At 45.5% G+C, this 134,449-nt stretch overlaps 1 protein-coding gene and 1 long non-coding RNA gene across 2 annotated transcripts; both read right to left on the bottom strand.

Annotated features, from left to right (window-relative positions):
• Positions 1 to 18,112: 18,112 nt before the first annotated feature.
• LOC121008697 lies at positions 18,113 to 130,275 on the bottom strand. Its single transcript, XM_040441393.1, has 9 exons — positions 129,984 to 130,275; positions 126,823 to 127,167; positions 125,949 to 126,230; positions 125,082 to 125,414; positions 115,936 to 116,238; positions 103,650 to 103,994; positions 25,916 to 26,209; positions 23,131 to 23,463; positions 18,113 to 18,144 (listed from the first exon to the last, which is right to left on the bottom strand). Exons 1-9 carry the CDS (start codon positions 130,273 to 130,275, stop codon positions 18,113 to 18,115), a joined length of 2,559 nt encoding a protein of 852 aa, XP_040297327.1.
• LOC121007656 lies at positions 70,531 to 93,823 on the bottom strand. The gene is made up of 3 exons (XR_005780452.1): positions 93,786 to 93,823; positions 82,443 to 82,757; positions 70,531 to 70,685 (listed from the first exon to the last, which is right to left on the bottom strand). It is a non-coding gene; the product is annotated as an uncharacterized LOC121007656 (long non-coding RNA).
• Positions 130,276 to 134,449: the final 4,174 nt, after the last annotated feature.

Below are 134,449 nucleotides of genomic sequence, written 5' to 3'. Positions count from 1 at the left end.
TCATTGTGCATGACGAGAGGTGTCACGGCCGTACAGTGATGGGTCTTGTTGCCCCTACCTACAAAATGTAATCCCTATGTCTACATGCAGCCGTGTCACTGTGCGCCCGTGTCAGAGCCTGTCTGCTGGGTAGATGAAATATTCAGCAGGCTTTACTTTAATGCCTTTTATGGACGGAAAACAGACGTGAAAATATAAATTCATCGGCCTACGTCCGCGGGTCATCTGCGTCCCATCAGAGGCTTATCAGTATTGCTCTTTTATGAATTTCTAATTCCTGCCTGGAAGACGTACTGAGGGAATAGGATGCGTAATATGGACATATGGCAGATCTGCAGTACGCTTTGGTAGAAATACACCGGTGTGAAAGTGTTGTTAGGATATGTCCGCGCTTCACAACTAGTGTCAGGACCGCCGGAGTCGCTTTAAAGCAGTGGTCCCCAACCTTTTTCACACCAGGAACCGGTTTCATACAAGACATTTTCTCAGTGGAGGGGGAGGGGGGGCGCGTCGGTTAACCACCTCAGCCCCCTTAGCTTAAACACCCTGAAAGACCAGGCCACTTTTTACACTTCTGACCTACACTACTTTCACCGTTTATTGCTCGGTCATACAACTTACCACCCAAATGAATTTTACCTCCTTTTCTTCTCACTAATAGAGCTTTCATTTGGTGGTATTTCATTGCTGCTGACATTTTTACTTTTTTTGTTATTAATCGAAATTTAACAATTTGTTTTGCTAAAAAATGAAATTTTTCACTTTCAGTTGTAAAATTTTGCAAAAAAAACGACATCCATATATAAATTTTTCTCTAAATTTATTGTTCTACATGTCTTTGATTTAAAAAAAAATGTTTGGGTAAAAAAAAAAATGGTTTGGGTAAAAGTTATAGCGTTTACAAACTATGGTACAAAAATGTGAATGTCCGCTTTTTGAAGCAGCTCTGACTTTCTGAGCACCTGTCATGTTTCCTGAGGTTCTACAATGGCCAGACAGTACAAACACCCCACAAATGACCCCATTTAGGAAAGTACACACCCTAAGGTATTCGCTGATGGGCATAGTGAGTTCATAGAACTTTTTATTTTTTGTCACAAGTTAGCGGAAAATGATGATTTCTTTTTTTTTTTTTCTTACAAAGTCTCATATTTCACTAACTTGTGACAAAAAATAAAAACTTCCATGAACTCACTATGCCCATCAGCGAATACCTTGGGGTCTCTTCTTTCCAAAATGGGGTTACTTGTGGGGTAGTTATACTGCCCTGGCATTTTAGGGGCCCAAATGCGTGCAAAGTAATTTGAAATCAGAATCTGTAAAAAATGGCCGGTGAAATCCGAAAGGTGCTCTTTGGAATGTGGGCCCCATTGCCCACCTAGGCTGCAAAAAAGTGTCACACATCTGGTATCGCCGTACTCAGGAGGAGTTGGGCAATGTGTTTTGGGGTGTAATTTTACATATACCCATGCTGGGTGAGAGAAATATCTCGGTCAAATGCCAACTTTGTATAAAAAAATGGGAAAAGTTGTCTTTTGCCGAGATATTTATCTCACCCAGCATGGGTATATGTAAAATGACACCCCAAAACACATTGCCCAAGTTCTCCTGAGTACGGCGATACCAGATGTGTGACACTTTTTTGCAGCCTAGGTGGGCAAATGGGCCCACATTCCAAAGAGCACCTTTAGGATTTCACAGGTCATTTTTTACACATTTTGATTTCAAACTACTTATCACACATTAGGGCCCCTAGAATGCCAGGGCAGTATAACTACCCCACAAGTGACCCCATTTTGGAAAGAAGACATCCCAAGGTATTTCGTGATGGGCATAGTGAGTTAAAAAAAAAAATCATCATTTTCTGCTAACTTGTGACAAAAAAAAAAAAAATTCTAGGAACTCGCCATGCCCCTTACGGAATACCTTGGGGTGTCTTCTTTCCAAAATGGGGTTACTTGTGGGGTAGTTATACTGCCCTGGCATTCTAGGGGCCCTAATGTGTGGTAAGTAGTTTGAAATCAAAATGTGTAAAAAATGACCTGTGAAATCCTAAAGGTGCTCTTTGGAATGTGGGCCCCTTTGCCCACCTAGGCTGCAAAAAAGTGTCACACATCTGGTATCGCCGTACTCAGGAGAAGTTGGGCAATGTGTTTTGTGGTGTCATTTTACATATACCCATGCTGGGTGAGATAAATATCTCGGCAAAAGACAACTTTTCCCATTTTTTTATACAAAGTTGGCATTTGATCAAGATATTTCTCTCACCCAGCATGGGTATATGTAAAATGACACCCCAAAACACATTGCCCAACTTTTCCTGAGTACGGCGATACCAGATGTGTGACACTTTTTTGCAGCCTAGATGCGCAAAGGGGCCCACATTCCTTTTAGGAGGGCATTTTTAGACATTTGGATCCCAGACTTCTTCTTACGCTTTAGGGCCCCTAAAATGCCAGGGCAGTATAAATACCCCACATGCGACCCCATTTTGGAAAGAAGACACCCCAAGGTATTCAATGAGGGGCATGGCGAGTTCATAGAAATTATTTTTTTTTGGCACAAGTTAGCGGAAATTGTTTTTTTTTGTTTTTTTTTCACAAAGTCTCCCTTTCCGCTAACTTGGGACAAAAATTTCAATCTTTCATGGACTCAATATGCCCCTCAGCGAATACCTTGGGGTGTCTTCTTTCCGAAATGGGGTCACATATGGAGTATTTATACTGCCCTGGCATTTTAGGGGCCCTAAAGCGTGAGAAGAAGTCTGGAATATAAATGTCTAAAAAATTTTACGCATTTGGATTCCGTGAGGGGTATAGTGAGTTCATGTGAGATTTTATTTTTTGACACAAGTTAGTGGAGTATGAGACTTTGTAAGAAAAAAAAACAAAAAAACAATTTTTTTTCCCGCTAACTTGGGCCAAAAAATGTCTGAATGGAGCCTTACAGGGGGGTGATCAATGACAGGGAGGTGATCAGGGAGTGTATATGTGGTTATCACCCCCCTGTCATTGATCACCCCCCTGTAAGGCTCCATTCAGACGTTCGTATGTGTTTTGCGGATCCGCGGTGTCCGTGTTTTAGGGATCCACAGATCCGCAAAACACAGACGGACGTCTGAATGGAGGCTTACAGAGGGGTGATCAATGACAGGGGGGTGATCAATCACAGGGGGGTGATCAGGGAGTCTATATGGGGTGATCACCCCCCTGTCATTGATCACCCCCCTGTAAGGCTCCATTCAGACGTCCGTATGTGTTTTGCGGATCCGATCCATGTATCCGTGGATCCGTAAAAAACATACGGACGTCTGAATGGAGCCTTACAGGGGGGTGATCAATGACAGGGGGGTGATCAATGACAGGGGGGTGATCAGGGAGTCTATATGGGGTGATCACCCCCCTGTCACTGATCACCCCCCTGTAAGGCTCCATTCAGACGTCCGTATGTGTTTTGCAGATCCGATCCATGTATCCGTGGATCTGTAAAAAACATACGGACGTCTGAATGGAGCCTTACAGGGGGGTGATCAATGACAGGGGGGTGATCAGGGAGTCTATATAGGGTGATCACCCCCCTGTCATTGATCACCCCCCTGTAAGGCTCCATTCATACGTCCGTATGTGTTTTGCGGATCCGATCCATGTATCCGTGGATCCGTAAAAAACATACGGGCGTCTGAATGGAGCCTTACAGGGGGGTGATCAATGACAGGGGGGTGATCAATGACAGGGGGGTGATCAGGAGTTAATAAGGGGTTAATAAGTGATAGGGGGGGTGTAGTGTAGTGGTGTTTGGTGCTACTTATTACTGAGCTGCCTGTGTCCTCTGGTGGTCGATCCAAGCAAAAGGGACCACCAGAGGACCAGATAGCAGGTATATTAGACGCTGTTATCAAAACAGCGTCTAATATACCTGTTAGGGGTTAAAAAAATCGCATCTCCAGCCTGCCAGCGAACGATCGCCGCTGGCAGGCTGGAGATCCACTCGCTTACCTTGCGATCCTGTGAACGCGCGCGCCTGTGTGCGCGCGTTCACAGGAAATCTCGCGTCTCGCGAGATGACGCATAGATGCGTGACTCTGCCTGGAGCTGCCGCCTCCGGAACGCGATCCTGCGTTAGGCGGTCCGGAGGCGGTTAATCACTAGTGATGAGCGGCAGGGGCTATATTTAAATTCGCTATATTTCATGGATATTTTGTAGAATATTCGTCATATATTTGCGAATTTCGAGAATTCAAGGTTATTTTATTGAACGCAAAAAATTGGCAATGTAAAAATCGCGTAACGCGAAATAAAGGCGTGGGTCACTTTGGCTACATTTTTCAAGCTGGTATAAGTTTCCTGAGACTGGAGAAAAGGGTTGGCCCAGCAGAACATTAGAATAGCTTTATATGCAGATAGAGTCAAGTGCTCCATTATATTCGCGATTGCGCTAATCGGCAGTGATTAGAATATTTTTTCGCACTACGTGCACATTTTAGCAGGTCTGACTACAGATTACTGATTGGTGTTGTGAACTTGACATTGCTTCCTTCTCCTTGGCCCACAAGCAAGAAGCAGAGAGGAATCATGTGTTCAGATGGAAAAAAAATGCTGAATATTCGATATTCGATATTCGAATATTCGAGCTCAACACTATTAATCACGTACATAATAAAACACAATAAAGTACATATAACAGACTACACGGCCAATAATAACATTTTATAAAGGCCAACTAATACTGCTACACCATGACCCAACCATTAATAATCCCGCACTCAGTGACCTCCAGGTGATGTCTCCTCTGGCGTGATTTGTTCTCTTTCTCAGTCCAGCACAGAACACCACGATCACGTCTCCTGACCACAACTGCATAACTGAACACCTACAGTATTTAGTATTAATGCTACCAGAAAAGTGGCACCTGATTTCTTACAAGCACCTCTCACCCTAGTGATGGAGGAAGACGCACCCTCACTCCCATATCGGGATTTCTCCTTTCCTATGCTCCTATGAGATCAATGACCAATGATGGTTGGCTCACCATGTTTATTTTTCTAGGTTGGGACTTTTGAGGACTCTTAAGTTTCCTTTTTATGTGGTTATCTTTCTATTCCTACAGGCATTTTGAAGCACGATGCCTGCCTAGGTTCATATGAGTACCTTTCTGTACCCTTCCCAGTAATCCCTTCATCCCCATGATATGTAGTTGGCGATGGTTTGAGTTTCCCTCTTTGCAATCACCCATCTATCTCAGATCCTTCAGTTGTGCGACATTATAAGCGCTTGTTCTAAGGTTTAATTTTCTATCTGAGGTCAGTCAGGGTCAGTTTCTGTATAGAGTCATAGGATGTAATTCGGGGGTTTCTCTTTGCACACCCCTTCTATTAGATGGTTATGGCTGATTTAACAGTGCATTCATTTAATGTTAAAGGCTTGAATGTCCCTCAGAAATGTTCTCAAGTATTGGCGCTTCTAAAAATAAAAAGGAACAGCCCATAATTGTATTTTTCCAGGATTGCTTTTAGGAAGGGGCTCCACTGAGAGCAGAGCAGACAGGTGATGAGGGGCGGTTTTCTTTTTCTTAAGGGTCATATTGGTTCCACACTGCTTTCTATTGCAAATATCTATGCACCCAATACCAGACAAGTCCCATGGATTATTATGTCCATGCTCCACAAGTTTCAGATGTTTGGTGAGGGAACTCTAGTAGTGGGGGGCGACCTCAATATCACTATAAATCCCCTGCAGGACTCTTGTACCCCTCGCTCTACGCTTTCGTTCTACCATCTGAGGCGTCTCAAAACTCTTTTGACGCAGATGCACCTGGTCGATAGAGATTACACCTTTTATTGGCGGGTCCATGACAGTCATCAACGGCTTAATTATCTTTTTACATCTCAGGCCTTATTGCCTTCGGTTTTGGGAGCTGATATAGGCTGTATACCTGTATCTGACCATGCCCCAGTATGGATGCAGTGATGTCTCTCGGGTATCTCCTCAACACCATTTTTATAAACGTAAAATGGATGTTTTCCCGATTTTTGTGGGGTAAATCCCATCCTAGGATGTAAACTTGCTTGGCTGTTCTCAGAACTCCATAGAAATGAATGGAGCATGCTGGGAGTCGTAGTTTCACCACAGCTGGAGTGCCGGAGGTTTAGCCATCACTGTCATAGGTGTTTCGGACTTCTCTATCCTACATTACTACCAATTCACGTTGAGTTATTGGTAGTTTCTGAAGCTACATCTCTCTCCTATACACCTACCTGCTTTGAAAAAGTCATATTTGATGATATACCGCTTTGTAAGGGAACCTCTAAGATATATAAAACATTGACTTCCTCAGATAGCTTTAGTACTATACCTTTTGTGTTGGGGTGGAAGAAAGAACTTGGTGGAACCTTTTTGACTTTAGAGGTCAAGCAGATCCTGCTTCATTCCCATGGATTCTCTAGGTGTGTCTACCCTCAGGTGAACTCCTATTAAACCTCACCCGGTGGTATAAAACCCCTGCCTTACTCTTTTCTCAAGGTCTTAGTCCCACTGACCAACCGTAAGCTGGAGATGCATGAGTAGCTTGGGACAACTTCCCATACATGGTGTGGGCGCGCTGGAATCAAAAGCTTTTGGAAGGACACTATACTCCAAACTTGTGGGTCACTCGTTGGCCAATCAAAAGAAACAATTCTTATGTGGCTGGACCTTCTTTTAGCCCTTGTAAGTGTTTTCTCCCGACATATCTTATGGCACCAAAACTATTAATACCTGCTAAATGGCTGAGCCCTGAGCCACTGCCTAAATAACAATGGATAGATAGGGTAGAACAAATCTTGGAAGAAATCACTGCATGGGTCGAAGGCTCCCATGACCGTTTTAAGCCACTATGGTTCCCTTGGTCCTTCGATCCATGCGTTCTTCTGGTTCCCATTGACTGCCTCTCTGTATATTATCTTGTCATTCATGGGCTTGAGATGTCTTCCACCTCCCTCCTGTTATAGATACGCCTCTCATAGATACTCCATGTTTCCAGCTTTGTGGTTCCTACTGTATGAATGACACAATTTGAAATGTTAGTGTTCTCTCATGTCATTCTAGAAGCTATATATAACATCCTATTATATATTCTACTTCTAATAAACTGGCCGTAACAGATTGTTCCTTTGTATATGCCTTCAATGTACATGTTTTTTCTTTATTCAATAAACAAATATTTGACTAGAATTGTATTAATCGTTACAATGTATCAGTGCAAAACACATCAATGACTTTTATTTAGGAAAGGAATATTTTAGATGATGGATGATAGACGCCTAAAGATTTATCAGCTTCAGGCCTTGTCCACATTTCCATGTCAGTTTCAGATCCGTGAAAAAAAAAGGACCTGTGTGTCCTCCGTGAAAATGTCCGTGAAGGATCCGTGTGTAATCCATGGATGCTGCTCAGCTGAAAATTAATTTCCAAAGCATCTCCTATCAGTCTTCAGTGAAAAATGAATGCAACATGGTTGCCATCCGTGTTGTGTCCGTGATTTTCACGGAGCTGTAGACTTCAATGGGTGTGTTTGGTAGTGCATGTCTCTATGATTTATTTTTTTTACTGATGCACCATCAGTAAAAAAAAAAATACCCAATACATCAATGGGTACCTGTGCTGTCTGCAGAAAATGGACGCGGATTCGGACAGGATTTAGCACAAATAAAATGATATGCCTGCAATGTGAATTCGAGTTCACTTTTGCGTCCATGTTAGGGCCACAATACGTGGATCTCTCCTAGTTTGTACTTAACGGTCTATGTTGATCCAAGTTCAGTAGAGCCCGGGAGGTGCTGCTATTGTGACCGTAACACACGTTCCAGCTGTTGAAAGTGGTCGTACTGACATCTGCCTCAGTCTCAGGAGGCATAATTATGATTATGATAGATCCTAGAAATATGAAAATGATGAAGAACGATGCACTTTTGCCTATAGAAATAAATGGCCTTTATTGTGATCATTAACAAAAAAAAGAAAAGCCCTTTAACAGCTGAGCGTTTCGATCTTGCCAGCTTTTTTACGTTTTTGTGCATAGACCCAATGGCCATAAATTTTATACCTTCTGCTACCAAAATACTTTTTATCTTGTTTTTCTAAGGTAAATATTTTCTCTTTTTCAGTTCTATTCAAAGTCCATAAAAGTCTATTTTGAACTGAACTGAATGTTCTGAGGCTACTTTCACACTCGCGTTTTGGGCGGATCCGTCATGGATCGGCAAAAAAGGCTTCCGTCACAATATTACAACCGCCATGAACGGATCCGGTTGTATTATGTCTTCTATAGCCATGACGGATCCGTCTTGAACTCCATTGAAAGTCAATGGGGGACGGATCCGTTTTCTACTGTGCCAGATTGTGTCAGAGAAAACGGATCCTTCCCCATTGACTTACATTGTGTGCCAGGACGGATTTCGTTTGGCTCCGCTTCGTCAGACGGACAGCAAAACGCTGCAGGCGGCCTCCAGAGCGGAATGGTGACTGAACAGAGGCAAACTGATCCATTCTGAGCGGATCCTTTTCCATTCAGAATGCATTAAGGCAAAATTGATCCGTTTTGTAACGCTTGTGTGAGCCCTGAACGGATCTCAGAAACGGAAAGCCAAAACGCAAGTGGGAAAGTAGCCTTATCGGACATCGCGTTCACTCTGCAGTGATGCTTTCTAGGAGTAATACTGTGTACACAAGAGGCCACCTACACGTTCATTTTCTGAGCTCAAATTTATTGTTCATATTGCGTTTTATTATACATTCGAATAAACATCCAGGAAAAATATATAAGCTGATGTCTCCACAAGGTGCTTCCTTAAAGGGGTTGTCAGGTTTCCCGTATAGATGAACTAGCCTCAGGATATCAATGTATTGGTGGGGGTCAGACTCTCAGCACTCCCGCCGATCAGCTGCAGTCTGTTCACTGTTTACCAGCACGCCATCAATATTGCAGTGGCCGCGCAGCGCAACGACAACTACTCCGTCTCATTCATTTTAATGTAAGTACTAGTGTTGGGCTCGAATATTCAAATAGCGAATATTAATCGTGAATATCGGCACTTTGAGAATTCGCGAATATTTAGAATATAGTCATATATATTCGTAATTTCGAATATCATAGATTTTTTTTCAGCAGTAACCTCCCTGCTTCTTGCTCGTGGGCCAATGAGAAGGCTGCAATGTCTTTGTCTGAGCTTAGCAACATCCCTAGCAACCAATAGGAAAGCTGCCTCCCCCTTACTATATAAGAACCTCCTCAGCAGCCCTTGTATGCAGTATTTTGCAGATCTGAGAGAGGTAGCAGTGTTATTGCTGTGCTCTCTGCTTTCCTGTGTCATTAGATAGTTAGTTAGTTAGTTAGTTAGTTTATATACAGTACAGACCAAAAGTTTGGACACACCTTCTCATTCAAAGAGTTTTCTTTATTTTCATGACTATGAAAATTGTAGATTCACACTGAAGGCATCAAAACTATGAATTAACACATGTGGAATTATATACATAACAAACAAGTGTGAAACAACTGAAAATATGTCATATTCTAGGTTCTTCAAAGTAGCCACCTTTTGCTTTGATTACTGCTTTGCACACTCTTGGCATTCTCTTGATGAGCTTCAAGAGGTAGTCCCCTGAAATGGTTTTCACTTCACAGGTGTGCCCTGTCTGGTTTAATAAGTGGGATTTCTTGCCTTATAAATGGGGTTGGGACCATCAGTTGCGTTGAGGAGAAGTCAGGTGGATACACAGCTGATAGTCCTACTGAATAGACTGTTAGAATTTGTATTATGGCAAGAAAAAAGCAGCTCAGTAAAGAAAAACGAGTGGCCATCATTACTTTAAGAAATGAGGTCAGTCAGTCAGCCGAAAAATTGGGAAAACTTTGAAAGTAAGGGCTATTTGACCATGAAGGAGAGTGATGGGGTGCTGCGCCAGATGACCTGGCCTCCACAGTCACCGGACCTGAACCCAATCGAGATGGTTTGGGGTGAGCTGGACCGCAGAGTGAAGGCAAAAGGGCCAACAAGTGCTAAGCATCTCTGGGAACTCCTTCAAGACTGTTGGAAGACCATTTCAGGGGACTACCTCTTGAAGCTCATCAAGAGAATGCCAAGAGTGTGCAAAGCAGTAATCAAAGCAAAAGGTGGCTACTTTGAAGAACCTAGAATATGACATATTTTCAGTTGTTTCACACTTGTTTGTTATGTATATAATTCCACATGTGTTAATTCATAGTTTTGATGCCTTCATAGTCATGAAAATAAAGAAAACTCTTTGAATGAGAAGGTGTGTCCAAACTTTTGGTCTGTACTGTATATAATACAGATAGTTAGTGAGAGATAGTCAGTGTAGGTTAGATAGTGATATAGTGCTGTGATGTCACAAGTTCACAACAATACTTAGTGCACCAATCACTAATAAGTAATCAGACCTGTTAAAATGTGAAGTTGCATGTATTACGCCAAAATATTCGCATCATTGGCGGCAATTTTGCAATCGCGAATATATTGGAGCACTCTAACTGCATATAAAGCTATTGTAATGTTCTGTCGTGCCAACCATTTTCTCCAGTCTCAGGAAACTTCTAGCAGCTTGAAAAATGTAGCTATAGTGACCCACGCCTATATTTCGAGCGCATTACTTGAATATTACATTGCCGATTTTTCACGATCAAGAAAATAATCTCGAATTCTCAAATTTATGACGAATATTCTACCAAATATTTGCGAAATATTGCAAATTCAAATATTGCTCATCACTAGTAATTACACCGCACGGCCGCTGCAATGTCAACATCGAGCAGGTAAACAGTGAAGAGTACAAGCGCTGCAGTCTCTTCAAACAGCCGATTGATGGGGGTGCCGGGAATTGGACCCCCACTGATCTGATACTGATAACCTATCCTGAGAATAGTTTATTCATATGGAAAACCTTCAAAGAGGTTGACCCATCTCAGCATTTCGTAGCCAAGATGGGAATATCTCACAGTAAGCACCAGCCTGTGGAGAAGTTATAACAACTGCCGAGGGGCCGGTGCTCCTCTGTATGTGTAACTCCCACAGCAGTGAGTGGAAGCTATGCAAACATCTTAAAGGGAAGCTGTCACATTGAACATGGTGTCTACAGGCAGCATGTTATAGAGGAGCTTAGCAGATTGATATATAGTTTTGTGGAAAAAGATTCAGTAAAATTTGTATTTTATACATTTTAATTCCTGCTAATTCTTGGCTTTGAAGTCAAGGAGACGGTCCTATCAGTGACTGACAGCTTTCCCTCTATAAGGAGGCGGTCCTATCAGTGACTGACAGCCTGCCCTCTATGAGGAAGAGGTCCTATCAGTGATTGACAGCTTTCCCTCTATGAGGAGGAGGTCCTATCAGTGACTGACAGCTTTCCCTCTATAAGGAGGCGGTCCTATCAGTGACTGACAGCCTGCCCTCTATGAGGAAGAGGTCCTATCAGTGACTGACAGCTTTCCCTCTATGAGGAGGCGGTCCTATCAGTGACTGACAGATTTCCCTCTATGAGGAGACGGTCCTATCAGTGACTGACAGATTTCCCTCTATAAGGAGGAGGTCCTATCAGTGATTGACAGCCTTCCCTCTATAAGGAGACGGTCCTATCAGTGACTGACAGCCTTCCCTCTATAAGGAGGAGGTCCTATCAGTGATTGACAGTCTTCCCTCTATGAGGAGATGGTCCTATCAGTGACTGACAGCCTTCCCTCTATGAGGAGGACGTCCTATCAGTGACTGACAGCTTTCCCTCTATAAGGAGACGTTCCTATCAGTGACTAACAGCCTTCCCTCTATAAGGAGACGGTCCTATCAGTGACTGACAGCTTTCCCTCTATAAGGAGACGGTCCTATCAGTGACTGACAGCTTTCCCTCTATAAGGAGACGGTCCTATCAGTGACTGACAGCTTTCCCTATATAAGGAGACGGTCCTATCAGTGATTGACAGCCTTCCCTCTATAAGGAGACGGTCCTATCAGTGACTGACAGCTTTCCGTCTATGAGGAGATGGTCCTATCAGTGACTGACAGCCTTCCCTCTATAAGGAGGAGGTCCTATCAGTGATTGACAGTCTTCCCTCTATGAGGAGATGGTCCTATCAGTGACTGACAGCCTTCCCTCTATGAGGAGGAGGTCCTATCAGTGACTGAAAGCCTGCCCTCTATGAGGAGGCGGTCCTATCAGTGACTGACAGCCTTCCCTCTATGAGGAGACGTTCCTATCAGTGACTAACAGCCTTCCCTCTATAAGGAGACGGTCCTATCAGTGACTGACAGCTTTCCCTCTATAAGGAGACGGTCCTATCAGTGACTGACAGCTTTCCCTCTATAAGGAGACGGTCCTATCAGTGACTGACAGCTTTCCCTCTATAAGGAGACGGTCCTATCAGTGACTGACAGCCTGCCCTCTATAAGGAGGCGGACCTATCAGTGACTGACAGCCTTCCCTCTATAAGGAGACGGTCCTATCAGTGACTGACAGCTTTCCCTCTATAAGGAGACGGTCCTATCAGTGATTGACAGCCTTCCCTCTATGAGGAGATGGTCCTATCAGTGACTGACAGCCTTCCCTCTATGAGGAGATGGTCCTATCAGTGACTGACAGCCTTCCCTCTATGAGGAGGAGGTCCTATCAGTGACTGACAGCCTTCCCTCTATGAGGAGGAGGTCCTATCAGTGACTGACAGCCTTCCCTCTATGAGGAGGAGGTCCTATCAGTGATTGACAGCCTTCCCTCTATAAGGAGATGGTCCTATCAGTGACTGACAGCCTTCCCTCTATAAGGAGACGGTTCTATCAGTGACTGACAGCCTGCCCTCTATAAGGAGACGGTCCTATTAGTGACTGACAGCCTTCCCTCTATGAGGAGACGGTCCTATCAGTGACTGACAGACTTCCCTCTATGAGGAGATGGTCCTATCAGTGACTGACAGCCTTCCCTCTATAAGGAGACGGTCCTATCAGTGACTGACAGCCTTCCCTCTATGAGGAGGAGGTCCTATCAGTGACTGACAGCCTTCCCTCTATGAGAAGGAGGTCCTATCAGTGACTGACAGCCTTCCCTCTATGAGGAGGAGGTCCTATCAGTGATTGACAGCCTTCCCTCTATAAGGAGACGGTCCTATCAGTGACTGATAGCCTTCCCTCTATAAGGAGACGGTTCTATCAGTGACTGACAGCCTGCCCTCTATAAGGAGACGGTCCTATTAGTGACTGACAGCCTTCCCTCTATGAGGAGACGGTCCTATCAGTGACTGACAGACTTCCCTCTATGAGGAGATGGTCCTATCAGTGACTGACAGCCTTCCCTCTATGAGGAGGAGGTTCTATCAGTGACTGACAGCTTTCCCTCTATGAGGAGATGGTCCTATCAGTGACTGACAGCCTTCCCTCTATGAGGAGGAGGTCCTATCAGTGACTGACAGCCTTCCCTCTATGAGAAGGAGGTCCTATCAGTGACTGACAGCCTTCCCTCTATGAGGAGGAGGTCCTATCAGTGATTGACAGCCTTCCCTCTATAAGGAGACGGTCCTATCAGTGACTGATAGCCTTCCCTCTATAAGGAGACGGTTCTATCAGTGACTGACAGCCTGCCCTCTATAAGGAGACGGTCCTATTAGTGACTGACAGCCTTCCCTCTATGAGGAGACGGTCCTATCAGTGACTGACAGCCTTCCCTCTATGAGGAGACGGTCCTATCAGTGACTGACAGACTTCCCTCTATGAGGAGATGGTCCTATCAGTGACTGACAGCCTTCCCTCTATGAGGAGGAGGTCCTATCAGTGACTGACAGCCTTCCCTCTATGAGGAGACGGTCCTATCAGTGACTGACAGCTTTCCCTCTATGAGGAGATGGTCCTATCAGTGACTGACAGCCTTCCCTCTATGAGGAGATGGTCCTATCAGTGACTGACAGCCTTCCCTCTATGAGGAGGAGGTCCTATCAGTGACTGACAGCCTTCCCTCTATGAGGAGATGGTCCTATCAGTGACTGACAGCCTGCCCTCTATGAGGAGATGGTCCTATCAGTGACTGACAGCCTGCCCTCTATGACTGTGTATACTGAGATAGCTGTCAATCAAAGATAGGACGGCCTCCTTGACTTCAAACCCCCAGAATGAGCAGGAATATAAATGTATAAAATACACATTAAACTGAATGTTTCACCACTAATCTGTATATCAGTCTGCTCAGCTCCTGCTTTCTATAAAATGGTAACAGGTTCCCTTTAACACTGATGCCATGCCAAGATGGGCTAACCCCTATAAAGCATCAAAACCTTAGTAATATCCAATATGTTTCACTAAATAAAAGTGTTAAATGTCGTTTACATCACATCTTTTTATAGCGTCTAGCATGCACACCAGGATAGCTCACAGGGTTACATCAGAATGTCAGTATCACTGTGTTCCAAAAAATGTATGGAATGGTGCAGTACACTGTTATACAGTATCCAGTAAAACATATGTTACATTGTGAGAAAGAGGCAACCTGTCTCGTAGCTATTATTATCTGTGTATGATTTTATGTCAATGTTGAGTGATTTTATATATTTTTATGCCTTTCTTTTAAAACGGTCGGTACGATGCCATGCTGTCACAGCGCGGTGTGGGTAATTAACTCCACACCAAACACAAGAGGGAAGGGAAGAGGTACCAGGCCTGGAAACTAGAGAAAGGGGAAAGGTCACCACCTACTGAATCCCTACCCTGAGTCCTGACTACTATCAGTATGAACAGATCTTGAGACTAGGAAAGCTCATATGCAGGAACCTAGAGCCTAATCTGACCCTAAATGGCCCTGGAAATAGTGTCTGGACAAAAGATGACCTGTTCCTTCCCAGTTGAAGTAACAGGAGGCTCCCTCAGGCACAATACCAAAAGACAGGGGAATACAACAAACAATAACTAGGGAAAAGGACACTTAACTCCAAAGAAAGCCGATGAGCAGGAACTCAGAGGAGAACCAAACACCAGCACGTTCACAAGCAGAAAGAGCTATCAACCGCATAGCATGAAGGTTAAGACCAGACTAAATAGAGGAGTGGGAATGACCACTTAAGCTACACCTGAGACAAGAGGTGTGGTCATAACCAGCAACAACACAGAAACAAGTGAAACTAAAGAGGCTGTCAGATCACATCACATGCAGCCAGTCTCTTAGATCTTCCGACCTGTGACACATGCAGTCTGGACCTGTGGGCGAGAAAACACAAACACCTTTTTGCAGGATTCGGATTAGCATCCTACTGCTAACAAAGTAGTGGTAACGAGGTTTCCAGGACGGGACACTAGAGCCTCATGGTAATGCCTGACACGTCAGACGTATTTGTACCGGTGCACGGCCGACATCTAGGTGCTTTTCAACTAGAAGATGAAGGAAATATATCATAAGCGATAACTCGTCTCTGGTACAACTCACATATTAATTATTGTGATAATTGCATTCTGTATAATGTGGGCATCGTAGGAAGTACAAACATTCCCGCGTAATGAGAATCGCTCTTTCCGGGACCCCTACACCGGTCATATTTGGTGTTAGAACGATCGGCCTGATGAAATATACCTTATTAAAACAAGATGGGGCCCATATATCCATTAGTGTGAACAGGAAGCTATGTTTTATTAATATTTTATGCTTGCCAGCCGAGGGATAGAGGTGGAACTTGCACCAATAATGAAGGCCTTCCCAGAAGGCTGGGCCAAGGATGGGAGGGAGACTCCTCTCAGCTCCACCCTCTGCCGAAGGGGGATAAAAATTAGGGGTTTTGAACCTTTCATTGACACAATTTGGGGATCCGATCAGCATTGGGTTGTGCTCCACGTCCTCCTGTCCCCGGAACCAGAATGGACTCTGATCACACAATTTGTTAAGTAGTAAGAACCTTTCTGTTTTTATCCGTTTTACTTTTATAACTGTTTTGTGCGTCTCTTATTTCTTGTAATTTTTGTAACTAAGTACCTTTTTAGTACATTAAAGGACTTCTTTAATGGTTTTGCCTTGTGCCCTGAATGAGCCCAGTAACCTCCATTTTTAAGTGTTACCGGGTTTATGCTATAAGTGTGAGCCTGCCTGCGAGTGGGGCGCTGTGGGGTTTTCTATCACCCCCTAATTATATGGTATATTAAGTTGTAGGCAGGTAAAGGGTTAAATAATTTAAAGAAAGGGATATAGGTAGTGATTGGTGGAGCATAGGGTGGGGCAGTGCGGTTGGCGGGCAGTATTTAAAGAAGTTAGGGGCGGAGTTAGTTAATTGACCGGGAGATAGGTTGTAAGTTCCCGCCCACCCGCCCTTAATTTGTATTGTTTATTCTGGGGAGGGGAGGGTTGTCGTAGTGGAAGGCAGGTAGAAAGTGGGATTCTGGGAGGCAAAACTATTTGGAAGAGTTGCATGACTCTTTGGGGGCGTGCATCTTAAGAGGTTTGGTGAGTTGAAGGATGGGGGCTCCTGTTTGGGCTAGAAGGCCTTTCAGGGGCATGATGTTCATGTTTGGTGCCCTTGGGTCGGTGAGTGCGGCCAAGGGTAAGGTTAAACTTCAACTGGAGGATTAATATGATGGGCTTGTCTTCCAGGATCCCTCATTATCAGGGGGTTATGAAGTTGGAACCTGGTTCAGATGCAAAGAAAATGTAATGATGGTTATTCTGTTAATAAATGGGCCGCTACAGTTTTTTACACCAAGATAAGGTCTCCGTGTGTTTATTAATGGGAAAAGGGATGAGGTGGTAAATGGCCGTACTAATCTTCCATCCTATTAAGTCAACTGTAAGTCTGGGGACAGTCTACTGCTGAGGCTATAAATATTAATTCTTTTTGGAAGGGTGGGAGCAAAGCATATCTCCCCTAAAAGTAAAAGGATTGGACATTAGACACCCCAACACATGTTTAGTGGCCAGTGGTTCTGATGACATTCACCCAATGTAGAATAACTACCTTTACTCATTTCATAACACATGTAAAATCTTGTCACATAAACCTGGCACAGGTGAATTGGGTCTGTTTTCACCAATCAGCGCTGCCATGTCAGGGGCCACCCAGTGATCACATGATCACCGGGAGCAATAGTGGTGGATAAGTGCACTGCTCTGTTTGCTACATGGGACTGATTTAGTGTTATTTAGGCTCGAAAAGATAAGTGGCTTCTAAATTAGGCCTCATTCACACGACTGTATTTTTGGTCCACGTCCAGTCCGCATGTTTTGCAGTTTGAACGGGGATGTAAAAAATACAGACGGCACACGGATGTCATATGTGTGCTGTCCGTGTCCGTGTGGCTGTGCTGTAAATGATAGAACATGTTCTATTCTTGTCCATTTAGCTGGCAGTTTTACAATGAGTCCCACAAAAAGTGTAGCCGAAGGGCTCATGCACTCGAACGTATTTTCTTTCCGTGTCCGTTCCGGGGGTTTTTTGCGGACCGTATACGGAACCATTCCTTTCAATTGGTCTGCAAAAAAAAACAGAAGTTACTCCGTGTGCATTCCGTTTCTGTATATCCGTATTTCCATTCTGCAAAAAAATCTAATATGTCCTATTATTGTCAACATTACGGACAAGGATAGGACTGTTCTATTAGGGGCCAGCTGTTCCGTTCCGCAAAATACGGAATGAACACGGAGGTCAGCCGTATTTTTTGCGGACAGCACAATACATACGGTCATGTGCATGAGGACAGTGTGCCGTACTTTTACATGGTCCTAAAGAGGTTAAAGAAGTATTAATTCTTATAATATTAGGGCACACTAGCAGGATTTATGTAACATTACAATCATTCGAAGGCTGACATCCAAGACCCAGCTGATTCCGAGAATGCACAGAATGAGATCCCTTAGATTTTTTTGCTCTAGTGTGATATACACCGAAAAAGAGTTCCTTGCCTCCTAATAATTGTGGGGCAAGTGGATTTCAGGTGTAATGTCCTCCAGTGTTCTTTCACCCTTGTTAAATGTTTTGGGCCAGGGAGATCCTGGCTGTGGCCCACTCCCTCCTGCCCACTTATACCGCTGGCAGGAGTGTAAGGAAAAAGGAAAAAAAAAAAAAAAAAAACATAGTAAATCTTCCAGAGTTTTGGGAATGTGACCTTTGTCTTCTATTTCTTGTTTTCCTTCTTCTTCTCGTTACCTGCGATAAAAACACAATAATGTCGGCAAATGTCCACACCAAACCAGAAGAAGTAAATGTTCTCTACACTGTCTGAACACAGCAACCTACACATATCGTAACTGGTGGAACAACCAGTACAAAAAAGGTTAAATTAATTATTCTAATGAATAAATAGGGTCATGACTTAAACTTCTAAGACTAGGTTTCATCAATAGAAACTATACAATTCTCAGGGTGGACATTATGAGGATTCATCTGATTGTCTAATTAACGGCCTCAACATTCATCAAATGATAGTATTCTGTAATGTTTACATTGATTATTGCTCATTAAACTTATTTCATAAACCTACAGTTCATTTTTTTTTTTGTCTTTTGTTTACAATAATATAGTTTTTACCCGAGTGGGACAGAAATAAAGATAAAAATAAAAAGTTAAAAAAGTGTTTTTAAATAAAAAATAAGAAAGTTTCAAGTAAAAAAAAAAAAATGCCCCTTTCTCCAGATTTTATAACAAAAAAATTGAAAAAAAACCCCCAAACAAACACATATTAGGTATCGCCGCGTCCATAACGACCGGCTCTATAAATATGACATGATCCACCCCGTTCGATAAACGCTGTAAAAAAAATTTTTTTAAAACTGTGTCAAAAAAAAGTCACCTTTTTCACCTTACATCACAAAAAGTGCAACACCAAGCGATGAAAAAGGCGCATGCCCCCCAAAATGGTACCAATTAAACCGTCACCTCATCACGCAAAAATGAGCCCTTACATAAGACAATCGCCCAAAAAATACAAATAAACTATGGCTCTCAGAATATGGAGACATTAAAACATAATTTTTTTGGTTTCCAAAATGCTGTTATTGTAGCAAAGTGAAAAAAAAAAAAAGAGGTAGACATATTAGGTATTGCCACGTCCGTAACAACCTGCTGTATAAAAATATCACATCAACTAACAAACCCTCAGGTGAATACCGTAAATAAATAAAAATGAAAACAGTGCCAAGAAAAGCAATTTTTTGTCACCTAACATCACATAAAGTGCAACACCAAGTGATCAAAAAGGCGTATTCCTCCCAAAATAGTAGCAAGCAAACCGTCACCTCATCCCGCAAAAAATGAGACCCTACCTCAGACAATCAGCCAAAAAATAAAAAAGCTGTGGCTCTCAGACTATGGAGACACAAAAACATTTTTTTGGTTTCAAAAATGCTATTATTGTGTAAAACTTAAATAAATAAGAAAAAGTATACATATTAGGTATTTCCACGTCTGTAACGATCTGCTCTATAAAAATATCACATGACCTAACCCCTCAGGTAAACACTGTAAAGATAAATAAATAAAAGCTGTGCTAAAACAACCAATTTTTGGTCACCTTGCCCCATAAAGTGTAATATTGAATGCTAAAAAAAAAATCATATGTACCTAAAAATGGTACCAATAAAAACATCAACTCTTCCTGTAAAAAACAAGCCCCTGCACAAGATGATCGGCAGAAAAAAAAAAAGTATAGCGTTCAGAATTTTTTTTTTAAATGCTTTATTATGTAAAACTGAAACAAACTAAGAAAGTAGACATATTTGATATCATCGCGTCTGTAACATCCTGCTTTGTAAAAATAGGACGTGATCTACCCTGTCAGATGAATGTGGTAAAAAACTAAAAAGAAAAACGGTGCCAAAAGAGCCTTAGGCCTCTCACACACGACTGTTGTTTTGGTCAGCATCCGAGCCGCAGCTCGGATGCGGACCCATTCACGTTGCTCCGTTGCGTGGCCCCGCCAAAAAAATATAACATATCCTATTCTTGTCCGCGCTTTGCGGACAAGAATAGGCAGTTATATTAAAGGCTGTCCATGCCGTTCCGCAAATTGCGGAATGCGCATGGACGCCATCCGTGTTTTGCAGATCCGCGATTTGCGGACTGCAAAACACACCACGGTCGTGTGCATGAGGCCTTATCCTGTAGTTTCCAAAATGGGGTCACTTTTGGAAGTTTTTACTGTAGGGATGCATCAGGGGGACTTCAAATGGGACATGGTGCCTAAAAACCAGTCCAGCAAAATCTGCCTTCCAAAAACCATACAACGCTCCTTTTTTTTCTCCGCCCTGCCGTGTGCCCTTACATCAGTTTGCAACCAAATATGGGGTGTTTCTGTAAACCGCAGAATCAGGGTAATAAATATTGAGTTTTGTTTGGCTGTTAACCCTCGATGTGTTAAAGAATTTTTTTTATTAAAATGGAAAATTTGCCAAAAGAGTGAAATTTTGAAATTTTTTCTCCATTTTCCTTTAATTCTTATGGAATACCTAAAGGGTTAGCAAAGTTTGAAAAATTGGTTTTGAGTAACTTGAGGGGTGTAGTTTCTACAATGGGGTCATTTATGGGGGGTTTCTATTATGTAAGCCCCACAAAGTGACTTCAGACCTGAACTGGTCCTTAAAAAGTGGGTTTTTGAAACTTTCTTAAACATTTTAAGAATTGCTTCTAAAATTCTAAGCCTTCTAACGTCCTAAAAATTTACAAAATTAGGCCAACATAAAGTAGAGGTGTCACTTTCGGTTTTAAAAGCAGAGAAATTTAAATTTTGAAAATTGCAAATTTTTGGGTACATTTGGGATTTTTTCATAAATAAAGGGGAAATATATTGACTCAAATTTATGACTAGCATGAAGTACAATGTATCACGAGAAAAGAATCTCAGAATAGCTTGGATAAATAAAAGTGTTCCAAAGTTATTACCACATAAAGTGATACATGTCAGATTTGCAAAAAATGGCCTGGGCAGGAGGGCGAAAACTGTCCTAGGGTAGAAGGGGTTAAATCTTCATGTCAATTATTGGTTTACATTTTTATGTATTATTTAAATGATGTTTCCAACTTGTGTTTAGATAACATGATGGACAGAGGCACCTTATAATGTCTGCAGGTAACAGTTACATACACTGTAATGTTTTGTATTCAGCTTTTAACCCCTTCTGGACCCTGCCATTTTTCACCTTAAGGACTGTTTTTTTGGAAATTTGACATGTGTCACTTTATGTGGTAATAACTTTGGAACGCTTTTACTTATCCAAGCCATTCTGAGATTGTTTTCTCGTGACACATTATACTTCATGATAGTGGTAAATTTCAGTCAATATTTTTCATTTTTATATAAAAAAAACACCAAATTTACAAAAAATATTGAAAAATTAGCAACTTTATAAGTTTCAATTTCTCTGCTTTTAAAACAGGTAGTCATACCTCATATAATAGTTATTACTTTACATTTCCCATATGTCTACTTCATGTTTGGATCATTTTTTGAATGCCATTTTATTTTTTGGGAAGTTAGAAGGCTTAGAAGTTTAGAAGAAAATCCACTTTTTAAGGACCAGTTCAGGTCTGAAGTCACTTTGTGGGGCTTACATAATAGAAACCACCGATAAATGACCCCATTTTAGAAACTACACCCCTCAAGGTATTCAAAACTGATTTAAAAAAAACTTTGTTAACTCTTTAGAATTAAAGGAAAATGTACAGAGTGGGCCATTTATATGGATACACCTTAATAAAATGGGAATGGTTGGTGATATTAACTTCCTGTTTGTGGCACATTAGTATATGTGAGGGGGGAAACTTTTCAAGATGGGTGGTGACCATGGCGGCCATTTTGAAGTTGGCCATTTTGAATCCAACTTTTGTTTTTTCAATGGGAAGAGGGTCATGTGACACATCAAACTTATTGGGAATTTCACAAGAAAAACAATGGTGTGCTTGGTTTTAACGTAACTTTATTCTTTCATGAATTATTTACAAGTTTCTGACCACTTATAAAATGTGTTCAATGTGCTGCCCATTGTGTTGGATTGTCAATGCAACCCTCTTCTCCCACTCTTCACACACTGATAGCAACACCGCAGGAGAAATGCTAGCACAGGCTTCCAGTATCCGTAGTTTCAGGTGCTGCACATCTCGTATCTTCACAGCATAGACAATTGCCTTCAGATTACCCCAAAGATAAAAGTCTAAAGGGGTCAGATCGGGAGACCTTGGGGGCCATTCAACTGGCCTACGATGACCAATCCACTTTCCAGGAAACTGTTCATCTAGGAATGCTCGGACCTGACACCCATAATGTGGGATAATGGGATCATTTTAAGTTGCCATGTCACATTTGAAGACCTCCTGATGCACCCCTAGAGTAGAAACTTCTAAAAAGTGATCCCATTTTAGAAACTACGGGATAAGGTGGCAGTTTTGTTGGTACTAATTTAGGGTACATACGATTTTTGGTTGCCAAGGTATCAAAAAATAGCTGTTTTGGCACCGTTTTTATTTTTTGTTATTTACAATGTTCATCTGACAGGTTAGATCATGTGCTATTTTTATAGAGCAGGTGGTTACGGACGCGACAATACCAAATATACTACTTTTTTTGGTTGTTTCAGTTTTACATAATAAAGCATTTTTAAAATAAATAATTTTTTAGTGTCTCCATATTCTGAAAGCCATAGTTTGTTTTGTTTTTTTGAGGGGGAGGCGATTGTCTTAGGTAGGGTCTCAATTTTTGCAGGAGGAGCTACTATTTTAAGGTGCATATACATTTTTTGTGAAGTAAAGTGACAAAAAATGGCTTTTTTTCACCGTTTTTATTTTAAAAATTTACGGTGTCAGAGAAGGAACTGCGCATGCGCTAGCTCGCACATCGCGAGATTACAGCGCTCTAGCTTTCTGACGTCGAGGAGCAAGGAGGAGATTCTGAGGACGCGGGGCGGTGCTGGGCTCCTTCACACTGGACTCATCTCCGGGACAGGACTCATCTCAGGTTAATTTGCATATGGACAAATCTTTTTTTTTACACAATAAAAGCACACAGAGCTATCGGGACTGGGTATTGCGGATGTGCTAGCGGTCATCTAGCAACCCATGTCCTCGGCTCTATACACAAAATCCCGGTGACAGGTTCCCTTTAATTATATTTAATTAGCTGGTAATTACTGGAGAAGGACTCACCATAGACTTGTATTGGTCCTGTAGATTTCTCCACGTGTTCTCCTGAGCTCGGATGCTGCACTCTGCAGATGATCTCTGCTCCATCATAGTCTTGTATGGATGGTCTGACTACCAGGCTGGCGGTACAGCTGTACGTGTTGTCAGGCTGTCTCTCTGCCGTGGTTGTAGTGTCCTCGGTTAGGTTTAGATTTCTCTTCACCTTCTTCTTCATGTACCAGGTCACAGTGAGATCGTTTGGAAAGTACTGAGAGATTTTACACTGTAATCTGGCTTCAGTGTTCACATGGAAAACGGGTTTCTCTATTTCTTCAACGACCGGACGCCAGGGAAGATCTAGAAAGAAGTCACAGAAAACCGACCGATGAGGGATATTACCGGACGTCGCTTGTTATTATACAGCTTTACCATTTATTGATCCTCCCGCATATAATTTATTATATCACGAAGCTTCCATCTTACGCAGGACTGCGGGAATTTTTCCTGGTAGTTTTGCGGTGACGTTCAGCTAAGCTTCATTGCAACTTTGTCTTCCAAATTGCATTTAGGTAACTGCTATTGCACCACATTCTGGTCACGTTACATGTGTTAATAATGGCACTATTACCCACAGTGGCCAGGAGATGTATTGGCATGCGGTATTACCATGGTTTAGCGGCAGTGCGGTCGGGGTGTAGCTCTCTGCTGTATAATTCTGCATAATAGTGAGACAATTGCAAGAGACAATTTACAAGAAATTGGATTTAGATCTGAGTTAAAATGTGTTGCTTATCCTGAACGTGAGTCCCCAACAGATTGCTATCATTTCTGATAAAAGTTTCAGACATTTGAGTGCACTGTCCTGCTAGTTACGTTCAATATAAGTTCACTGCAAGTCTTCTACTCGGGTTTGGACTGTTCCACGAGGGTTCAGGTGAATAACCTGGTTGCCCCAGGGCAACGTGGCTCCTTGTCTCTCACCCACAGCACAAGTGGCACGTGACTAAGTAGACTTACATATACAGTCAGGTCCATAAATATTGGGACATGGACACAATTCTAACATTTTTGGCTCTATACACCACCACAATGGATTTGAAATGAAACAAACAAGATGTGCTTTACCTGCAGACTGTCAGCTTTAATTTGAGGGTATTTACATCCAAATCAGGTGAACGGTGCAGGAATTACAGCAGTTTGCATACGTGCCTCCCACTTGTTGCGGGACCAAAAGTAATGGGACAATTGGCTTCTCGGCTGTTCCATGGCCGGGTGTGTGTTATTCCCTCATTATCCCAATTACAATGAGCAGATAAAAGGTCCAGTGGTCATTTCCAGTCTGCTATTTGCGTTTGGAATCTGTTGCTGTCAACTCTCAAGATGAGATCCAAAGAGAGGTCACTATCAGTGGAGCAAGCCATCATTAGGCTGAAAAAACACAGCAAACCCATCAGAGAGATAGCAAAAACATTAGGCGCGGCCAAAACAACAGTTTGGAACATTCTTAAAAAGAAGGAACGCACCGGTGAGCTCAGCAACACCAAAAGACCCGGAAGACCACGGAAAACAACTGTGGTGGATGAGCGAAGAATTCTTTCCCTGGTGAAGAAAACACCCTTCACAACAGTTGGCCAGATGAAGAACACTCTCCAGGAGGTAGGTGTATGTGTGTCAAAGTCAACAATCAGGAGAAGACTTCACCAGAGTTAATACAGAGGGTTCACCACAAGATGTAAACCATTGGTGAGCCTCAAAAACAGGAAGGCCAGATTAGAGTTTGCCAAACGACATCTAAAAAAGCCTTCACAGTTCTGGAACAACATCCTATGGACAGATGAGACCAAGATCAACTTGTACCAGAGTGATGGGAAGAGAAGAGTATGCTCATGGTCCTAAGCATACCACTTCATCAGTGAAGCATGGCGGTGGTAGTGTCATGGCGTGGGCATGTATGGCTGCCAATGGAACTGGTTCTCCTGTATTTATTGATGATGTGACTGCTGACAAAAGCAGCAGGATGAATTCTGAAGTGTTTCGGGCAATATTATCTGCTCATATTCAGCCAAATGCTTCAGAACTCATTGGACGGCGCTTCACAGTGCAGATGGACAATGACCCAAAGCATACTGCAAAAGCAACCAAAGAGTTTTTTAAGGGAAAGAAGTGGAATGTTATGCAATGGCCAAGTCAATCACCGGACCTGAATCCGATTGAGCATTTCACTTGCTGAAGACAAAACTGAAGGGAAAATGCCCCAAGAACAAGCAGGAACTGAGGACAGTTGCAGTAGAGGCCTGGCAGAGCATCACCAGGGATGAGACCAGCGTCTGGTGATGTCTATGCGTTCCAGACTTCAGGCTGTAATTGACTGCAAAGGATTTGCAACCAAGTATTAAAAAGTGAAAGTTTGATTTATGATTATTATTCTGTCCCATTACTTTTGGTCCCTTAACAAGTGGGAGGCACAGATGCAAAACTGTTGTAATTCCTGCACCGTTCACCTGATTTGGATGTAAATGCCCTCAAATTACAGCTGACAGTCTGCAGGTAAAGCACATCTTGTTCGTTTCAGCTCAAATCCATTGTGGTGGTGTATAGAGCCAGAAATGTTAGAATTGTGTCGATGTCCCAATATTTATGGACCTGACTGTAGATCGGCAGTGTACAGCACCTCAACCAGACTATGTTCATAAGATGCTGTTTTTTTTTTTTTTTTTTGCCTTCCTCTGGATCAACTTGCAGGATAACAGGCCGAACTGGACGGACAGATGTCTTTTTTTCGGCCTCATAAACTATGTTACTATGTTACCTGTTACACGGAGGTCGTGATGCTGAGGAGATGTCAGGGATTCATGCTCCCAAGTCACTCGCAGTCCAGAGCGGAAAGCTTTCCAGGGAACTGTGCATTCACTTGTAGCATCAAAGGTCTGTTCTTTGTCCACCGGGATTGGTTTTGTGGTTGAAGGGATTGGTTTATTATTATGTTTTTTAGTCCAAGTAATATTAATATTTGATGGGTAAAACTTTAATAAACTCATGGAGCACGACACTGTGTCTGATCCACCGGGGGTTAACTTCACCGGCTTCACCATCTGCGGAGTCACTGGGGGTAAAAGTGATAACATACTATAAGCATCGTGTGTACAGGTCCGACCACATGGCACACTGTTTGGTCGACCGTCATTGCGTGGTCGTACTCTATGTGTATTAAAAAATCATATAAACTACCCCTTAATCTCTGCTTCTTGATATAAACAAAATGAAATGTTATTGAACGAAGCGACTGAAGACTTAAAGAGTAACTAAACTTTTGTATACATTTTTGTTAAACTTTCCCTAATGCCCTAATAACACTTTTTGTAATATAGTTTATTAATGGTTTTTGTATTTTTATTAGACTTTTCTTTACCTAAAGCCCACGTTTCCTTGTGCGCTTAGGGAGTACGGTCAAGAGTGCATATTGCTTCTCCTGCCCGTGCCCCCAGGAGGATTACTAACTCCTAGCATAGCACATGGGTGCCCTGTAACCATGTGCTATGCCAGGATTAGCTGAGTGGAGCAGGCTTCTGCTTCGCTAAACTAAGGCTAGGTCTACACGACGACATTTGTCGTGCAAAAACAAGTCTCGCGACACATAGGGCACAACTACACAATGTCGCGCGACAATTTTTATAATGGTAGCCTATAGTGCTGCACTGCGACATGCTGCGACTGCAATGCGACAGTCGCAGAAAAATCCATCTTGAATGAGTGTCGCAGTAGCTGCATGTCGCAGTGCGACACCATAGACTACCATTATAAAAATTGCGACATTAATGCGACAAAATGTCGCGCAACAAATGTCGTCGCGTAGACCTAGCTTAAGAGTGAGCAGTCAACTGTGTACAGAGAAGAAGGTTTTAAGCGCACAGGGAAACGTGCGCTTTAGGTAGGGAAAAGGGTAATACAAATACAAAAACCGCTAAAGGGGTTTTCTCATCTCAGACAATGGGGGCATATCGCTAGGATGGGCCCCCATTGTCTGATAGGTGCGGGTCCCACCGCTGGGTCCTGCACCTACAACGAGAACGAAGCGGGGAGCGCTGTGGCTGGAGGACCCCAGATTTCCCGGGGTCGGTCCACCACCAAGCGCATTTTCGCATGTGCATCCGCCCTCCGTTCATTTCCCTGCTCCGTTCTCTTTGTAGGTGCGGGTCCCGCACCTATCAGACAATGGGGGCATATCCTAGCGATATGCCCCCATTGTCTGAGATGGGAAAACCCCTTTAATAAACTATATTACAAAAGGTGTTGTTAGGGCATTAGGGACCGGTTAATAATAATTTGCACAAAAGTTTAGTTTTTTCTTTAATAACATTCATGAAACTGGGTTCCAGATGGATTACCTTCTCCATAGGTAATCCATATTAATATTGGGATCAATAGCTGCAAAATCCTTCCCAAAAGCAATGTGCCTGCAGTGTCAGAAGTGTAAGGAGAACCTGAATAAACCATTTCAGTGTTAATTTATTAAACAGTCCTATAAATAAAGGTTTTGAGATGGACATACGGTAAGTTTTGGTTTCCACAAAGTTTGCTGCTTCAGGGTTTTGCACCTTTTTGTCAGAAGTTTCTATAGTGAAGTACAATGATAACATTTCATACATTGAAAAGACTCAATGGGGGAGATTTATCAAACTGGGCCAAAGTAGAACTGGCTTAGTCGCCCATAGCAACCAATCAGATCCCACCTTTCATTTTTCATAGCTCCATTGAAAAAGGACAGGTGGAATCTGATTGGTTGCTATGGGCGACTAAGCCAGTTCTACTTTACACCAGTTTGATAAATCTCCCCCAATATTTCCAGAGCTGACTTTTCTTTTTCAAGACTTCGTTCACCCTGCATGCTGAAGTTCAGCTTCTGGGCCAAATCCTGCTTGATGGCAACCCACTCCTGCCTAATCAGTGCTTGGAGTTTGTTTGTTTGATTTTGATTATTTGTATGGCTAGTTTGAGATCCAGCAGGCCACTCCATCAGGGAACAGTCCGCCAAATCCCCTGCATTCCCGGAACCAACTGTATCACCGTCCGGCCCCATTCACTATAATGGGGACTGGCGGCGATCCGACCGCAACCTGGCAAATATGCTGAGAATCTGATGGACAAATACAGCTGCGCGCAGCCGTTTTTGTCCAGCTGCTTCTGCCATGTTTGCCGGGTTATGACCGGATCGCCACCGGTCCCCATTATAGTGAATGGGGCCAGCGGGTGTCCGGCAGTGCTGGATCCAGACATCTGCGGCAGGCTGCTCCCTGCTAGAACAGCCTACCAGAGATGTCAAATGCAAGTGTGAAAGAGGCTTAAGACGTGATGTGTGCACATACAGACATATGCTTACCTATCTAAAAGGAGGTGTCAGCATATTGTGATCATCACATTTTATACATAGCCAGGTTTTGACCAAGGTGTTTCACTGAAAGGTGTGGCCTTTCATGCTGTGGATTCTGCACATGGACATTTTAATGTATTGAAAATAAATTGGAATGCTTTTATGAGACTTCTTCCATTGTTTCACTGTTTTCAAGGCTGCTCTGCGGGTCCATCCATGCACCCTGGAATTTTCCTAATAGGGGAGTAGTGGGCTGACATCATACAACCTCTTGTGTGCATGAAGGCAGCTCTGTCCTGCCATGTTCATCAGGCCTTAATATGTTAAAAGTGCCCTGGAGCAGGGGTACTGTGAAGTCTGGACATTTGTGGACATTTGCCCCTGTTTCCCCTACGCAAAATTATATACTTCTTACTTTATTTCACTAGGTTTACTTGCATTGTTTAATATCATGTAATTGCATTTTATATGTATGTTGTGATATATATCCTGTTCATTTGCACTGTATTTCTGAGGCACTATGGAAAGGGTTAATGAATACTGAAAGACTTTTGGGACTTTGAATGAGAAGCTGGTAATTTTTCCACAGTTACCATAGAGTTTAAAGAAGAGCCAGACTTGTTGACCACCAAAACCATACAGACTGACCTTGTGACTTGTTTTAGCTGTGTCTTGTTTTAGCTTTGTTGTTAAGTCTGGAAAAACTGCTGTGTCATTGCTATTGAGTATCATTGAAGCTCTTATGTAAGTCAGTGACAAATGGGAGTAGTAACTTTGTAATTGTTTGTGCTCAGTTTTTCCACTCCACCCTCTCACTAGAAAGTTCCACTCTAGCTAGAAAGGAGAGCACTCAGAGACCCTGTTGTGCTGCAGTTAGGGCCCAGTGCTTGGAGGGGAAGACTCATTCTACATGAGTGACCAGAAGAAGATGCTAGGATGGGGACGCTGAGCTACAGACCATGGGGCACCAACCCTGTGACCAAGGAGCCACCCGGACTATTGAGCTATAGACCGTGGACCTTCAGCCTTTGACCAGGGCACCAGCCTTCTGAGAGAGACAGGGACAGCTGGCTCAGGCATTTTCTCAGCATCAAACCCTTCTTCTGCCAAGAAGGAGTCTAGAGGAGCCAGCCCTATGTCTCGCCTGTATTGTTGTGCACCTGAATTGCTCCAGTAAAGAAGCACACTAATTTACTCCAGACCCTGACTCTCTGGACTTATTTCCCATTTGGACGAACCATCCCTTCCGGAGAGCAGCAACATGTGGTGACACCTCGACGGTGTCCAAGGGACCACCCCAAACTCGGCCACTGCACGACAACATAATGATGACATTCCTCACTAATGGCATCTAAAGACCAAACAGGTGATACTAGCCAGTACATTGGGTGTCTGTCTATTAAAACCACCCTCCCATTGGAATGGGATTTTGATAACTTTATTTACATCTACCGTACTTATATTTATTGAAGATTTCCAGTGCAGAATCCACAAGACCACAGCCAACTACCTACACTTACCCATTGCCTTAGGCCCCTTTTCAGATGAGCGAGTTCCACGCATTGAGTCCGATGTGTGGAACTCACTCGTCTAAAAGGGGCCTTAGAGTATTAGTGGGTTGTGTTCATAGTAAAAGTCCAATACTCACATGATATCAAGATCCGTCCTGTAGTCCTTTCTATAGGGAAATCCAAACGTGGGTGATTTACTTTACACTTAAACTGAATCCCATGATGTTGCCTGAGTAATGGACCAAGTTGTAACGAGGCTTTATAGTGGTGTCCAGAATCAGAGCGTTGCTCTTTCTTGAGCTCAGTCTGGTTCTTGTGCTCTTCTACAGGGACATATTCATGACTTGTTCTCTCCTTTACAAACCAGGTCACGGTCAGTTTGGTTTTGATGTCTGTGTTGATGTCACAATGCAGTGTTAGTTTTTTATTTAGTGATATAATTGTGGGGGTGATTATTTCACCAACTTCTGGAATTGAAGGAAGACCTATAAATATAGGAAAATGTTCATAACGATCATTAAAATGGCAATAGCAGCACGTCACATTTGTAGTACAAAAATTGCAAAATACAGGAATCATCAGAAAAAAATTAAATCATTTATTTTGGAGCCTTTCTATGCGAGAGAGAGAGAGAGAGAGAGAGAGAGAGAGAGAGAGAGAGAGAGAGAGAGAGAAAGATAATACTGCCTCTTCTTTGGGCTTTGAAAAGGGAATTTTGGGGGTCATTTATTAGGACTGGCATTTTAAATGCCGGTGTTAATAAGCCCCTACACTGGCGGGGAATCCGCCAAAGTTATGAAGAGGCGCCGGACTCTACATAACTTCGGCGCATCCAGCACCAGTCTAAATGTAAGCCAGCTTCCTTGGCAAAAAGGAACACGTGCAGAGATAACAACAACCTTTGCAGGACACAAGGACCTTGATGCTCAGGCAACTGGGAAGGGGGCTAAGCAACTTATATAGGTGCAGGAAGGCTAGGATTGGACAGCATGGTCACATGTGCTAGCCCAAAAAGCACAGGAACTGACGTGCACCCGCCCTTAAGTAAAGAATACAGGAAACAAACTGAAAGCATGCTGTGCCCAGGCCTGGAAGGAAACAGTGGAGCAGATTCCAGGATGGACAATGCCTGTAAGGACAGAACCCAGGCCTGCGGCGGAAACGGAAGTTACTCTGTATGCATTCCGTTTCCGTTTTCCTGTAATTCGGTTCTGCAAAAAAATAGAACATGTCCTATTATTGTCCGCATTACAGACAAGGATAGTACTGTTCTATGAAGAGCCAGCTGTTTTTGCGGATCTGTTTTTTGCGGACCGTCGTGTGCATGAGCCCTAAGGCTGATAGAAAATCAAAATTAACAAAGCTAGCTGCAGCCCCAGAATCCACAAAAGCTAAACAAGAAACAGACCTTTCTAGTAAAGACAGATTAACAGGCAATAGAACCCTTCACGCAGACACTCCAAATGGTAGATATGCAAATTCATGTATTTATTCAATCGGACATGATGGTACAATATAATAATAAAACGTTTCGGGCTAAAGGAGAGCCCTTCGTCAGGCTAGATTGTGACCAGGGTAAAGGAAGGCCGGCGCTTTAAGCTGCAACAGGCCGTGCTGAAACTAATTTGCTTAGGGGACAAACAGCACATTGCCGCAGAGTTGTGGCAGGGGATAAGAGACCAGACTGAGCTGTGGCTCTCGCCACTCAACCTACAACCAGGCATGGTTGTGTCTGATAATGGCCGTAACTTGGTGCTCGGCAAGCTCACACACATACCATGCCTAGCCCACGTGTTCAACTTAGTGGTTCAGCGGTTTCTCAAAACCTACCCCAATTTGCATGAGCTAATGGTGAAGGAGCGCTGTGTGTGTGCCCATATCCGAAAGTCATCTACAGCTGCCACTGGTCTGGAAACACTGCCAGTTGTGCGACGTGAGCACGCGCTGGAACTCTACGTTCCACATGTTGGCCAGGCTTTGTGAGCAGTAGTGGAATACCAGCTGCAACATGGTCGTCGCCTTTTCAGTCAGCTTCCACTGTTCACAAGCGACGAGTGGGCATGGATGTCTGATTTCTGGGAGGTTTTACACAACTTTGAGGAATCAACACCGATGGTGAGCGGCGATGCCGCTATTATCAGCGTAATCATCCCACTTCTGTGTCTACTGAAATGCTCGCTGCTTACAATGAAGGAGGACGCTTTGCATGTAGAAGAGGTGGAATTGGGGGAAGACTGTACACAGGGTGATAGCCAAACCACCCTCAGTTCGTCTTCTCAGCGCGAATTGAATGATGATGAGGAGGAGGAGCAGGAGACTGTTGCCTTCGCTATAGAGGGTAGTACCCATAGCACGTTTATTTCATCTGTTCAGCGTGGAGGGGCCGAAGAGGAGGAAGAGGATTAGGAGATTGAGATTGAGAGGAGGAAGAGTCTGGCACACATGGCTGACTATGTTATGCTGCCTTTCCCGTGACCCTCGCGTTATACGTATTTTGGCCAACACTGATTACTGGTTGTTCAACCATCATTTGAAATTCACCACTAACATGAAGTAGGATGTATCATGAGTAAACAGTCCCAGAATGGCCGGGATAAGTAAAAGCGTTCCAAAGTTATTACTAGATAAACTGACACATGTCAGATTTAAAAAAGGGGGCTCCGGCATTTCGTCCAAACTGGCTGTTGCTTGAAGGGGTTAACATTGGGGGTCTGATCTGAGGTCTGATGAAAAATCTATATTTTTTCCTTGTTCTCCTCCTCTAAAACCTAGCTGCATATTATAGGGCAAAATATTGTAATTTGGGAATAATTTATTGAATTTAATTAATGATTTTAGAACGATTAAAAATCAAAACATTGGTTGATTCATTGGTGTTACATGAAAGAACAAGGATGTGATAGTGATTATTTGTACAACCACAACATTGTATTACCTGTGTCCCTTATGTACATCTCTCTCCTTTCTGGTCCACCCAGTGATCCATGGCTCCAAGTGACTATGATCCTAAAGTCGGGGTCATCGATATTCTCCTGAGTGACGGTGCACTGACTCCTCACATTATAGGTTGAGTCTGGATGGTCTTCATAGGTTTCTCTGGATGTTACTTTACTGTGTGAACTGCAGCTCCACTTGATTTCTATCGGCTTGGGGTAAAAACCCTGCAAACTGAGAGTACAGAGACCTTCTCCTCTCTGTCTGAGAGACCACCGTATGGGCTCCTGCATCCTGGGAGAAGCTAGACAAGAGAATAGATGTTACACCGCTGCAGAATAGGGAGAAATCATCTGGTTTGGTAAATTTGTCAATTCCATAGATGTTAATTTTCTATTTAGGCTCTGTAGTTGATGAAGATGCACTAGTTATCAATTAGTCAGTTCTTATTCTGTTCTGCTTCTCACCATGAAGGGTAAATAACAGTCCAGGAGTCTAGGAGATACTGTATTATTCAGATTATAATTTAATGTCCAGCTTTTTACGCTGAGGCCCCTTCCTTACTATTGGTTGTAATTCACGCCAACCATTTAAGAAAACTATGCCAATAAAATTATAAATTGTCTCAATTTATGGGGTCATTTATCAAACTGGTGTAAAGTAGAAGTGGTTTAGTTGCCCATAGCAACTAATCAGATTCCACATTTCATTTTTCACAGCTCCTTTGGAAAATAAAAGGTGGAATCTGAATGGCTGCTATGGGCAACTAAGCCAGTTTTCCTTTACATCAGTTTGATAAATCTCCCCTTTAGTGAATAAATAAAATGACTGTTGGAACCAGCATATGATCCCCGTCTGTCAGCATGGACCACCTGGCTGCTGCTTACCAACAACTCAAGAACAGGGAGGACCCCTCTACAATAATTTACCCGAATGCCACATATAGACAGGTACCACCCTAACTCCTCCCACAGTTTTTACACTACATAGACAGTAATATACGGAAACGTGCGGATTGTTCACGATTGGTGTGCTATTACTTTGTGTAACGTTTCACTGAATGGTTCACAAAATATCGGCGTTTTTGTGGCGAAATTGGCCCCATAGGAATGAATGGCGGAATGTTCAAAGCTAGAGTGTGAGCTGAAAAATCAGGACATGATTTCTAAACTGCCACCACTCCCTGATTTTCAAGCCCACCTACACAAATCTTATATCAAAACATTCAGCTATCCCTGCTGCCACTTAAAATAGTTTTCACAATATGACCATTTGTTTGCAACTCACGCCGTCCATTGACATTCATTGAAACTCCACTCTAAACTGCGACTGTGCCTTCATTTTTAATATTTCAGAGACATACTATGCATCAAAATGTAGGTCTGGGTCTTGTGATTCACACAATATAAAACTCTTCGCTGTAGGATTTATAACCGTTTGAAGATGGCAACCGCCAGTGAAGTGAGCAAATTGGAGCAGTTTGTTTTTGACCGGATTGTTCACGATTGGTGTGCTATTACTTTGTGGAACGTTTCACCGAATGGTTCACAAAATATCGGCGTTTTTGTGGTGAAATTGGCCCCATAGGAATGAATGGCGGAATGTTCAAAGCTAGAGTGTGAGCTGAAAAATCAGGACATGATTTCTAAACTGCCACCACTCCCTCATTTTCAAGCCCACCTATATAAATCTTATATAAAAATGTTCAGCTATCCCTGCTGCCACTAAAAATGTCCACGGCTAAGCCATAGTCCTAATAGTTTTCACAATATGACCATTTGTTTGCAACTCACGCCGTCCATTGACCATCATTGAAACTCCACTCTAAACTGCGACTATGCCTTCATTTTTAATATTTCAGAGACATACTATGCATCAAATTGTAGTTCTGGGTCTTGTGATTCTCACAATATAAAGCTCTTCGCTGTAGGATTTATAACCGTTTGAAGATGGCAACCGCCAGTGAAGTGAGCAAGTTGAAGCAGTTTGTTTTTGACCGCTCTTCTCTGCCCTTGCTGTAGAGTGAGTTGCCATAGGAACCCAGGTGTGTGAGCAGCCAGCAGAGTGACAAAAGCTAGAGTGTGAGCTGAAAAATCAGGACATGATTTCTAAACTGCCACCACGCCCTCATCTTCAAGCCCACCTACACAAATCAGCTGCTAATGTTTTTATAAATGTATCTTTTAATGTAACTGTGAAGCACTTTGAGAAACAACAATGCAATTAAATGTGCTATATAAATACACTGTGTGCAGAATTATTAGGCAAATGAGTATTTTGACCACATCATCCTCTTTATGCATGTTGTCTTACTCCAAGCTGTATAGGCTCGAAAGCCTACTACCAATTAAGCATATTAGGTGATGTGCATCTCTGTAATGAGAAGGGGTGGGGTCTAATGACATCAACACCCTATATGAGGTGTGCATAATTATTAGGCAACTTCCTTTCCTTTGGCAAAATGGGTCAAAAGAAGGACTTGACAGGCTCAGAAAAGTCAAAAATAGTGAGATATCTTGCAGAGGGATGCAGCACTCTTAAAATTGCAAAGCTTCTGAAGCGTGATCATCGAACAATCAAGCGTTTCATTCAAAATAGTCAACAGGGTCGCAAGAAGCGTGTGGAAAAACCAAGGCGCAAAATAACTGCCCATGAACTGAGAAAAGTCAAGCGTGCAGCTGCCAAGATGCCACTTGCCACCAGTTTGGCCATATTTCAGAGCTGCAACATCACTGGAGTGCCCAAAAGCACAAGGTGTGCAATACTCAGAGACATGGCCAAGGTAAGACGACCACCACTGAACAAGACACACAAGCTGAAACGTCAAGACTGGGCCAAGAAATATCTCAAGACTGATTTTTCTAAGGTTTTATGGACTGATGAAATGAGAGTGAGTCTTGATGGGCCAGATGGATGGGCCCGTGGCTGGATTGGTAAAGGGCAGAGAGCTCCAGTCCGACTCAGACGCCAGCAAGGTGGAGGTGGAGTACTGGTTTGGGCTGGTATCATCAAAGATGAGCTTGTGGGGCCTTTTCGGGTTGAGGATGGAGTCAAGCTCAACTCCCAGTCCTACTGCCAGTTTCTGGAAGACACCTTCTTCAAGCAGTGGTACAGGAAGAAGTCTGCATCCTTCAAGAAAAACATGATTTTCATGCAGGACAATGCTCCATCACACGCGTCCAAGTACTCCACAGCGTGGCTGGCAAGAAAGGGTATAAAAGAAGAAAATCTAATGACATGGCCTCCTTGTTCACCTGATCTGAACCCCATTAAGAACCTGTGGTCCATCATCAAATGTGAGATTTACAAGGAGGGAAAACAGTACACCTCTCTGAACAGTGTCTGGGAGGCTGTGGTTGCTGCTGCACACAATGTTGATGGTGAACAGATCAAAACACTGACAGAATCCATGGATGGCAGGCTTTTGAGTGTCCTTGCAAAGAAAGGTGGCTATATTGGTCACTGATTTGTTTTTGAATGTCAGAAATGTATATTTGTGAATGTTGAGATGTTATATTGGTTTCACTGGTAAAAATAAATAATTGGAATGGGTATATATTTGTTTTTTGTTAAGTTGCCTAATAATTATGCACAGTAATAGTCACCTGCACACACAGATATCCCCCTAAAATAGCTAAAACTAAAAACAAACTAAAAACTACTTCCAAAAATATTCAGCTTTGATATTAATGAGTTTTTTGGGTTCATTGAGAACATGGTTGTTATTCAATAATAAAATTAATCCTCAAAAATACAACTTGCCTAATAATTCTGCACTCCCTGTAAATAAAAGTTGAAATGCATTTCTCACTCTATGAAGCTTGCCAGGTGCACTTTTTAAATTTGATCAATTGGTTAGTGTAATGTTTACTATCTTTACTCACTTTAAACACTCCACGCAGTTACTCTGCCCAGTCCAACCTTTCCACAGTTACTCCAGTCACTCCAACCACACAACAGTTACTCAAGCCCCTCCACCCAGTTACTCCACCCACTCCAGTTGTAGACTACTGGTGGAGGCAAGAACACTTCACACAATTTCCACAGAAATTGTAGCTTTTCTAGTTAATTATGTATTGGTTCTGGGTGGTAATTACTGAAGGACTCACCATAGACTTGCATTGGTCCTGTAGATATTTCCATGTGTTGTCCTGAGCTCGGATGCTGCACTCTGCAGATGATCTCTGCTCCATCATGGTCTTGTATGGATGGTCTGACTACTAGGCTGGCGGTATAGCTGTAAGTGTTGTCAGGCTGTCTCTCTGCTGTGGGTGTAGTGTTCTCAATTAGCTTTTCATATTCCCAATTTGTCCTCTTCTTGTACCAGGTCACAGTGAGATCGTTTGGAAAGTACTGAGAGATTTTACACTGTAATCTGGCTTCAGTGTTTACATGGAAAACGGGTTTCTCTATTTCTTCAACGACCGGACGCCAGGGAAGATCTAGAAAGAAGTCACAGAAAACTGACCGATGAGGGATATTACTAATTGATAAGTATTATGTACTGTATCTGCCATTGAGAAACAAGCTTTGAAAGTTCTTAGAAGTTGATAACTTTTAATCAGTAAATAAAAAGATAATGGCAGTAAGATTTCGATTGCTTAGGGTATGTTTACATGGCGGAAATACAAAGTATAGTTGCTTTAACCCCTTTACACATTTGTACGTAACTGTACGTCCAATTCGCATGTAACTTAGCGCAGTTGGATGTACAGTCACGTCCAAACTGCTCACCAGGGCTGTGACACTATAAAGTGTCACAGCCCCAAAGTCTCCGCTCTCCACGACAGTAGAGATACCGGTTGGCATGATACTTAAGGCGTCCGGTTGCCATGGTAACCATTGGGCTGTTGCAGAGGCCAAATGGTTACCATGGGAACTGGACTCTTAGTGTCAGTGCAATACTGACAGTACAGTACATTGCAATAATATTGCAATGCACTGTACAGCAATAAGGCCCACTGGATCCTCAAGATCCAAGTGTGACTTGATTTAAAAAAAAAGAGTGAAAATAAAACAAAGTAAAAAAAGTAAAACAAAAATATTTTTTAATAACAAAATAAATAGCCTTCTCCTTTATCCGCTCATTTATAATGGATTAAAAAATTAATAACACATAATTGGTACCTGATCTATAAAAGTATCATGTTACTAATCAAAATGACAGAATTGCTGATTTTTCCCCTTCCCAAATTTTTTTATTAAAAGTGATCAAAAAGTCATATTTACCCCAAAATTATGCCAGTAAAAATGACAGCTCTTCTCGCAAACACCAAGCCCTCACACAGCTACATTGGTGAAAAAAAAAAAATGTTATGGAGGTTAGTGTATGGCGATGCAAAATATAACTTATTTTTAACACAAAAGTGATTTTATGGTGAAAAACTAGTAAAACTATATTGATTTGGTATCACCATGTCCGTATCAACCCACAGAATAAAATTATCATATCATATATACCGCATGAGGAACCCCATAAAAATAAAAACACTGATAGAATTGCTTTTTTTTACCTCCCTACCACTTTATAAAAAGTGATCAAATAGGCATATGTACCCCAAAATTATACCAATAAAACTACAGCCCTTCCCGAAATAAAAACAAGCCCACACACAGCTGTATTGGTGGAAAAATAAAAATGTTATGGCCCCTAAAAACAATTTTAGCAAATTCCATGTAAAAAAAAAACTGATTGCTGCTTCTTCCCTTCTGAATGCTGCCATTTCCCCAAACAGCAGCTTACAATCACATATAGGGTGTTGGCGTATTCAGGAATAAATGCATAGCAAATAACGAGGGGGGGGGGGGGATTTACTCCTGTTATGTCTTGAGAAAATAAAAAATTTTGGCTAAAACAAAATTCTAAATTCTATGAATGGTTGGTTCAAAGCATTCACTTCACCCCTTGATCAATTCATTGACTTTTGGGGTTTTTCCTTCTATCGGTAGCTCAGGGTCTCTTCAAATGTGACATGACACCTGAAAACCATTCCAGAAAAATCTGCCCTACTTTAACAATATGGCGCTCCTTTCCTTCTGCGCCCTGCTGTGTGCCCATAAAGCAGGTTACGACTACATATATAAACTGCTCAATCAGGGTAATAAATATTGCTGTTAATCTTGCTATGTTACAGAAAAAATTGATTTATATGGAAAATCTGCACACAAATTGAAGGGGGTCATTTATCAAACTGGTGTAAAGTAGAACTGGCTTAGTTGCCCATATTAACCAATGAGATTCCACATTTCATTTTTCACAGCTCCTTTCGAAAATGAAAGGAGGAAACTGATTGGCTGCTATGGTCAACTTGCCAGTTCTACTTTTCACGACACCTGAAATTTTTAAATTTCACTTCCATTTTGCTTTAATTCCTGTAGAACACCTAAAGGGTTAATAAAGTTTGTAAAATCAGTTTTGAATAGTTTGAGTGGTGTAGTTCCTAAAATAGGGTAGTTTTTGGGTGGTTTTTATTATGTAAGCCCCTTAAAGTCACTTCAGAACTGAATTGGTCCTTAAAAACAAGGTTTTGAAAATTGTCTTGAAAATGTCAAAAATTGCTTCCAAAATTCAAACATCCTAAAAAAATTGAATAAAAGTTACAAAATTATGCCAATATAAAGACATATGGGGAATATTCATTAATAGCTATTTTTCGAGTAATCACAATTTGTCTTACAATCATAGAAATTCAAATAGAAAATCAAATTGCTAATGTTTCCAAATTTTTTACAAATTTGGGATTTTTTTTTTACATAAAGGTAAAACTTATCAACTAAAATTCACCACTAACATGAAGTATGATGTGTCATGGGAAAACAATCTCAGAATTGCTTGGGTCAGTAAAAGTGTTCCAGAGTTATTACCACTTAAAGTGACGCATATCAGGTTTTACAAATGGGGCATTTGGTCCAAACTGGCTGTTGCTTGAAGGGGTTAATCTTCCATATGAACTATTAAGTTGCCACATTGTGGTCTGAATACATGTTATAATGCCACAGTACTAAGCTTTAAATGGAATTTGTCATCAGTTTTATACTGCTCTGTTAACCTCTTAGTGACCACCAATATGCCTTTTTACAGGGGTCACCAAGGGGGCCTTAGGTTGGGCCTTCATCTTTTTACAGTGCACGGTGCAGAAGTGTGGATCCAGGCTGTTTAACCCTTACCTTGTATGAGGCTACAGGGGGAGCTGACTCCCTTTGTCTCCAAATTGCCATTATACAGCTCTGTAATTCCAGCAAACAGTTCTTGTTATTGAGGTGCAGGAGCTGTTTATTACAAGGAAATATTTCTACCTCTTATTAGCCCTTGTGCGGTGCAGTTACAGCCATGTCCATAAATATTGGGACACCAACACAATTCTAACATTTTTGGCTCTATTCACCAGCACAATGGATTTGAAATGAAATGAACAAGATGAGCTTTACCTGCAGACTGTCAGCTTTAATTTGAGGGTATTTACATCCAAATCAGGTTAATGGTGCAGGAATTACAACAGTTTGCATCTGTGCCTCCCACTTGTTAAGGGACCAAAAGTAATGGGACAGAATAATCACCATAAATCAAACTTTCACTTTTTAATACTTGGTTGCAAATCCTTTGCACTCAATTACAGCCTGAAGTCTGGAACGCATAGACATCACCAGACTTTGGGTTTCATCCCTGGTGACGCTCTGCCAGGCCTCTACTACAACTGTCTTCAGTTCCTGCTTGTTCTTGGGGAATTTTCCCTTCAGTTTTGTCTTCAGCAAGTGAAATGCATGCTCAAGCGGATTCAGGTCCGGTGATTGACTCGGCCATTGCATAACATTCCACTTCTTTCCCTTAAAAAACTCTTTGGTTGCTTTTGCAGTATGCTTTGGGTCATTGTCCATCTGCACTGTGAAGCGCCGTCCAATGAGTTCTGAAGCATTTGGCTGAATATAAGCAGATAATATTGCCCGAAACACTTCAGAATTCATCCTGCTGCTTTTGTCAGCAGTCACATCATCAATAAATACAAGAGAAGCAGTTCCATTGGCAGCCATACATGCCCACGCCATGACACTACCACCACCATGCTTCACTGATGAGGTGGTATGCTTAGGATCATGAGCAGTTCCTTTCCTTCTCCATACTCTTCTCTTCCTATCACTCTGGTACAAGTTGATCTTGGTCTCATCTGTCCTTAGGATGTTGTTCCAGAACTGTGAAGGCTTTTTTAGATGTCGTTTGGCAAACTCTAATCTGGTCTTCCTGTTTTTGAGGCTCACCAATGGTTTACATCTTGTGGTGAACCCTCTGTATTCACTCTGGTGAAGTCTTCTCTTGATTATTGACTTATACACACATACACCTACCTCCTGGAGAGGGTTCTTGATCTGGCCAACTGTTGTGAAGGGTGTTTTCTTCACCAGGGAAAGAATTCTTCGGTCATCCACCACAGTTGTTTTCCGTGGTCTTCCGGGTCTTTTGGTGTTGCTGAGCTCACCGGTGCGTTCCTTCTTTTTAAGAATGTTCCAAACAGTTGTTTTGGCCACGCCTAATGTTTTTGCTGTCTCTCTGATGGGTTTGTTGTGTTTTTTCAGCCTAATGATGGCTTGCTTGACTGATAGTGACAGCTCTTTGGATCTCATCTTGAGAGATGACAGCAACAGATTCCAAATACAAATAGCAGACTTGAAATGAACTCTGGACCTTTTATCTGCTCATTGTAATTGGGATAATGAGGGAATAACACACACCTGACCATGAAACAGCTGAGAAGACAATTGTCCCATTACTTTTGGTCCCTTAACAAGTGGGAGGCACATATGCAAACTGCTGTAATTCCTGCACCGTTCACCTTCTTTGGATGTAAATACCCTCAAATTAAAGCTGACAGTCTGCAGGTAAAGCACATCTTGTTTGTTTCATCTCAAATCCATTGTGGTGGTGCATAGATCCAAAAATGTTAGAATTGTGTCGGTGTCCCAATATTTATGGACCTGACTGTATATGTTCTAAAGCATTTTTTGGCTTGTATAAGGCTCCTTTCACATCACCGTTTCTCCTTTCCGTTCTCCGGCTCCGTTGAGGAGCCGGAGAACGGAAAGGACGGATTCTGCAGATAACTGAGACCTAACTGAGCGTAGCGGAGCCTAAAGACCCCATAGACTATAATGGGGTCTGTTCGCTGTCCGCTCAGAACATGATTTTTGAGCGGAGACGGAGAACGGAAAGGAGAAACGGTGATGTGAAAGGAGCCTTAGTGGGAAGAAAATGGTTTATTAGCCGTTGAGTGGTGAAGTGCTAAAATTACAGCCCTTTTTGTCGTGTATTAGTGGCAAAAGTAAAATATATTTGCCACTCAGCGGTGCTAATGTCAGATTGCTGATGACAGCGCATGCAAGCCGGAGCCTAGTGTCCCAGCAGGATGGTGATAGAAGGGTATGCGGGTGTGACTAGGCCATCAGTGTTCTGTGCGGTGCGATGACCGGGGTCCTTCTAGGGCTGTACCTGTTACACGGAGGACGTGATGCTGAGGAGATGTCAGGGATTCATGCTCCCAAGTCACTCGCACTCCAGAGCGGAAATCTTTCCAGGGAACTGTGCATTCACTTGTAGCATCAAAGGTCTGTTCCTCGTCCGTCTGGATAAGTTTTCTGGTTGAAGGGATTGTTTTATTATCTGCCATATTATTCCAGGTAATCTTAATACTTGATGGATAAAACTTTAATAAACTCATGGAGCAGGTCACTGTGTCTGATGCACCGGCGGTTAACGTCACCGGCCTCACCATCTTCGGAATAGCTGGGAATAAAAGTGATAAATGATGATAATGAATAGGAAAAAGCTTTGATCCAGAATTACTAATGTGTCTGCATCTAGAATCTGTCTAAAAAGCTTTGCAATTTAGTGCAACCATATTTTTCTGAGGCCTGGCGTTACTCGTTCCGGCAGGAAGTACTGGCAGGGGAACGGCCTGCCGGATCCGTAACTACCATGTATAGTTGGTTTAGAGTCTAGACATGTACCAAAGCCTGTCTAACTCTATGCCATCTATAGTATTAGTAACATGTTGATATGATATACTGCATGTTATGCGGCATGTTATGCGGCTGCGCATGCGCAGTGCGCCCTCCGTTCATTTCCCCGCTCCGTTCTCATTGTAGCGGGGGGCGTAATGAGCGGGAGGTGCAATATTCGATTTCGCAATATTTCGCGAATATTTGATTGAATATTCGTCTTATATTTGTCAAAATTTAATATTTGTCATTATTCTATTTATCGTGAAAAATATGAGATTTAATTATTCGCGTATTGCGATTTTTAACTGTATAAGGCAACTTTCCTAACTTGGCTAGGCTATATGTGTATTTTACGAAAATTCGCTATATTGCTATATATACTTGTTTTAGAATATATTAGCATCAAAGGTCGAGTGCTGATCCACTTCTTCTACTTGGATGTATGGACCTGCAACACAGCATATGAGCACCACCACCTTCTTCCAGGGTGCCGTCTGATTATTCCTATATTTTTTTTATTTTTTATTTTAGCACAAAGTTGCAACATAAAACCCCCAAAAATTGTAAGGGTCTGAATACTTTCGCACTGTATTAGGTCTTTATATTTATGTAATTTTGGTTTTATTGTTTTTCATTTTTGATACATGAAGGTAAAAGGAAAACAGAGTCTTTCTCACACTACATTCTATTGTTTTGTTTTTTCATAGCACAAAGTAAAACTAAAATACGTTTTAAAACTGTGTCGCCTGTGTTCTCCTTGTTATTAAATAGGAAATATACGGCGGTCAGGGCAGGGTTAGAAGTTGCGGTGTGGGACAGTAGTGGCTTTTATTTTCTTATATACCGTATTTTTCACCCCATAAGATGCAGTCCCCCCCCCCCCCCCAAAGTGGGGAAAAATGCCCCAGCGTCTTATGGGGCGAATACTAATGAAGCGGTTCCATTTTGGAAGCGCTTCATTAGTACCGGAGGACCGGTAAGCGGTGAAGGATCTGTACTCGCCGCTTCCTGGTCCTCCGCTCGGCTGTCTGCTGTGCAGGGCTGCGCACCATGAGACCTCACTGTGCGCAGCCTTCACAGATGACAGCTGAGAACCAGGAAGAAGAGAGAGAGCGCTGGTGGTGAGGAGCCGTGGCGTCCAGGAGCAGGAGAGGTAAGTTGGCTGACATGGGGGCATGATGGCTGACATGGGGGTCTGATGGCTGACATGGGGGGCTGATGGGTGACATGGGACCATGATGGCTGACAAGGGGGCATGGTAGCTCGCATGGGGGCATGATGGCTGACATGGGGGCATGATGGCTGACATGGGGGCATGATGGTTGACATGAGGGTCTGATGGCTGACACGGGGGGCTGATGGCTGACATGGGGGCATGATGGCTGACATGGGGGGCTGATGGCTGACATGGGGGCATGATGGTTGACTTGAGGGTCTGATGGCTGACATGGGGGCATGATGGCTGACATGGGGGCATGATGGCTGACATGGGGGGCTGATGGCTGACATGGGGGGCTGATGGCTGACATGGGGGGCTGATGGCTGACATGGGGGGCTGATCTGAGGCATTGGGGTCTGATCTGAGGTCTGATTAACATTGGGGGTCTGATTGCTGGTCTGACCTGAGGTGTAATGGAAAATATATTTTTAATTATTTTCTCTTAACTTTCTTTTATTTTACACATTGTGCTCTCTCCCCACATACAAGACCTTTGGGGACATTTTAGCATGGTTATATACTTTGAAAAGTACTTTGCTTACCCCTCATCTTGGCTTTCCCCGTACTCCGCTCTATTGGATCCTTTAGGCTGGGATGTGAAACTTTGCAGATAAATTCGAGGTCTTCAGACTCTGACTGAGCCATGAATGATAGGGAGGCTGAGCAGGAGCACAGGTTATCAGCAGTTCTCTCCGGTTTGATAGGCATTTTGTAAGTTCCATCCATACACTGTGTGACAGATTCCCCAACCTTCTCGTACCAGTTCACCGTCAAGTTATCAGGGAAAAACATTGAGATTTTGCAAGTGACTGCAGTCTGTTTTCCCATTTGCAGAATCAGAGGAGTCATTTCCACAATTCTTGGACGCCAAGGAAAATCTAGGAAAGATTAGTGTTAGATGTAGAGAATAGCATCACATATACAGTATGTATGGTCGATGCAATAATAGTATAAGATAAAACGTTAAAGTGCTACATCCGGAGTTTGGTTTTGTCTTCACAACCCCTGCTTTTTTGTATGTTGTTTTTATTGGATATTGTAGAGGTGTATAAACTATACTATTGCATAGGTATCATAACAAGGTTGGTTACTAGAAAACGTTTTGGAAAGATAAACCATGCCCATCACAACGTCATTGTAAAATGCAGGTAGGTACTCAATCTGTGGAATTAATGGATATTAGATCAAATCGTCACCATTTATTGCCAGCACATTACATAGTTAATAATGTATATTTGAAAAAAATAATAATGATATTACAGAATAGTACAGAATATGCCAATAGGTATAGTCAAGTTGGTTGCTGGCCAATGTAGGATCCAAAAATATGTCTCCATTTAGTTAAGTGTATGGGCCAATTGTTTGATCATATTTGGGAATTTCAAAGAGGTTGACTGATGACATGAACCCCTTTTTATAAGCTCTATTAATGAATATGGATATTGTGGGGAACCTCTGTTTGAGCCGAATGGAGACCTTCTCTGTGAGGACCCTGATTGACTTGGCTGTCCATGCATTGCATTCTGGCCACGCTGCTACAATGACTCTACGTGGAGTCTGCAGAAATGAATTGACTCCAACTCCTATTTAACAAAATGGATTAAACATTATATATTATCAATATGATATAATGGACTGCCTGCGTACTGACTTCTGTTATTTCACTGATTTTACCCTTCCATGCCTGACCTGATCTCAGTCTGAACTCCTTACTAACCCCGAGCTGTGTTCCCTGACCTCAGACTGCTTATTAGAATGCACATGCTGTGCCTGCCCAGACCTCATCTGCACCAGTGTCATCTGTTAGGCCCCTTTCGCACGAACGAGTATTCCGAGCGGGTGCAATGCGTGATGCGAACGCATTGCACCCGCACGGAATCCAGACCCATTCACGTCAATGGGTCTGTGTACACGCATCACTTGTGCGTTGCGTGAAAATCGCAGCATGTTCTATATTCTGCGTTTTTCACGCAACGCTGGGCCCATAGAGGTGAATGGGGCTGAGTGAAAAGCAAGCAAGTCCGGATGCGATGTGTTTTTCACTGATGGTTGCTAAGAGATGTTGTTTATAAACATTCAGTTTTCTATCATGCGCGTAAAAAATTCATCAATGCGCATTTCACCCACGCAATAACTGAACAACTGTCACGATGGGGAGTGGGGGAAACCCCCCACAGTGCGGTGTCAAAGAGTAAAAGGGGATCAGCCTGGCCAAAAGGAGTGATAAGGGAGCAGGTCACCTCCTACAGCGTCCCTAATCCTCTCCCTGACTCCTCACCATATGAGCGGACCCCGATGGTAGGACGACTCATACTCAGGATTCCTAGAGACCCTAAGTCGCCCTGGTAATCCCTCACCAAGGAGCAGGGAAGAGATGACCTGTTCATCCCAGTCATGGAGAAACAGGAGTCTCTATCTGAGGCCAGGCTGCAAGGAGAGGGGAACACATACAGCATAAGGAGATGGCAGGTAAGTGAAACCAGTAACACACTTACCTGCCACAGACACACTGACTGGAACCTGTGCACAAGTGCTGCTGTCCACACCAACATTAAAGGACACAGCACACACCACAAACCACACAGGAACCCAGGACACCATAGCTGCAATAAACATGAGACAGGGGAATGTCTAGCAAACATGACACCAAACACCACCAGACATGTAACACCAAACTAGACATACAAACACCCTGCACATAACCCACTCCATACAAATAGGGACAGGAAGGGAAGGAGACACCGGGATGACATTGATGACCACAAAGGTGGCCCTCACTGGACAGATTGAACGCCCTGGACTGGAGCAGAGCTCCAGCACCAACCACAGCTGAAGTACAACTGACTCCAGCCAGGAAACCACAGAAGATATAAGCCAAGTGACCACACCCAGTCAGGGGGTTAACCCTTACAGCACCAGACAGAGGGAGGCTACAACTCAAAGGGGAAGTGCACACACAAGCATACCAAACACGTAACCACCGGCAACAGCATGCGTGGCAACCATGTCACGGCAATCACCCAGAAGGCCGAGACACTGCCACCGCATGCTCTCACAGCAACACGTTGCCGCGGGCAACCGCAAGTGTGGCAATAGTGTCACAGCATACACCATAGGCCGTGACAACAACTGAACGCGATCGCATACAAAACTGAATGAACTTGCTGGCGAAATCGCGCATTTTTCCCTGAACGCATCCGGACCTAATCCGGACGCGCTCGTCTGCAAGGGGCCTTAAGCAAACAGAGACTACTCCAAGAGGTAGCGGCCTGGTGGTTCTGCTGCAGCAATGTCCAGATCCCTATATAAGGGTTAAACCAGGGGACTGCCAGGATAACGCCCTTATTAGTAGCCCCAAACTTAATCTGTTCGGCTGACACAATGGTTTCACACCCACTGCCGTAGCAGTATATTTACTTTCTTAGAAATCTCGGAATTTTTGAAATTTTAATCATAAATATATGATAAGTTATGTTCTGCTAATGATATTTAGGATGAAGCAGCAATAGAAACTTCAGCTGTCACGTCTTCTTAGTTGTCTCCTCTCCCTTAAATTAAAGCTGGCCTTACACATGGGATAAACATTGGCTTGTCGGCCAACAGCTATCTCTCAAACTCTTCCCATACAGATGTAGTAAATTAAGATAAGGGAAAAAGCCGCTGTCCGAAACCTCTGGCTTTGGCTTATTTCCCTGAGAACAAAAGGATTGGACATGTGAAAACCAATGTGCATGATCCTTACCTCCGGAAGATAAGACCCCCATAAACATTAGATGGTCAGTGATCTGGCCAAAATGGACGGGTTTAACCAACATAGGTCTAATGTGTATAACAAGCTTAAGACTAAGTACTCCCATGCTGCTGATCCTAAGCCCTACCTGTATGTAGTGAAGAAGCCTGTGGGCGAAGGGCGCTGTTTGATCGGTCAGTAATCTACTTACTTTTCCTATTTTCTTTCACACTACTGTGTGCTATTATATATGCTATAATTTATTAGTATCTCCTATTGGAGTTTATCTATTTTAACAAGCTTTGTCCTTTTACTATATAGTTGTTTGATGTTCATTACTGATTATAATAACCTGATGTCCCAATGTCCTCTATGGGTGATTACTTGCAGCCAATATCTATAACATTTTTATATTTTTATCTATTATGTCATCAATAAAGCTTACATTGATATTATGTAGACATGAGGTGTTGGTTACCTGTTTGTTTTGGTGTATTTGTTATAAAGCTGATTATACATTAGCCCTTTATATCAGGGTTAGCACTGGAGTCGGAGCGTGGAGACATAGAGGACTTGGAGTCGGAGGTTTAGATTATATACTCGACAGATCTGCCCCAGAGATCAAGCTGATTGAGTACTGTCTAAAGGGAGCTTAAAGAGGACCTTTCACCTCTCCTGACATGCCTATTTTAGTAGCGTCATGCATTCCCCACGTACTAACAATTCTGGAGCATCTATTCTCATGGCTCTATGTTGTGCCATTCCTTTATTATTTGCACTAGAAGTTATGAATGAATTGCTATAAGCCTTCAGTAAGGGTACAGAGGGGAGGTAACCAGTTGGGGGCGTGTCCCTGCACAGACTGACTCTATCCAATCAGTGCTGTCATTTTCAGACTGTGCAGGTACACCCCCCCAACTGGTTACCACCCCCTCTGTACCCTTACCGCAGACTGCTAGCAATTCATTCATAACTTCTAGTAGAAATAATAAAGCAATGGCACAACATACAGACATAAGAAAAGATGTTCCAGAATTGATATTACATGGGGAATGCATAAAGCTATTAAAACAGTAATGTCAGGAGCGGCGAGAGGTCCTCTTTAACTGTGTGAGGCAACATGATTAGCCTACTGTATTTCCGAAGTTTGACAATTTCTGGTCATTTAGCCGCCGTATGATAATATGGCAGACCACTGTTCTCAAGCACTTTGAAAACTACTGCACCTGTTTATTTTAAAGTCACACTTTAAAAGGGATTTTTTAAGATTTGAAAAAACTTGACCCAAAGCTGGGTGTGTAAAATAAATTTTAAAAAACATAATCGTTGAATGTCTTGCATTCCCGTGCTGCTGCTCCCATCCTGCCACTCTGATCCAAGCTGCTCCTGTAGCAGTCATGCACCATTCATCGTTCATGTGGCTACTGCAGCCAGTCACTGGAGGTTCACCGCTGAGCAGTCTTTTCATGTGTGTGATGTATAGGGGGACCCAGGAAGTGTCAGAAAGGCAGTGGCAGGGGTCAGTGAGGCAAGAATTGCTTGTTTTAATTTTGCCTGTTTAACTGAACTTTATCCGCTGGACAACCCCTTTAAAGACCAAGTCAGGGTGGCAGAGAAGGGAGTCAAACTCTGAACCTGCTATTCTGTAAATCTATATCATTTTGTGCAATGAGTTTTCTTGGTTCACCGTCTCACCTGCATCTCTTACAGACATCTCTCTGCTTTCTGCCCGGTCCATTGTTTTATGTTTCCATGTCACTTTCAGTTTAAAATCCATGTCGTTAAAGCTCTGCCCGGGGATTGTACACCTTGTAGTAATGGAGAAGGTGCCGTCAGGATTTTCAGCGGCTCTTTCCTCTGACGGCCTCTTCTCCTGGGATTGACCATCGCTCCATGTGATCCTTAATTCTTTAGGATAAAACTTTAGAAGAGATAAAGCTGCTATCACATCTCCGGAGTCACTGATGGAAAGCTGTATGGGATGGTCGAGTGTAGGTTTTACTGAAAGAGAAGAGAAATAAAGCGTAAATCATCAGTAAGTCATCAGTAATACACAGACGGTCATCGGATGCAGGATCTGCATTTAAATGATGTCTAATATCTCTTTTTGGAAGTAACATAGTAACACAGTACATAAGGCCGAAAAAAGACATTTGTCCATATAGTTCGGCCTGTTATCTTGCAAGTTGATTCAGAGGAAGGCAAAAAAAAAACAACTGCCATACTAGTGCACGCTAGGCAGACTACCAGTGCTATAAGGTCATAGTGATGGCAGGTCCTTCATGGTATAAAGTGAATAGACACTGCAGCTCTTGACGGCTGGAGATGACACTGGTGCGGATCTTACTCGGAGGATCCGCCTGAACTCACCGCACACTTGTATCTGTCCTGTGCTCCTCTCCGCCGGCTGCTCCAGGCTGGGATGTGCGACTCTACAGATGATCTCTGCGCCTTGATCCTCCAGCGATGGGGTGAGCAGTAGACATGCTGTGCAGGTAAATGTCTTGTCACGCTGCTTCTGTGACGTGTGAGGTGTAATCTTGTATTTCTCAGACGTCTTCATTATTTCCTCATTACCCTTTACTTTCTTAATCCAGTTCACAGTGAGATTATCGGGGTAAAAACTTGAGATTGTGCACTGGAGCTGCGTCTGGCTGTTCAGCGTCAGATTTGGTGTCAATATTTCCCCCAGTTCTGGAGAAAACATTAAATCTGCAAAAAGAAAACTTATCAGATGCTTCTTTCATTTCATGTTTATGGATAACAAGTATTAGCGTTTATCATTGACAGATCAGCTCCCTGTCATGATTGGCCTCAAATAAATCAGTTAGAGACAGTGCTTGGCAGGAAGGGTAGCCTGAACGTGAATCGGGATCTTTTATCTTCATGTTTTTTGGGTTTTTTTAGATCCAGGGTACTGTGTTTAAGAAGTTCTTACTTTATAGTTGTCTACCTGTATATCCAGGTGAAACTCGAAAAATTTGAATTTTGTGCAAAAGTTCATTTATTTCAGTAATGCAACTTAAAAGGCGAAACTAACATATGAGACTCATTACAGGCAAAGCGAGATATTTCAAGCCTTTATTTGTTATAATTTGGATGATTATGGCTTACAGCTTATAAAAAAACCAAATTCACAATCTCAGAAAATTATTAGAATATTGAAAAAAAAGTTCAATATTCTAGGCTCAAAGTGTCACACTCTAGTCAGCTAATTAATCCATACCCCCTGCGAAGGGTTCCTGAGCCTTTACATTGTCTCTCAGTCTGGTTCAGTAGGAATCACAATCATGGGACAGACTGCTGACCTGACAGTTGTGCAGAAAAACATCATTGACACCTCCATAAGGAGGGAAAGCCTCAAAAGGTAATTGCAAAAGAAGTCGGATGTTCCCAAAGTGCTGTATCAAAGCACATTAATAGAAAGTTATGTGGAAGGGACAAGTGTGGAAGACAAAGGTGCACAAGCAGCAGGGATGACCGAAGCCTGGAGAGGATTGTCAGGAAAAGTCCATTCAAAAGTGTTGGGGACTTTCACAAGGAGTGGACTGAGGCTGGAGTTAGTGCATCAAGAGCCACCACACACAGACGGATCCTGGACATGGGCTTCAAATGTCGTATATTCCTCTTGTCAAGCCTCTCCTGAACAACGTCAGAAGCGTCTTACCTGGGCTAAAGAAAAAAAGAACTGGTCTGTTGCTCAGTGGTCCAAAGTCCTCTTTTCTGATGAGAGCAACTTTTGCATCTTATTTGGAAACCAAGGACCCAGAGTCTGGAGGAAGAATGGAGAGGCACACAATGCAAGATGCTTGAAGTCCAGTGTGAAGTTTCCACAGTCTGTGGGGATTTGGGGAGCCATGTCATCTGCTGGTGTTGGTCCACTGTGCTTCATTAAGTCTAAAGTCAACGCAACCATCTACCAGGAGATTTTGGAGCACTTCATGCTTCCTTCCGCAGACGAGCTTTATGGAGATGGTGACTTCATTTTCCAGCAGGACTTGGCACCTGCCCACACTTCCAAAAGTACCAAAACCTGGTTCAATGACCATGGGTCATTGCCAAGAGAAAGATGAAAGACATGAGACCAAACAATGCAGAAATGCTGAAGGCTGCTATTGAAGCAACCTGGTCTTCCATTTTCTATTTAACATCCATTTTTTATTGATTTCATGTAATATTCAAATTTTCTGAGATTGCGACTTTGGGGTTTTCATAAGCTATAAGCCATAATCATCCAAATTATAACAAGTAAAGGCTTGAAATGTCTCACGTTGCATGTAATGAGTCTATCTCATATATTAGTTTCATTTTTTAGGTTGCAATACTGAAATAAAAAATGAACTTTTGCACGATATTAAAATTTTTCGAGTTTCACCCTGTACATATGAAAGATAACATGCTGGTCACCACCAGCATTCACCATTAGGTGGCGTGAGAGATTCCCGTGAGCTGTCTTATTGATTAAGCACTAAGCTCCCTCTGGTTGTAGCCTGCATCCGTGTCCGAATTATGGTCTACAAACGGCGAATCTGCAAAATTACGGACAACTTCTCTGTACAATCCGTATTTTTCTTACTCTCGTCTACAGAAGTTGCAATTCTTTTCCACAATGTTCGATAACTTGCGAAACAGGCACACGGATGCACGAAAAATACCGATGTGTGCATGGCTACATAGAAATGCATTGGTCATTGTCACACTGATGAAAATACAGTCGTGTGTGCATGAGGCCTAACCCTTTCTTCCACCTTCCTTTTTTCTAGTTTGTTTAGTGAAAGGAACAGTAATTATATAGATAAAAAGCCCTGGGCAGTATTATTAGTTTAGGGAAGATGTCGCAATCTCCAGTGACACTTACGTGTGTTGTCTTTGTTCTGATGAGGCGTCCATTCTTTGTAGGACGGATGCTTCAGTTTCCGGTGAGTCACCGTAGCACGCAGGGTATACTCCTCTCCTGCGTTGACTTTGTCTCTGAGGCTTTCAGTGGTGCTGGTCACATTAAAAGTGCCATCTGGGTTGTCTTGCATGACATTTGTAGATTCCAGGGTCTGTGGGGTTTTACTTGAAGGAGGTTGAAAGATTTCCCAGGTGACTGAGATTTCTTTGGGGTAAAAATGGTCCACATTCAAAGTGAAGCTGCCGTCTGTCACCTGTGTGATGTTCCTTAGCTTTGGATGGCCTGGAACAACGAGCGATAGTTATTCCCTATCATAAAATTACTATAGTTGTTTGAAACAAAGGTGCGCCTCTTTTTTAATTTTTTTTCAGTGGGTGGGAACAGAAACATGGAAAACATGGTTATCAGCTATGAGATAAAAACAAAACCTGTTTCATAGTGCACTAGTTATGTTTACGTGTAAGGTGTCCATCTACATTAGACTAAGGTTGTGTAAGATCCTCACCTGTCTCGCACTCCGGTGTGACCAAAAAGGGTCCTCGTGGAGGTGCGGGACAGGTTACGTGTGTCTTCATTGGTACACCAGCTCCGACCCCTTTGCGAACCGACGCGTGGATGCGTTCGCATGTGCACCAGAGGGGAAGGCCACATGGCTTTCGGGCACAGCTTGGTCGGGCTAGTGGCAGTGCGCTGCGGCCGAGCTTGTCTCCGGTGCCTATTGCGGATTCCATTACGGTGTCCATGTCGACGCGCTCGCGCACTCTCACAGAGCCTGTCATGCATCCGCATTTTCGAAAATGGGTTCGCAAGGGGATACGCGGTCGCGCGTACACGCTTCTTATGCGCTTCGCCGACCAGTGAAGGGAATAGCACCTGTCCGCAAGTTCAAAGCAGATTAGGGGGCCGGCATTGGTCTAATTGACTAATGACCGACCAAAGCCTTGTACACAGGTGTAGGGTAGGATCATGACCTATGGGGAGTGGACACTTGGCGCCCTGGGATTTGTTAGCAGGCACATAAAAGGTGGCCTCCCAGATCGGTCAGTGCCCACTGTTATCCTTCCTTATCCAGGTGCAGGTCAGTACTGCTAACTACTGACTGAAGATTGCTGGAACTCCGTCCGTTCCAGTGGGACCGAGGACCCGGGACTTTCCGTGACGCATCCGTTTACCTGGCAAGTTGCACAGAGACTTATGCACGGATCGGGACTACTCCTGGCTTTCCTTCGTTTTTTGTTTGCCTGATGTTTGCCTAGTGAAGTTTGACTTCATCCCCACTGGTCTGTTTCGTTGGCGCCTTGCATTACAGGTTGACTTATCCCACCGATTGTGATGACACTGACCAGCTAATGTGCATCGTTCGTTCGGCAGCTATCATGGGGGGCTGCATATTGAAATGCTTCATGGGGGGGTGCATATTGATATGCTCATTCCTTATGTCCTTCATTCCCCTCTACTTATTGAGATCACAAGCACTCTCGGCCAATCCGAGCATCGTGTATCGTGAGCAGCTGTTGGCAGAATGAGCTGGACTGACAACTATCAAAGGCATTTGACCACCATAAGACCATTGTGTGTGTGTTTTTTTTATTTTTATAATTGTATGTTTAATTGATTTTTTAGCAAACAAAACTAAAGTCCAGTTATCAGATGTCTTATCATATACAACTAATCCAATCTTACTTGACAAATAAGCATACATGGAAAGAAGATATGTATGTTGCAGTTTATCATATATAGCTACAAGTAATAGAGTACAAAAGGAGGGGTCAGGAAAGAAATTAAAGTACAGTAAATTGTCTCTATTCCAATGCAGGACTTCCAGGTCGTATAGCTGTTAAGTATTACTCCCGCTATCGCACATTGCCTCATATCTAACCCAATCTTCCCAAACCTTATAAAAATGGTCAATCTTGTCCAACAATAGGGCCGTCGAATACTCCATGCTCCTACCATCACTAATTAGTGTCCTCAGAGGAGGGTGGGCTTGACTGACTCCAATGCCGGGTTATTAGATACTTAGCTGCCATAAGTATGTGTTAAGTATTTCTTCTGGGCAGGTTACTCGGGAAGACATTAATCAGATAGCAAGTGGGTTCCAATGGGACATCCAGAGACATGACTTCATTGACCAGTGTCTTAACTTTCATCCAGAAAGGGCAAATTAGGGGACAGCTCCAGAATAAATGGGACAAATCTCCGCCTGATGCCCTACCCTACACCACCAGCATATATTTGGAATGGAGGGGTTTAATCTATGCAACACTGCAGGCGTGTGGTACCAGTGCATGAGGATTATATACTGGTTTTCTTTATGAGATACACATATGGAGAAGAAAGCTACTCTGCGCCATATACACCGCAACGTATCAGTCAATAGAGAATGCCCTAGGAAGCCTTTCCATTTGCACATATAGGGAGGGATGTTTAATGAACTGTTCCGGGTTAGGGGTAATAAGTATCTGCTAGATGGTCGAGATGGTGAGGTCAATTTACATAACTTCTCAAAGGGAGTAGGCAAGGAGACTGTCTGCCCTGCAAACAAGGAGGTGTAAAGGAGTGGCAAATCTGTATATAGGAGTAGTGAGCCGCTGGAGGCAAGTTAAATGTGGTCTTCAAGGTATCAAAGGTGAAGGGCTTTAAGGTGGCATGATCCACTATGTCTACAAGACGAAACAGTCCACGCTGGAACCATGGGCGTGAAAAATCAGAGGAGGTACAGTCAGGTAAAAGAGGTGCAAAAAGAAAAGATGTCATAGCGGAGCGGGCGGAGGTAAGAAGGAACAGTCGGGAACATGTACTCCTTATGTCATAGTTAAAGGACATTGGACCCAACAAAGAGGACCGCCTCACTGAGCCTGTGGAGCCCCTGACTAAATCATTTGTATGAATCGGGGAAATCCATAGCTTCTCTATTTCCTCCCACTTCGTAGAAGCCTTAAGAGCAGACCATGCTGGTATCCTTCTAAGGTGTGTAGACCAGGAATATTGCCAATATATAATGCCAATAACTGGCATCACCAGTCCGCCCCCCCAATCTAGGTGTATATAGCACTAAATGGGAAATTTTACAACGCCCAAACCCAACCCCCCCTTCGCCCAGACAAAGCGCATAAAAGAGGATTGTAAAGCATTCAGAACTCTACGAGGTACCAGAATTGGTAATGTCTCAAAAAGATTGTGTACTTTGGGTACAATTGTCATTTTAATGGCAGCAATACGTCCAAGCAGGGAGAGCGGCAAAGGAGTCCACCTATCCAATAGTCTCCTAATTTCAGCAATCAGGGGAGGGAAGTTTTTGTTATGTAGTCCCCTGTATGTACTCGAGATGGTGCTACTTAGGGATGAGCGAATTGACTTCGGACGAAACATCTGAAGTCGATTCGCATAAAACTTTGTTTTAATACTGTACGGAGCAGGAGCTCCGTACAGTATTAGAATGTATTGGCTCCGATGAGCCAAAGGTATTACTTTCCGAAGTCTCGCGAGTCTCCGCATAATAACTTCAGAAATTGATTTATACTGTGAAAAACCATTTCCCGAACTCGGGTTCAGTTCCAAGGTACCACTTGGAACCGAACCCGAGTTCTGGAAATGGTTTTTTACAGTACAAATTAATTTATAAAGTTACTGCGAGAAGTCTCGCGAGACTTCGCAAAGCAATAACTTCGGCTCATCAGAGCCAATACATTCTAATACTGTACCGAGCTCCTGCTCCGTACAGTATTAGAACGAAGTTTTATGCGAATCGACTTCGGATGTTTCATCCGAAGACGCTTCGCTCATCCCTAGTGCTAGTACACCAGCGGTGAGAAAAATTACTTTGTAAAGTCGCTAAACGTTCTCCTGGTATGTTAAGGGGGAATGCCTCTGTTTATTATGTGTTTATCTTATCTCCTGCATGCAGTAACTTGGATCAGACAGTTATAGAATCACTTTTTGCTTGAAGTGTCCCTGTACTTCGGTAAAGCTTTTGACAGACTTATCAAAGGTTTTGATTGGTGGGGGTTTGAGTCCCAAGACCCCCACTGATCACTAAAGCAAGAAGAGAGGAGCCGTGCCACGGAACGCTCTCCTGGCTGCAGAGGGCGGAATTGACACGGACTAAATAGAAGTCTATGGGCCAATCTCAGTTCTGTCTCCTGCAGTTAGAAGAGAGAGCCCGACCACGTGAACTCTCCTCTCTCCTTGTAGTGATCAGTGGGGGTCTCAGCACACGGCCCACCGATCGAAACCTTTCATATATCGCTATAACGTATCGACAGTTTTAACACAATACAGGGACCGTTTAAGGGCTTACGCACACAACTTCAAAGGGGCCGCAAAAGATGCCACTCCGTGTGCTGTCCGCATCCGTATGTCCGTTCCGTGGTCCCCGCAAAAAAAAAATAGAACATTTCCTATTCTTGTCTGTGTTACGGACAAGGATAGGACAGTTCTACACAGGGTAGGACGTTCTGCTCCGCAAAATGCGGAATTAACATGGCTGGTATCTGTGTTTTGTGGTTCTGCAACTTGTTGGCCTCAAAAATAGCTATGGCCGTGTGCATAAACCCTTTCGCAAGATAATAGGATGTGCCAATGTTCACCAGCTTACCCCAGAGTGTTCTCTGGGTAAATGCCCGTACTTTAACTAGTGGCTGTGCCTGGTATGGCAGCCTAGTCCCTTTCACAGAATCAGCAACCTCTCTGGTTCATGGGTTGTGTCTAGTATTGCAGCAAAGCAAGTTACACACAGGGTTAATGCAGTGAGAAGAATAATGATGATGATATCCATTCACAAAACCTGCAAAATGAACCCCGGATCCCTGCACCAGATACATTGCACCGCTCCTCATCAGCATCCCAGATTGCATGCCTGTAATGTGTAATGTCAGGGAGGAGCTGATATGGCAGCCGCTGTGGAGAAGCCCCCTGCTGCGTCCCCTTCTAGAATGATCACAGGATGCACCTTCTCGTTTTTTTCTTGCCTCCATGACTTGTCTTACAGATAAAATATAAAACATACCTGAGTGTGAGAACAAAAGGAGAGCGGTGGGTGAGGCAGCCATGGTCTTCGGAGTCAAAAGATGTTTTCACTATTACAATACAGTATGTGGATTGTGTCCCAACAGAGAAGATCTGGAAGCCGACAGCAGATCTGCTTCTCTTCCATGTTTGCCTGCAAAGCCAAATGAGCTGCAGAACTGAAGCTCCTGTCTCCAGACAGCCATGACTTTCTTCTTATAGGATCTTCATCTTTGCTGGACGTAGATATCTCAGGGCTTATTGGTGCAGGTCATGTAATGCATTGTGTTTATCTGGAGTTTTAGAAAACTTCTGACATAGAATCCGTGAGAGCACTTCACAGGGCGGATCGGCTGATGCCAGAGAGCGGCCGCGCTCACCTTTGTATAATGGGCGCAGCAAGTTTATTTATTTATTTATTTTATGCACTTATATAGCGCTCATAGGCGTGCGCAGCCTATTGCACAAACACCGCGCGAGTGTGTGTGTATGTATATATATATGTAGCCCTTATGCCATTAGCCCCTATTATCAGCCCTTATGTCTCATTAGCCCCCATTATGCCTCTCATAAGCCCCCATTATGCCTCTCATAAGCCCCCATTATGCCTCTCATTAGCCCCATTATGCTTCTCATAAGCCCCCATTATGCCTCTCATTAGCCCCCATTATGCCTCTCATAAGCCCCCATTATGCCTCTCATTAGCCCCATTATGCTTCTCATAAGCCCCCATTATGCCTCTCATTAGCCCCCATTATGCCTCTCATTAGCCCCCATTATGCCTCTCATTAGCCCCATTATGCCTCTCATTAGCCCCCATTATGCCTCTCATTAGCCCCCATTATGCCTCTCATTAGCCCCATTATGCCTCTCATTAGCCCCCATTATGCCTCTCATTAGCCCCCATTATGCCTCTCATTAGCCCCCATTATGCCTCTCATTAGCCCCCATTATGTGTCTCATTAGCCCCCATTATGCTTTATAAGCCCCCATTATGCCTCATTAGCCCCCATTATCAGCCCTTATGCCTCATTAGCCCCCATTATGCCTCTCATAAGCCCCCATATGCCTCTCATAAGCCCCCATTATGCCTCTCATAAGCCCCCATTATGCCTCTCATTAGCCCCCATTATGTCTCTCAATAGACCCCATTATGCCTCTCATTAGCCCCCATTATGCTTTATAAGCCCCCATTATGCCTCATAAGCCCCCATTATGCCTCATTAGCCCCCATTATGGTTCTCACTAGCCACCATATGCCTCTCATAAGCCCCCATTATGCCTCTCATTAGCCCCCATATGCCTCTCATACGCCCCCATTATGCCTCTCATAAGCCCCCATTATGCCTCTCATTAGCCCCCATTATGCCTCTCATTAGCCCCCATTATGCCTCTCAATAGACCCCATTATGCCTCTCATTAGCCCCCATTATGCTTTATAAGCCCCCATTATGCCTCATTAGCCCCCATTATGGTTCTCACTAGCCACCATATGCCTCTCATAAGCCCCCATTATGCCTCTCATTAGCCCCCATATGCCTCTCATAAGCCCCCATTATGCCTCTCATAAGCCCCCATTATGCCTCTCATTAGCCCCCATTATGCCTCTCATTAGCCCCCATTATGCCTCTCAATAGACCCCATTATGCCTCTCATTAGCCCCCATTATGCTTTATAAGCCCCCATTATGCCTCATAAGCCCCCATTATGCCTCTATAGCCCCCATTATGGTTCTCACTAGCCACCATATGCCTACTGATACTGCTGTCGGCTGTGCTCTGAACTGGCGAGCACAGCATGACGTCACAAAGCGCCTCACACTGTGCGGTAAGTACAGAGCATTCACCGCTTCCTGGTCCTCCGGTATTAATGAGCGCTTCCAAAATGGAAGCACTTCATTAGTATTCGCCGGCCAGCAGGCTTGATTAGGGTGTGCCCAGACACACCCGCCTTGGACATTAGCATCCCCAACGGGGCTCACAATCTAAGTTCCCTATCAGTATGACTTTGGAAGGAAACCAAAGTACCCAGAGGAAACTCACGCAAACACGGGGAGAACATACAAACTCCATGCAGATGTTGCCCTTGGTTTGATTCAAACTTAGGACCCCAGCGTTGCAAGGCACCAGTGCTAACCACTGAGCCTCCATGCTGCCCAGTTAAAGTTAAAGGGATTCAGTCACTACGTTTTACCCCACAAACCAATGGCTGGATACGAAAAAAGCATAGGTCCCAATATGTACTTTTTATCTACAGTAGGTACTCATTGGCATTCCTCTCAGTCAGCCCACAAAGGGTCCATGCACTGATCCCTGGGGACTCCTCTCCATGACTGGGGGAGGCCAGTGAGTACTGAGATGAGTATTATATATTTGGAATCAGTGGGGGTCAATTACAAAGATTGGTATTTTATGACATCCTTTCTTTCCTCCCTGTCCTGGCAGAGAAAGCACTAACCTTGTCATAAATTAGGTGCACTGCTGGCAGTCTGTGCACCCAGATTAAAGAATACTCTAGCTCCTGACTGGAGTAGTTTTTTTGCTTCTCTTTTACTCCTATTTCCAGGTGTAAAATTTGGTGAAGTCTCGGCCCCTGCCACTCCACTCCAACTCCCGAATAATGAACACAGTGCAAAAACGCCCATGCAACAAAATATACTCGCACGGTCTTGCAACTATTGTTATGCCAAAAACAGCCGTAACAATATTCGTAATTGACCCTCGGTGTCTTTTCACCTACCTAGCCATTACACTGGTTTGGGTGGTTCCACAGTGGCTAACTAAGTGGAGCATGGTGAGCAGGATTTTATGGTCTTCGGTATTAAACGCTGCAGAGAGATCCAGAAGAATCAGTAGAGAATAATCACCATTTCATTAGACACTTTAGTAAGGACAGTAGCTGTAGCGTGGAGAGGGCGAAAGGCAGATTATAAGGGGTCAAGAAGAGAGTTTGCAGAGAGATAGCTTATTAAGCGAGAGTAGACAAGACGTTCAAGGAGTTTACAGATGAAGGGGAGGTTAGAAACAGGTCGGTACTTAGCAGTACAAGTCGGTTCAAGAGATGGTAATTATCTACTACTCTTTCTGTGTGCAGATGGCGAAGACTTAAGTAAAGATATAAAGGATGCCCTCTTAAAGGTGTAGGTAAGAAGGGATCATTAGAAGGGTCTCCGCACTGTCCATGTACGTGATTTGTACAATGTAATCAGATTGCCCTCTAGGCCAGCAGTTTTTTTTTAAAAAGAATGCTGAACACCATGTCTCATAGCCTGTCTTGGTTCTGCAAGCCAGCTATTCCCTTGATTATCTTTGTCCCCCTCCTCTGCACATGAAAAACAGGAAAGAAAATCTTTGTTGGGTTAAATTGAAAAAAGAAACAATTCCACCAAGGTTTTGGGGGTTTTGACATCACTGTAAAATTGGGGGTGAGTCAGCACATCAAGTGCGCAGGTGCGCATTGCCATGGCTGATAGCACATGGGCAAAAATATATACAATGCAACAGCACTCTGCAAACCAAATAAAGTACAATAATGGCCAAATAATAGAAAGTATTCTGGTGCAAATGCTACGCTAATAATGCTTGGCAAATCATTTTGTACAAAATTATTTGGGCCCGTCTGCCAAACGTCAAGGCGATCTCAACGGAAACCTAACACTAAATACCACAGGGACGGATGTCTCAGTTTGGTCTGATTTGGCGTTGCGAGCCTTTTCTGTGGTTAAGTGCTTAGCTTCTGCCCCTATATTGGTGCAGCTGGATGTATCACAACCTTTCATTGTGGAAGTTGACGCGTCCAAGGTGGGTGTAGGATCAGTCTTATCGCAGGGACTGTCACCTGGTAAATGGCACCCATGTGCATTTTTCTCTAAAAAATTATCTGCCGCATCCTTTGCTTCATTCCGTGGCCCGGCAAAAGTGATAAAGCATGTCCTATTTTTGTCCGTTTTGAGGACAAGAATAGGCATTTCTGTAATGGGCCGCCCATTCCGGTCGTGTGAATGAGGCCTAACTCCTGTTATATACATTATAAGGCTATATGCACACGGCCGTGTGCACTCCGCATCACGGATGGGGACCTAATGGGTCCGCAATTCCGGAGATGCGGAACGGATGCATGGAACAAAACACCGGAAGCACTACTTTTTTGCGGTGCTGACAGACCACGGACCCATTCAAGTTGAATAGGTCCAGGCCGCTGCACGGATGTTGCTGAACGGGCGCACGACGGCCGTGTACATAATGAGGATAGATCTTTATTGATGTTGTCAGGGCTGGCACAGTGTTTTTTTATTTATTTATTTTACTTGTGTGTGTGTGCACGCCAAATCTAGCCGGCGCATGCGCAGTGAGAAAATTATGCCCAGCTGACTGCGGGAGCCCTTGACAGGATTGTGCCGTCACAAGGGACGCACTGCGCAGGTGCCAGACTTGCGCGATCCCAAGGAATAAAAAAATATGTAAATCACAGTCAAGAGGGACGGGTAAGAGGCAGGCTTTGCTTGATTTGAAGCAAGGAGGCCGCTGCCCCCTTGACTTCAAGCTCACAGGAAACAGATTAATTGAATTATCGAATTTCTGGCTCACACACATGATCAATAACAGACTGGGGGCTGCTATAAGGTAATGCTGGCAGTTTTATATAACTTTTGGAGGTAACGGGTTCCCTTTTAAGAATCAATATTCCTTACCGTTGATTCCAGACTTGTTCGATCAGATGCTTGGGGCTTGTTGGTTTTCTAGGCTGGATTTAAGAGGAGCTTACAACTTGATTCGTATTAAGGAAGGAGAGGAGTGTTAGACAGCCTTTAGCACTCCTGAGGGTCACTTCGAATATTTAGTCACACCGTTTGGTCTCTGTAATGCGCTGGCGGTACCGTATTTCAAAATTTCGTTAATGCCCTTTTCAGGCAATTTATTGGCAAACTTATGATTGCATACCTGGATGATATCCTGATCTTCTCACCTAGTTGGGAATCCCATGTCATCCATATCAGACAAGTGCTGGAACTCCTTAGGGAGAATCAATTATTTGCTAAGAAAGAAAAATGTATTTTTGGGGTACAGGAAATCTTGTTTTTGGGTTATAAAAAAACCTTTTATTGTCGAGGTAGATGCATCGGAGGACGGAATAGGGGCAGTTCTCTCTCAGGGGTCATCTAAACTTACAAACCTAAGGCCATGTGCGTTTTTTCTCTCGGAAGCTCTCCCCTACCGAGAGAAATTACGACATCAGGAATCGAGAGCTGCTCGCTATTAAATGGGCTTTTGAGCAGTGGCGAAATTTTTTGGAGGGGGCTCTCCATTGCATCACTGTTCTTATGGATCCTAAAAATCGATTGTTCTTGGAATCCGCTAAACGTTTAAATCCTAGACAAGCAAGATGGGCGCCGTTCTTTTGTACGTGTTTTTTTATTTTTCTATTCCTTTCAGGCCAGGAAGTAAAAATTTAAAAGCTGACGCCCTGTCCCGAAGTTTTTATGCCTTTCAACCTCCAGACACTCCTTTCAGAACCATTTTTTGCCAGCTGGTATCATTGTGGCCTCAATATCCTCCGATCTTACCACTGAAATTGAGGCGGCACAAGATCTAGCTCCTGTACAGTCCTCCAATGATAAGTTGTTTGTTCCAGGTCACTTACGCCTCCGGCTTTTGGGTGAGTGCCATAATTCAGTATTGTGTGGACATCCCGGTGTTAATGCCACCATGGAACTCATTTCCAAGTCCTACTGGTGGCCCAAGTTATCGAGGGATGTCAACTTGTATGTGTCTTCATGTGTGGTGTGTGCTAGAGCCAAAACTCCCAAAACTCGCCCGGCTGGTGAATTGCGACCATTACCTATTCCTAGTAGACCATGGTCACATATTTCCATGGATTTTATTACTGACTTGCCTCCCGCTGAGGGTAAGTCAGTGGTATGGGTAGTGGTCGATAGATTTAGTAAGATGGTGCATTTCGACCCATTGGCTAAGCTCCCTAATGCTAAGACTCTGGCTTCCCTATTTGTGGATCATGTGGTACGTCTGCATGGGATTCCAGAAAATGTTGTCTCTGATAGAGGCGTTCAGTTTGTTTCTAGGTTTTGGAGAGCCTTTTGTCATAAATGTGATATTGCTTTATCTTTTTCTTTTGCTTCTCACTGAAACTAATGGTCAAACTGAACAGTTGAATCAGTCGTTGGAATAGTTTTTGAGATGTTATATTGCTGACAACCAACAGTTGTGGGTGCAGCATCTACCCTTGGCTGAGTTTGCTATTAATAACCGGGTGAACTCATCCACTGGAGTGTTGCCCTTATTCTGAAATCTTGGCTTCCATCCACGATTTAATTTACTGTCGCCGTCCTCTTCACAAGTTCCGGAAGCAGATAAATTGGTTAGAGAACTGTGCACAGTCTGGGCCCAGGTTCAGTCGAACCTGAATTAAGTTTATTAAACTTATATCTTTTAAACTAAAACTACCTGACTCCTTTCGCATCCACAATGTGTTTCACAAGTCTTTACTAAAGAAGTATGTGTCACCTGTCGTTCCTTCACATGAGCCCCCGCCTCCAGTGGAGGTTGCCAGACAAATTGAATTCGAGGTCTTAAGGATTATTGATATTAGAAAGGTCCGGAATTCCTTCCAATATTTGGTGCATTGGAAGGGTTTCGGGCCAGAAGAGAGGTCTTGGGTGCCAATGAGTAAGTTACATGCTGCCAGACTGGTGAAAAGGTTTCAGCGGGCGCATGCGGAGAAACCCAACCCTATAACTTTGGGTCCGGTGGCCTCTCGTAGAAGGGGGGGTACTGTAACGAGGTGCTGGTGACGCACGCTTCCTTAGCAGCACCGCCGGCACCCTGCGCAAGGAGAGGGACAGGGACGTAGCCTGCGTCCTCGTCTCCATGACAGCAGGCGAGCTGCAGGAGAACCGAGCGCCGATAATGATAATCAGTGGTGCTTGGCTGAGTTGGGATGCTGTGAGTCATGTGACGCTGGCCACGTCATGTGACTCACGAGCCAGGACTATTTAAACAGGCAGCCTGCTGGCCACAGGTTGCCTGTGAATAAGGTATTTTCATTTACCAAGTTCTCTGTATTGGTTTGCATTGTACCTTGACCTCTGCTCTGTTTTCTTGACCCTGCTTCTGCTGTTTCCTCTGTATTGACGTGACCTTGGCTTGTGTTTGTGATTTGGTTATTCCTTTGTATTGACTTGACCTCCTAGTACTGACCTCGGGTTGTTTTGACCTTGCTTTCTCTTTTATATGTATCTTTCGTCCTGTATTTTGACCGCTGCTTATATTTACATTGTTTGTGTATTTAGCCCCCAGTGCCTGCATGTCACTTTGTTTATTATTTTCTCCAGTTTCGTTGTTCCTTTTAGGGCCCAGCACGTACTCAGTTTAGGGAACGTTGTCCAGTTGTACACCATTGCCTAGGGAGGACTGTGCAAGTAGGCAGGGACAGAGGTGTGGGTTGAGCTCAGGGCTGTGCATGCTCTCCCCTACCGTGACAGTTGTAAGTTTGAATCCTGGCAGAAACTTTTCTGAAATACAGGTTAAATTAGATTTAAGTACACTGGGGTGTCCCCAAGCACTGACTCCTATATATGGAGTCAAGGCAGGGACTCCTAAGCCGCGGACTCACACTGAGGGATTCCCTCACTGTACAGCGATCTTCTGCATAGAAATAATGGCTTAATTAGATTTAAATGCACCGACTCGAGCACACGCAGTGTTTAGCCGAAGTCCGCGATGTGCCGAGCATAGCGATGCTCAAGCCGAACTGGTGTTCGGCCGAGCATGCTCGCTCAACACTAGTGTTGAGGAGTGTGTCGCCCTGTAGTATCTGTGCACGCGCTAAGGTGGATCTCTACTATCGTTACCCACACCGTCCAGACCATGGACTCACTTGTCTATGGATTTTATTACTGATCTGCCTAATTCGTCTGGAAAGACAGTTATTCTGGTGGTGGTTGATCGTTTTAGTAAAATGGTGCACTTTATAGCATTGCCTGGTCTACCTAATGCTAAAACACTTATGCAAGTGTTTGTTGACAACATTGTGAAACTTCATGGCATTCCCTCTGACGTGGTCTTGGATCGTGGGACTCAGTTTGTGTCCAGATTCTGGAAGGCGTTCTGTACTCGGCTAGGGGTACAACCGTCTTTTTCTTCTGTTTTTCATCCTCAGATGAATGGACAGACGGAGCGCACTAATCAGAGTCTGGAGACTTGCTTAAGATGTTTTGTCTCTGAGAACCAGGAGGAATGGTCCTCATTTTTGCCTTATGGCAGAGTTTGCCATAAACAATCGTAGACAGGAGTCCACTGGTAAGTCTCCATTTTTTGGGGCATGTGGGTTTCACCCGCAATTTGGCACATTCTCTGGTTTGGATACTTCCGGTATCCCTGAAGAGGAATGTCTTTCATCATCATTGTCTTCTATATGGCAGAAAATTCAAAATAACTTGCTGTATATGGGCAACAAGTATAAACGTGTGGCTGACAGGAAACATATGAATGGTCCAGACCTAAGTGTGGGTGATTCTGTGTGGCTGTCCACAAGAAATATTAAGTTGAAGGTTCCTTCTTGGAAGTTTGGTTCAAGGTTTATTGGTCCATATAAGATCACTGCCATTATTTAATCCTGTAGCTTTTCGTCTTTAACTTCCTCAGGCTCTGAAAATTCATAATGTGTTTCACAAATCTTTGTTGAAGAGATATGTTGAACCTTTGGAGTCGTCCTCCTTGCCACCCGCTCCTGTCATGGTGGACGGCAGTTTGGAATTCTAAATCGCCAAGATTATTGACTCCATAGATCTCTTCAGTATCTTGTTCATTGGAAGGGTTATGGACCAGAGGAGAGGAGGTGGGTACCGGCATCTGACGTGAATGCCAATCGTTTGGTGAAAGCCTTTCACAGGTCTCATCTGGATAAGGTTGGTCCTGGGTGCCCGGAGGTCCCCTGTATAAGGGAAAGGGGGGCGGGGTGTGTACTGTCACAGACGTTCCTGCGACAGGTGGCAGGAGATTAGTGAGACTGGCAACACGTGGTTTGATCTGACGTGTTTCTGGTGCTTGCCAATCCTTTTTTCCCCAGGTGTGGCTATTTGGGTCATTTAACCTTCTCTATTTATTGTGGTTTCTCCCACTATTGCTATGCGGTTTACAGCTGCAGTTGGAATTGTGGATAGCTGGGGTGTGGCTCTCGGCTGAGTTCCTGGTGCTGCCATAGCCACTTGAAGTTAAGTGTTTTCTTTCCCTTTTGTATTTTATTTAGGTTATTTTGTGTGTTGTATTTCCCTGTCATTTGTATTAAGGCCTGAGGGGAGACTCCTGTTCCTCCTTCCTTTTGGAGGAACAGGTTGTCTCAGTCCTGACATTAGTACTAGGGTCCTATAGGGTAAGTTAGGACACTAGGTTTTCCTGTGTATGAACTCGCCTACCTCTGGGGTCTGTTCATACTGGTAGTTAGTCAGGACTTTGATTAGGGTTTTATTAGGAGGTGTCCATCTCTCCCTAGTTTCCAGCCCTTATTCCCTCACCCCTTTCCCTCCTATATTCAGTGTGGTGTTACCCTCCCACACTCAAATGTGACACCACAATGCTTTAGCAATTTTGAGCAAGTAATGCTTTAATGGCTGTAAGGCTGGGTTCAAACGGGCGAGATTTCCGCGCGGGTGAAATGCGTGAGGTGAACGCATTGCACCCACACTGAATCCGGACCCATTCACTTCTATGGGGCTGTGCACATGAGCGGTGATTTTCACGCATCACTTGTACGTTGCGTGAAAATCGCAGCATGCTCCATATATTGTGCGTTTATCACGCAACGCAGGCCCCATAGAAGTGAATGGGGCTGCGTGAAAATCGCATCCGCAAGCAATTGCAGATGCGGTGCGATTTTCACGCATGGTTGCTAAGATGACAGTCTATTCACTGTATATTTTTCCTTATAACATGGTTATAAGGGAAAATAATAGCATTCTTTAATACAGAATGCTTAGTAGAAGGTCAATTGAGGGTTAAAAAATATTAAAAAAATTAACTCACCTCCTCCTCTTGATCACTTAGTTGCCGATCTCTTCTTACTTCTTTAATCATGAGCTGCCGGATAAAGGACCTGTGGTGACGTCACATCACATGGTCCAATCACATGGTCCATCACCGTGCCTATCCCATGCATGCTTAAACTCCTTCACTGTATTTGCAGCTACCACTTCTGCAGGAAGGCTATTCCATGCATCCACTACTCTCTCAGTAAAGTAATACTTCCTGATATTACTTTTAAACCTTTGCCCCTCTAATTTAAAACTATGTCCTCTTGTAGCAGTTTTTCTTCTTTTGAATATTCTCTCCTCTTTGACCTTGTTGATTCCCTTTATGTATTTAGCAGTTTCTATCATATCCCCTCTGTCTCGTCTTTCTTCCAAGCTCTACATGTTAAGGTCCTTTCATCTTTCCTGGTGAGTTTTATCCTGCAATCCATGTACCAGTTTAGATGTCATGTAGGGTCTGTGGGGACATCCACACTTTGTATTTTACCCTGCAGTTTTCTGCTGTAACTGGGGTGTAGATAGAAGCCCCTGTTCCAGGGGATAACAGCAAGAGAGTAGTGACGAGCGACAGGGGCAATATCCGAATTCGCAATATTTTGCGAACATTTTGTAGAATATTCGTCATATATTTGAGAATTCACGATTATTTCCTTTTTTAGCGAAAATCAGCAATGTAATATTTGCATAATGCGTGCGAAATAACGGCGTGGGTCACTTATACTACATTTTTCAAGCTGGTATAAGTTTCCTGAGACTGGAGAAAATGGTTGGCACGGCAGAACATTACAATAGCTTTATATGCAGATAGAGTCAAGTGCTCCAATATATTTGGCATAACGACATATTTTTTTGCAATACGTCCAACTTGTGACATCACAGCACTATGTCTGTAGTATGTATGGACAGCTAAACTATAGATCAATCTAACCTACACTGACTGACTATCTCCCCCTAACTATCTGAAAAAATTAAAATAAAAAAATATACAGTACAGACCAAAAGTTTGGACACACCTTCTCATTCAAAGAGTTTTCTTTATTTTCATGACTATGAAGGCATCAAAACTATTAATTAACACATGTGGAATTATATACATAACAAACAAGTGTGAAACAACTGAAAATATGTCATATTCTAGGTTCTTCAAAGTAGCCACCTTTTGCTTAGATTACTGCTTTGCACACTCTTGGCATTCTCTTGATGAGCTTCAAGAGGTAGTCCCCTGAAATGTTTTTCACTTCACAGGTGTGCCCTGTCAGGTTTAATAAGTGGGATTTCTTGCCTTATAAATGGGGTTGGGACCATCAGTGGCGTTGAGGAGAAGTCAGGTGGATACACAGCTGATAGTCCTACTGAATAGACTGTTAGAATTTGTATTATGGCAAGAAAAAAGCAGCTAAGTAAAGAAAAACGAGTGGCCATCATTACTTTAAGAAATGAAGGTCAGTCAGTCAGCCGAAAAATTGGGAAAACTTTGAAAGTAAGGGCTATTTGACCATGGAGGAGAGTGATGGGGTGCTGCGCCAGATGACCTGGCCTCCACAGTCACCGGACCTGAACCCAATCGAGATGGTTTGGGGTGAGCTGGACCGCAGAGTGAAGGCAAAAGGGCCAACCAGTGCTAAGCATCTCTGGGAACTCCTTCAAGACTGTTGGAAGACCATTTCAGGGGACTACCTCTTGAAGCTCATCAAGAGAATGCCAAGAGTGTGCAAAGCAGTAATCAAAGCAAAAGGCGGCTACTTTGAAGAACCTAAAATATGACATATTTTCAGTTGTTTCACACTTGTTTGTTATGTGTATAATTCCACATGTGTTAATTCATAGTTTTGATGCCTTCATAGTCATGAAAATAAAGAAAACTCTTTGAATGAGAAGGTGTGTCCAAACTTTTGGTCTGTACTGTATATATATTGTCTAATGTAATAAATGAGCGCAGAGCACAGCAATGTCACTGCTCTCTCTCTCAGAACTGCAATAAACTGTAGAAAATGGCTTCTGGGGAGGTTCTTATATAGTAAGGGGGAGGCAGCTTTCCTATTGGTTGCTAGGGATGTTGCTAAGCTCAGACAAAAACATTGCAGCCTTCTCATTGGCCCACAAGCAAGAAGCAGGGAGGGATCATGGGTTGTGATGAAAATAAAATCTCGAATATTTGTAAATACGACTATATAGCACTGTATTCTAAATCTTCGCGAATTCTCGAAGTTGCAATATTCGCGATTGGAATATTCGCACCCAACACTACAAGAGAGGACACAAAACAGGAGCAGTTATACAGCCGGGCACTCGCACAGTACATTTACAGCACACAGTCGTAAACAGGTTAATTAGGTATTTATTTTTATAATCTTATAGCAAATCATTATATACCAGAACATCATGATCAATGGAGGTCCAACGTCTGAGACCGCGCTCATCCTGAGAATGAGAAGAATAAGACCCCCATAAGTTCATAGATTTTGATTTTTCCCCCCCTGGTCCTGCAGGCTGTGGTCCGTGTGCAGAAGACTGTAATACGGCTCCATTCAGATGAATGAGGATATATTATACCTCCAGCAGCAAATAGGTTCAACTAATGTCATGGCTCCTTCATCATGAGGGTTGTTGGGATCCGGTGCGTCTTATGCTGGGAAAACCCCTTTAACATGTAGCACAATTTCTTTTCTAACCAAATGAATACTACGGTGACCCGCTGCAATCATTACAAGCGTCGGACATGTTTATTGTTCTACGATCAAATTATAGAGTTAGGAGAAGGCAGCAATTTACACTGAGCGGCTGGCCGCAACGTGTAACGCTGGAGTCATTGTTGTCTAGGGGATCATTGATTCCTGCGGTATACTGTGGTTTTCCGCTTTATATCCTTACTGCGGATCATCTGTTAAGAACAATATAAAAAACAATACATATAGTTAGAAAATCAGCTATATATAAATATATATGCAGGGCCGGCTCCAGGATCATGTGGGCCCTTGGGCGATAAAGTCTCAGTGGGCCCCCTTACACAGTGGTAACTCTCTGAGTACAGATAATACAGTAGATATCACCTGCAGTCCTATGTAACAGCATAGATAACACAGTCATGTCTATCTGAGTACAGAAAATGTAGTAGTGTTACCTGCAGTCCTATGTAAAACCACAGATAACACTAGTGCTGATAATATGGTAGTGTTACCTGCGTCCTTAGTGTGCCTCCCTGTGCCTCTACCACGGACTCCATGCTGGCGGTGCTGCCTCCTCTTCCATCTTCATCTTTCCCCGCACAGAACGTCCTGATGCAGCTGTGTCAAGACAAAGGGAACACTGTGGGCATGGTGATGGTGACATACACACAGGGACAAGGACACACGGTGATGGTGACACACACACAGGGACAGGGACACACACACACACACACACAGGGACAGACACACACACACACAGGGACAGACACGCACACACACAGGGACAGACACGCACACACACACACACACACAGGGACAGACACGCACACACACACACACAGGGACAGACACACACACACAGGGACAGACACACACACAGGGACAGACACACACACACACACACAGGGACAGACACACACACACAGGGACAGACACACACACACAGGGACAGACACGCACACACACACAGGGACAGACACGCACACACACACACACAGGGACAGACACGCACACACACACACACACACAGGGACAGACACGCACACACACACAGGGACAGACACGCACACACACACACACACAGGGACAGACACGCACACACACACAGGGACAGACACGCACACACACACACAGGGACAGACACGCACACACACACAGGGACAGACACGCACACACACACACACAGGGACAGACACGCACACACACACACACACACAGGGACAGACACGCACACACACACAGGGACAGACACGCACACACACACACACACAGGGACAGACACGCACACACACACACACACACACAGGGACAGACACGCACACACACACAGGGACAGACACGCACACACACACAGGGACAGACACGCACACACACACACACAGGGACAGACACGCACACACACACACACAGGGACAGACACGCACACACACACACACAGGGACAGACACGCACACACACACACACAGGGACAGACACGCACACACACACACACACAGGGACAGACACACACACACACACAGGGACAGACAGACACGCACACACACACACACAGGGACAGACACACACACACACACACACACAGGGACAGACACACACACACAGGGACAGACACGCACACACACACACACAGGGACAGACACACACACACACACACAGGGACAGACACACACACACACACAGGGACAGACACGCACACACACACAGGGACAGACATGCACACACACACAGGGACAGACACACACACACAGGGACAGACACACACACACACACACACACAGGGACAGACTCGCACACACACACACACACACACACACACAGGGACAGACACACACACACACACAGGGACAGACACACACACACACACACAGGGACAGACACACACACACAGGGACAGACACGCACACACACACACAGGGACAGACAGACACACACACACACACACACAGGGACAGACACGCACACACACACACACACAGGGACAGACACACACACACACACAGGGACAGACACACACACACACACACAGGGACAGACACACACACACAGGGACAGACACGCACACACACACACAGGGACAGACAGACACACACACACACACACACAGGGACAGACACGCACACACACACACACACAGGGACAGACACACACACACACACACAGGGACAGACACACACACACACAGGGACAGACACGCACACACACACACACAGGGACAGACACACACACACACAGGGACAGACACACACACACAGGGACAGACACACACACACACACACAGGGACAGACACACACACACACACACACAGGGACAGACACGCACACACACACACACAGGGACAGACACGCACACACACACACAGGGACAGACACACACACACACACACACAGGGACAGACACGCACACACACACACAGGGACAGACACGCACACACACACACAGGGACAGACACGCACACACACACACAGGGACAGACACGCATACACACACAAGGACAGACACGCACACACACACAGGGACAGACACGCACACACACACAGAGGGACAGACAGACACGCACACACACAGGGACAGACACGCACACACACACAGGGACAGACACGCACACACACAGGGACAGACACGCACACACACACAGGGACAGACACGCACACACACGGGGACAGACACACACACACAGGGACAGACGCACACACATAGGGACAGACACACACAGGGACACACACACACACAGGGACAGACACACACACACACACACACACAGGGACAGACACACACACACACACAGGGACAGACACACACAGGGACACACACACAGGGACAGACACGCACACACACACACACACACACAGGGACAGACACGCACACACAGGGACAGACACGCACACACAGGGACAGACACGCACACACACAGGGACAGACACACACACACAGGGACAGACACACACACACAGGGACAGACACGCACACACACACACAGGGACAGACACGCACACACACACACACAGGGACAGACACGCACACACACACACACACAGGGACAGACACACACACACACACAAGGACAGACACGCACACACACACACACACACAGGGACAGACACGCACACACACACAGGGACAGACACGCACACACACACACAGGGACAGACACGCACACACACACACAGGGACAGACACGCACACACACACACACAGGGACAGACACGCACACACACACAGGGACAGACACGCACACACACACACAGGGACAGACACGCACACACACACACACAGGGACAGACACGCACACACACACAGGGACAGACACGCACACACACACACAGGGACAGACAGACACGCAAACAGGGACAGACAGACACGCACACACACACACACACAGGGACAGACACACACACAGGGACAGACACGCACACACAGGGACAGACACGCACACACACACACAGGGACAGACACGCACACACACACACACAGGGACAGACACGCACACACACACACAGGGACAGACACGCACACACACACACACAGGGACAGACACGCACACACACACAGGGACAGACACGCACACACACACAGGGACAGACATGCACACACACACAGGGACAGACGCACACACATAGGGACAGACACACACAGGGACACACACACACACACAGGGACAGACACACACACACAGGGACAGACACACACACACACACAGGGACACACACACAGGGACAGACACACACACACAGGGACAGACACACACACACACACAGGGACACACACACAGGGACAGACACACACACACAGGGACAGACACACACACACAGGGACAGACACGCACACAGGGACAGACACGCACACAGGGACAGACACGCACACAGGGACAGACACGCACACACACAGGGACAGACACACACACACACACAGGGACAGACAGACACGCACACACACACACAGGGACAGACACGCACACACACACACAGGGACAGACACGCACACACACACACGGACAGACACGCACACACACAGGGACAGACACGCACACACACACACACACAGGGACAGACACGCACACACACACACAGGGACAGACACGCACACACATAGGGACAGACACACACAGGGACACACACACAGGGACAGGGACAGACACGCACACACGGGGACAGACACCTGTGTAATCATCAACCAACTTCTATCTAAAAGGGAATTCCACCTTTAGTTACCTTATAATAGGACCCCCACTGATTCCCAGTACTGAGGGGACATGGACTGAGGTTTAAAAGGGAATTATCAACATGTACCACAAGGTGGTCTAAACTGTAACCCATTAGGCACTGTCTAGACTGTGGGATGGAGTCTAAGCAATGCCTCAGGCCTCATGCACACTGCCGTTATGCGTCCGTTCCGTGCATTGGGGACCACAATTTGTGGTCCTCAATGCACTGGCAACATCCGTGCGGCGGCCGGGACAGATTGAGACCCATTCAACATGAATGGGTCCATGATCCGGCCGCACCGCACAAAAAAATAGAACATGTTCTATTTTTTTGCGGTGCGGAGGCACGGACGGAAACACCACAGAAGCACTCCGTAGTGCTTCCCATTGAGCGATTGTGGACCCATTCAAGTGATGCCCACGGCCGGTGTGCATGAGGCCATAGACACAGAAAGGGGCCCACACACAGGGACAGACAGACTGACACACACACACAGGGACAGAGAGACTGACACACACACACACACACACACAGGGACAGACAGACTGACACACACACACAGGGACAGAGAGACTGACACACACACACACACACACACACACACACACACAGGGACAGACAGACTGACACACACACAGGGACAGACAGACTGACACACACACACACACGCACACACAGGGACAGACAGACTGACACACACACACAGGGACAGACAGACTGACACACACACACACAGGGACAGACAGACTGACACACACACACACACAGGGACAGACAGACTGACACACACACACACACAGGGACAGACAGACTGACACACACACACACACACACACAGGGACAGACAGACTGACACACACACACAGGGACAGACAGACTGACACACACACAGGGACTGACACACACACACACACACACACACACAGGGACAGACAGACTGACACACACACACACACACAGGGACAGACAGACTGACACACACACACACACACACACACAGGGACAGACAGACTGACACACACACACAGAGACAGACTGACACACACACAGGGACTGACACACACACACACAGGGACAGACAGACTGACACACACATCATGGCCCTCAGAATACACCCGGATCTGTATGATAAACCCCCTTAATTGCACCAGATTCCACTCCACTTGAACCCCACTGCCCCTGAGTGCTCCATCTGCTTCCCCTCATGAAGTTCTGTGTTCTCCATCAGCACACCCTACCTCACTCTGCATCTTGCAGGCAGGCACAGCCCCTCCTCCTTCCACAAGCTGCTGCTGCTGCCGTCAGGGTTTGTCATGTGACCATGAAGGAGCATGTGACCAGTGATGTCACAGACCTCCTTCTAACAACTACATTCTAGCATAGGATCGATCATCTCCCGAAACAACTCCATCTACTCTGTTCTGAGTTCTGGGGCCGCTTACCCCAGCAGTGCACATGGCGAAAATTGTCTGCATTGCTGGGGTAAGCTGCCCTAGAATTCAAAACAGGACACAGCTGCAGAAGTGAGCGGGCACAGTGGGCCCCTCCAGGAGCAGGGGGCCCCGGCATTTGCCCGGGTTTGCCGGGTGGTGGCGCCGGCCCTGTATATATATATATATACAGTACAGACCAAAAGTTTGGACACACCTTCTCATTCAAATCTTTTCATTATTTTCATGACTATGAAGGCATCAAAACTATGAATTAACACATGTGGAATTATATACATAACAAACAAGTGTGAAAGAACTGAAAATATGTCATATTCTAGGTTCTTCAAAGTAGCCACCTTTTGCTTTGATTACTGCTTTGCACACTCTTGGGACAGACACACACACACAGGGACAGACACGCACACACACACACAGGGACAGACACGCACACACACACACAGGGACAGACACACACACACACACACACAGGGACAGACACGCACACACACACAGGGACAGACACACACACACACACACAGGGACAGACACGCACACACACACACAGGGACAGACACGCACACACACACAGGGACAGACACGCACACACACACAGAGGGACAGACAGACACGCACACACACAGGGACAGACACGCACACACACACACAGGGACAGACACGCACACACGGGGACAGACACGCACACACACACAGGGACAGACATGCACACACACACAGGGACAGACGCACACACATAGGGACAGACACACACAGGGACACACACACACACAGGGACACACACACACACAGGGACAGACACACACACACACACACAGGGACAGACACACACACACACACAGGGACAGACACACACAGGGACACACACACAGGGACAGACACGCACACACACACAGGGACAGACACGCACACACAGGGACAGACACACACACACAGGGACAGACACGCACACACACACACAGGGACAGACACGCACACACACACACAGGGACAGACACGCACACACACACACACACACACGCACACACAGGGACAGACAGACTGACACACACACACAGGGACAGACAGACTGACACACACACACACACACACACAGGGACAGACAGACTGACACACACACACACACACACAGGGACAGACAGACTGACACACACACACACACACAGGGACAGACAGACTGACACACACACACACACACACACACACAGGGACAGACAGACTGACACACACACACAGAGACAGACTGACACACACACAGGGACTGACACACACACACACAGGGACAGACAGACTGACACACACATCATGGCCCTCAGAATACACCCGGATCTGTATGATAAACCCCCTTAATTGCACCAGATTCCACTCCACTTGAACCCCACTGCCCCTGAGTGCTCCATCTGCTTCCCCTCATGAAGTTCTGTGTTCTCCATCAGCACACCCTACCTCACTCTGCATCTTGCAGGCAGGCACAGCCCCTCCTCCTTCCACAAGCTGCTGCTGCTGCCGTCAGGGTTTGTCATGTGACCATGAAGGAGCATGTGACCAGTGATGTCACAGAACTCCTTCTAACAACTACATTCTAGCATAGGATCGATCATCTCCCGAAACAACTCCATCTACCCTGTTCTGAGTTCTGGGGCCGCTTACCCCAGCAGTGCACATGGCGAAAATTGTCTGCATTGCTGGGGTAAGCTGCCCTAGAATTCAAAACAGGACACAGCTGCAGAAGTGAGCGGGCACAGTGGGCCCCTCCAGGAGCAGGGGGCCCCGGCATTTGCCCGGGTTTGCCGGGTGGTGGCGCCGGCCCTGTATATATATATATATACAGTACAGACCAAAAGTTTGGACACACCTTCTCATTCAAATCTTTTCATTATTTTCATGACTATGAAGGCATCAAAACTATGAATTAACACATGTGGAATTATATACATAACAAACAAGTGTGAAACAACTGAAAATATGTCATATTCTAGGTTCTTCAAAGTAGCCACCTTTTGCTTTGATTACTGCTTTGCACACTCTTGGCATTCTCTTGATGAGCTTCAAGAGATTAATCAGTGGTGAGATCGTTTGGAGAAGCTCAATGATCCTTCAGTGTGAATCTACAATTTTCATAGTCATGAAAATAAAGAAAACTCTTTGAATGAGAAGGTGTGTCCAAACTTTTGGTCTGTACTGTATATATATATATATATATATATATATAAAATTGCAAAAAAGGGCAGCACTCCAGAAAGTAAAAGAAGAAAAACTTTAATTACCCATATGGGACAGGCGACGTTTCGGCTCAATGTGTGAGCCTTTCTCAGGCTTGAGAAAGGCTCACACATTGAGCCGAAACGTCGCCTGTCCCATATGGGTAATTAAAGTTTTTCTTCTTTTACTTTCTGGAGTGCTGCCCTTTTTTGCAATTTTATCTATTTGGATTGGCTTTATCCACACTGGGCCAGCTGCACCCGTATTTTTTCCTCTGACGGTGCTGCCACTGAACTTTTTTTTTTTTTTTATATATATATATACAGTATTCATCAAATAACGAGGCAGCACTTCCAGCTTTTGGTGATAGGGTGACGACCCCAAAACTTTATTCCCAGCAACGTTTCGGCCTACTCAATGAGGCCTTTGTCAAGCTGATCACTATTTGTGATTTTATATATACAGTATATATCATTGTGCTATACAGTCTCACATGTCACCAGCTGATAGTATTCTGGTAAGGCCTCATGCACACGATCGTTGTGTGCATCCGTGGCCATTGTGCCGTTTTCCGTTTTTTTTTTCGCGGACCCATTGACTTTCAATGGGTCCGTGGAAAAATCAGAAAATGCACCGTTTTGCAGCCGCATCCGTGATCCGTGTTTCCTGTCCGTCAAAAAAATATGACCTGTCCTATTTTTTGGACGGACAACGGTTCACGGACCCATTCAAGTCAATGGGTCTGTGAAAGAACACGGATGCACACAAGATTGGCATCCGCGTCCTTGATCCGTGGCCGTAGGTTACTTTCATACAGACGGATGAGGGAGGGAGGCCGCACACTGTGCCACAAATGAAAATAATACAATAGAGGGAGGGGGTGGCGGGGGGCCGCACTGGCCACCAATGAAATTAAAACTGGGGAGGGAGGGGGGTCTGCCCCCTCCTGCCTGGCAGCCCCTGATCTCTTATAGGGGGCTATGATATGCACAATTAACCCCTTCAGGTGCAGCACCTGAGGGGTTAATTGTGCGGATCACAGCCCCCTGTAAGAGATCGGGTGCTGCCAGGCAGCAGGGGGCAGTCATGTACACAGTTCTCAGTATATTCTAACTAGAAGCGTCCCCATCACCATGGGAACGCCTCTGTGTTAGAATATACTGTCGGATCTGAGTTTCACGATGTAACTCAAATCCGATGGTATATTCTAACATAGAGGCGTTCCCATGGTGATGGGGACACTTCAAGTTAAAATATACCATCGGATTGGAGAAAACTCCGATCCTATGGTATATTAACTCCTGACTTTACATTGAAAGTCAATGGGGGACGGATCCGTTTGAAATTGCACCATATTGTGTCAACGTCAAACGGATCCGTCCCCATTGACTTGCATTGTAATTCAGGACGGATCCGTTTGGCTCCGCACGGCCAGGCGGACACCAAAACGACTTTTTTTTTCATGTCCGTGGATCCTCCAAAAATCAAGGAAGACCCACGGACGAAAAAACGGTCACGGATCACGGACCAACGGAACCCCGTTTTGCGGACCGTGAAAAAATACTGTCGTGTGCATGAGGCCTAAACTTTACTTTGATTAAATATAATTTATCAGGTTTTACATTTATTTCATGAACATATATTCAGTTTTATTACTTTTGAATTGATTTAGTTTAAACCCTATTGATATGGATTATTGGTTTTCATTTATTATTATGTAGTGATCATTTATATACAAACCGGAATCCCAAAAAGTTGGGACACTAAACAAATTGTGAATAAAAACTGAATGCAATGATGTGGAGATGGCAAATGTCAATATTTTATTTGTAATAGAACGTAGATGACAGATCAAACGTTTAATCCGAGTAAATGTATCATTTTAAAGGAAAAATACGTTGATTCCAATTTTCACGGTGTCAACAAATCCCAAAAAAGTTGGGACAAGTAGCAATAAGAGGCTGGAAAAAGTAAATTTGAGCATAACGAAGAGCTGGAAGACCAATTAACACTAATTAGGTCAATTGGCAACATGATTGGGTATAAAAAGAGCTTCTCAGAGTGGCAGTGTCTCTCAGAAGCCAAGATGGGTAGAGGATCACCAATTCCCACAATGTTGCGCAGAAAGATAGTGGAGCAATATCAGAAAGGTGTTACCCAGCGAAAAATTGCAAAGACTTTGCATCTATCATCATCAACTGTGCATAACATCATCCGAAGATTCAGAGAATCTGGAACAATCTCTGTGCGTAAGGGTCAAGGCCGTAAAACCATACTGGATGCCCGTGATCTCCGGGCCCTTAAACGACACTGCACCACAAACAGGAATGCTACTGTAAAGGAAATCACAGAATGGGCTCAGGAATACTTCCAGAAACCATTGTCAGTGAACACAATCCACCGTGCCATCCGCCGTTGCCAGCTGAAACTCTACAGTGCAAAGAAGAAGCCATTTCTAAGCAAGATCCACAAGCTCAGGCGTTTTCACTGGGCCAGGGATCATTTAAAATGGAGTGTGGCAAAATGGAAGACTGTTCTGTGGTCAGACGAGTCACGATTCGAAGTTCTTTTTGGAAATCTGGGACGCCATGTCATCCGGACCAAAGAGGACAAGGACAACCCAAGTTGTTATCAACGCTCAGTTCAGAAGCCTGCATCTCTGATGGTATGGGGTTGCATGAGTGCGTGTGGCATGGGCAGCTTGCATGTCTGGAAAGGCACCATCAATGCAGAAAAATATATTCAGGTTCTAGAACAACATATGCTCCCATCCAGACGTCATCTCTTTCAGGGAAGACCCTGCATTTTTCAACAAGATAATGCCAGACCACATTCTGCATCAATCACAACATCATGGCTGCGTAGGAGAAGGATCCGGGGACTGAAATGGCCAGTCTGCAGTCCAGATCTTTCACCTATAGAGAACATTTGGCGCATCATAAAGAGGAAGGTGCAACAAAGAAGGCCCAAGACGATTGAACAGTTAGAGGCCTGTATTAGACAAGAATGGGAGAGCATTCCTATTTCTAAACTTGAGAAACTGGTCTCCTCGGTCCCCAGACGTCTGTTGAGTGTTGTAAGAAGAAGGGGAGATGCCACACAGTGGTGAAAATGGCCTTGTCCCAACTTTTTGGGGATTTGTTGACACCATGAAATTCTGATTCAACATATTTTCCCCTTAAAATGGTACATTTTCTCAGTTTAAACTTTTGTTCCGTGATTTATGTTCTATTCTGAATAAAATATTAGAAGTTGGCACCTCCACATCATTGCATTCAATTTTTATTCACGATTTGTATAGTGTCCCAACTTTTTAGGAATCCGGTTTGTACTTATATACTGTATAGTGCGCCGTGCCAGGTCTGCGGGGTATTTGCATACACTGTAATGTGTCTTTATAGCTTTTCTGCTACATTTTGTATAAAACACTCATGTGACGTGTAAAACCATCCTATTGGCAGACGTCGGCTAGTGAAGAAGTAGTCTGGGCAAGGTTCATACACCAATGGTGGGCAAATAGTAATGTGCCATGAGACATGGGGGGCTGTAGATCCCAGCTCTCTCATTGCAGCAGTGCGCTCTGCCTCCTCAGGCTCGGTATCAGTGCGTTACCAGCATCTTCTATCTAGAGAATTCTACTTTATTGTGGGCTATGTGGCTCTTTACAGCTAGGGCGGTGTTCACGCTGCCTTTGATGCTCCGTGTGCAGTCTCAGCAGCTTTACATTCCTCTGGTAGATTAAGCAGCTCAGTCTCCCCAAAAACTACACCCAGTAGAGAATAAGTTCGGTAAAGTCATAGAGAATCAGTGTGTCGCGCTCCCTAATGCCCGGCACACGGTGTAACATGGTCTATATCATGCTCAACCTGTGGCCTTCCAGCTGTTGTAAAACTACAACTCCCACCATGCCCTGCTGTAAGCTATCTGGGAGTTGTAGTTTTGCGACAGCTGGAGGGCCGCAGGTTGGGCATCCCTGGTCTATATGATTTGCTCCCTACATTTGTGTTAATGTAACCATAGAGCATAAAGCTTTTCCCCCAATTTAAATTTTCCCTTTCAAATGCTCATCCATAAAGGAGCGCACACAGACTTACAGCAGATGTGTGGAGGATTTCATACCTTTATTTTTACCTGCGTCCCTTATGTACATCTCTCTCCTTTCTGGTCCACCCAGCGATCCGTGGCTCCAGGTGACTATGATCTTAAAGTCATGGTCGGTGATGACCTCCTCCGGGACGGTGCACTGACTTCTCACATTATAGGTTGAGTCTGGATTGTCTTTATAGGTTTCTCTGGATGTTACTTCACTGTGTGAACTGCAGCTCCACTTGATTTCTATCGGCTTGGGGTAAAAACCCTGCAAACTGAGAGTACAGAGACCTTCTCCTCTCTGTCCGAGAGACCACCGTATGGGCTCCTGCATCCTGGGAGAAGCTGGACAAGAGAATAGATGTTACACCGCTGCAGAATAGGGAGAAATCATCTGGTTTGGTAAATTTGTCAATTCCATAGAGAAATATTTTCTAAATGAGTAAAACACAAGAGGTCTCGGCATTTATGCTCCGCTCCTTCTCATTGCTATTTTCTGCTTCTTTTCACTCTGTAGATGATATAACATAAGCTTAGCTGGTATTATATAGATTATAAATTATTTTCAGCATTGATGTAATCAGCGGGTCGCTCAGTTATCACACCACCTCTTCAGATTGTGAATCCCCTATAGACAAGCTGATCCACATGATAAGCGTACTGTCTCGTCGTTCCCCCCTATTTCAACCCCCATTCCAACCAAATAAAGACAACACCTCAGGTGGCTTTTATTGGCCACAGTAGCCATTTTATTAAATAACAAACATACAATAAATAACCAACCCCAAAGGCCTTCCCACCTGAAGGCCTGGCCAAGGAACACATAAAACACAGGGAGGGTCCTTGGAGCCCCGCAAACCTGACGGGTAACTGCCCCGCCCCTCAATAAAACTGAATGAACTCTAGTCGATAAACGACAGCTCAGAGGCAGAAAAAACGGTAACCATGGGCAACAAATGTGGGCAGGTACCCGCCATATCACGCCCCCGCTCTGGACTCCACCTGGGGAGTCCAGAGCCCAATTGGTTCCCTCCCCACCATGCCAGATCCACCATAACACCAACTCCAAGGACCCACCACCGCCCATGACCCAAGGTAGTGACAGCTCAACCCCTTGCGTCCCGCCAAACCAGCAAAGCCAACTCAATCCCGTCCTGCAAAGTGGAACACCATAAATCAATCCCCACCCCGTTCAAGTGTACTCCATTCCCCCCTCCAAAACACCCCCTCTCCCGCTTCCAACTCCCTATGACGCACCGCAATACCACTATTCCTTACCACAAAATGACCTACCGCCCTATTAACTTTAATCCTGGCTTTGTTGACCCTCTCCACTGACCTGGCGTCCCTCCACTGTTTCCGCGGCACCATGTCTGACCAGACTGTCACCAAACCTGGAAACCTAGCCCACAACCGCAATAAATCAAATTTAATATACTTTGTGAGCTCCCTAAAGGGACACCCCCCCAAATCATTCTCCCCCACATGTAACACCAACACCCCAGGGACAACATCTAACCTTACAAATCTATGAAATTCTGGAAGAACCCGACTCCACAGCATTCCTCTCATCCCCAACCACCGAATCACTGCCACCTCACTTGGAAAACCCAGTTGCCTTCCATCCGGCCTAACTGCTGCCCGCAATGCTCCCCAGAACACGTAGGAATGCCCCATGATCCAAACCAGGCACGCCGAACCACCTGCGGGAAACACAAAATACAACATGTCAACAAAACAGCCCTCTCATGCCCGCAACCCTGCACAAACTCCATTTCCCCCTCTTATAATAATGCAGGCCTAACATAGAACCGGAACTGGATGGACTCCCATCGACATCATCCCCCAACCCCCTCCTAGCGGCCTCAGTGGCAGCGCCAATCCGAAAAGAGTGACCTCCGAACAGCGAGGGGTATCTATCCAACCTTGCCAAACAAGCCCATAGCACTGCTAAAAGCTGGAACCGTGAAAGAAAAGACCCATCCTCGTGAACCAACAGTGGCCCCTTACCCCCAACCTTTTCCCCCCCGAAATTCATGAAGACACAGATTTGGGCACGTGACCGATCCCACTACCTGGTATAAAACAACCCAACAACCACGACCCAACTGATCAGTTTTCGACCTCCTAATACAAAATTCCACACTATCAACAAATAACTCCACATCCTCTCTCAAGCCCACCTGCACGGCTCCTACTCGGACTGACCAATTCCCCAATGCGCAATGCCCCAAAAAAGGCCAGAAAAAAAGCTAACCGAAACAACCTAACCTCCCCAACCGACACACTAACCCGACCCAACTGCTCCATCATGTCTGCTAACAGCATAAAGGAAATAGGCTTACGCTGATCCACCCCCGGCGACCGCCTCCTCCAACCCTTTAAAGAGGACCTTTCATTGGTCCAAACATTGTAAGATAATTATCAGGCTGTGTAGAGCGGCTCCCAGGGATCTCACTGCACTTACTATTATTCTGGGGCGCCGCTCCGTTCGCCCGCTGTGTCCTCCGGTATCTTCTCTGAATTGGTTTTACTAGGCGGAGTCTGCCCTGTTTCTCCCTTGGCATTCCTTCTCCCAGGCTGTAGCGCTGTCCAATCGCAGCGCAGAGCTCACAGCCTGGGAGAAAAAAAAACTCTGGGAGAAGGAACGCCCAGGGAGAAACAGGGCAGACTCCGCCTAGTAAAACCAATTCAGCGAAGATACCGGAGGACACAGCGGGCGAGCGGGGCGGTGCCCCAGAATAATAGTAAGTGCAGTAAGATCCCTGGGCGCCGCTCTACACAGCCTGATAATTATCTTACAATGTTTGGACCAATGAAAGGTTCTCTTTAAAGTTCTCTCCAAAATGATTTTGTCACATCCGGTTTAGCCCTACACTTACAACCAAAAGCCACCCCCGCCAAAAACGTCCCCATTCTGGACACCGACCACCCCTCCTCTCTGCAATGCCACACAAACAACAACAGAACCCCATCCTCTAAACCGTTCCCCTGAAAACGCTGACACCATTCCACCCACAATTCCCATGCCTTATAATATGCCGCCCTGGTCCCTGCTGACAAGGATCCCCTCACCAACTCTCCAACCGACCAAATGGCAGATTCCACAACTTCTGGGGAAAGCTCGTTCCCTGTTCGTCCGCTTCCGGTGCCAATGCCCAAAACCGGTCCCACTGAAAATAAGACAATGCATCCGCAATGAGTTACTGACCCCAGGCAAGCACACAACTGGCGGAGATGAATGCGATTAATAGCCTCCACCACCCCCAAGTTGTCCCAATGGAATCACACCTTCCTATTTCGGAAAAATTCCCCCCAAATGGACACCACCACCACAATGGGAAAAAGCTCCAGCAGCACTAAATTCTTCACCCAACCTTCTTCCCTCTAACGCTTTGGCCACTCCCCTACACACCACTGACCTTGTAAATACACCCCAAAACCGTGCCCACCCGCCGCATCAGTAAGCAAGTCCAGCTCAGCCGCTAACACCCCCTTCGCCATCCATAAAGACCGCCTATTATATTTTTCTAAAAAGGAAGCCCACGCCTTTAAATCGTCCTGAAGTTCACGATTGAGGCCTCATGCACGCGACTGTTGTTCTGTTCCGTTCCGCAAATTGGGGTTCCGTTGTTCCATGATCCGTTTTCCATTTTTGTTTCCGTGTGTCTCCCTTTATTTTTGGAGGACCACCAGACATAGGCCGAATGCACACGGCCGTGTTCCGCGGCCGAGAGCGGTCCGTAGTATGTCGTGCTGGATTCCTGTTCAGAGCAGGAGCGCACGTCGTTATTGGTTGCTATGATGCCGTGCGCTTCATGCCGCCGCTGCACTACAGTAATACACTATACGAGTGCTCTCCTGCTCTGAACAGGAATCCAGCCCGGCATACCACGGAGCGCTCTCTGCCGAGGAACACGGCCGTGTGCATTCAGCCATAAAGGAAGGTAAAAAAAAGTCTAAAACAGGTTTGCCATGCAAATGATAGGAATAAAGCGGACGCGTGGACGCGGATGACAATCTTGTGTGCCTCCGCGTTTTTTAGCAGTCCCATTGACTTGAGCAGTCCCATTGACTTAAACTGTTTTCCGCAGACAAGAATAGGACAGGTTATATTTTTTTGACGGATTGCAACTACGGATCACGGATGCGAATGGCAAACGGTGCACTATCCGCATTTTCAACAGCTCCATAGAAATGAATGGGTCCGCATCTAAAACGCTAAAATCGGCAGAACGGATGCGGAGACAAACAACGGTCATGTGCATGAGGCCTAAGCCACACAAAATGATGAGGAGCCTTGTAACGGATCTCCTGGCACCCCGACCGGGTACCTCCGTTGATAGATGCTCCTAGTGCTTTCCGAGGACTCCAAGCACTCCACTTGACACCGTACGCACTGCAGACCCCACGAACCGCCGAAGCTTGGTTGAGGTCTCACCGTCTCCTACCCACCCTGGACCTACGACAAGACTCCAGGCTCCAGTGGGTGAACCTCTCCTACATCCAGAGAGCAGGAACCAGGAACAAGCTCTTACAAGAGCTAGTAGTAAAGCCAGGGGAGTATAGCAAATCTCCCAGCGTATAGCAATCCCCAGCGTCGATCAGTTACCCAAACTAGTTCAAGTCCTTTGTGAACAAATGAGGCCTGGCTGATGAGAGGGCCCATAATCCTGGGGCAAGAGGCCAGCAGCCAGGCCCCTCCAAAACCCAGTGGCGAGGTTGGTTTCGCCACACATCTCCCCCTCCCAGGGAAGACTAACCAGATACCTGACCTCACGGTCAGTACCTGAGTTAGTCTGGCAGTCCACCCACAACCCAATATTGGACCTGTTGAATTTTGTATGTCCCCAGCTGTTGAGTGGGCATCTGCCTCTCCCTGCCCAGATGCCAGCTCTTCTGCTGGGGTAGCCTGTGGGGAGTCCGGCTCTGGAGAAGAGGATAGGGGAGGGCAGAGGCTGACTGTGCTCTGCCCAGATGCCAGCTCTTCTGCTGGGGTAGCCTGTGGAAAGTCAGCCTCTGGAGAAGAGGATAGGGGAGGGCAGAGGCTGACTGCGCTCTGCCCAGATGCCAGCTCTTCTGCTGGGGTAGCCTGTGGGGAGTCAGGCTCTGGAGAAGAGGATAGGGGAGGGCAGAGACCAACTGCACTCTGCCCAATTGCAAGCTCTTCCGCTGGGGTAGCCTCTGGGATGTCCGGCTCTGGAGAAGAGGATAGGGGAGGGCAGAGGCTGACTGCGCTCTGCCCAGATGCCAGCTCTTCTACTGGGATGTGGTCAGGGAATCCTCTCCCCAGGACCTTGTTGCAGATCGGCTGTGGAGAGGAGGAATCGCTTACCTCCTCCTCCTGGCATTCCTGCAGGGTTGGGGGCGGATCTGAACCGGCCGTCCAGCATCTCTGTAGGGCCGGTGGAGAGACCTCGGTCCCATCTCCACCTGCCATCGGGAGGTCTTCCCAGAACCAGTCGATGAAGTTCCCTACTTTGGGAGTTGGTAGGGAAGCAGGGGGTATCGCCGGCAAGTCTTCCCAGTTGCAGGAGGGCAGATCTGGCTCTGCTTGTCGAGTAGGTTGGGGATGAATGGAGCTGAGAAGGTGTTGGTAGGTCTGCTCCAGCTCCCACTCCCTTGTTACCAGGTGGGGCATGTCTTTGCTCACCTCCCTCCCGTCAGCATAAACATGCATGCCCATCCGGTAGTCGTAGATATCCCAAAACCTAGACTCCTCCGTGCTGCCAAGATCAATGTCCTCCTCCAAGGCATCCCATAGTAACCCCGGTCCATCAAACTCCTCACCCTCGGGTCTGTCGTGCTCAGCCATCCAGGGGGAATGTTGAATGACATGCCACCTTAGGGCCTGGTAAGCGTCCTCTAGCCAAAGCTCCTTACATACCAGGTTCTGGAGCTCTGTTACCCAGTCATCCAGGGGCTGCTCTCCCAAGAGACCCATCCGCATCGCCACACGCTTCTGTAGCCGCTGCTCATAACTGGGGAGACTCTCACCTCGCTGCCGCTGGGCATTTTCCAGGGCATCATACCAGACTTCCTTTCTGTCTGCATCCCTGTAGTCTGCGGCTGCCTCCTCCTCCTCATCATAGAACGCTGTCCGAAGACTAGCCGATTCCATCCTGCTGTAGCCAGGGGCGCTGTACGGATACTAGCGTTGCCCTCAATTTAGTAAATCCACGAACGGTGTCTCCGAGCTGCTTCTCCTCACACTAGGACGCCATCCCACTGCTGCCACCAAATGTATTGGAATGCCTAGCACCCCGACCGGGTACCTCCGTTGATAGTGCTCCTAGTGCTTTCTGAGGACTCCAAGCACTCCACTTGACACCGTACGCACTGCAGACCCCACGAACCACCGAAGCTTGGTTGAGGTCTCACCGTCTCCTACCCACCCTGGACCTACGACAAGACTCCAGGCTCCAGTGGGTGAACCTCTCCTACATCCAGAGAGCAGGAACCAGGAACAAGCTCTTACAAGAGCTAGTAGTAAAGCCAGGGGAGTATAGAAAATCTCCCAGCGTATAGCAATCCCCAGCGTCGATCAGTTACCCAAACACCAGCCTCAACATGATAAAGGATAAAACAGGAACTCTTTATTGAGGGCTACCAGCCCGTATTTATGCAGGTCCGCATCTGGTGGACATGCCCCTAGGGGACCAGAATGAAGACTGTGACACAGGACAGATATGCAGCACTGCAGGATACACAGAGACAATACATCCCCACAATGCATCATGGTTTCCTCCTCTCTGCCCTGGAGACACCCGAGGAGTAATCCAATTATCTCTCAAGACAAAGGGAAATCACCAATACACATGTGGGGACAACAGAACAGAAATCACCATTTAAACATACAATGTCACAACCCTTTTCAATACACAGACATTTAACATCCCAAAATGGCACGAATTAGACCAGGAGTTCAAGTTAGTTCAAGTCCTTTGTGAACAAATGAGGCCTGGCTGATGAGAGGGCCCATAATCCTGGGGCAAGAGGCCAGCAGCCAGGCCCCTCCAAAACCCAGTGGCGAGGTTGGTTTCGCCACAAGCCTGAACCCCCGCTGTTGCCCTGGCAATTTTCTACCAAAAATCCGCCCCATAGCCATAATACGACACGCAAAATAAAGTTTTCCTAACAAAGACTGCAGCTCGCGCAACCACATTTTTTTACGCCCACACGCTGCTGACACCTCACGCTGAAGATCATCCAACTTGTCCTCAGGCAACCTACATGCCATAGCCACAGTATGTATGAAGATACCCAAAAAACTCAGCACCAGCGTAGGGCCTACCGTTTTCCCCTGTGCCAAGGGAACCCCAAAAAGTTCCAACATGGCTTTTAAAAGAATGCAACATCACGGAGCATCCATTGGAATTTGGCGGGCCAATGAACAAGAAATCATCCAAATAATGGATCTCCCCATTAGGTTACTTATTTGGGAAGGGCACCCGAATTGGCACCCCTTTTCCATACCCATTGCCCCCACCTTTTCCCTTACGACCTTTGAAGCACCGCTGTGCTCCATGATTCCCTGCCCACATGAGGAACACTCGTGCTTAAATTTGCACTTATCCCCATATCTGCATCCACCCTCGTTAAACTGGAAACATAACCCCTTTTGTGAGGCTGCTGAGCGCTCCGATTGTCCAGAACCCCCGACACCCCCAGAAAAGGACTGCCCCCCCTGACCGGAGCCATCACCCACATCCACAAACCTGTAACCTATGATCCTACCGAATGCTTGACCGAGCTGCTTTTCGTTGCCGAAATTGCTCATCATACCTCAACCACCCCAGCCCCCCATATAGCCTATACGCCTCCGCTATCGCATCCAAATAACAGAAAAGCGTGGAACAATTTTCCGGCACCTTTTCTCCAATGACACTGGCCAGGATCACAAACGCCTGCATCCAGTTGGAAAAAGTCAGCGGAATCAAACGGTACCGCCGCCTATCCTTATCGTCCTTCATTTTATCATCCTTCCTCCAGATTTTTTCTTTCACCTCCATCTTCAAGTGGGCCCCCAGAGGCCCCATATACCTCCCCTCTTGCCGCGTCATCTAAAAGCGACTCTTCCCCCCCGTCCTGTTCCTTACCACCCTGTGACGGTGCCCCCCGATGACCCGCTGGCCCCCGCACCCACATCCCTACTACCACCCGTACGTTCAGTAACACCCGGCACTACTGACCCATGCACACCCCGAGCGGCCAACGGTGACCCCGTCCCTGGTCCCGTACCCGCCAGCCCTTTTACTAACTCCCGTAAACCCAATAAGAAATCCCCCAGTCCACCGCTACGGACACCCCCGGGCCCCCCCCTCCAACCCCGGGGTCCCCTCCGAGACAAACAACCGCTATTGAGGATTCCCCGTGTATCCCACCTGGCTGCGTGGACGCCGTGATTCCACCAGCCGAAACAGGCGGTAACAGAATTTTACCTGATCTCTCCTGGCTGTCATCCGGTCTTCAGCACAGCCTGTGCCACCACTTGCTGCTGTTGCTGCTGGAGCCTGCACTACCGCAGCTCCGCCACTAGAGACCGCCATTGTACCAGCTAGAGCCAACTCTGAGCCAGTTACACGCCGCCCGATCACCGAAGGAAGTACAGGGCCGCCATCTTGACCCGGCCGACTCGTGGAAGGAACCTGGCCATCTCTTCCCCGCCAGGCAAAGTGAGCCCGTCCTGACCCACCTGCTTCTGCATTTCCGCTGGCTGAATCAGGTGAGGTGACATCGCGCCTCATCTACGCAGGGTCCCGCCTTCCCACAGGATTCCTCCCGGCACGCGACCGCCTGATACAAGTGCTGCTACCTGCGGTGCGTGCTGGAGGGGCCCCTAACCCGGCGCCGGACCCTCGGTGTCCCCTCCGGACTAAGGCGCGCCGGAGGCCTGGTCCTCCGCGTGCGGCTAATGGGGGCATCCGAAGAGGCTGGATCCCCGACCACGGCAGCAGGCCTGCCACTGAAGCCTGCAGCCACTCCTGACCTCTACTCTCTGCTGCCATCCGGAGCTGCGCCAGCAACACATCAATTGACGACATCCCTGCAGGTACCGAACAGCCACTGAAGAGGTGGTGCAGCAGTTCTGACAATGGGGCTGCTGCAGATCCACTGTCCCTGCAAAATGGCCCCTTTTCCCGCTCTTCCCACCCCTTTTAAAAACCTAAACCCCCTCCCCTAATGCAACGCCCACACTTACCTACCAATTAACCCCATAACTCCCTAACAGCTCCACTCCCTCCAAGCCTCTGTCATGCCAGGCCTAAGTCCGGCCTGTACTTGGGAGCTGCTGGGGGCCATGTTCTCTGCTCCTGCTGTTATGTCAGCAGCCCTCTTACATAGGTTCAGACCTCCACCACTGGAAAAGCTGAGGCCAGCCTGACAGTCAGATAAATAGCAAATTACATAATATATTAAATGAGGCTTCTTTTATATGATGACTCCTCTGTGGATTCCAGAGCCCCTATAGCAGTGATGGCGAACGTTTTACAGACCGAGTGCCCAAACTGCAACCCAAAACCCACTTATTTATTTCAAAGTGCCAACACGGCAATGTAACCTGAATCCTACAGTCCAGTATAGTGTATCCTCCATGTACTTTATCATTTATCTATAATATCCCTCCTACATTCAGTGTGCGGCCTGTGCCGCTCATAGTGCGTCCTGCGCTGATGAATGGCAGGAAAAGTCTAAGGCATATTGGTACGCCATGGACTTTTTCCAGGGAGGTCAGGCTGTGGCCGTGCTGCGGTCAAGTACCACACAGCCAATCAGCCCGCAGCTGCATGATTGCGGAACGGATCCGGACTATTCATACGGACATGTGAATGAACCCTAAGGCTAGGGCTACATGACGACATTTTGTCACACTATGGTGTCGCGCTGCGACTGTGACACGATAGTCGCAAAAAACCCATCCAAGATGGATTTTTAAGCGACTGTCGCGTTGCATGTCGCAGTGCGACACCATAGACTATCATTATAAAAATTTGTCTCGCGACACATGTAGCCCTAGTCTAATAAGGGGCTGAGGTATCTGTGTGTGTGCGGGGGAGGGGGGAGTGTATGACGGGAGCACAGGCAGTAAATCGGCTGCTATCAGAGGAGGCAGTTAGCTGCTAATTGATGGGACAGACTGATTCCGGTTAACCTCTGCCCCTGAGTCCAGCCTCCAAAGCTCCATAACATTGTATTCTCTAAAGATTGCAGGATTAGCAGAGCTCGTTTCTTCTGGGACTGGTTGCATTTCTCGGTGCCGACATTTTGGGCTACACATATGTATATCTCCATTCCCTGGCCTCCCACCACCACACTAAGACCACGGGCCTGTTCATCGCGGTCACAGGGACACAAATATGTATCCGGTTTGTGACTGTGATGGCCGGGCGATTCATAATTACTTATAAATCGCCGGTTCCATGTTGTCTGCTAGATTTGATTGAACTTGGGAATGGACTAGACCTCATGCTGAGAGATTCTTCCTGTCACATCATCTTGGTTCCTGGCTGACTGGTTGAGGTGTGAATTCGCACGCATGTGGCCTCCTTGAAGCCAGAACCCCTGTGGAGTTCACTACCTCCGCTATCTGACAAGCAGAGGGTTGAAGTGAGAACTTATTTTGCATGTACACTGACAAAGGTGAATCAGATAAAAATCATGGCTGCCAGTAAATAATGATCCATATTCCTCACAATCACTTACCATATTTTTCACCCCATAAGACACACAGGTGATGTACATGTATGATGCTCTGCAGCAGGTACACCCCACAGGTGATGTACATGTATGACGCTCTGAAGCAGGTACACCCCACAGGTGATGTACATGTATGACGCTCTGCAGCAGGTACACCCCGCAGGTGATGTACATGTATGACGCTCTGCAGCAGGTACACCCTGCAGGTGATGTACATTTATGATGCTCTGCAGCAGGTACACCCCGCAGGTGATGTACATTTATGATGCTCTGCAGCAGGTACACCCCGCAGGTGATGTACCTGTATGACACTCTGCAGCAGGTACACCCCACAGGTGATGTACATGTATGATACTCTGCAGCAGGTACACCTCCCAGGTGATGTACATGTATGACGCTCTGCAGCAGGTACACCCCACAGGTGATGTACATGTATGATACTCTGCAGCAGGTACACCTCCCAGGTGATGTACATGTATGACACTCTGCAGCAGGTACACCCCACAGGTGATGTACATGTATGACACTCTGCAGCAGGTACACCCCACAGGTGATGTTGGCGACATTTTATAAAAAGTTTCCACTTAAAAATAATTAGAATTGCACATTCACTTCATATAAGATGTTATTAATGATGTATCAGTTCTAGTTGGTAATTACTGGAGAAGGACTCACCATAGACTTGTATTGGTCCTGTAGATTTCTCCACTTGTTCTGAGCTCGGATGCTGCACTCTGCAGATGATCTCTGCTCCATCATAGCCTTGTATGGATGGTCTGACTACCAGGCTGGCGGTACAGCTGTACGTGTTGTCAGGCTGTCTCTCTGCTGTGGTTGTAGTGTTCTCAGTTAGCTTTCCATATGCACTATTTGTCCTCTTCTTCATGTACCAGGTCACAGTGAGATCATTTGGAAAGTACTGAGAGATTTTACACTGTAATCTGGCTTCAGTGTTCACATGGAAAACGGGTTTCTCTATTTCTTCAACGACCGGACGCCAGGGAAGATCTAGAAATAAGTCACAGAAAACCGACCGATGAGGGATATTACCGGACGTCACTTGTTAGGATCTGTTCACACCTGTGCTCTTTACTGAGACGTTCTGCTCTGTTATGGCCGTGCGGGGTCCATTAGACGCCGGACACCAGACCCCATTGACTATAAGGTCAGTTACCCTTCCGCCATAGCGCACAATACTGCAGCGTGCTGGGGGATGGAATCTTCTATGGAGTCTCTAAACTCCTATAATCCCTTTCTCTAATACATACATTTTATAAATCCACAGAATAATGTAGTGTACGGGGACTGTAATACCCGTCACTACCAAAGGTCACTTGGTGTGCTGTCGTCCCTCCTTAATTATGGGAAGTTGGTATATGTCAGTTTTATAAAATGTCATGTAATGTAATGCATGTATTTCCCTGTTACTAGGAAACTTGCAAGTACAGGCCGGCTAGGGGTGTCATTCCAGCTCTTAGGCATTAGAGGGAGCTAGAGAGCCCTAGTTTATAAAAGGCCCAGTCAAGGAAGGGAAAGGCAGTGTAACCTGATCTAGTGTGGAGTGCAGAAGCAGTCTAGACCAGAGCTCAGAAGTTTCTAGAGCCTGAGGAAGCTGAGAGAGACTGAGGCAAAGATCAGAGGAGCCAGAGGTACTGAGAGAAACAGAGGAGGTACTTATAAGAGCCATAATCAAGGATATAAAGCCAGACTTAGGTTAATGGGCCTTGGTGAAGAATTGCTACATTCCAGGATCAGACAGAATTAGAGTGCAAGCTCCTTTGCTGCAAGTCCTGTGTTCAACACTCTGTAATTACCCTGCTGTACTGAATTGCCTGCATCGACCGAATTGCAAAATCGACTGTATGCTGAGGAACTGCATTTCCTTTATTGTCTCTGCTTGGAAAACCTACTAAAGTTTGAGTTCTGTTTTAATCCTACGTTTCCGCAATTCATTCCTGCATCCGCAAACGGCGTGCCACCGTTTACTTGGCACTGGCGTCACGAACTATTTCTAATTCTATACCTGCCCTTGCAGAGAGTCAGCTGTACCAGGTTAGTGTATATTGCACTACTACACCCAGAAACACCTACTACGCACAACTTGAGTACACTGCACCTCTCTTTTGGCGTTCCACGAACAGGATACGCACGCTTTCTAGTGCAAGAAGCGTGAACTTTGTGCCTTATACCGTTGCCCTGTGACCAAAGTGACAATTTGCCTGTTTATTTCAAGTGGACTTTGTGGACTGAAAATTATACCCAAAGTGTACCAAAAACTTCTAAAAAGCGCTGTGCAGTGTTGCGCTACACAGAGGAAGAGAATCGCCGCATTGGAGTGTGGTTTTGTGGACTTTTTACAATCCTGCTTGCTGTCAGTGAATGGACAGCGTTTTGCTAAAGATGGCCACCGGCTGCCTGGAGTAAAGTTTCCCGCGCCGCTGAGGACATTCGTGGGCGGATCCCTGCAAAGACACAGAGAGTCCCGCCCCTCTTCATCATCGCACCGCCGCGGCCCTGCTTCTCCTGCGTCATCGGGTGCTCAGGACGTCCGGAACCTCGCGAGACTTGACCTGCGCAAGCCCGACGATACCGGTAAGCACTTGTAACCGGAGGGAAGGGGAGTGCACCGGCCTCTTTAGTCGCCAGCGGCCACCTCTCAATAGACTACCATGTCAGAGCCAGGAGTGCCTGAACAGCCGGCCCCAGGAGAGCTTGCGGCTCCTGGTCATCCGGCGGCCCCCAGCATGATGCCCTTTACCATGCCCTACTATTTCGGGGCCCCATGGTTCCCCCGCTACAGGGGAGAGACCCATACCCTACGGGACTTTGAGGAAAAGTTGCTGGCACTATTCCGATTATACCCTATAAATGCCGACCAGCAAATGGAAATCATGCTGGCGCAACTGGAGGGGGCTGCCCGCAGGGAAGTGTTATCATGGCCTGCTACTGAGCGGAGTACACTAGAACAGATCTTCACCCGCCTCAGAGCCACTTTTGAAACTAGGACTGCCTCAGAGATAAAGATGCACTTCTTTGGCAAGAGACAGAAACCCGGTGAGTCCCTCCGTGACTATGCCCTATCACTTCAGGAGGCTTTAGGGGCTGTAATTCAGATAGATCCCAAAGAGGCTGATAACCAGGACCAGACCCTGAGGGAACAATTTATCAACGGGGTGTCTAGTGAACAAATAAGGACCCAGTTAAAGATGCTGTCTGCCCAGCACCCTAACAGTGCCTTTCTAGACTTTAAAGAACTGGCTATAAAGATCCTGGGGTCCACCGTATCTCCTGAGTTGAGCGCCCTATCTGAGTCATCAGCCTGCAGGCCGAAACCGCTTATCACTAACCGAGCTGAGGCCGGCCAAGCTGTTCAAGTGTCAGCTACTGATACTGTTGCCATGCTGACAGAGCAAGTAAATCACCTCACTAAAAGTTTAGAGAAAGTGTGCAGAAAAATAGAGGAATGGGAAAAACCCATAATGACAGAAGAAGAATTCCTGTCATCTCCTAGGCCGTTCTCACCTCCATACCAAGAGACTCACCCCAGGGATCCTGGGAGGCGTAATAGAGGTCGCAAGAAGCCCGTGTGTACATACTGCAAAAAGCTGGGACACACAGAATCCACGTGCTGGCAGTTAAACAGGGCAACCCCTGAGGCTGAGGACCACCCCTCGGGAGGTAGAACACTAGGTCCAGAAGATCCAAATTGGATGCCACGGTATGTAGGATCCCATCCTAAAATCAATATAGAGATCAACGGGGTCCCCTTTGAAGCCTTATTAGATACTGGGTCTCAGGTCACTACCATTCAGCTGCCCGCCTTTGAAAGGTTCTGGGACACCAACCAATTGACCCAGCCGCCTGAATCCTGGGTGGAGATTATCGCCAGCAATGGCAAACCAGTAAAGGTTCATGGATACTGGGAACCCACCCTGCAGGTGGGAGAAGTAACCCTGCCTCAACAGGGAGTGATCGTAGTACAAGCCGGTGACAGAGGAGGACATCCTGTCATTCTAGGCACCAATGTCTTCAAAAACTGTTATTCAGAAATACTTGCTGTATTACATCAAACTTTGCCCACTGCTTCCTCTGCATCCAGGAGAGTGATTCAAAAGACTATTACTGTGTTAAGTGCCCAGCAGAGGTTTGCTAATGAGAAAGGAGAAATTTGTACTGCCAGGATCCGTGATATTAAGCCTGTGACTTTGCCTCCTAATTCTCAAACTCTTTTGTGGTGTCGTGCTGTCCTGGGAGTCGAAGGCCGAGATTATCCAGCCCTGGTGGAACCGATCCAGATGGAGGATTATCCTTATGTGAGAGCTGCCAAGTGCCTGGTGAACGTCTCCCAAGGTAAAGTACCTGTCCGTCTGATTAATCTGAGTAATCATCCTGTTGCGCTTACTAAGCATTGCCCTGTTGCCCAGCTGTCCCAGGTGTCCTTCCAAGACATCATTCGTCTTCCAGTGACAGAAAAGCCGTCAGCTGCAGACCGCGGATGTTCGCCGGTGACCCAGCCACAAGTGCCCTGGTGGGAAGAGCTCCATGTCGGGGACGAGAATACCCCCCAACGGCAACAAGAAGGGATTATACAGCTTGTCAAAGAGCACCACCAGGCCTTCAGTAAGCATGCCACTGATTATGGTGAGGTGAGTGCCATACAACACACTATACCTACTGGCTCTCATCCTCCTATCAAGGAGAGGTACAGACCTTTACCGCCTACTTCATATCAGACTGTAAAGGAAATGATCCAAGAGATGAAAGACTCTAATGTAATCCGGGACAGCCGTAGTCCGTGGGCTGCACCCCTGGTCCTTGTAAAGAAGAAGGACGGGGGTATCCGTTTCTGTGTGGATTATAGGAAAATTAATCAAATAACCCACAAAGACGCATACCCACTGCCCCGCATTGAGGAGTCACTAACTGCTCTGGGCTCCTCTGCCTATTTCTCCACATTGGACTTGACCAGTGGCTACTGGCAAGTACCCATGGCCCCTGCAGATAGAGAAAAGACTGCTTTCACTACTCCCATGGGCCTGTTCGAATTCAATTGTATGCCGTTCGGGCTATGTAATGCCCCAGGGACTTTCCAGAGACTAATGGAGCGGTGTCTGGGTCACAAAAATTTCGAAACAGTGCTGCTGTATCTAGATGACGTCATTGTGTACTCAAAAACATATGAGGACCATCTGAAACATTTGGCAGAAGTATTTGAAATCCTTATCAAATATGGCTTGAAGGTAAAGCCATCCAAGTGTCACCTGCTCAAACCTGCAGTAAGATACCTGGGGCATATAGTAAGCGGAGAGGGAGTGCAACCTGACCCTGATAAATTGGCAGCTGTCCGTAATTGGCCGGTTCCTACTACTGTCAAAGAGGTGAGGAGTTTCCTGGGTTTTGCCGGCTACTATAGACGTTTTATCCCCCATTTTGCTCAAATAGCTGATCCTATCCAGGAGCTCTTGAGGGGGCAACCCAAAAAGAGTCCTAGAACTCCTGTGCCCATTGAGTGGAATGAGGAAAGAGAGATAGCGTTCCAATTGCTAAAAAAGAAACTGACCGAGCCCCCTGTGTTGGGTTATCCAGATTATAGCAAGCCCTTCCATCTCTATACTGACGCTAGCAAGCAAGGCCTGGGAGCTGTGTTAGCCCAAATCCAAGAGGGAAAAGAGAGAGTGATAGCATATGCAAGCCGCTCCCTGAAAGGAGCTGAGAAAAATGACCAGAATTATAGTTCCTTTAAACTAGAGTTCCTGGCATTAGTGTGGGCGGTGACAGAAAAATTCAAGGATTATCTAGCCGCCACCCCGTTCATTGCATTCACTGACAATAACCCTCTGGCACATCTAAATACAGCTAGATTGGGGGCCTTGGAGCAGAGATGGGCCTCTCGCCTTGCCAACTATAATTTCTCTGTAAAGTATCGTGCTGGACGTACTAATGATAACGCTGATGCTTTATCCAGGCTTCCCACAGAGACAGCTCCTGATGATGTGCGAGATGCTTGGGAAGATGTAGAGATGCCGGCTTTCTATAACAAATTTGCTCAACAGGATCAGGCTCGAGCTACCAATAACAGAGCTGCAGTTCCTTCATCCTCCAATAGGCCTGAACCTAAAGAAGAAAGGTGGGTGAGACTGCAGTCTGAAAGTAGAGTGCTGGGTGAGCTGTTGGACTTCATTACTAGTGGCAGAGCCCCTGAGAGGATTCGGCGTAAGAGTGCAGATCCTGAGCTCATCAAACTATGGAGACAGCGCCACCAACTCTTCATACAAAAGGGCCTGTTGCTACGGAGGAGCCTAGACCCAGTGTCCAACGAAAGAGTACACCAGATTCTCATACCCCGACGAGATGCAGGTATGGTGTTGGAGATGTACCACAATCAATCCGGTCACTTTGGGGTCCAAAAGACTGAGGCTACTATCCGCCAGCGGTTTTACTGGGTGGGCATGAGAGAAGACATGGAGAAGTGGTGTCGAGAGTGTGTAGCCTGTGCCTTGAAACGAAGTGAGCACCATGATCAGAGGGCACCACTGAGACCCATTGTAAGTACCCGTCCTCTTGAACTTGTCGCCATCGACCATGTAAAACTGGAGCCTAGTCGCTCAGGGTATGTTTATGCCATGACTATTATTGACCATTTCACAAAGTTTGTTGTAGCAGTGCCTGTGAGAGACCAGACAGCCAAGACTACAGCCGAAATGTTCTGGAAGCACTTCCTCCTGCCCTATGGATGTCCAGAAAAGATCCTCACCGACCAAGGACCTGCTTTTGAGTCTCATCTGTTCCATGAACTGTGCCGCTTACACAACTGTAAGAAGATCCGGACAACGGCCTACCATCCTCAAGGTAACGGATTATGTGAAAAAATGAATCAGACCTTGATAGAGATGCTGAGGGCCGTGCCTCCTGAAAACAGAGGAGATTGGCCCAGTCTGTTGCCACAGCTCATGTTCACATACAATCATACCATACATTGTTCCACCGGGTATACCCCTTTTTACTTGATGTTTGGGCGCCAAGGGACATTGCCTGCTGATCATTCATTGGATGTACATGTGCCTGACTGCATTAACCCATTACCTAACACCGACTGGGTTGCTGAACATCAAAGGCGATTGGATGCAGCCAAGGCCATTGTTCAGGAACGTATGGACTTTGCTAGAGACCGGCAGCAGAAAGACTATGATCAGGCAGCCCAGGCAGAACCCTTGACCATAGGGGCCGTGGTATGGTTAAAGAATAACCGCCGTACCAGTAAATTGGACAGTAAATGGGAACGAAGTCCTTATGTTGTCACTGCAATCCCAAATGTTGGAACTCACACTTATGAGATCACCCGGGAAGACAAGGGATCCCAAATTGTACACCGAAACCAGTTGAAACTCTGCCTGACACCAGAACCTAGTGCCGAGAGTTCTGGATCAGAATATCCCGTGTCAGAGTCAGCCATACAGCCCGAGGATCCTATGCAGGCTGTTAGTAATCTGAGGTATGACGCTGATCCCATGCATTGGCTTCTGACACCTTGGTTGAACTTGCTGGTGCCTGCTCCGGCACCTACTGTAGCTTCACCTCCAGCAGAGCCGGTTCAAGATGCCCCGGATCCAGTTTCCCCTCTTGTGGATATTGTTGTTCCCGTTGTTCCTGTTGTTCCAGTTGTTCCAATTGTTCCTGACCAGGGTCTCGCTGATGGAGACCCTCCTGTTGCTCCTGTCCCTTCTACTTTGTTGCTGAGGGAAGAGGAGACCCCTGTACTGAGAAGGTCTACCCGGATGACCAGGGGACGCCCGCCAGTCCGTTTAGGAGACTTTGACTATTCTGGTGGCGTCTCCTCCCAAACCGTTGTTACTGGGAATACCTTGTTGGACATTTGTGCGCAAGAATGGACTCCCCCACGTGAGCCCTTGCCTGTGCTACACCCACAGGAAACCCCTGGGTAGTTCCGTTTTTATGCTGTCATTTTATTGTGCAACTTCATACTAAGGAAATGTGCCCAGAGATGGACTCCACCGCATGAGAGCCTCTGTGATTTAATAAGAAATAACCTGGGTACGGACTCATGTTTGTTATTTGAGCCTCCAAGAACTTTTATACCGTTTTCTACTGTTTTATCATGGACTTATTCATTGTCATGGACTATCCTGGTTCTAATGTTACGCTGTGCCAGGTCAGCGCCCCCGTTCCATTCATTATCCTGAGAGAAGAGAACGACGCCCCTTGTCACTGCCCTGCACCTTTGCCAATTGGACCTGATGTAAATGCAGATGAATTGCATATATGTATGCCTGCATGTCTCTTTTTCTAATTCAGGTAGAGATTCCAGTTGGGCGACCCATGATGGAGTACGAGGGCGTACTCAGCTTAAAGCAGTGGGGTATGTAGTGTACGGGAACTGTAATACCCGTCACTACCAAAGGTCACTTGGTGTGCTGTCGTCCCTCCTTAATTATGGGAAGTTGGTATATGTCAGTTTTATAAAATGTCATGTAATGTAATGCATGTATTTCCCTGTTACTAGGAAACTTGCAAGTACAGGCCGGCTAGGGGTGTCATTCCAGCTCTTAGGCATTAGAGGGAGCTAGGGAGCCCTAGTTTATAAAAGGCCCAGTCAAGGAAGGGAAAGGCAGTGTAACCTGATCTAGTGTGGAGTGCAGAAGCAGTCTAGACCAGAGCTCAGAAGTTTCTAGAGCCTGAGGAAGCTGAGAGAGACTGAGGCAAAGATCAGAGGAGCCAGAGGTACTGAGAGAAACAGAGGAGGTACTTATAAGAGCCATAATCAAGGATATAAAGCCAGACTTAGGTTAATGGGCCTTGGTGAAGAATTGCTACATTCCAGGATCAGACAGAATTAGAGTGCAAGCTCCTTTGCTGCAAGTCCTGTGTTCAACACTCTGTAATTACCCTGCTGTACTGAATTGCCTGCATCGACCGAATTGCAAAATCGACTGTATGCTGAGGAACTGCATTTCCTTTATTGTCTCTGCTTGGAAAACCTACTAAAGTTTGAGTTCTGTTTTAATCCTACGTTTCCGCAATTCATTCCTGCATCCGCAAACGGCGTGCCACCGTTTACTTGGCACTGGCGTCACGAACTATTTCTAATTCTATACCTGCCCTTGCAGAGAGTCAGCTGTACCAGGTTAGTGTATATTGCACTACTACACCCAGAAACACCTACTACGCACAACTTGAGTACACTGCAATAATACAAGTACAGATGACTGTGGGGACCGAAAACTATCCTTTACTACAATGTAACGGGGTCGACCTCCAGCTTATCCTACTGTATGTACTACTACTCCCACCAGATCTTTGCAGGAAATCATTCACAGTGCAGATGATGGGGGTCTGGTGGGAACTATCTATGGAGTCAGTGTGGTGCAGGGTGTGACTAGGCCATCAGTGTTCTGTGCGGTGCGGGGTCCTTCTAGGGTTGTACCTGTTACAGGGAGGTCGTGATGCTGAGGAGATGTCAGGGATTCATGCTCCCAAGTCACTCGCACTCCAGAGCGGAAATCTTTCCAGGGAACTGTGCATTCACTTGTAGCATCAAAGGTCTGTTCCTCGTCCGTCTGGATACGTTTTCTGGTTGAAGAGATTGGTTTATTATCTGCCATATTATTCCAGGTAATAATAATACTTGACGGATAAAACTTTAATAAACTCATGGAGCACGTCACTGTGTCTGATGCATCGGGGGTTAACTTCACCGGCTTCACCATCTGTGGAGTCACTGGGGGTAAAACATATGATGAGCTTTATGTATGTGTTATAAAATCCTATAAACGTCCCTACTCTTGTAAAGGAGTCTGGAAATGCTGACACGGATTAGTTGTACAGAATCTCCCTGCAGCAGCTCTCAGAATGTGCTGTATACATAGATGTCAGTGAAGAAGCTCTCAGAATGCGCTGTATACATAGATGTCAGTGCAGCAGCTCTCAGAATGCTCTGTATACATAGATGTCAGTGAAGAAGCTCTCAGAATGCGCTGTATACATAGATGTCAGTGCAGCAGCTCTCAGAATGCTCTGTATACATAGATGTCAGTGAAGAAGCTCTCAGAATGCGCTGTATACATAGATGTCAGTGCAGCAGCTCTTAAAATGCACTGTATACATAGATGTCAGTGCAGCAGCTGGATACATAGATGTCAGTGCAGCAGCTCTCAGAATGCGCTGTATACATAGATGTCAGTGCAGCAGCTCTCAGAATGCACTGTATACATAGATGTCAGTGCAGCAACTCTCAGAATGCGCTGTATACATAGATGTCAGTGCAGCAGCTCTCAGAATGCGCTGTATACATAGATATCAGTGCAGCAGCTCTCAGAATGTGCTGTATACATAGATGTCAGTGCAGCAGCTCTCAGAATGCGCTGTATACATAGATGTCAGTGCAGCAGCTCTCACCCTGAGATCTCTATATACCAGTGCAGCGCGGTGAAGAACTGTAGGTGCATTTTATAACTATACACTTACATCTAATAACCCAACCCATAATTCCTGATAGTACAGTGTGTCCAGAGAGTTACTCACATGAGATGAAGAGAGGTCCTGTGCTTCTCTCTATGGGGCGATCCAGGCTCGGGTGCTGTACTTCACACATGAACTGAATCCCATGGTAATGTATGGGAAATGAGGGGACGTGTAATGAGGCTTTACAGCGGTATCCAGTATCTGAATATTGGGCTGCTATGGGCTCGATCCGGAATTTGTACTTTTCTACGGGGACATAATCATCGCGTCCTCTCTCCTTCACAAACCAGGTCACGGTCAGTTTATTGGGGAAGTATCCGCTGATGTCACAGTGCACGTTTACTTCTTTATTGACTAAGATAATTGGTGTGGATATCTCACCGACTTCTGGGCGCCAGGGTAGACCTATACACAAAGGAAAAGCGCAAAACCTCATGGACATAATTCTACAAATACATCAATGATAATGGGAACAGAAGCAATAATCACATCATGTAAGTCCAGAATCCAGCAAATACAGGAATTATCAGTTGTTTCAGAACTTTTCCTTCTATGTAATGTTACCGTATTTTTTGCTTTATAAGGCTACTTTCACACCTGCGTTCAGGTGTCCGCTCGTGCGCACCGTTTGAAGGCTCTCACAAGCGGCCCCGAACGCATCCGTCTGGCCCCAATGCATTCTTAGTGGAGGCGGATCCACTGAGAATGCATCCGCCTGCCAGCGCTCAGCCTCCGCTCCACTCAGTGAGCGGACACCTGAACGCTGCTTGCAGCGTTCGGGTGTCCGCCTGGCCGTGCGGAGACGAGCGGATCCGTCCACACTTACAATGTAAGTCAATGGGGGCGGATCCGCTTGAAGATGACACCATATGGCTCAATCTTCAAGCGGATCCGTTCCCCATTGACTTACAATGTAAAGTCTGAACGGATCCGCTCAGACAACTTTCACACTTAGAAAATTTTCTAAGTTTTAATGCAGACGCATCCGTTCTGAACGGATGCGAACGTCTGCATTATCGGAGCGGATCCGTCTGATGAAACATCAGACGGATCCGCTCCGAACGCTAGTGTGAAAGTAGCCTTAGACGCACTTTTTACCAAGAAATAATGTTGCTATAAAGTGCTTGTGTCTTCTAATTGGTAGTCAGGGCGATCCAGCAGTGCCACACTCCCTGACTGCTTCCTTAACCACCTCAGCCCCCAGTGCTTAAACACCCTGAAAGACCAGGCCACTTTTTACACTTCTGACCTACACTACTTTCACCGTTTATTGCTCGGTCATGCAACTTACCACCCAAATGAATTTTACCTCCTTTTCTTCTCACTAATAGAGCTTTCATTTGGTGGTATTTCATTGCTGCTGACATTTTTACTTTTTTTGTTATTAATCGAAATTTAACGAAATATTTGCAAAAAAATTACATTTTTCACTTTCAGTTGTAAAATGTTTTAAAAAAAACGACATCCATATATAAATTTTTCTCTAAATTTATTGTTCTACATGTCTTTGATAAAAAAAAAATGTTTGGATAAAAAAAAATGGTTTGGGTAAAAGTTATAGCGTTTACAAACTATGGTACAAAAACGTAAATTTCCGCTTTTTGAAGCAGCTCTGACTTTCTGAGCACCTGTCATGTTTCCTGAGGTTCTACAATGCCCAGACAGTACAAACACCCCACAAATGACCCCATTTCGGAAAGTAGACACCCTAAGGTATTCGCTGAGGGGCATAGTGAGTTCATAGAACTTTTTATTTTTTGTCACAAGTTAGCGGAAAATGATGATTTATTTTTTTTTTCATACAAAGTCTCATATTCCACTAACTTGTGACAAAAAATAAAAACTTCCATGAACTCACTATGCCCCTCACGAAATACCTTGGGGTGTCTTCTTTCCAAAATGAGGTCACTTGTGGGGTAGTTATACTGCCCTGGCATTTTAGGGGCCCTAATGCGTGAGAAGTAGTTTGAAATCAAAATGTGTAAAAAATGCCCTGTGAAATCTGAAAGGTGGTCTTTGGAATGTGGGCCCATTTGCCCACCTAGGCTGCAAAAAAGTGTCACACATCTGGTATCACCGTACTCAGAAGAAGTAGGGCAATGTGTTTTGGGGTGTCTTTTTACATATACCCATGCTGGGTGAGAGAAATATCTCGGCAAAAGACAACTTTTCCCATTTTTTTATACAAAGTTGGCATTTGACCAAGATATTTATCTCACCCAGCATGGGTATATGTAAAATGACACCCCAAAATACATTCCCCAACTTCTCCTGAGTACGGCGATACCACATGTGTGACACTTTTTTGCAGCCTAGATGCGCAATAAGGGCCCAAATTCCTTTTAGGAGGGCATTTTTAGACATTTGGATTCCAGACTTCTTCTCACGCTTTAGGGCCCCTAAAATGCCAGGGCAGTATAAATACCCCACATGTGACCCCATTTTGGAAAGAAGACACCCCAAGTTATTCAATGAGGGGCATGGCGAGTTCATAGAATTTTTTTTTTTTGCCACAAGTTAGCGGAAATTGATTTATTTTTATTTTTTTCTCACAAAGTCTCCCTTTCCGCTAACTTGGGACCAAAATTTCAATCTTTCATGGACTCAATATGCCCCTTTGCGAATACCTTGGGGTGTCTTCTTTCCAAAATGGGGTCACTTGGGGTCAAAATTTCAATCTTTCATGGACTCAATATGCCCCTCTGCGAATACCTTGGGGTGTCTTCTTTCCAAAATGGGGTCATTTGTGGGGTGTTTGTACTGCCCTGGCATTTGAGGGTCTCCGCAATCATTACATGTATGGCCAGCATTAGGAGTTTCTGCTATTCTCCTTATATTGAGCATACGGGTAATGAGATTTTTTTTTTTTTCGTTCAGGTGCGGCGGTCATTGAAGTCCACCCCTCCCATGAGCGAATTATAGTCGTGGACTGAGAGGGGCTTTTCAATGACACTGGTTGCCCGTTCTATTTGTATTGTCGTGTCTGCGTGAATGGAGGAGAGCATGTAAATGTCACGCTTGTCTCTCCATTTCACCGCGAGCAGTTCTTCTTTACACAAGGCAGCCCTCTCCCACCTTGCAAGACGGGTGGTCACGAGCCGTTGGGGGAAGCCCCGGCGACTAGGTCGCGCGGTGCCACAGCAGCCAATCTGTTCTAGGAACAAATGCCTGAAGAGGGGCACACTTGTGTAAAAATTGTCCACATAAAGATGGTACCCCTTGCCAAATAAGGGTGACACCAAGTACCAGACTGTCTTCCCACTGCTCCCCAGGTAGTCAGGGCAACCGACCGGCTCTAGGGTCTGATCTTTACCCTCATAGATCCAAAATTTGTGGGTATAGCCTGTGGCCCTTTCACAGAGCTTATACAATTTGACCCCATACCGGGCGCGCTTGCTTGGGATGTATTGTTTGAAGCCAAGGCGCCCGGTAAAAGGGACTCGTCTACGCAGATGTTTTGCTCAGGGGTATACAAATCTGCAAATTTGTTGTTGAAGTGGTCTATGAGGGGCCGAATTTTGTGGAGCCGGTCAAAAGCTGGGTGGCCTCTGGGACGGGAGGTGCTGTTGTCGCTATAGTGCAGGAAACGCAGGATGGCCTCAAATCGTGTCCTGGACATAGCAGCAGAGAACATGGACATGTGATGAATTGGGTTCGTGGACCAATATGACCGCAATTCATGCTTTTTGGTTAGACCCATGTTGAGAAGAAGGCCCAGAAAAAAAATTAATTTGGAAACTTGGACTGGTTTCCACCGGAAAGGCTGGGCATAGAAGCTTCCCGGGTTGGCGGCTATAAATTGAGTGGCATACTGGTTGGTCTCTGCCACGACTATGTCCAAGAGCTCCGCAGTCAAGAACAGCTCAAATAATCCCAGTGCCGAACCGATCTGAGCTGTCAACCCGAACTCCAGACTGGGCAGTGAAAGGGGGAACTACAGGTGCGGCTGAAGTTGGGGACTGCCAATCAGGGTTTGCCAGCACCTCAGGGACTCTAGGGGCTCTACGGGCCTGTCTGTGTGGTGGCTGCGACGGGGTAACTACTGCACGTGCCACCATACCAGCTTCAACTGCCCTTCTGGTGCTCGCCACTTCACCATGTTGTACGGCAGTGCTGGTACTAGGTCCAGGATGGGCTGCGCTGCTGGTGTATGCCTCACCACGTAATCCGACAGCGCAAGCCCCACTCTGCTGCTCTTGAAGCGGATCCTGCATAACCTGTGGTCTAGCGACACGGGGCCGGGTACGCCTGGTGCTATCAGGGACCTCCACCTCCTCGTCCGAACTTTGGGTCAGACTGCCACTGCTTTCCACAGGTTCATATTCTGACCCGCTAGATTCGTCAGATGAGGGTTCCCACTCCTCATCCGACTGGGTCAGAAGCCTGTAGGCCTCTTCAGAAGAATACCCCCTGTTTGACATTTTGGACTACTAAATTTAGGGTTATTCCCTGAGACTACCCAAGAAAAAAAGCAAGCCTGTCTTACAAAGGGGAGGCTAGCGAAGTACCGGAGGCCGCTGCGATTGATAAAAAATATCAAAACTGATTTTTTTTATCGCCGCAGTGCTTGTAAAGTGATTGTGCAGTGATCAAAAAAAAATAATAATTTTGTCACTGCGGCGGGGCGGGTGTGGGTGAACGCACGTGTGGGCGACCGATCAGGCCTGATCGGGCAAACACTGCGTTTTGGGTGGAGGGCGAGCTAAGGTAACACTAATACAATTATAGATCTGACTGTGATCAGTTTTGATCACTTACAGATACTATAAAAGTACATATGCTGATTAGCGATACGCTAATCAGCGAATAAGTGACTGCGGTGCGGTGGGGTGGGCGCTAACTGACGCTAAACTACCTAACCAAGGGGCCTAAACTATCCTAAAACCTAACAGTCAATACCAGTGAAAAAAAAAATGTGACAGTTTTAAACTGATCACTTTTTTCCCTTTCACCAGTGATTGACAGGGGTGATCAAGGGGCGATCAAGGGGTTAATTGGGGTGATGGGGGGGTGATCTGGGGCTAAGTGTAGTGTTGTGGGTACTCACAGTGATGTGTGCTTCTCTGCTGGATCCAACCGACGAAAAGGACCAGCAGAGGAGCAGAGAAGCCATTTAACACCTTATATTTATAAATATAAGGTGTTAGATTGCTTGTGATTCGTTTTTTTGAAAATCGCCAGCCTGCCAGCGACGATCATTGGCTGGCAGGCTGGTGATGTAATACCCCTCTAAATTTTGCCGGCCTGCGATGCGCATGCGCGGGCCGGCTTTGAGCAAAATCTCGCGTCTCGCGAGATGACGCGCCGATGCGTGACTCTGCCTGAGACTGCAGCCTCCGGAACGCGATCCTGCGTTAGGCGGTCCGGAGGCGGTTAATGATCCGGCAGAGCGCATTCAGCAGTAGTGAAGGGAAATGGGAGTTTTTATTAACCCTTTCGCTACCAGCGCTGTACATGTATGGCGCTGGTAGTGCTGTGCAAGCATTACGCCCGCTTGCGCATGCAGTGGGCGTCATGGCCGGCAAGTCTCTGCTGTTTCAAACAGCAAAGACCTGCGGCTAATTACCGAAACTGGCAATATGCCGTGATCAAGTGCGGCCAATCGGGACATCGGGACTTCAGTACATGCGCTGAATGCTTTGAGTCTCTATTAAGAAATTCAGAGCATTAATTCTGCAATTCTTATTTTGGCCACCAGATGGCAGGCCAACATAAGAAATGAGCAAAATGCCAAGAAATTGTAATTTTTTAAATCCCTTATAGGTCAAAATTAAAAATAAGGTCAAATAAGGTCATTTATGAGCCTTAAAATGATAAATAAAAAAATTAAAAAGTTTAATATATAAAAATAAAAAAAAATTTAAAAGTTAAAATCACCCCCCTTTCCGTATAATAAAAAATAAATAAACAATAAATATAAACATACTGGGTATCACTGAGACTGAAAACGGCCATAATATTAAAATATTTTAAAAAAAATCCAATACAGCAAATGGCGTAACGGAAAAAAGGGTCAAAATGGCCGATTAGCAATTTTTTTAATTTCTTCTCTCACCCCAAAAAATTTAATAAAAATGTGATCCAAAAGTCATGCACACTCCAAAATGGTATCAATAAAAACGATGAATTGTCCTGCAAAATAGCTCAGTAGACACAAGTATAAAAAAGTTATGGGGGTCAGAATATGGTGATGTAAAAAATATATAAAAATTCTCAATTCTTACACTATTAACACATAAAACCCTATATATATGGGGTATCGTTGTAATCGTACTGACCGAGAGAATGAAGGTCATGGGTCAGTTTTGCCATAAACAAAATTCAGTGGAAACAAAACCCGTAAAACGGTGGAGGGATTGCGTTTTTTTTTTTCAATTCCACCCCATTTGAAATCTTTTCCCGCTTCCCACTACATTTTATGCCATAATTAATGATGGCATTAGAAAGTACAACTTGTCCCGCAAAAAAAAAGCCTTCATACAGCTATGTGACTGGAAATATAAAAAAGTTATGGCTCACGGAAAATAGGGAAGAAAAATGAAGACGCAAAAACGACAAAAAACCTCTGGTAGCCAAAGGGTTAAAGATGATAAATGTGTGTGTATGTGTCTAGTAGAGCTGTATGGGTATAGCAGATCTGCATGTGTGTAACAGAGCTGTAAGATTGTAACAGAACTATATCTGTGTGTAGCAGAGCTGTGTGTGTATAGCAGAAAAATACTTAAAAATAATCTAGCATAAGAACAGAGCAGTGACAGGAGACACATTTATTTGGATAGGTACATTTAATGAGGTGACCACATTCGCCGTTGCTGGTTGGTACAAGGGTCAGCAGATGACACAGTAAGGCTGGGTTCAGACCTGAGCGTATTCGATATGCGCTTTTTACAGGCATTTTTATCGGGCGTTTGTATCGGGCGTTTTTAATGGGCGGAAACAAGCAAACGCCTATTTAGGCGCGTTCCCGCTGAAGTCTATGGGCGGGAACGCGCGACAATACGCCCCAAAGAAGCTCCTGTACTTCTTGAGGTGTAGGGCGTTTTACAGCGCGTTCGTACGCGCTGTAATACGCTCAGGTGAGAACCATGCCCATAGGGAAACATTGGTTTTTGCCTGTTGAGCTCAGGTCTGAACCCAGCCTAAGGGTAACAGGAGCGGAACAAAACTATTCCCCTCCCCTCCCTTCTACACCCTAAAGTTACTGACCTTGACCCCTCTACTTCAGTAAAACGCCAGTAAACCACATTCCATTCAAAGAGGACCAAGAAAATATTTTTTTAATTTTCTGTTGTCTAATCCTGGGGTGCGTCTTATAAAGTGAAAAATACGGTATATAGTATTTCTTTTTAAACACCATTAATTCCATAGCACTGTGCATCTAAAAAGGGGTTCACATACATGATAGAAAACAAAAGTACAAAAGACTGAATTTATTAACAGACTGGTAGAGAGTAGCAGAGGACCCTGGCAGGAGGTGTGACAGTTTATTTTCAAGTTAGTTAAATATGATCGATTCTTGTCTAAGGGCCCCCTCGCTAATGTGATCTAATCTTACTGTCTCCTGATGTGTCTGGGATTCGAACTCACAACCTTCATGTATCAGAGGCAAAGCATTTACCCACACAGCCATAAAGGCTGCCTTGCCAAATGGCTGAAAAAATATGAGACTTCTACTGTTATAGCTGGCTAAGTGTACATCTATACACATGACAGCTGCCCCAACACACCAAGCACTGCTATATTTCTATATGAAAGCTGTCCCAGCACACTCAGCTCTGCTATATCTCTATATATGACAGCTGCCCCAGCACACCCAGCTCTGCTACATCTATACACATGACAGCTGCCCAAACACACCCAGCTCTGCTACATCTATACACATGACAGCTGCCCCAGCACTCTCAGCTTTGCTATATCTCTATATATCTATCTACTGTATAGCAATACTTAGAGATATATAGATGTAGCAGAGCTGGGTGTGCTGGGGCAGCTGTCATATATAGAGATATAGTAGAGCTGAGTGTGCTGGTGCAGCTGTCATGTGTATTAGATGTAGCAGAGCTGGGTGTGCTGGGGCAGCTATCATATATAGAGATATAGCAGAGCTGAGTGTGCTGGGACAGCTGTCATATAGAGATATAGCAGTGCTGGGTGTGTTGGGGCAGCTGTCATGTGTATAGATGTACACTTAGCCAGCTATAACAGTAGAAGTCTCATATTTTTTCAGTCAGTGGCAAGGCAGCTTTTATGGCTGTGTGGGTAAATGCTTTGCCTCTGATACATGAAGGTTGTGGGTTCGAATCCCAACAGAAACTTTTCTGAAATACAAGCACTGACTCTATATATGGACATACAGGGCGGGACACAGGAAGAGGCTGCATCGCTGACATGGAGGTAAGTAGAATTTTTTTTTGTTTTTTTTTAATACCCGACTGTTACTGCCATGGGGGGAGCTGGAGGCACTTGATACTGGCACATGGGGGGAGGGGGGTTGGCACCTGATACTGGCACATGGGGGGGAGGGCGGTTGGCACCTGATACTGGCACATGGGGGGGGGAGAGGCACCTGATACTGGCACATGGGGGGAGAGGCACTTGATACTGGCACATGGGAGGGGGGGTTTGGCACTTGATACTGGCATATGGGGGGAGGGGGTTGGCACCTGATACTGGCACATGAGGGGGGGGCGGTTGGCACCTGATACTGGCACATGGGGGGGAGAGAGGCATCTGATAGTGGCACATGGGGGGGAGAGGCACTTGATACTGGCACTGGGGGGAAGGAGAGGCACTTGATACTGGCACGTGGAAGGGGGGTTTGGCACTTGAAACTGCCACATGGGTGGGTTTGGCACTATGATGCTGGCACATGGGGGGGAGAGGCACTTGATACTGGCACTTTTTTTGGGGGGGGGGAGATGGCACTATGATACTGGGACATGGGGGGGAAGAGAGAGGCACTTGATACTGGCACATGGGGGGGGGAGGAGGAGAGAGGCACTTGATACTGGCACGTGGGGGGGGGGGGTTGGCACTTGATACTGGCACATGGGTGGGTTTGGCACTATGATACTGGCACATGGGGGGGAGAGGCACTTGATACTGTCACTTTTTTGGGGGGGAGATGGCACTATGATACTGGGACATGGGGGGGAAGAGAGAGGCACTTGATTCTGGCACATGGGGGGTGGGAAGGAGAGAGGCACTTGATACTGGCACATGATGGGGGGGGCATCTATGGGGACACTTACTGGCACATTATTGGGGGGCATTATGGGGGACACTAGGCCGGCAGACTATCAGAGGCCGGACACTGAGGGGCATCTACTGGGGCACTATATATGGGGCATTTTATACTGGTACATTATGGGGGGCACTAGCAGGAACGGGGGAGAGGAGCACTGTGGGGGAATTTACTGGGGGCACTATATAGGGGTATTTTATACTGGGACATTATGGGGGCACTATGGGGACATTAGCTCAACTGGGGGCATTACAAGGGGGTATTTTCTGCACTGTCACATTATAAGGAGAATTATTACTACTGGGGGCGCATTATGGTGGGCTTTATTACTCCCCCATGGTATGACCCCCTAGTAGCAGCACCAGCCTCCCCCTGCTCTGCTATCCCTCTGCCCCTTCTCCAAATCCTTATTATGAAATCTTTCTCATTAGGATAAAGCACAACATCAGCTCCGCCGAGCCCCCGGCCAAAGTGTTGAAGTGGTGTCCGAGATCCCCAAGGGCCAAGTCAAGTAATTGTAAGTTTTCATGTGAAATATGTTTATGTTATACACATATAGCCTACATTGTGCCCCACAATATACAGTATACCTCTACACTGTGCCCCACAATATACAGTATACCTCTACACTGTGCCACACAATATACAGTATACCGCTACACTGTGCCCCACAATATACAGTATACCTCTACACTGTGCCCCACAATATACAGTATACCTCTACACTGTGCCACACAATATACAGTATACCTCTACACTGTGCCCCACAATATACAGTATACCTCTACACTGTGCCCCACAATATACAGTATACCGCTACACTGTGCCCCACAATATACAGTATACCTCTACACTGTGCCCCACAATATACAGTATACCTCTACACTGTGCCACACAATATACAGTATACCGCTACACTGTGCCCCACAATATACAGTATACCTCTACACTGTGCCCCACAATATACAGTATACCTCTACACTGTGCCACACAATATACAGTATACCTCTACACTGTGCCCCACAATATACAGTATACCTCTACACTGTGCCCCACAATATACAGTATACCTCTGCACTGTGCCACACAATATACAGTATACCTCTACACTGTGCCCCACAATATACAGTATACCTCTACACTGTGCCCCACAATATACAGTATACCTCTACACTGTGCCACACAATATACAGTATACCGCTACACTGTGCCACACAATATACAGTATACCTCTACACTGTGCCACACAATATACAGTATACCGCTACACTGTGCCACACAATATACAGTATACCGCTACACTGTGCCACACAATATACAGTATACCTCTACACTGTGCCACACAATGTACAGTATACCTCTACACTGTGCCAAAGGAGTGGGGTTTACACAGGAGGAGGGAGGTGCGAAGCGCGCTGGTGGGGCCCTTACAAATATTTGCTGTGGGGCCCAGTCACTTCTAGTTACGCCCCTGGTAGGATGTTTTGTTTCTGGGTTTGCTATGTGGGGGGAATTTATCGAACCCTTCCATCCAGAATTCTGGCTTCAAAAAGTTCGCAAAATATGGGGTTTGCATCTTTTAGGCCCCTTGTCAGTGGCGTGCCTAAGGTGTTAGACACTCGGGGTAGTCCTTTTTCTGCCCCCCCCCACCCCCTCACAGTAGTATTGCCCTTATTGTACAACCTTCACAGTAGTTTTCTCCAGATATGTGCCCGCTCACGGTAGTTATGCCCACACTGTGCCCCCTCACAGTATTTATGCCCTCATTGTACAACTTTCACAGTAGTTATGTCCACATTGTGCCCCTTAAAGTACTTATCCCTTCATTGTGCCCCCTTCACAGTAGTAATTCCCATTGTCCCCCCTCCATAGTAATAATCGCCACTGTGCCCCCTTCACAGTAATAATGCCCATTGTGCCACCTTAATAGTAGTAATGCTCTCTGTGCACCTTTGTAGTATTAATGCCCTTTGTGTCCCCTACATAGTAAAAATGCCCATTGTGCCCCCTTCACAGATGTAAAGCCCTCTGTGCTAAAAAAACAACAACACAGAAATAAATAACTACTCACCCCATTGTGCCCCCTCACAGTAGTTATGCCCTCATTGTACAACTTGCACAGTAGTTATATCCACATTGTGCCCCTTAAAGTGCTTATCTCTTCATTGTGCCCCCTTCATAGTAGTAATCCCCATTGTACCCCCTTCACAGTAATAATCCCCATTGTGACAGATAAAACAGGATTCAGCACACAATCGGTGATTGTCACATCTTCTCTCTTCTTCTTCCCTTGTACAATGACCTCTGCACAGGTCACAGAGCGGCCCAGAGAACTCTCCCATAGACGTCAATGAGGTTCCCTCCTGACCACTGTGTCTATGGACCATGGGGCTGACGTAAAACCATTAATGCCGTGTAAATGCTAAGAACAGATCAAGCAAGATGGCCGCCCCCATAATCATCTTCAGGACACAGAATAAATCCAGTACATCTGCCATCAGAAAATAAAAACGGATTAGGCTACTTTCAGACCAGCGTCATGGATCAGGAAAACGCTTCTGTCATAATAATACAACCGTCTGCATCTGTTCTTAACGGATCCGGTTGTATTATCTCTAAAATAGCCAAGACGGATCCGTCTCTAAAACCATTGTAAGTCAATGGGGGACGGATCAGTTTTCTATTGTGTCAGAGAAAACGGATCCGTCTTGCTCCGCACCATATCGCGGACAGGAAAACGCTGCTTGCAGTGTTATACTGTCCGCGATGGAAGCGCAACCGGACAGAACGCATTCTGCTGTGCTCCATTCCATTCAGTTTTGTCCCCGTTGACAATGAATAGAAGCGTTTTCCCCCGCTATTGAGATCCTATGACGGATCGCAGTAGCGGACAGGCAAAATGCAGATTAGCCTAATATCGGCTCTATGTGGAGTAGGAGTCCATAGGATGAGGTTTTCATACAATTCTACCTCTCTTAATGGTGTCTGCACTGAACGAAGCTGCTGATTTCAGGATAAATACCAACCTGGACATATTCTCTAATTCATTAGTGTTACCTGTGGAGTAAAGAACATGGGCATGATGGCCTCCGAATTTTTTACCTGCGTCCCTTATGTGCATCTCTCTCCTTTCTGGTCCACCCAGCGATCCGTGGCTCCAGGTGACTATGATCTTAAAGTCATGGTCGGTGATGACCTCCTCCGGGACGGTGCACTCACTCCTCACATTATGGGTTGAGTCTGGATTGTCTTCATAGGTTTCTCTGGATGTTACTTCACTGTCTGAACTGCAGCTCCACTTGATTTCTATCGGCTTGGGGTAAAAACCCTGCAAACTGAGAGTACAGAGACCTTCTCCTCTCTGTCTGAGAGACCACCGTATGGGCTCCTGCATCCTGGGAGAAGCTGGACAAGAGAATAGATGTTACACCGCTGCAGAATAGGGAGAAATCATCTGGTTTGGTAAATTTGTCAATTCCATAGACGATAATGTCCTAAGTTAGAAGATACTAGAGATGAGCGAATTTCTCAAAAATTCTATTCAGCCGCTTAGCCGAATTTTTTGAAAAAATTTGCTTCCATCTGAATTTATTATCAGCGAATTACGTTAAAAAACGACTATTAAATAATACTGTGAGTCCGTATGACATGCAGATGACAGGCGTTACTATTAGAATCACTGCACACTTCACTTATTTGGGCAGTCACGGGGCCCAAACTGACCAAATAACTCAAGTATGAACTCAGCCTTACAGGTCGATGTTAGCGCTAAGAAGAAGCGCACTCCTTTTACACCGTCATCAGCTGATTCCACATAGATTTCTACAGAACCTGATCTAAAAAACACTTATACAAGTAGAGCCCCCGACAGAGTGGAGAGGGGGTCAGCAGTAAGTTTGTGTTGACGTCACTGATTATTTTGCCCTTCCTCTGATCAGTCAGAACAATAACCCACAAAAAACGGATCCTGTCGGTGGAGCATCCGCCTTCACTCAGTCAGCATTTCGTCAGTAATCCATCAGTATTGCTAAAGCCAAAAAAAACAGGAGTGGATCCAAAACAGAGATGACACGTGAATGGAATACTTGCATGTCTTCTGTGTTTTGTACCCACTCCTGCTTTTGGCTACCAAATCATAAACCAATTCTGATGGGATCATACAGGCCTTATAGCTGCTACACAGACAGGATCTGTTGTGCGTCTCATTTTTCCTTCCTTCTGACAGATTAGAAGAAAGGTCAAATAAATGATGATGTCAGCCAGGCCGAAAGCAAAAATAGTGGACCAGTCATGAAGTGGGGAGGGTGGGAACAGCATGAGAAGTCCACAGATTGGACCTATGACATAGTGGTGAGGTGGAAGCAGTATGAGGAGACCACAGAGTGGCCCAATGACAGGGTCTGGAGTTGGCAGCAGTATGAGGAGGCCACCAAGTGGCACAATGACAGTCTGGAGTTGGCGGCATCAGCATCATCAGGAGAAGACCACCGAGTGGCACAATGACAGAGTCTGGAGGTGGCAACAGCAGCAGTATCAGGTGGATACCACAGAGTGGCAAGGTGACATTGTGGTATCCTGATGCTGCTGCTGCCATCTCCACACTATTGACACCAAAAAAGGAGAGAAAGGCAAAGTACGACTAACAATGTATATAAACTTTATTATGGTTCCCAAAGGGGGGGGGGGATCCAATAAAATACAATGACGGACAGTACAATACAATGGTGGATAAAAAGACACACAGGGTGGGAAAGGATCACAGAATGGACAGCATGAAAAAACACACAATAGTGGGGAACATATATAAATGACCTCGCCAACCATGAACAAGATATTGGAGCCAGATACAGTAAATAAATTTAAAGTGCAAAGTGCATGAAATACAATGTACATGGACAATAAAATGAACAATATGGTAAATAGAAAATTACATGAATAAATACCAAAGTAGTGATCCGAAAAGCCCCAACGCGCGTTTCGCGTAAGCTTCCTCAGGGGGTGTATGTATGTACATTGTATTTCATGCACTTTGCACTTTAAATTTATGTACTGTATCTGGCTCCAATATCTTGTTCATGGTTGGCGAAGTAATTTATATATGTTCCCCACTTGGGTATTTATTAACTATCTAGTATCTCTTTGGCCTTGTCTATTGTGTGTTTTTTCATGCTGTCCATTCTGTGATCCTTTCCCACCCTGTGTGTCTTTTTATCCACCATTGTATTGTACTGTCCGTCATTGTATTTTATTGGATCCCCCCCCCCCCTTTTGGGAACCATAATAAAGTTTATATAGGTTGTAAGGCTACTTTCACACTAGCGTTCAGAGAGGATCCATCTGGTGTCTGCACAGACGGATCCTCTCCTATAATGCAGACGTTTGGATCCGTTCAGAACGGATCCGTCTGCATTATAGTTTGTGAAAGTCAGACTGATCCATCCAGACTTTAAATTAAAAGTCAATGGGGGACGGATCAGTTTGAAAATTGAGCCATATTGTGTCAACTTCAAACGGATCTGTCCCCATTGACTTACATTGTAAGTCTGGACGGATCCGTTTGCCTCCGCACGGCCAGGCGGACACCCGAACGCTGCAAGCAGCGTTCGGGTGTCCGCCTGCTGAGCGGAGCGGAGGCTGAACGCTGCCAGACTGATGCATTCTGAGCGGATCCGCATCCACCCAGAATGCATTGGTAGCTGGACGGATGCGTTCGGGGCCGCTTGTGAGACCCTTCAAACGGAGCTCACAAGCGGAGCCCCGACGCTAGTGTGAAAGTAGCCTTAGTCGTGCTTTGCCTTTCTCTCCTTCTTCGGTGTTGATACTTGGTGTACAGGTCTAGTACGCATACTCACTTTGTGAGTTATCTACGATTGGTGTTCATCTCCACACTATGTCACCTTTCCACTCTGTGGTATCCTGATGCTGCTGCCATATCCACACTGAGTGGCAAGGTGACATAGTGTGAAGATGGCAGCAGCAGCATCAGGATACCACAGAGTGGCAAGGTGACATAGTGTGAAGATGGCAGCAGAAGCATCAGGAGACCTCAAAGTGACCCGGTGACAGAGTGGGGCGGTGGGTGGCAATACCAGTACACGCTGACGAAGGTGGGTGAAAGAAGAAGCACTTGGCATCAGATGTGTGGCATCAGGCGGGTGGCAGCATCAGAGTAGTAGCTGAGGCAGGTAGCCAGAGGAAACTGGTCTCTTTTGTCAAAGTGTTGGTCCATGCCTGATTCATCTTGACAAAGGTCAGCCTCTCCACATTTTGGGTGGACAGGCGAGTTCTCCTTGGGATTACTATGGCGCCCACCACACTAAACACCCGCTCTGGTGCCTCACTACTGGCCGGGCAGGACAGCTTTTCCAGGGCAAACTCTGCTAGTTGCGGCCACAAATCCAGTTTGGCTGCTCAGTAGTCCAGCAGATGTTCAATGTGGGTTGGACGATGGCGCACATAGGCAGCGGCCAACTGACTACATAGGCTGTCTCTGTAGTAGTTCAGTTTGTCCTCCTTCTCAGTGGGTGTAAAAAAGGCCCCCATTTTGGACCGGTAGCGAGGGTCCAACAAGGTGGAGAGTCAGAAGTCACCCCTCTGCTGAATGATGACAATTCGGCTGTCACTACGCAAGCAAGTGAGCATGCATCGGGCCATTTGTGCAAGTGACTCGGTGGGACTCCCTGCCTCCATCTCCACTGCATAGAACCACGGTGTGTCTGGGTCCTCTGTCTCGTCTTCCTCATCGCCTTGTAGCTGCTCCTGCTCCTCCTCTCCTATCACCTGAGTAGAAAAAACACCCATTTCGCTACACATTGCCTGTGCTCCAATGTCCTCCTTCCCTTCCTCCTCCTTTTCCAGTTCAGCCCCCACAGTGCTCATGTGTCCGTGAGATCTAGGCGCCACATCTCCTGTCCCCTGACCAGCCATTGTTACATTGTTACCACCATCTGTTCCAGGACATGAAGCAGTGGAATGACGTAGTTCATCCCATAGTCCTGGCGACTGATAAATAACGTGGCATCCTCAAAGGGCCTGAGCAAATGGCAGGTGTCACGCATGAGCTGCCACTGGCTGACATCGAAGTTATACAGGGGAGTACTCCTATCCGCTTGGATCATCAAGAAATCATTGATGGCCTTTCTCTGTTCGTATAGTCGGTCCAACATATGGAGGGTGGAAACGTCGCATATCAGCCTATGTTGGGGGATGCCGTTCTGCCGCTGCAGCTCAAGGAGGGTGTGCTTTGCGGTGTACGAGTGGCGGAAGTGCATGCAAAGTTTCCTGCCCATTTTTAGGATGTCTTGCAGATGGGTGGAAGACTTTAGGAACAACTTGACAACCAGATTGAGCACATGTGCCATCCAGGGAGCATGGCTCAGCCCTCCTTGACGCAGCACAGACACCATGTTCTTCCCGTTGTCGTCACCATGGTTCAGATTTTGAGTTGACGCGGAGAAAGCCAGGATTCGATTTCTTGATAAAGGACACGGAGCAGTTCCTCCCCTGTGTGACTCCATTCGCCCAGGCAAACGAGGTGCAGAACAGCCTGACACCGCCGTGCCCTGCACATGTGGTATGCTAGAGGGGCACTGTGACTTGTCCCTGCAGTGGAGGCTGAGGACACAGTGAAGTATGAGGAGGCAGAGGCGGACATTGTCGCAGGACCAACGGCGTGACAACGTGGAGGCAGAAGCGACGTGAGCCACACCTGCTGTATGAGGTTAAATTCATATATTCATAATTATATTATATATATTTCTGTATGGCATATTTAGTTTTTAACCAATAATTCGTATAATGTGTATAGCAATGTATCGATTTATTATATATATTATACCATGTATGTGTCATCTAGAATGTATCCTATAGCACACTGAAGTGAGTTTCTGGTAATTGGATTTCTGAGAAGAATGTTATTTCAGACGATAGTTATTCAATGATGTAGATAAGTAAAATATACAAGTTCTGATGCCGAATATCAAGGCTGTTACATATATTATTATCAAGTTAACATATATTCAAAAAGATAGGAGAAGACAGTGTCTCCAGCAAGTCTAGTTTATAGGTAATTAAAAGTGTCAGGAAAAGACCTTCCTCAATGATGTATATTAAAACGGTTAAGAAGGTCATGTGAACGTATTATTAGGTATTTAGCGTTAATGTTTAAGGTTGTAATATTCATCTGCAGTACCACAGTGCCATCTGGAGGCAGATGGACAATATTATATTATTTTATCATTTGTTTTATGTCATCGTAAGGGGTAATATGACATCATTGTGTTATTAGCATACGAATACACCCACCTTGCCTAATTGGAAATCCCTAATCTAAAGGGGATGATTCTTAGAGATGGTGGGGAATAATTACTCGTGTGCAGGAGATTAATCCATCCATCCATTCAATCAAGAAAAAAGGGAAACTCAAAAGGAAAACTTTACCAGAAGAAACTTGGATTATTTTTTTGGGATTTACTAGGAAAGTTCTTGAGAACTGGTCCCATCTGAACTCTGTCTACCTTTGACCCGGTAACGTATATTGTGTTTACTGCTCGTGATATTAAGCTGGTTAAGACAGGACCGCTAAATGACACTGGGAGCTCAGGCCTCTTGCTGCGACTACTGCTGCCACGCCCCCTTACTCTGCTGCAACCTCTGCCTGTGCCAGAAACAGTTATTCCTCTGCCACTCCTCTGTGCCTGGCCTGGCACTTCTCTGTCTGACATTCTTTTAGCTGAACTAAATAAATTTAAAGCAAATTAAAACACCCCTAAAAGCGACAAATATTTTTTTTTCTGTACTGAAATAGGCCACTAAACGTGTTCTGTTCCAGTATCTTGCATTGTGTGTTGGTATGCTCCTCTCTCCCCCCCTGTTTTCAGGCTTCTAGTTAGTTTAGCCTAGCCACTCCCTGTTTTCCCAGTGATGCCTTGCTCTTAGTGTGCTCAGCTTTGAGTAGCATCATCCATTTTCTGAGCTAGGAGTTTATTGTTGGCATAATTATTTTACCATCTGGATTACCCTGCAACATCTTGTAATACAGTCTCCGGATTAAAAGGCTACTTGATTAACGCCTGGGTGTCTGATGCGTAAGCTGTAAGTGGAGAAAAGTCAAATTCAACAAGTCACTTCCGTGCGCATAGAGGTTGCTCTACACAGGTGCGTGATTGTATATAGCTGACTTTTGAAACGCCACAAAACGCTTTCACCACATATAACTGCAGAAGTGAACTGCGTATATATTTTTCTTTTTGTACTGAAATACGTCACTAAACACTTTCGCCACATGTAACTGCAGAAGTGAACTGAAAATATATTTTTCTTTTTCCACAGATATAAGCCACTAAAGGCTTTGCAACATAGCACTTGCACCCCAAAAACAAATAGCTGGAATGACAGAGATGTCTAATGGCTATTTGGAGCCCCAAATAATCTTTCCCTGCAATTGTAAAACGCATTTTTTTCACAATAAGGTTTTTCATATCATTGTCCCTAGCGCCTTCTGACGTCTCTCCCTGCAGTAAGATGCTGTGAAATGATCCCTCCCTATCCTTTCCCTGCACTTGTAAATTGTTTTTTCATTGTCCCTAGCGCCTTCTCACATCTGTCCCTGCACTCAGAACGCTGGAAAATGTCTGCATCCAAGATAGCTGCCGTATTTATAGGGCTGTGACATCACAGGGCTGGCTGGCTGCTGATTGGCTGTATGCAGGCATGTCAATCTGGGTGATCCCGCCTTCCCAGAGTTCCTTGCCCCATGTTTTCACACATTTTAGGAAAAATGCGATTCGTTACCACGAAGCGCGAGGAAATTCGCATTCGTTGCAAATCAGCTTTGATTCGCTCATCTCTAGAAGATACACAAGAGGCCTCTGCACTGAGTCTGTGTAGTTGATGATCCTTCACTAGTCTTCAGTTAGTTCCTTCTTATTCTCTGCTGCTTATTACTATGAAGAGTAAATGGCATAAATCTGGATGGTATTATTCAGATTACATTTTATTTTCTGTATTAGGGCTCATGCACATGAAAATGGCAATTTTTGCAGAACAACAGATTGGTGCAGCTATAGAAAGTCTTCTGTAACAAGTGACTCCCTGGCCGCACCCCACAAACACCTGTAATGGTATGGCCACATGTGGTGTACATCTATAGATTTTTTGCAGCAGATCTACATTTGGAAAATCTGTAGTGTTTACAGCAGCAGAAAAGTAGATGAGGTTATCACATTTTCCGCAAAGAAATCCGCACGTAACTTTTTTCTGCATCTAGCAGGTCAGTTGTGGTTGTGGATATCTGTAGTGCAAGAGGAGCAATTCTCAACAAACCTGCTGCATGTCCACCAGGATTTCCACAATGAAATGCACACCATTTGGTCTGAGCTCTGCTGTTGTGAATACAGCCGGCCCAGCGAGATTGGCCATATGTTCTTTTGGAGACACAAGTCCTGCAGGTGATATATCATCTCTCCATGTACAGACTTCCTGGTGGACTTGTGATGGGCTTGTGAGGTTCTCCAGTGTAATGAAGTAACAAGAATCGGAGTGACAGCAGAGAGTAGAAGACGACGAGATAGTGCGGTTGTTACCAGCGGTGCACGGCGAATGACGGCTTTAAAAGAAAGCACCTGGGAGAGATTTCTAGTGAACCTTCAGATGAACGGTTGTGTACGTCCTACCATCCTTATCTCAAGCTTTTGAATAGGAGCTGAGCAGACCCGCCATGACGCTCTGCAGCAGGTACACCCCGCAGGTGATGTACATGTATGACGCTCTGCAGCAGGTACACCCCGCAGGTGATGTACATGTATGACACTCTGCAGCAGGTACACCCCGCAGGTGATGTACATGTATGACACACTGCAGCAGGTACACCCCACAGGTGATGTACATGTATGACACTCTGCAGCAGGTACACCCCGCAGGTGATGTACATGTATGACGCTCTGCAGCAGGTACACCCCGCAGGTGATGTACCTGTACGACGCTCTGCAGCAGGTACACCCCGCAGGTGATGTACATGTATGACACTCTGCAGCAGGTACACCCCGCAGGTGATGTTCATGTATGACACTCTGCAGCAGGTACACCCCACAGGTGATGTACGTGTATGACGCTCTGCAGCAGGTACACCCCGCAGGTGATGTACATGTATGACACTCTGCAGCAGGTACACCCCGCAGGTGATGTACGTGTATGACACTCTGCAGCAGGTACACCCCGCAGTTGATTTACGTGTATGACACTCTGCAGCAGGTACACCCCACAGGTGATGTACATGTATGACACTCTGCAGCAGGTACACCCCGCAGGTGATGTACCTGTATGACGCTCTGCAGCAGGTACACCCTGCAGGTGATGTACATGTATGACACTCTGCAGCAGGTACACCCCGCAGGTGATGTACATGTATGACACTCTGCAGCAGGTACATCCCGCAGGTGATGTACATGTATGACACTCTGCAGCAGGTACACCCCGCAGGTGATGTACATGTATGACACTCTGCAGCAGGTACACCCCGCAGGTGATGTACATGTATGACGCTCTGCAGCAGGTACACCCCGCAGGTGATGTACATGTATGACGCTCTGCAGCAGGTACACCCCGCAGGTGATGTACCTGTATGACGCTCTGCAGCAGGTACACCCCACAGGTGATGCACATTTATGACACTCTGCAGCAGGTACACCCCGCAGGTGATGTACGTGTATGACGCTCTGCAACAGGTACACCCCACAGGTGATGTACATGTATGACACTCTGCAGCAGGTACACCCCACAGGTGATGTACATGTATGACGCTCTGCAGCAGGTACACCCCGCAGGTGATGTACCTGTATGACGCTCTGCAGCAGGTACACCCCGCAGGTGATGTACCTGTATGACACTCTGCAGCAGGTACACCCCGCAGGTGATGTACATGTATGACGCTCAGCAGCAGGTACACCCCACAGGTGATGTACCTGTATGACGCTCTGCAGCAGGTACACCCCACAGGTGATGTACGTGTATGACGCTATGCAGCAGGTACACCCCGCAGGTGATGTACCTGTATGACGCTCTGCAGCAGGTACACCCCGCAGGTGATGTACATGTATGATGCTCTGCAGCAGGTACACCCCGCAGGTGATGTTGGTGACATTTTATAATAAGTATCCACTTAAAAATAATTAGAATTGCACATTCACTTCATATAAGATGTTATTAATGATGTATCGGTTCTAGTTGGTAATTACTGGAGAAGGACTCACCATAGACTTGTATTGGTCCTGTAGATTTCTCCACGTGTTGCTCTGAGCTCGGATGCTGCACTCTGCAGATGATCTCTGCTCCATCATAGTCTTGTATGGATGGTCTGACTACCAGGCTGGCGGTACAGGTGTACGTGTTGTCAGGCTGTCTCTCTGCTGTGGGTCTAGTGTCCTCGGTTAGCTTTTCATATTCCCAATTTGTCTTCTTCATGTACCAGGTCACAGTGAGATCATTTGGAAAGTACTGAGAGATTTTACACTGTAATCTGGCTTCAGTGTTCACATGGAAAACGGGTTTCTCTATTTCTTCAACGACCGGACGCCAGGGAAGATCTAGAAAGAAGTCACAGAAAACCGACCGATGAGGGATATTACCGGACGTCACTTGTTAGGATCTGTTCACACCTGTGCTCTTTACTGAGACGTTCTGCTCTGTTATAGGAGAACAACAAGAAAATGGCCGTGCGGGGTCCATTAGACGCTGGACACCAGACCCCATTGACTATAAGGTCAGTTACCCTTCCGCCATAGCGCACAATACTGCAGCGTGCTGGGGGATGGAATCTTCTATGGAGTCTCTAATCTCCTATAATCTCTTTCTCTAATACATACATTTTATAAATCCACAGAATAATACAAGTACAGATGACTGTGGGGACCGAAAACTATCCTTTACTACAATGTAAAGGGTCGACCTCCATCTTATCCTACTGTATGTACTACTACTCCCACCAGATCTCTGCAGGGAATCATTCACAGTGCAGATGATGGGGGTCTGGTGGGAACTATCTATGGAGTCAGTGTGGTGCAGGGTGTGACTAGGCCATCAGTGTTCTGTGCGATGACCGGGTCCTTCTAGGGTTGTACCTGTTACAGGGAGGTCGTGATGCTGAGGAGATGTCAGGGATTCATGCTCCCAAGTCACTCGCACTCCAGAGCGGAAATCTTTCCAGGGAACTGTGCATTCACTTGTAGCATCAAAGGTCTGTTCCTCGTCCGTCTGGGTTGAAGGGATTGGTTTATTATCTGCCATATTATTCCAGGTAATATTAATACTTGATGGATAAAACTTTAATAAACTCATGGAGCACGTCACTGTGTCTGATGCATCGGGGGTTAACTTCACCGGCTTCACCATCCGCGGAGTCACTGGGGGTAAAACATATGATGAGCTTTGTGTATACGTCCCTACTCTTGTAAAGGAGGCTGGAAATGCTGACACGGATTAGTTGTGCACAATCTCCCTGCAGCAGCTCTCAGAATGCGCTGTATACATAGATGTCAGTGCAGCAGCTCTCAGAATGCGCTGTATACATAGATGTCAGTGCAGCAGCTCTCAGAATGCGCTGTATACATAGATGTCAGTGCAGCAGCTCTCAGAATGCGCTGTATACATAGATGTCAGTGCAGCAGCTCTCAGAATGTGCTGTATACATAGATGTCAGTGCAGCAGCTCTCAGAATGTGCTGTATACATAGATGTTAGTGCAGCAGCTCTCAGAATGCACTGTATACATAGATGTCAGTGCAGCAGCTCTCAGAATGCGCTGTATACATAGATGTTAGTGCAGCAGCTCTCAGAATGCGCTGTATACATAGATGTCAGTGCAGCAGCTCTCACCCTGAGATCTCTATATACCAGTGCAGCGCGGTGAAGAACTGTAACTTTATAACTATACACTTACATCTAATAACCCAACCCATAATTCCTGATAGTACAGTGTGTCCAGAGAGTTACTCACATGAGATGAAGAGAGGTCCTGTGCTTCTCTCTATGGGGCGATCCAGGCTCGGGTGCTGTACTTCACACATGAACTGAATCCCATGGTAATGTATGAGAAATGAGGGGACGTGTAATGAGGCTTTACAGCGGTATCCAGTATCTGAATATTGGGCTGCTATGGGCTCGATCCGGCATTTGTACTTTTCTACGGGGACATAATCATCGCGTCCTCTCTCCTTCACAAACCAGGTCACGGTCAGTTTATTGGGGAAGTATCCGCTGATGTCACAGTGCACGTTTACTTCTTTATTGACTAAGATAATTGGTGTGGATATCTCACCGACTTCTGGGCGCCAGGGTAGACCTATACATATAGGAAAAGCGCAAAACCTCATGGACATAATTCTACAAATACATCAATGATAATGGGAACAGAAGCAATAATCACATCATGTAAGTCCAGAATCCAGCAAATACAGGAATTATCCGTTATTTCAGAACTTTTCCTTCTATGTAATGTTACCGTAAAGTGCTTGTGTCTAGAAATAATCTTGCTATAAAGTACTTGTGTCTTCTAATTAGTAGTCAGGGCGATCCAGCAGTGCCACACTCCCTGACTGCTTCCTGAATGATCCGGCAGAGCGCATTCAGCAGTAGTGAAGGGAAATGGGAGTTTTTATTAACCCTTTCGCTACCAGCGCCGTACATGTATGGCGCTGGTAGCGCTGTGCAAGCATTACGCCCGCTTGCGCATGCAGTGGGCGTCATGGCCGGCAAGTCTCTGCTGTTTCAAACAGCAAAGACCTGCAGCTAATTACCGCAACTGGCAATAATGCCGATCACGGTAATTAACTACTTTAGATGCCGCGATCAAGTGCGGCCAATCGGGACTTCAGTAGATGCGCTGAATGCTTTGAGTCTCTATGAAGAAATTCAGAGCATTAATTCTGCAATTCTTATTTTGGCCACCAGATGGCAGGCCAACATAAGAAATGAGCAAAATGCAAAGAAATTTAAATTTTTTAAATCTCTTATAGGTCAAAATTAAAAAACATCATTTATAAGGTCATTTATGAACCTTAAAATGATCAATAAAATATAAAAAGTTCAATATATAAAAATTTTAATAAATGTAAAAGTTAAACTCACCGTATAATAAAAAATAAATAAACAATAAATATAAACATACTGGGTATCACTGAGACTGAAAACGGCCATAATATTAAAATATAAAAAAAAAAAATCCAATACAGCGAATGGCGTAACGGAAAAAAGGGTCAAAATGGCCGATTAGCCATTTTTTTTCATTTCTTCTCTCACCCAAATTTTTTTTATAAAATTGTGATCCAAAAGTCATGCACACTCCAAAATGGTATCAATAAAAACGATGAATTGTCCTGCAAAATAGCTCAGCAGACACAAGTATAAAAAAGTTATGGGGGTCAGAATATGGTGATGTAAAAAAAATATTAAAATTCTTAAAGTTTAAATTTATTTTTACACTATTAACACATAAAAACCTATACATATGGGGTATCGTTGTAATCGTACTGACCGAGAGAATGAAGGGCATGGGTCAGTTGTGCCATAAACAAAATTCAGTGGGAACAAAACCCGTAAAACGGTGGAGGGATTGCGTTTTTTTTTTTTTCAATTCCACCCCATTTGAAATCTTTTCCCGCTTCCCACTACATTTTATGCCATAATTAATGATGGCATTAGAAAGTACAATACAGCTATGTGACTGGAAATATAAAAAAAAGTTATGGCTCACGCAAAAAACCTCCGGTAGCCAAAGGGTTAAAGATGATAAATGTGTGTTTATGTGTCTAGCAGAGCTGTATGGGTGTAGCAGAGCTGTATGGGTGTAGCAGAGCTGTAAGATTGTAACAGAACTATATTTGTGTGTAGCAGAGCTGTGTGTGTCTCGCAGACAAATACTTAAAAATAATCTAGCAGAAGAACAGAGCAGTGATATTTGGATAGGTACATTTAATGAGGTGACCACATGCACCATTGCTGGTTGGTACAAGGGTCAGCAGATGACACAGTTAGGGGTAACAGGAGCTTAACAAAACTATTCTACACCCTAAAGTTACTGACCTTGACCCCTCTACTTCAGTAAAACGCCAGTAAACCACATTCCATTCAAAGAGGAGCAAGAAAATATTTTTCCAATTTTCTGTTGTCTAACCCTGGGGTGCGTCTTATAAAGTGAAAAATACGGTATATAGTATTTCTTTTTAAACACCATTAATTCCATAGCACTGTGCATCTAAAAAGGGATTTACATACATGATAGAAAACAAAACAAGTACAAAAGCCTGAATTTATTAACAGACTGGTAGAGAGGAGCAGAGGACCCTGCGCAGGAGGGTTTAACATGTACAATCTCTATCTACAGAGATATAATCCCTCGTCTCCTTTGAGGGTAGGATGTTTTGTTCCTAGGTTTGCTATGTGGGGGGAATTTATCGAACCCTTCCATCCAGAATTCTGGCTTCAGAAATTTTCCAAAATAAGGGCTTTGCATCTTTTGGGCCCCTTGTCAGTGGTGTGCCTAAGGTGTTAGACACTCGGGGTAGTCCTTTTTCTGCTCCCCCCCCACCCCCTCACAGTAGTATTGCCCTTATTGTGCAACCTTCACAGTAGTTTTCTCCAGATATGTGCCCGCTCACGGTAGTTATGCCCACACTGTAGCCCCTAACGGTAGTTATGCCCACACTGTGCCCCCTCACAGTATTTATGCCCTCATTGTACAACTTTCACAGTAGTTATGTCCACATTGTGCCCCTTAAAGTGCTTATCCCTTCATTGTGCCCCCTTCACAGTAGTAATTCCCATTGTTCCCCCTCCATAGTAGTAATGGCCACTGTGCCCCCCTTTTTGGTGACACGTTTCCTTTGCCTTGCCTCGGTGCAGCCTCCTGGCACGCTTCTGTAGGGAGGCTGCTGTCTGAACAGGTCTTATAATGATGATATGATGCACATAATGTCGGCTCTATGTGGAGGAGGAGTCCATAGGATGAGGTTTTCATACAATTCTACCCTTTTTAATGGTGTCTGCACTGAACGAAGCTGCTGATTTAAGGATAAATACCAACCTGGACATATTCTCTAATTCATTGGTGTTACCTGTGGAGTAAAGAACATGGGCATGATGGCCTCCAAATTTATTTACCTGCGTCCCTTATGTACATCTCTCTCCTTTCTGGTCCACCCAGTGATCCGTGGCTCCAGGTGACTATGATCTTAAAGTCATGGTCGGTGATGACCTCCTCCGGGACGGTGCACTGACTCCTCACATTATGGGTTGAGTCTGGATTGTCTTCATAGGTTTCTCTGGATGTTACTTTACTGTGTGAACGGCAGCTCCACTTGATTTCTATTGGCTTGGGGTAAAAACCCTGCAAACTGAGAGTACAGAGACCTTCTCCTCTCTGTCCGAGAGACCACCGTATGGGCTCCTGCATCCTGGGAGAAGCTGGACAAGAGAATAGATGTTACACCGCTGCAGAATAGGGAGAAATCATCTGGTCTGGTAAGTTTATCAATTTCATAGATGATAATGTCCTAAGTTAGAAGATACTAGAGATGAGCGAATTTCTCAAATTCTATTCGGCCGGTTTCGCCAAATTTTTCGATAAGATTTGCTTCGATCCGATTTTATTTGCGGCGAATTGTGTTAAAAAAAACTGGTATTTCCGGGCTGCAGAGAGCCTGTATAGTGGGGTAGAACACTGTGCCTTGCAGTAACACGCATATGGAGTCTGCTGTGGTAGTGAAATAATACTGTGAGTCCATATGACATGCAGATGACAGGCGTTGCTATTAGAATCACTGCACACCTCACTTATTTGGGCAGTCACGGGGCCAAAACTGACCAAATAACTCAAGTATGAACTCAGCCTTACAGGTCGATGTTAGTGCCAAGAAGAAGCGCACTCCTTTTACACCGTCGTCAGCTGATTCCACATAGATGTCTACAGAACCTGTTCTAATAAACGCTTATACAAGTAGAGCCCCCGACAGAGTGGAGAGGGTGTCAGCAGTAAGTTTGTGTTAATGTCACTGATTAATGTGCCCTTCCTCTGATCCATCAGAACAATAACCCCCAAAAAATGGATACTGTCTGTGGAGCATCCGCCTTCACTTGGTCAGCATTTGCTCAGTAATCCATCAGTTTTGCTAAAGCCCAAAAAAACAGGAGTGGATCCAAAACAGAGATGACACGTGAATGAAATATTTGCATGTCTTCTGTGTTTTGTACCCACTCCTGCTTTTGGCTACCAAATCATAAGCCAATTCTGATGGGACCATACAGACCTTACAGCTGCTACACAGACAGGATCCGTTGTGTGTCTCATTTTTACTTCCTTCTGACATATTAGAAGAAATGTCAAATAAATGATGTCCGCCAAGCCAAAAGGCAAAATAGTGGACCAGTCATGAAGTGGTGAGGTGGAAGCAGCATGAAGAGACCACAGAGTGGCCCAATGACACAGTCTGGGGGTGGCGGCAGCATCAGGAGGCTACCAAGTGGCACAATGACAGAGTCTGAAGTTGGACTAGAAGAAGGGGAGCAGTAACATATTAAAACTTAACTTTTATTGTATACAGAAACTCTCCCTAGACAGAGAGTAAAAGAGCCCCTTACAAACACGAAGAAACAAACAGGTGTAGGACCTAAAATGGTGTAATACCCACTTGTGGCAACACAACAGGCTAGGTACAAAACACCCTAGGCCCGAATGTACAATAACCTAAGCGCATCCTGGGCAGGGCGTAGAGTCTCTATGTACCAGTCCCAATCTGGGGTGCCGGGACTATGGGGACCCTAAAAAACACGGAATTGTCTTACCGGTTTTGTTGAGACCTCACTGTTCACAATATGCGGAATTGTTGGTAGAGGAGAAGGTCACAAAACTGGGCTTCTTGGTAACCACTGGCGAATCTACTGTTAACCTGATGAAGGGGACAATTTGAGACCCGAAACGCGTTGTTCTACACACCTTTACTTTTTATGTAATTAAAGAAGATTCACCTACAGAGACGTATTGGAACCTGTGATTTTGCGCCTGATCAGAAACCTTTTTTACTACAAAACTGGGCTTGTCACTACCGGATGTCCAGTCGGTAATGGAAGCACCCGATTCTTTGGTCATACGTGGCGTAAGAAAGGCCAAAAAAAAAAGGAGAAATAAACTTTCCCTAGTAAGGCCCTACTTGACCTATACAGCCCTAGTGACCTATCACGGGGTCCGTGCCCCGCAAGGGGTGGCCCCGTCCGGAACCTAACCCTGATAAGAGATCCCTCTAAAGCCCTATACAGGGTCTCAAGAGACTGAACTAAGTATATAATCAGGGTAGTGGAGTGTAATTAATAGAATAAATGGCCACAATATGTTCACGAGTACCAATGTGTTTCATCAGCAAAACATATCATAAGGCTGCTAAATATGCAGTAAGCCGGATTGGGGCTAATGCAAAATTAATAGTTTTTAGTTCGTGACACCAATTGCAATGTGCGCAGGTTATAGTCTCAGGGCCCGTTGAGGTGTTATAGCTCACGTACCAGGTGAGGAATGCCAGAGGGGGATAATGTCTCTGTGTAGTGTCAACGGTGTTTCCTACCTTGATACGGCTGGACTCCTGGATCCTGGCTCACTTGCAATAAATTGAGTGTTGTTAATAGAAGTGATTGAGGAATGAATGAGATCCAGACTTGCAGTATAATGCAACTTGTCTTTACTGGATGGCAACAATAATCCATATGAGTTACAGCAATAGTCTTTAGGTCCCAGCAGGTATAGGCAATGTATGGCAGGGATCAATATCTCTTCTGCTCCTATACTATGTGCCTGGAGAATCTGGCAGGTATTTATCTTCTGCTCTGTCTGTCTTCTGCTTAGTATGGGCCTGACTAGCTGAGGAGGAATTGGCTTCTACTGGTCTCTGGATAAGTACTCACAGGACTGCTCGCAGGGAATGATTCTTCCTTGAGATCTGTAGTTCTGGAGGTGTTGCTTGGTTGTCCACAGTTGAGGCTGAAGGGCTCAGACTGGGAGGATGGATCCTTGGCCTCAGCCGAGGCTGGATCCTAGGTTGGGATCCCTGTAACTGGGAGCTCCTACTAACACAGCCTTCCCCAAGCGGGGGTAGCTGGTACACTAACTAAACTTCCTTCTCCTCTCCATGAGACAGGACATGGGAACATCCCACTTTTGCTCACACAGGGGAGACTAGGCTGGAATGAACTATTCCAGTCTAGCAATACTAAACTGGCTAAGGTCTGCTGAATACATTGCTGCCACCTGCTGGTGTACATGGAAGTTACAGCATAATATATAAAACAGGCCTGAAAGTATTTATACAGGGAAATGCAATGTTAGATTACACAAGATGACAATAAATATACACCTGACAGGTTGTAGCAGGGCAACAGAGTTTAGTAACATACTCTGGGATGTTACATACCCCCTTACTTTAAGTTAAGCCATCCTCGGCTTACGCTAGGAGGGTGAAGGAGTCAGCTCTGGGTACCCAATAAATACAAAGTGCTGCATGAAATACATATAATGACATACTTAGACAAAACATTTAACGGCTTTCCCCAGGTTCCTGCCCGCTAGAGTAAGGTGTCCAACACACAGTTTCCTTCTCTTGTTATAACCAGGTAATCTAAATACTGCACAAAGCAAACATCACTGACTGACTTTGTATGTCCTGAGCTCTGTAGACACCAAAGAAAGCATGGGGGTGTCTTTACTCCGTAATCCCACCATTGTGTAATGCAAAGCCTGCAAATAGAAGGGTGGCTTTATCCTGTATTCCCTTCCCTGCACCATAGCCTGAAGAAATTTGGCTTGTAGCACGATCACTATGATGACTGAGGGGAAGCTAAAGTAAGGCTCTAAGGCTTGAGGTACCATACCTTAGGCAAAAGGCTCAGAAGGGGAGGTATTTATCGTCTCCGTATTTTCTGGCAATGTCACAGGAGGATGGTCTTTAATTCCGTGCGCTCCTGGAAATGAGACACCTCAGGATGGGAACAATCCTGAACATAAAACAAGCGGGAAGAAGCAGTAACGATTCCCAAAGCAGCAGGGGTACCTGTAGAAACTGGATCTGCCTGGACTTACCACTTGGTCCTATGGGTATATAACACCGGGTGTAGACCATTAGTATACAACGTCCCTGTAACGGATCTCCTAGCACCCCGACCGGGTACCTCAGTTGATAGGTGCTCCTAGTGCTTTCCGAGGACTCCAAGCACTCTTCTTGACACCGTACGCACTGCAGACCCCACGAACCGCCGAAGCTTGGTTGAGGTCTCACCGTCTCCTACCCACCCTGGACCTAAGACAAGGCTCCAGGCTCCAGTGGGTGAACCTCTCCTAAAACCAGAGAGCAGGAACAGCTCTTAAAAGAGCTAGTAGTTATAGCCAGGGGAGTATAGCAAATCTCCCAGCGTATAGCAATCCCCCAGTGTCGATCAGTTACCCAAACACCAGCCTCAACATGATGAAGGATAAAACAGGCACTCTTTATTGAGGGCTACCCGCCCGTATTTATGCAGGTCCCCATCTGGTGGACACACCCCTAGGGGACCAGAAGGAAGACTGTGACACAGGACAGATACGTAGC

Source organism: Bufo bufo, chromosome 7 (assembly GCF_905171765.1).
Source record: "Bufo bufo chromosome 7, aBufBuf1.1, whole genome shotgun sequence".
NCBI lineage: Eukaryota > Metazoa > Chordata > Amphibia > Anura > Bufonidae > Bufo > Bufo bufo.
This window is presented reverse-complemented; position numbering and strand designations above follow the sequence as displayed.

What these genes read in the sequence shown, in the direction of transcription:
- LOC121008697 (XM_040441393.1), bottom strand. Translation starts at nt 130,275, where the DNA reads ATGCAGGAGCCCATACGGTGGTCTCTCGGACAGAGAGGAGAAGGTCTC. An exon ending in GATGCACATAAGGGACGCAG is followed by an intron (nt 103,995 to 115,935) that starts GTAAAAAATTCG and finishes CTTTGTGTATAG; the next exon opens with GTCTACCCTGGCGCCCAGAA. An exon ending in AGGACCTCTCTTCATCTCAT is followed by an intron (nt 26,210 to 103,649) that starts GTGAGTAACTCT and finishes TTTTACCCCCAG; the next exon opens with TGACTCCGCAGATGGTGAAG.